Source organism: Hyperolius riggenbachi, chromosome 1, assembly GCF_040937935.1.
Source record: "Hyperolius riggenbachi isolate aHypRig1 chromosome 1, aHypRig1.pri, whole genome shotgun sequence".
NCBI lineage: Eukaryota > Metazoa > Chordata > Amphibia > Anura > Hyperoliidae > Hyperolius > Hyperolius riggenbachi.
In genome coordinates, this window is record NC_090646.1 from 93,789,880 (window position 1) to 93,893,374 (window position 103,495).

At 45.5% G+C, this 103,495-nt stretch overlaps 2 protein-coding genes across 2 annotated transcripts; both read left to right on the plus strand.

Moving 5' to 3' along the window:
- Window positions 1–17,376: 17,376 nt before the first annotated feature.
- Window positions 17,377–79,266, plus strand: LOC137563895 (nuclear body protein SP140-like protein). The gene is made up of 15 exons (XM_068276960.1): window positions 17,377–17,448; window positions 19,651–19,714; window positions 34,014–34,165; window positions 42,698–42,851; window positions 45,082–45,251; window positions 50,587–50,740; window positions 53,267–53,427; window positions 56,952–57,102; window positions 59,125–59,169; window positions 60,023–60,133; window positions 63,909–64,040; window positions 64,653–64,766; window positions 68,844–68,986; window positions 72,002–72,032; window positions 74,191–79,266. Exons 2-15 carry the CDS (start codon window positions 19,699–19,701, stop codon window positions 74,211–74,213), a joined length of 1,557 nt encoding a protein of 518 aa, XP_068133061.1. The 5' UTR covers window positions 17,377–17,448; window positions 19,651–19,698; the 3' UTR covers window positions 74,214–79,266.
- An 8,792-nt stretch (window positions 79,267–88,058) lies between these two features.
- Window positions 88,059–99,550, plus strand: GRPEL1 (GrpE like 1, mitochondrial). Its single transcript, XM_068276972.1, has 4 exons — window positions 88,059–88,206; window positions 92,896–93,061; window positions 96,393–96,474; window positions 98,867–99,550. The coding sequence occupies exons 1-4, from the start codon at window positions 88,133–88,135 to the stop codon at window positions 99,211–99,213; spliced, it is 669 nt and encodes a 222-aa protein (XP_068133073.1). The 5' UTR covers window positions 88,059–88,132; the 3' UTR covers window positions 99,214–99,550.
- Window positions 99,551–103,495: the final 3,945 nt, after the last annotated feature.

Genomic DNA, 103,495 nt, shown 5'->3' on the forward strand with positions numbered 1-103,495 from the left:
CGACAATCATGCAGACTCTGATTGTATTCTATTATAGTTACATCGTTATTTGGGTTGAAAAAGATATATGTCCATCGAGTTCAACCAGAGAAAGAAGTACAACACCAGCCTGCTCCCTCACATATCCCTATTTCTATGTAATTCTTTTCAGTAACTGAAAGGATGGTAAAAATGGTGGGTTCTTCTTTAGGGCCTGTTCAGACTATATGCGTTCCTAGCCGTTTTCAGGGAACATGTCCGGGTACCAAAAACGCATAGAAACGGCTCCTAATGCTTTTGAATGGGCTAGTTCACATGTATGCGTATGAGACGCATACGTTTCTCATCCGCATTGCTGCACGCAGTTCTGTGCGATACGCATAGAAACGGACGCAATGAAAGTCTATGGACGCGTATCAAAAACGCGTACTATTGCGTTTTTAGCGTCCGTTTTCCTCTGCGGTTCCCATAATTCTTTTTTTTCCCCTGGGTCACGTGTTTGTGCAAAACGCAATAGAAAACGCATTCAAACGCAAGAAAAACGCATGCGTTTTTCAACTTGCGTTTCTTTGAATTTATACGCGTTCTACAAACGCAGCAAGTATGAACAGGCCCTTAGTGCTGGGTCAAAATTAAAAACGGGGGGGGGGGGGGTGCAAGCATGTGTAGCGTGCTGTCCTCATGCCCAACGATTCTCCTATTCACCTCTATCCCTCTCCATTCTGTTTTAATAGTTCCCTGAACCTACTTTCTGGGTTGAGAGGTTTGGTGATCAGTGCGCAGGCGCTGCCCGGCGACACGCGTCCTTGATTGAAGTTGTGATGTAATGCGCAGAGCGCTCCTGGCCGTGGGCGCACGATCAAGGACTTGCGCCGCACGGGCAGCACCTGCACACTGATCACTAACCCTCCTGACCTGGAAGCTTCAGGGGGCTATTAAAACATAACAGGACAGAGGTGAACAAGGGGGGGGGGGGGGGGGGGTAGCGGTGGAACCGCATGTGCGCTACACATGCCTGCACCCTGTTTTACATTTTTACCCAGCGCTATGGTATCCTTTAAGACTCAACTCACACAATACACGCATACACCACAGTTGGCCTCAGTAATCAGTCAATCGGTGGTACTGGGAATGAGAAATAATCAGACTAGACGAGCAGCATGATCAGAACTCACTCCAAGTTTATGTCTGCGTTACTGACTATAAAGGCATTTTATGTCATCAAGCATCATATCGAAAGCAACCAACCATGACATCACATTATTAAACAAGGAATGGGTTTATAAGCTTCAATTCTTCTCACAGAATCTCAGAGAAGCTAATCGGCTACAATCTAATCTCATTATTAAAGCCTGCAATATTTTGGTGAATAAGCTGCTATATTATAGGTATTTCCTGCCAGGAAAAATAGACCATGAAAGACCACATGCCAGGGGCGTAGCAATAGGGGTTGCAGAGGTTGCGACCGCATCGGGGCCCTTGGGCCAGAGGGGCCCCGAGGGGCCCTCCCTCAACTCCAAAAATAGCTCTCTATTGGTCCTGTGCTCATAATAATCTCTTCTATAGATACTTTGAATAGTGGTAATCAATAACAAACTGTTCCCCATTCCCTTCTTGCACCTCTGACACTGTGGTTGTCCTTGGCAGGTTTTGGTGCGCCGTGTCAATTGTTATGTATAGAGTGCATGGGGGCCCCAATGTAAAGCTTGCATCGGGGCCCAGAGCTCCTTAGCTACGCCACTGCCACATGCTGTTTTTCAGTCAGGACCTTGGATCGCTTTGGTGACTCCTATTAAAGTTGCTGGAGGTTCAGGAGAAGCGGGGGCGTGTCCTCCACTATGTCAGTGCTGTCACATCACTACTGGTTTCAGCATTACCACGCCTTCTTCAGGTGACGCTATGGTGGTGGTGCACTGATTAAAGTCTCCGTGTGAGACTACTTTGTATGAGGGGCGGGGAAATACCCATGCAGATGGGGGCACATGGGCGATTTCAATAAAGAAGATTGATGCGCTGTTAGAGCGCTTCTCCCCTCTTTCACTTCCTTACAGCCCATCTGGAACCACCAAGTTGGAAATTATAACAAGTAATATAAGCTTATACCATTACAGCGCCAGTAGCAGCACAGGATATTTTTGTCTTTTACCCAGTTCCATCAATTCTGCAGCCTGTATGTACAGTGACATAACAGTACTAACATTATCTATAGTGACCCTTAGTCCTCAGGTCTGCATCTGTATAAATATACATGTATGTATGACCAAATCTGATATATTAAACTTGTGGTATAGCAAACTACTTTTCCTGGTCCCTTGGCGTTTACTATAAACGGATTCTACTGTACTACCAAACAGGGATGTGGAAGATTGTCTTCTAAATGTAAAAGAGAATCTAAAAAACACATATAGAGCCTTATGGTAGACTCAGAAAAGAGGAAATGAGAATTATTTCATAACTTCTCTATTGCTAAGCTATTCTAAGCTATTATATGCTGAATGTCACAAGACATGCAATACAGGATGTGTGGTATGGAAAATAACAACGTGACCCAGAGTTGTATGCATTGCTTTATCGGCCTGTAACCCATGCTGTCAGTGCATCTAGGCAAGCTGCATAGCCTGTATAGATAAGGGCATTGTTTAGGAAAAATACTGGTGACAACAATGGTTCTCCATCATTTTTCTTTAGGTGAATGCCATAGTTCAGGGGCATTTTTAAGCATAGGCCATACAGGCCACTGCCTGGAGTGCCATTGGTCCTGGGGGGTGCCATGCACCTGATTAAGCCCCGTACCCAAATTAAGCCATGCCTCCCAGGTGAAGCCAGGCCCCCACATTTGTTTGTAACTCCTCCTGCTCCCTTGTGCCTCCTTTAATCCCCCTGTGCCACCTCTTCTCCCTTGTGCGTCCAGAGATGGATTAAAATGGTGCCCTAGGCAAGCAACAACTTTGGGCCCACACTTGATGGCCACCTAGACTTTTTGGCAAGATTTGGTGGGAGGTAAACATATTCCGGGCCCCTAGATTCTCTCCAGGCCCTAGGCACCTGCCTAAGTTGCCTTGTGAACGATCCGGCTCTGTGTGCATCCCTCTGTTTCTCCCTCTGTCCCTCCTTCTATCCCCCCCCTTGTTCTTACCTTTGTCCCCTTGATCCACCATCTGTTCCTATACCCCTTTTGTGCTCCCCAAGTCCAGTGTGTAAAGGTAGAATATAGCGCAGCAGCAGCAGTGCTCTAACCTATAAGCAACCAAGGAAATCACGCTACACCAGATGGTAAGGTGAAATAGGAAGTCTTTTATTTTTAATCCATTATCAGTGTACAGATAAAAAGCTCACGCGTATCGGAGCAAAGGATGGCTCCTTAAAGGGAAGGTTCAGGGACTAGCTAAAAAAAATAAAAATCCATTTCCACTTACCTGGGGCTTCCTCCAGCCCGTGGCAGGCAGGAGGTGCCCTCGGCGCCGCTCCGCAGGCTCCCGGTGGTCTCCGGTGGCCGACCCGACCTGGCCAGGCCGGCGGCCAGGTCGGGCCTCTTCTGCGCTCCATGGTGCGTTCCACGCCGGCGCGCTGACGTCATCGGACGTCCTCCGGGCTGTACTGCGCAGGCTCAGAACTACTGAGCCTGCGCAGTACAGCCCGGAGGACGTCCGATGACGTCAGCGCGCCGGCGTGAAACGCACCATGGAGCGCAGAAGAGGCCCGACCTGGCCGCCGGCCTGGCCAGGTCGGGTCGGCCACCGGAGACCACCGGGAGCCTGTGGAGCGGCGCCGAGGGCACCTCCTGCCTGCCACGGGCTGGAGGAAGCCCCAGGTAAGTGGAAATGGATTTTTATTTTTTTTAGCTAGTCCCTGAACCTTCCCTTTAATCATAGCTTACTTGCCGTGGCAGAGAGTCTGAAAATGTGCCTGACTAATGGAGTGAATCAGGCCTGCAGCAATGTGAGTACCAATCCTCTTTCTGTCACAAATGTTAAAGCCAATCTGGAGGACTGGATAAGGAAGGGGGCTATTCCCAAATCCTCCCATGTTCGGGAACTGATTAGAGGGTTTACAGCTGCCAATGAGGACTGGAGCACAGTAAAAGCATGAACAGTACCATTAACTCCTCTTTTCAAGATAATCCCCAAGTCTCTGACTTTTCTAATATTTCTGGTTCAGTGGCCCAAAAAGATAATCTTGAACTGTCCAGAATAAATGTTCCAACTAATGGGCCACCTCCAGAACCTATTTCTGCTATACAGGGCGTTGACCCTACTAGTCAAGAAACAACAGAAACGGAATCTGATTTTGCATTAGACATTTTGGGAGAACTTTTGATGTATCCAGATAAGATAGACAAATATATGTCTTTTTTCTAAGCAGCCAGGGACTTACAATATTGACCCCGTTATGAATGTGCAATCTTCCTTTACAGGTCTGGAGTTTCAATTAGATAAAGAAATACGCTTATGGTGGGATATTACTACTTTGAAACATTATGTAGCTGAGGGAATGATACCCAGAGGCTTACGTATTAAAAAAATTCCCACAACAATTTATTCAAATCAGTTCGTAATCGAATGGAACCAGGTATTGCCCGATTGTTCCATCCATCTTATGAAACTGATTATGACATATGAAGAAAGAAAACTAGCAGACATCAAGGTTCAAATTTTGGATACTAGAAGAGAGCTGAATAAACTCTCTTCATTTGAACAGTTTGATGAGCTGAATAATAAAATGAAAGATAATATTTCTAAACTAGAAAGCTTAATCATGAATACCAAGCGGTTTAAGTTTCTCAGAGACTCAGTGGATTATAAGAATAATGTAGTATACGAGTGGGGCAGATGGGAGACTCACAGATCACGAGATCTATTCTTCGTAAGCCTAAACACAACAAGAGAGTTAGCTTCAGCTCTGCAGATAGTACGGGCTCTGCCTCTGACTCTTCAGATAATAGAGAGGAGAGGGTTCAGTCCGTCTTCTCTGGCACCCCCAAATGGGGGGACCAGCGCAGACGAACGGCACAGGAAACCCCTCCAGGACAGCCAACTTATTACCAACGACCGAAAAAGCTGAATCGGAGGTACAGGAGGTGGGGAGGAGAAGGACCAGAAGGACAGGTCGTAAGACACGTAAAATAGTCTACACTTCCACTACCTCGAATGTTATCAATCTATCAGGTATTGAATTGTCTGGGGCCCAAATCTCCTTACTTTCCAGGGGTTTATCCTATGCACCTTCTTACCATTTTGACATTTTTAATACTATGTTAGATGTCAATAAATTTGTAAGGAATCTGATGGTGAGGAAACACTATTTGGAAATTGAGGACACGGATGTTGGGGATTGTGGGAGTGGGGTGGCCCCGGGGCCCCGTTTGGTTTCCGCCTCGGAGGCTGGGCAAATCCCTCCATTCCAGGAAGTTTCTCTCATCCTCACGCTGGAACATCTGTCCAGCATGAGTGATGGCCCAGCCTCCGGGGCGGCTCTGGGCCCCGTGGCCACCTCCAATCCACACTTTTACCCCATCCAGGCCCGTACTCCAGTTGTGGATACCTTCCAGGACTTGGTGGAAAAAGAACTTATGCACATAAAAAGAGCCAGTAGAGCAGCTTCTGATCTGACAAGGCAGGAGCGGGAGGCACTGTAGTCCCTCCAAAATAATAAAGCGATAGTAATTCGCAATGCAGACAAAGGAGGGGCTGTGGTGGTTCTAGACTCAACTGCCTACAAAAAAGAGGCACTACGCCAGCTGCAGGATACTGTTACCTATGAGGTCTTGTCTGGTGATCCTACATGTCGTTTCAAGACTGTTGCTTAATCTGGGGGTTTCATTAGGAATTTTTAGCGAAAAGGAGAGGGATTATCTCATGGTGGAGGCACCTGTCGTACCCATTTTCCATCACCTACCCAAGGTCCACAAACCTGATGTTCCTCCTAAGGGTCGCCCCATTGTGGCCGGAATTGGTTCATTGGGGGAGCGTCTTGGACAGTGGGTGGACGGGTGCCTCCAGCCTTTGGTGCGCCGCCTCCCTGGGTTTTTACACGATACGACACATTTATTGTCGAGCCTGGAACCTTTACAATGGGAGACTTCTTTTATTTGGGTCACAATGGACGTAGCCTCTTTATATTCCTCTATCCCCCACAAACTAGCTCTTAAAGCTTTGGATTTACATATTAGAAAATATGGGTCATTTACGTCCACTGTCTGTGACTTTCTCCTCCTAGCGGTAGATCATCTTCTTAGCCAAAATTACTTTATGTTTGACGGGGTGTACTATGTCCAAAGATGCGGAGCTTCTATGGGAGCCAAGTTCTCCCCATCCCTGGCAAACCTGTACATGGGATGGTGGGAGGAGCTCCGCATCTTTGGAGAGTGCAACCCCTTTTCTGATTCCTTATTTTGGTATGCTAGATTAGATATATAGATGATCTGCTGCTGGTGTGCAGAGGTCCAGAAGAGGACCTTTCTAGATTTCTGGTATACTGTAATGATAATGATTTGAACTTATCCTTCACGATGTCCCATAGTGCCACAGAAATTAATTATTTGGATCTTGCTCTAAGTGGCCAAGTTGCATCGCGGAAGATACAGACCAGAACATTTAGAAAAGAATGTGCGGGTAACTCTTTTAGACACGAGTTGCCATCCTAAACACACTCTGAAGTCTATCCCATATGGGGGAGATGATCAGAGCAGCAAGGAACTGCTCTGATCCAACCAAGTGAACGTCAGAATTGGATTTGGTACAATCGAGACTTCTCAGTCGTGGGTATCGAGCAGACCAAGCCCTAAAGGCAAAAAATCAAGTCTTACAGAGAACAAGAACATCTTTACTTACCCCTAGATCCGACCGTAGGGACAGGCAACTTAATAGAGGCATACATTTTGTTACCTCTTATAGTTGTGAATACAACCAAATTGTTAATATTGTCAAAAAATACTTGCCTGTCCTTTACTCGGATCCTAAACTTCATGCTGTTTTGTCCAAGGGCTGTGGTTTCTCCTCACGACGGGCCCTTACACTGGGTACTAGTTTATCTCCCAGTTTGTTCCGGAGTGAAGACAGACCTAAACCTACTTGGTTAACATATAGAGGTTCTTATAGATGTGGCTATAACACCTGCCGTTACTGCAGTGTCCACAATCAAACATGGGAGATTGTCTCACTTTCCACACGTGGCAACTATGATATTAAACAGTACATCAACTGCCAGACACATAATGTGGTTTATCTTGTTGCCTGTGTGGAGTGTGGGTTACAATATGTGGGTTGCACCACCCGCCCTCTCCGCCAGAGAATTTCAGAACACTACAATCAGAGGCGGGACAAGGTCCTCCAGCACCCAAGGCTGAGACACCAAAGTGCGCCCCTCCATCCCTGCCACCCCAGCCGTCACACACTGATTGCTATTAGACTAAGAGGTGCCACAGGGCCCACAACCTCCCCAACACTATATATCTAGCTATCTGGCTTGCAGTCACTGCTATGTATCCCCTTTTCTTATTTCTTTCTGCTTCAAACACAATTAAGAAGGACAGCTGAATGAATTGTGCGCCCCCTCCGCCTCTCCAGCCTATGCCTCGGCCCGGCCCTGACTACAATAGTGCCAGAAGGTGTCTTAGGAATGCTGCCTATATCACCCATGCCTCTAGCGTTTCCAAACATTTTTTCTATGCTCATTCAGGCAATATGTCAGAATTTAAGTTTCAAGGCATAGAAAGATTAATACATCCACCAAGGGGAGGAGATTTATATGGTAGGCTATTACGACGAGAAGCCTTCTGGATCTGGAAATTGGGGACACGTATCCCCTTGGGACTTAATTCAAGATTGGATCTTAATACATTTTATGATAAATGAAATAATATAGAGGTTGTATATCCATCTTTTTCTCATCCCCCTTTTACAAATTCCTTTAAACCACCAATGGTCATGTAATTCTAGGTATTTCCAGCTATTCAGATAGATATATATATATATATATATATATATATATATATATCCTCATTTATGTTTATGACCTACGGGTGCTCAAATCAATTGTAGTGTGCATGTGTTTTTTATTGATTCTGTGATCTCATGCATTTGTATTGTAGTGGGTCATACCACTTTTAATTCTATGTAAGTACCTTTAAGGCCAGAGTTTACACCCTTAGGGGTGGGGCCTTGCACACACTATATAATCTGTGCAATATATGTATTTGTAAGCTATGATTAAGGAGCCATCCTTTGCTCCGATACGCGTGAGCTTTTTATCTGTACACTGATGATGGATTAAAATTAAAAGACTTCCTATTTCACCTTACCATCTGGTGTAGCGGGATTTCCTTGGTTGCTTATGGATTTTGGCATTTGACTTCCCTGCTCCCATTTGTGTGGATACGTGAGTGTAGCAGTCTCCTTTTCTCTTTTACAAGTGCTCTAACCTACCCTCTGGAGTCCAGTGCTGTGCCTTTGCGACCATCCTCTCTGTTTCCTGCTCGCTCTAGTGCTGGCACCTCACTCTCCTAATGTAGCGTGTAATCAAGCTACATGTGGTAGGAGATGCTGGGCACTAGGGCGAGTGGTGAGCAGACAGGCAGAAGCACAGCACTGGCCTCCAGCAAAAAGGTGAGAGCACAGCCTCTGCAGCACTATACTCTGCATTTACACACTAAGCTGGGGTAGTGCAGGAAGAGGGTATGCAACAAATTGCGACAGGATTGGTGGGTTGTTTGTATCTCAGGGACTTCCTGTATTATGCATCCACCCTACACGGCACGTGGTTTATATTCTCTAGTTTTTGGTGGGTTTTTTTCCGGGGGGAGGAGGGGGGGTTGGAATTGACACAGGACTTCTTACATGGAGTGACAAAAAGGCTAGAAACTCCCCTGCCATAGTTTTACAATATTCTCTAAAATACAAGTACAATCAATACACGATGTAATATTTCCTCAGCAGTGGCATCTACAGATATCTGTTAGGGCCCATTTCCACTGGCCGCATTGCTGCTGTGCGATCATTGCAACGCATCGCAGCTAGACGTGGGCGGTTGCATTTGCGGTGCAATGCGACGCAGCTCAATAATCCTACTATGGGAATCGGATGCATTCTGCGAAAAACTGCAGCATGCTGCGTCGCATCGCACAAGAATGTAAATTTGCAACAATGGAAACGATTTCATTGACTTTCATTAGGTGCAGTTTGGATGCGATGAGGTACGATAATCTCATCGCACTGTGGCGAGTGGAAACAGGCCCTTACACAATGTCTGTGCTTTAGGCACTGATGAGGCAACGCAATTTAAAATCTTGGGGGGGGGGGGGGCCTTGGGCAACCACTCTTAGGGCTCTTTTCCACTATGAAACGCGATCACGATTGCGATCGCGATCGCAATCGCGTTTCAATTTCCACTATGCGATTGCGATTGAGCTACTATACTCATTATAGTACAGCTCAATCGCATACAAAACGCGGCAGGACGACGATTGCGCTTTGACCAAAATCGCATCGCAATCGGATCGTACTAATGGAAATTGCTGCTGCAGTTTCCATTAGTTTAATGTACCATGCGATTTGCGATCAGAAGCAAATCGCAAATTGCAGGGTAGTGGAAAAAGGCCCCTATACACTGAACAATTAAAACGCTCTATTTTTTTCCCATTTATTCAACCAAAATGATTGAATAGAGTGAAAATAAAAAAATCTTCTCTTTCCATTAAGACAAAATGAACGATGATACCAGTTTTTTCTATAAAAATCTGAACGGACATGTTGGAAAGTACTATTAAAGGGGAACTTCAGCCTAAACAAACATACTGTCATTAAGTTACATTAGTTATGTTAATTAAAATAGGTAATATCTCTTACCCACCCTGTTTTAAAAGAACAGGCAAATGTTTGTGATTTCATGGGGGCAGCCATCTTTTTTATGGGGGCAGCCATCTTTTTGGTTAAAAGGAGGTGACAGGGAGCATGAGACAGTTCCTACTGTCCTGTGTCCTGATCACCCCTCCTAGCTGCGCATGCTAGGCTTCAAATCTCAAATTCAAAATAAAAAAAAATAAAAAAAATTGCACCAAAACAGCAGAAGGAGAACAACATCATCAGAAATCCCATCATGCTTTGCACAGCATCAGGGGAAAAATGCCCGGGCAGTTTTCTTCTGTGCAGCTAAAAATGAGGCTTGTGTAAGAAAAACAAAGTTCTGATGCTGTGAAACTGTTAAAGAAACACCAAGCCTTTCCAGTGCTGCTGAGTAGATTTTTAGTCTGGAGGTTCACTTTAAGGTGCCCATACATGGTACAATTTTTTTTTCCCTCGATTAGATAATTTAGTTCGATTATTCCATTAGATCGAATATAAAGTTTTTTCCAGCATGTCCGATCAGATATTTCTTGAAAAAACGGGATAATCGTTCGAATTTCTTGATCGAAAAAAATATTTTTAACTTTAATTCGATTCAATCATTTAGATTGAATAAACGGGAAAATCAAACGTTTTTATTGTGTCATGTATGGGCACCATTAGATATACCAACTTTTTCTTCATATTGGAACGTTTTTCTCAGTTTTTTTGGAAAAATGAAAGGTATGTATATGGAACCTCAAAGAGAATTTTACAAACTATTCGACCAAATGGAATAATCGATCTAATTTTTCTAATTAAAAAAATGAAAATTTGTTACCATCTATGGGCAGCATTAGTTTGTTTTTTTTATTTGCTTTTTTTTTTTTAAATTTTGTTTTGTGGAGCATGAAATTCAGACACTGTACAATTGCAAGACAAAATAACATTTCACCAGAAAGGTAGCGGTGACTCTGCATGCCTCTCTGCTAGTGTTGGGCGAACAGTGTTCGCCACTGTTCGGGTTCTGCAGAACATCACCCTGTTCGGGTGATGTTCGGGTTCGGCCGAACACCTTATGGTGTTCGGCCAAACTGTTCGGCCATATGGCCGAACTAAGAGCGCATGGCCGAACGTTACCCAAACGTTCGGCTAGCGCTGTGATTGGCCGAACGGGTCACGTGTAGTGTTGGTCGAACATCTAGATGTTCGGGTTCAGGCCGAACATGGCCGAACTCCGAACATAATGGAAGTCAATGGGGACCCGAACTTTCGTGCTTTGTAAAGCCTCCTTATATGCTACATACCCCAAATTTACAGGGTATGTGCACCTTGGGAGTGGGTACAAGAGGAAAAAAAATTAGCAAAAAGAGCTTATAGTTTTTGAGAAAATCGATTTTAAAGTTTCAAAGGGAAAACTGTCTTTTAAATGCGGGAAATGTCTGTTTTCTTTGCACAGGTAACATGCTTTTTGTCGGCATGCAGTCATTAATGTAATACATATAAGAGGTTCCAGGAAAAGGGACCGGTAACGCTAACCCAGCAGCAGCACACGTGATGGAACAGGAGGAGGGTGGCGCAGGAGGAGAAGGCCACGCTTTGAGACACAACAACCCAGGCCTTGCATGAGGACAAGAAGCGTGCGGATAGCAATTTGCATTTTGTCGCCATGCAGTCATAAATGTAATACAGATGAGAGGTTCAATAAACAGGGACCGGAAACGCTAACCCATCACAGATGTTCATTGTTCATGTTACTTGGTTGGGGTCCGGGAGTGTTGCGTAGTCGTTTCCAATCCAGGATTGATTCATTTTAATTTGAGTCAGACGGTCTGCATTTTCTGTGGAGAGGCGGATACGCCGCCGATCTGTGACGATGCCTCCGACAGCACTGAAACAGCGTTCCGACATAACGCTGGCTGCCGGGCAAGCCAGCACCTCTATTGCGTACATTGCCAGTTTGTGCCAGGTGTCTAGCTTCGATACCCAATAGTTGAAGGGTGCAGATGGATTGTTCAACACAGCTACGCCATCTGACATGTAGTCCTTGACCATCTTCTCCAGGCGATCGGTGTTGGAGGTGGATCTGCACGCTTGCTGTTCTGTGTGCTGCTGCATGGGTGTCAGAAAATTTTCCCACTCCAAGGACACTGCCGATACCATTCCCTTTTGGGCACTAGCTGCGGCTTGTGTTGTTTGCTGCCCTCCTGGTCGTCCTGGGTTTGCGGAAGTCAGTCTGTCGGCGTACAACTGGCTAGAGGAGGGGGAGGATGTCAATCTCCTCTCTAAAGTCTCCACAAGGGCCTGCTGGTATTCTTCCATTTTGACCTGTCTGGCTCTTTCTTCAAGCAGTTTTGGAACATTGTGTTTGTACCGTGGATCCAGAAGGGTATAAACCCAGTAATTGGTGTTGTCCAGAATGCGCACAATGCGTGGGTCGCGTTCAATGCAGTCCTAGGCCGAAGAGGTCATAGCCTAGGGTCACAAAACCTGTTTATTTGGGCAATTTCAATGGTGGCGAGTCTGACGTACATAAATCGCAGCAATGGCCGTTAGCAACGTCTAAATCTCACGAAATGTCTCATGCAGGTAGAAGACATATTGTTAGACTTGGGCTCCAAAGATGGGTTCCCTACATCTCTGCAAACCAGAGTTACAGGGCTCCAAATTTGGTAAAATCCCCCATAGGCTTTCATTGGGCCTCCTATTTACAGTTCCAAAATCTCACATCTTTTCAAAGGGCAATTACTCAGCAGTGGCAAATTTTCTAGCATTGTAGGGACCCTTAGGGGGAACATGACTGGTGAGTTTCGGGCCCCTAGGCCAAAGAGGTCATAGCCTAGGGTCACAAAAACCTGTTTATTTGGGCTATTTCAATGGTAGTGATGGTGACGTACATAAATCACAGCAATGGCCGTTAGCAAAGTCTGAATCTCACGAAATGTCTCATGCAGGTAGAAGACATATTGTTAGACTTGGATTCCAAAGATGGGGTCCCTACATCTCTGCAAACCAGAGTTACAGGGGTCCAAATTTGGTAAAATCCCCCATAGGATTTCATTGCCTCCCTATTTCACTTTCCAAAATCTCACATCTTTTCAAAGGGCAATGGCTCAGCAGTACCAAATTTTCTAGCATTGTAGGGACCCTTAGGGGGAACATGACTGGTGAGTTTCGGGCCCCTAGGCCGAAGAGGTCATAGCCTAGGGTCACAAAAACCTGTTTATTTGGGCTATTTCAATGGTAGTGATGGTGGCGTACATAAATCGCAGCAATGGCCGTTAGCAACGTCTGAATCTCACGAAATGTCTCATGCAGGTAGAAGACATATTGTTAGACTTGGATTCCAAAGATGGGGTCCCTACATCTCTGCAAACCAGAGTTACAGGGGTCCAAAATTGGTAAAATCCCCCATAGGATTTCATTGCCTCCCTATTTCACTTTCCAAAATCTCACATCTTTTCAAAGGGCAATGGCTCAGCAGTACCAAATTTTCTAGCATTGTAGGGACCCTTAGGGGGAACATGACTGGTGAGTTTCGGGCCCCTAGGCCGAAGAGGTCATAGCCTAGGGTCACAAAAACCTGTTTATTTGGGCTATTTCAATGGTAGTGATGGTGACGTACATAAATCGCAGCAATGGCCGTTAGCAAAGTCTGAATCTCACGAAATGTCTCATGCAGGTAGAAGACATATTGTTAGACTTGGATTCCAAAGATGGGGTCCCTACATCTCTGCAAACCAGAGTTACAGGGGTCCAAAATTGGTAAAATCCCCCATAGGATTTCATTGCCTCCCTATTTCACTTTCCAAAATCTCACATCTTTTCAAAGGGCAATGGCTCAGCAGTACCAAATTTTCTAGCATTGTAGGGACCCTTAGGCGTATCCGCCTCTCCACAGAAAATGCAGACCGTCTGACTCAAATTAAAATGAATCAATCCTGGATTGGAAACGACTACGCAACACTCCCGGACCCCAACCAAGTAACATGAACAATGAACATCTGTGATGGGTTAGCGTTTCCGGTCCCTGTTTATTGAACCTCTCATCTGTATTACATTTATGACTGCATGGCGACAAAATGCAAATTGCTATCCGCACGCTTCTTGTCCTCATGCAAGGCCTGGGTTGTTGTGTCTCAAAGCGTGGCCTTCTCCTCCTGCGCCACCCTCCTCCTGTTCCATCACGTGTGCTGCTGCTGGGTTAGCGTTACCGGTCCCTTTTCCTGGAACCTCTTATATGTATTACATTTATGACTGCATGCCGACAAAAAGCATGTTACCTGTGCAAAGAAAACAGACATTTCCCGCATTTAAAAGACAGTTTTCCCGGCCATGTTCGGCCTGAACCCGAACATCTAGATGTTCGCCCAACACTACTCTCTGCTAAGAGTTGATAAAATATAACTTATAACCATGGTGCAATATTCACTGCTGGGAAAAAAAAACAATTCACAAAGCACCATTGAGTAAACAGTATATGAATTTACAAACCTCTGGGGCATAACCTGAATCAGGTATATCAAGTCTGTTCAAAAGTGAACACTACTAAAGACTAAGTTTACTTATCAACCAAAAAATTAAGGCAAAACCTAACAGGTGTTAACCACTTATGCCGTTCGCAGCAGTGCTTCTACACCCCGCAGGACTTCAGTTCCTGCCCAGGGTCGTAGATAATATAAGTCTGTTGCCGCAAACGGCCACCGCGTTCTCATCGCCACCCGCATGGAGATCAGTGAATGGAAACACAGACAGTTCCCATTCACCAATCTGAGGCCTCGTTCACATTGCGTTCCGTCCGCGTTGGCCTTTTTTTGAGGCCTTTTTTTTTCCCGCCGCTTTGGTGGGCGATCCGTTTTTTCATTCACTCCCTGATGCAAGTCGTGAAGTGAACTCTTTAACCCAAAAAAGAATAAATGCAATGTATTTATTCTTAAAAATGCAAATCGCCGCACAAAGTGATTTTGTGAGCGTTTTGCGTTTTTCCTATACCTTCCATTGAGTCGGAATTGCCACGAAAATGGTCAGCGCAACGCTTTACTGTGCGTAAAGCGCACGACCCGCGCTGATATGAACCTTTTCATAGACATTCATTGCACAAGTGTTCGGAGGGCGTTTTTACAAAGCACACACGGGTGAAAAAAAGTAAGAAACCGCCTGCAGTGTGAACGAGCCCTAAGGGCCCTTTTCCACCAGCGCTGGCTGAATCGCAAAAACGCAAACCGCTAGCGATTTTACAATCGCTACGGTTTGCTTTTTAACATAGGAATCGCGGTAGGTCATTTCCACTACCGCGATTCGTTTTTATGGGAACGCGAACGCGCGGCGGAGCGATATTTGCCGCGATTTTGCTATGCAGTGCATAGCATAGCAAAATCGCGTCCGCAAACGTCGGGGAATCGCCGGTGATTGCGATTCAGCAATCGCTAGCGTTCAGCGTGAACGCTAGCGACTGCTAGTGGAAAAGGGCCCTTAGTGCCTGTGTCATTGACACCAGCATCAATGAGATGCCGGTGTCATTGACAAAAGAGAAAGTAACGCATACACGCACTAGAGAAAGAAATGGGGGCGGGGCAATTAGTGGCCAAATAGTAAAATTAAAAAAGTAGCTATAAAGTTATTGGCGAATGAACGGGAGGAGCGCTGACAGGTGACAATTGCTCTGGTCCAGAAGGGGAAAAACCCATTAGGGCTCCATATATCTTTCATGCGCACTTATGGAAACGTGATCGTAGGGACAGCAGACACTGCATAGACTGCACTGTCTGTCATTTTTATTCATGCACAGCGATTCAAATTCATGCGCGGAGACAAATCTCTTTCTTATCGAATCTGATCAGAGAGAGATCTGTAAGCTGCTCATACACCGCAGGCCAATTCCCAATCAATTTCAGCATGAAATTTAATCTAATGTATAAATGCACACATAACACACACATTTATACAATTATTTATTTATAGTATTTATAAAGCGCCAACATATTACGTAGCGCTTTATGGGAACAGCCCCTCGGGTTTTGTCGCTTGTCCGGATATTGCTCATCGTTACCGCAGCACACCCGATCGACCAAGTCGCCCTACATCTTCCAGCATGTCCAACCGATATATGTGATTAATTTCGGGCCAAAATTGGTGACATTGTCGATTGGACATACACCTTGATGGCACCGATTTTAATCAGATTCCGATAATAATAATCAAATCGGATGGTCGATGGCTACCTTTACTACAGTAATGCTTGGCGAAGGGTTTTACCAAAAGCTCTCAGATCTTAATCTACATCTGCAGTGGCGGCTCCAGGATTTTTTTAGGGGGGGGGGGGGCTATGCAGGTGCTGGACCAACCTCCGGGGTAGCTGATGACCCGCGCCTCGGCAAAAAATGGGTGTGGCTATAACCTGCAGCACTCAAAGCACCCCCCTGGCGCCGCCACTGTACATCTGCAATCTCCTGACAATTGGATTTATCGGTGAATTGCAGGTTAAAACAGTTTATTGCAAAAACATCCTGCTCCAAAAACTCATAATGGATAATGGTTTTGACAAATCAGTACATTTAGAACAAAAGTATTATTCTATATGGGGATGGTAGCGCTTAAAGGAAGCCTGAAATTATTTTTTAAAAAGGTTTCACTTATCAGGGGCTTCTGCCAGCCCAATGCAGCCACCCTGTGCCCACGCTGTCCTGGAACGATCCTCCGGACCCCCGCTGCAGCTAAGTTTCATTAGCTTCGACTTGCAAGTCGATGGTCTCACGCGTGTCCTCGTTTGCGCTCCCGTCGCTGGGAACATCCTGCGCAGGCGCAATACGAGAAAACCGAACGAGGATGCGCGCGGCCAGGGCTGCCCAGTGGCCGTCGACTTGCAAGTTGGCAGTAATTAAACTTTGCTGGGGCGGGGGACCAGAGGATCGTTCCAGGACAGCGCGGGCGCAGGGTGGCTGCAGGGGACTGGCAGAAGCCCCAGATAAGTGAATTTTTTTAAAAATCATTTCAGGTTTCCTTTAGGGCTCGTTCACACACGCAAACCGCTGCAGGTAACGCGTTTGCGATAATCGCAAAACGCCCATGATCGTAGCAGTGAGAACACTGCCATAGACTAGAATAGGACTAGCGTTTTTCTTAAATGCTAGCGGTTTGCGGGAATCAAGCAATTCCCACTTAGGTGTGAAAGCCAGCAAGTCTCGATGCCACCAGTGTTCAGCGATGCAAAATCGCAAAAAAAGGAAAATGAAGTAAAGCTCCAAATGACAAGTTATGTGTTTTGATTTGGCAAGTAAGATAATAGAACCTTTTATAATTGCAGTAGACTGCATCAATGGCAACTGGTAAAACACAGGAGGAAAAGCCCCCAAGTTTTTTTATGCTCAAGTCAAATATCCAACCATAGCAGAAAAAAATATTTTGAATCCCAAGTGGTCAGGTAGATAGCGCTGCTCTATAGCGCCACCTTGTGCTACACCAGAATGCCTGCACTGCACAGCCTGGCTGCTGCTCGCTATCACAGCCCCGCATTAGCCCAGCTCCCCGTCCTGGAGCGACACTGAGCGGAGTGAAAGCAGCTGAGTCTAGCTTTTTGCATAGAAGAGTTTCCGGAGGTCACAGAGCTGCTGTCAACTTCCTCTTAAAGGCACAGTCAGCGCTGGAGCCCACGGTGAGTAGAGCTGTCACTTTCTTCTTGTTTTACCCAAAAAGTACAGAAAATATGACGTATGGATGCCTTGATAGTTGTCCTCGCCCATAGCCAGGATCAGCCAGAAACCCGTACAGACCTGCCCATCACTAACTACAGATAGTTCAATATTTACATACACTGCTGTGTTTACTGTACACATGGCATATAGAGGAAGAGGAGAGTCGTACTGAGAACAAAAAGTACATGATTTACAATCTGTGATAACTTCATTTTCTTACAAACCTTAAAAGCGGACCAGAACTCAGAACTTCCTCTCTGCTCTAAAAGATAAGCAAAAGTATAATAACCATTAAAGAAAAACATTTCTTTGTTACAGTTGATACAAATCCTGAAATCTGCACAGTTTCTACGTCCTACTTTGATGGAAGCAAACATATTGTTAACATCCTGTGCTTTCAAACGAGCTTATCTGCTGTGGCAGTCAGCTGACACAGGGTAGAGATCAAATTACAACTAGTGATTAGACACAGATGAGGGTGGATCAGACAGGATAAACTCTAAATACATAACGGGTGCATTTCTCTGTTTTCTTTCTGTTCTGTGCATGAGTTCAGGACCAATTTATGTCTGTCTAAACACCTGGCATATTCCAGAAATGATGCTTAGCCAATAGCCATGCGTATTCTTCCGAAGCAGTATACACTGATTGACGGGTCACACCGATTATTACCAACTAGTCCGATTGCCTTCCGATCCATAACAGGATTGATTTTGTGAAGTAATGATCGGAAAATCGATCCTGTTATCAATCGGGAGAAGCTATGTACATACGGTGCCATTACGATTTGATGGGAAATTGTATTGTTTATCTAGCATTAAAGGGTACCTAAAGTGAATTAAATCTGGTGCATTATCTGGGGTAATTACCTTGTGTATTACCTGGTGCTTCCGGCCCCCCTGAAGTCCTCTTGGTCCCTCGCTGTCCTTCCGCGCTGCTCCGTTCAGTCGCTGTCCCCCTTCCAAAAGTTTCAGGTCTCTTCACATGCACAACCTTAGTTGTGCGCTCCCCAATTCCGCTTGCTTTGCCGGGAGCGTTCTGTGCATGTGCAGTAGCAATTTTCACTTATTGCACAAGCGCAGAATGCTCCCAGCCATAGGTGTGGGATGGAGAAGGTGCACATGCAGCTGTCGGATGGGCAGAACGACTGAATGGAGCAACGCAGAATGAAGGCGAGGGACCAGAATGATGATGGGGCTGGAAAAAGCCCCAGGTAAATTAAACTGGCCACATTTAATTCCCTTTAGGTTCCCTTTAAAGGGGTTCTGTGGGCTAGTTTAAAAACAAAAACTAACACTTACCTGGGGCTTCTACCTGCCCCCTGCAGATAACCTGTCCCTCGCCGTCACTGAAGAATGTTCCATTCCCCCGCCGTCGGTCACCATCCAATTATGTGCAAAAAGCTCCAGGTTATCTGCAGGGGGGGGCGGTAGAAGCTCCAGGTAAGTGTCAGTTTTTTGTTTTTAAACGAGCCCACAGAACCCCTTTTAAAGTTTACCTGAAGTAAATTTTAAAACAATGGTCAGATACTTGCCTCAGTGATAGGAAGTCTGGGTGGTCCAGAGGCCTCCTGGATCCTCCTAAAGCCCACCATTCCAACGCAGATATCGAGAAATCGTTTAAAAAAAAAAAAGCTTAGGGCTTATGCATATTTACCTCTTGTTGTGTGGATTACAGCAAAACACATACACCTAGCAATTTTTTTCAGCCTGATCAACCATCTGATTTGATGATTTTATTGATGAAAATCGGTGCCCTGCAACAAGCATGTCCGATCGATGATTGACACATGCATCACAAAGTGCACAGCTCACATGGTACGTGCGGTGTCGGCAGATGCGGGGTGACAGCAGAGGCCAGGAGTCGGGACAGTGGGACAGGCGAAAATTAAACTTCCCGCTCGATCCGCGGGTTCGATTGGATCGATCGATTATGGATACAACCGTCGATTTTGCATACTTAATATGCAAAATCAACGGCTGTATCCATCGAAAGCCGATCGAACATGTTGGAAAATAATCAAATTGATCCCGCGGATCGAGCGGGAAATCGCAACGTGTGTACCCAACATAATGGTGCTGTGCTTTGCTATAAAACATCTGTGCAGTGCATAGCAAGCAGAAACTCTCTCCCATTACTCATTGTCTTTTCTCTCTTTTCAGGCTTCACATTACAATCAGTCCCCAGCATGAGTTAATCCACACAATACAATGGAGGAAGACAATGGTAAATATTTATGTGTGCTGCAGCTGATTGTGCGTCACAATCGTCCATTGTAATTGTTATTGGTACTTATTCCTTGTGTAACCAAAGTCTACAGGTTTCTTCACAGAAAATAGAAGTTAAACATTTATTGATTAACCAAAAAACAGTTTGGCATCAAATTTGTTCCTTTAAGAAGATGTGAGAAGGGAGTCGAGCTCACCTGTTTATACACAGCGGGTACACACATCCTCCCCAGGCAGCAGGTCCTGAGTATTAAGCCTGGTACACATGTACGAGGCATGACGCCTGACGGGGATTGGGACCTTTGCAGGGCCGAGGTTATTCTGTTGCTGTGGTTGGGGGGGGGGGGTCGAGGGAGATGGAGCGAGAGTTACATCACATGGTGGGTGGGTTGAGTGGGAAAGGCCATGCTGTCAGCCTGAGCATCGGGGGCTACTGTGCACCTGCTAGATTATCAACTGAGGTGGTTGTTATACGTACGCTAGAGTTACTTCTAGCTTGTGTAGGAGACTTAACCAGCCTGGCGTTCTATTAAGATCGCCAGGCTGGCGACCGGACGGTTTTTTTTAATTAAAAAAAACGATTGCATGCAGCCAACTGAAACTTGGCTGCATGAAAGCCCATTAGAGGGCGCTCCTAATGCGTACTTCTGATCGCCTCTGGCGATCAGAAGTAACAAGAAAGGCCGCGATGAGCGGCCCTTCTTGTTATGCTTGCTTGTCGCCATGGCGACGAGTGGAGTGACGTCATGGACGTCAGCCGACGTCCTGACTCAGCCACCTCCGTTCCAGCCCTTAGCGCTGGCGGCGATCAGGTAGCACTCGCGGCTGGAAAAGTGCCAGCTACGTGTGCTCTTTTTTATTTGATTAAAATCGGCCCAGCAGGGCCTGAGCGGCAGCCTCTGGTGGTAATGGATGAGCTGAGCTCGTCCATACCGCCCGGCTGGTTAAAGAGGACTATTTCAGAAAAAAAAACTCCCACATATATAAGTAGATAAATACTTGCTCTACTTACATAAGATATGTATTGCACTTTCCATGGTTTTATTTTAGTGATTTTTCCATAGTAAAACAAAAGAAAAAAAAGAAAATCTTTCCATCTTAACTGTGTCTATCTTGAAGCCAATCCTGATGTAATTTCCTCCCTTATGCTGGGAATACACGTTTAGTTTTTGCCTTCGTTTAAACCTTAGTTTCGATTGTGCCTTTTGTCCTTTTCGATCCCGAAATAATCGATCGTACGGTTAATATCACCACCCACGGTTTCGTTTTTTTTTCGATTCTGATGGTTTCGTTTTTCCAATGATCGAAGGCTGCAAAGAAACGAAACGTAGTACAGGGACGGACGGCATAAACGAATATATAATCGATCTGAACAGCCATCAAGCCTACCAATGGCTCGATTAGATGGATAAAGAGAGATAATATCAAACATGTTCGATCACTAGTCGTTCGTTTTTGGGGTCTATTAATCGAAACTATAATGAGATTATGACTATTTTCACATACGTTTTCAACACTCGATTCGTTTACCGAACGAATCGAAGGCTAAAACGAAGGCCTGATTGTGGCCCTACCACCCAGTTCTGTAATGGAAAGTGCATTGTCTCAGCATGAGAAATATTGGCCAATCAGAGAAGAACAGAGGTGTGGGAGGGGAAAACAGGAGCTTCAGCCAGTCAGGCTGCATTAGTTTTGTCAGAGGGGAAAAGGGGAGGAAGAAAAAAAAGAAAACCCAGCATGCCCTGCAACTTCCTTTGTGTGGCAGATGTACCAAATAAGAGCCAGGGAAACTGGGGAATGTTGTTTAATAGATAGGAAAAGTAAGAGTGGTTTTTAACTTTAACTTTTGGATTTCCTGGTTAGCACCCTTTTTAGTTGTTTACCAGATAAAAATAAATAATTGATTTTTTATTTTATGCCTGACAGATATTCCTTAAAGAATACCTGTGGCGGGAAAAAATAGTTGAGATTTACTTACCTGGGGCTTCGTCCAGCCACCCGCAGTCTATTAGGTCCGTCGCTGTGCTTCCATTCCATTCCAGTGTGCCGCTAGTGGCGGACAGTCACGCAAGAGCAGCTAGCAGCGACAAGCGGTTCTTATGGAGGGGGTAGCGTCACACTGGAGTGGATCGGAAGCACGGTGAGGGATCTGATAGACTGCGGGGGACTGGAAGAGGCCCCAGGTAAGTAAATCTCAACTTTTTTCTCTCACCTCTGATTTTCTTTCAGCGCGTGTGTGGATGACGGATTCTGAGAGTGGAATTAGGCACATATTGGCCCCTCAAGATATGTGCCTAATGGGAAATGTATACCTGTGTATACCTATGTATACACCTGTCCTTTTTGCAACACAAGTTGTGCATTTACTTCTGCCTAAGTAAAAGCAGAGGTGTAACTGCTGTGGGAGAAGCCCTGCAGCTACAATGGGGCCCATTGTAGCCTCCCTTTGATACAGGACCCTCTGTAGCCACTTAAAGAGAACCCGAGGTGGGTTCTAAGAATCCAATTAGCATACAGAGGCTGGGTCTGCATACAATACCCAGCCTTTGTTGCTATACCGTCTCCCCCAGGACCCCCCTGCGCTCTGCTGTACCCCCATAAATCAATCGCGGTGCTGGCGACGGCTGTTTACATGTGAAGTGTCAGTCTGCCGCTCCCCAGCCTCCTCCATAGCGCCGGTCCCCGCCCGCGTCCCTTCCCTCCCCGCTGATTGGAGGGAAGGGACGCGGGCGGGGACTGGCACTATGGAGGAGGCGGAGGAGCGGCAAAATGACACTTCACATGTAAACAGCCGGCTGGCGACACGCTGCATCGCCAGCACGGCGATTGATTTATGGGGGACAGCAGAGCACAGAGGGGGGCTGGGGGAAACCGTATAGCAACAGAGGCTGGTCATTGTATGCAGAACCAGCCTCTGTATGCTAATTGGATTCTTAGAACCCACTGCGGGTTCGCTTTAAAGGGAATAAGAATAAGAATCCCCGACTGAGCATTCAGTCTAGCTTTTCCCGGAATGATTATAGCTGAGTCAGTCTTCTGTGATGTCTTTTCAAGCCCAAGCCTGCCCCCTTGCGGCTCTGCTTTGCTGCTTCGAGGATAAATAGCACCAAAGCAGAGCCACAAGGGGGCAGACTTATGCTTGAAAAGACATCACAGAAGACTGATTCAGCTATATTCATTTCTGTGAAAGCTTGACTGAATGCTCCGTAGGGGATTCTTATTAGGGCTGATAATGGGCAGATTTAGCAGAGAAGAACGAAACAGAGAGCAGGGTAGGTGTTTACTGCCATGTTCCCATTAATATATATGGTAAAATACATGAGGGTGCTTCGTCTCTGGTTCTCTTTAAGCCTGACTGGACAAATATAATTGTCCAGTGTAGTTGTGGAGAGTACACCACCAGTTTGTTACTAAATGAGGCATATGTGGTATTATTTTAACCATTAAGAGTTGTAGAATACATTTTGGTGTGTCATATAGCTTGGGCGCACGTCACATAAAAAATGGGTAGGGACAAACTCAATTTAACATAAAAAAAGTAATTTTCAAAACTATGATCAAGCTTGGGAAAGTCTTAGCAAAACTACAAGAGACATACAGTACATGGTAACATTTTAACCCTAATAAGTTGTAGAATGGAGTTTAGAGAGTTTTAGGGTTGAGGCCCATGTCTTGTGTCTTCTTTTTAGTCACAAACTGAATCAAAGGCAATTACATTTTCGCATATTCTGTACCAAAATAAAATACTTGTAAAATGAAAACAAAGTGACAGAATATAAGAGAAAAAACATGCATTGTTACCTTAGGAACTTGGCTTTTTAAATATGTATGCCATGAGGGTATATTACTATTATTTTTGCAAATAATGTCTCAATCATCAAGAGTGTACAATGAGAAAGCAAAAAACACAAAACAGGAAAAAGCCAAATACAATATTGTCACCATACATTGTGCTAGGAACATAATCTGAATGTTTGTAATAACCAGGATGGATGAGCAAATAAAATCTGTGGGTTTAACTTATACTTAGCACTATTTATTGTAAAGCTATATTAGATGTAAATGGAGAAAAGTGTGTTTTTTCTATTTTTTACCTTCATTTCCCTTTAAAACCTTTATTTCCCTTTAAATGCATAGAAAATAAGGCAATTACTAAACGAAATGTTCACACACTAAAAGCCTAATTTGTCTTGAAAAAAACAATAGATAGACAATTTAGGTGCGATTAGTAGTAATAAAGATGTTGACAAATGAATGAAAGCAGTGCTGATATATGAAAATTGCTCTCGTCCTGAAGTGGCTTGAGGAGGTGTTGTTGGGGCCGGATTTACTGTAAGGCACTGTAGGCACGTGCCTACAGGCGCCTGTTGATGGAAAGGCGGCTCACTTGAGTCCTGAGCAGAGTGTAAATGAGAGGTTACTCACCCAGCTCTTGGCATTCCACTGATGAGATCTCCCTTCAGTCAGGGGCACCTCTAGCTACTTCATACTGAGGGTACCTCTGGCTTGCTAATACTAAGGGGCACCTGTTGCTGTCTACACTGGGCATTGGAAATAGGGGAGAGGTGACAGCTGGGACAGCCAGCACACTTGCGGTGCAGTTCGGCAGGTGTTTTAGGCCAATGGAGGGCAAAGTCTAAGGTGCCAGGACATCTGTGCCTATAGGCTCCTGTGAGGTAAATCCGGGCCTGTTGTTGCCACACTAGTTGTGGGTGGGGGGGAGGTGTCACAGTGACCACGCTTTTGTTATGACCAAGTCCCCTGGCAGTGGGGGCCACCACAGGTATGAACGGGGGGGGGGGCATCAAAGTGTTGACATTACTCATGTATGGTTAGCTAACAACATTTTGTGTGCCAAATGGCATTGCGTAGTGATGTCACCTGTCATTGTCAGGTGGCAGAGAGCAGCGATGATGGGCTGGGCATTTTGCATGGATGGAGTGGTCCGAGCATCACATGATTAGCAGGAAAATCTTAAAAGACTCGGTGGAAACTCTCCTGCTATCATCAGTGACATATAGTTAGCAAATAGGCAGTGATGATGCACACCTTAGCAGCAGGTTTGTGTGGTGATATATTGGGGTGCTGATAATGTTAAGGATAATAACAGAACATATTTCTGTCTTTTTTCTGTCTACTGGGTAAAACCTCAGATGTATATTGTGCTTGGTAGTAATTGGCCACCTGGCCAGAGTAATCTGAAGGATAATGTAAGTCTGCATGTAAATGTACATTACCTCTGCCCTCATTGTCCAGCCGGGGAAACTGTGTGTACTGCTAATTAGCGGCCAATTGAGGAAGAATAGGCTGGTCGGCATGGCTTTTGAACTGGAATCAGCCATTGTCCCATCATACAAAGGAAGCCTGCCAGAGTGTTGGGGATGGGAAGCGGACACCTGAAGGGGTTGGAAATTTCTACAGACTTTCAAAACGGAAGTGGAATTGCTTTGAAATCTGTAAGTGTAAACAGGATTACAGGCAAACTGCTACCTGTAACCAAAATTCGATCTTTTCATGGATGTGCTAAAATACACTTTAACCAAGGAAATAATGTGGAGGAAGCTTTTTGATGTCTGCAGAGTTCAATGGGTGACATTGTGTCCTGCCAAACTTCAAGAAGCTAAAACAGGAACCCCCTTTGAAGTGCATATCACAAGAAGGATTATGACAAGCGTGATGTCACAAACGGGGAAACTGCATTAGTTCCTGGGGGATGGACATTAAATGCCCCAGGGGACACTTCGGACTATTTAAGGTGGCCCAGGACAGCCACCGGTATCTTCTCTCGGAGGTAGCGAATAGCTAGGGAGGATCGCGACTCCTGGTCGAAACGGCGTCCTCCCGTCAAACAACGTTCTAACCTAAGCTGGTAACGTTCTTTTTTCCCCCGTTTATTTTTACGCAAATATCCGTGTGTGTTATCTTTGTAACCTCTTATTTTTGTAACTTTTATCTTGTAACATTTTTACTTTGTTTTTTGTAATCTTTTTGTATATATTAAGTTCTGCATTGTTCTATGTTTTTCTAGAATATTAAATTATTATTTAATAAGTTTGACTTCTGCCGTACTAAACTAACACTCATAGCCTAGAAGAGACTGAAGTGTAACCGTGTATAAGTTCATGCCTAATTGTACGCTTGAGCAACACTACCGTATGAAATTGTAATTGCATTGTGTGTGGGGGCGTTTGTCATACGTTGGCCTAAGCGCGCAGCTGACCCAACGTACGAACAACGCCAGTGCGAGTAGCGACAGCAGAGTGGCTAACAGTATCGTTCGGAACGACTGTTAGTGGGTCTTTGCTTCACGACAGTGTAAGATTGCAACTGTGTGTGTGTGTGGGTGCGTGGCGTTCCCGTATTTGGCCTAAGCCCAAAGCTGACCCAAATACGAAAACGCAGATTGCGTATTGAGCACTCGATAGCTGAGTGAACGTGTCTAGCAACGCTAGTGGTGGCAGTGGGAAGTGTTTGAGGGGTTCCAGCCTTGTTTGTAACTTAAATAAGGCTGTTCCCCGCTTAATCTGGTCAAACCCGCAGTCGGGAACCGTATACGCAGGCTTGCCGCGGGCCGGTTCCTGACATAATTGGTGGCAGTGGTGGGATCGTTTAGTACATTAGTACGCAGCTTAGCTTGCTATTCTGAGTACTAAAGGCTGGAAGCTTGCTAGAAGCAACTAGCCTACAGAAGTCTACTCAGTGCAGAATCTATATACGTTTTTTTTTTTTTTTTTGTTCAAAGATACACACTTGGTGTTTGCTTTCCCCTCCCCCCTTTTTATTTTTTGCAACACGATGGCTCAGAAAGCATCCAGCTATGCAAGGCAAAACAAAGAGATACTACTCGACCTGTGTGAGCACAAAGGCATCGAGACGGTGAGCGGCCAGACTAAGGAGCAGTTAGTTCGTGCGCTCGAGGAGTATAATGAGGCAGAGCGAGCCCGTGCTTCGTCAGCGGATGCAGCTCACGACACGCCAGAGGAGGGATCGCTCCCGCCACAGAATGCGAGTGGAGACGATGTCCTGGATGATCCACCAAGCAGGGAGATGCCATCTCTGGAAGCTGATCTACAGCTACTGAACTCGGCTGATCCTGAACTGCGCCTAAAGCTGATCCTACTGCACCGACAGGCAGAGGAGGGAAGAGCTGAACGGCGACGCCAGGCCGAGAGTGAAAGACACCAGGCCGAGAGGGACAGACTCCAGGCCGAGAGGGAACAAGCTGCACAGCGACACCAGGCCGAGAGGGAAAGTGCTGAACGGCAACACCAGCTGGAGCTGGCTAAACTTCAGCAGCAGAACCGGTCTGCTGGACCCGCAGAACGCGAAGGTGAGCGAGTCCACAGAATCCCCCTGGATAAGTTCCCCGCTATGGACAAGGACTCTGACATAGACACTTTCCTACAGGGGTTTGAAAGGACTTGTCGGCAGTATGGGGTGCCCCGTGAGCAGTGGGCAAGATACCTTACACCAGGGCTGAGAGGCAAGGCCCTGGAGGCGTTTGTGAGTCTCCCCCAGGAGGAAGAAACAGACTTTGAGGCAATTAAGAAAGCCATCATTGCACGATACCACCTCACGCCAGAGGTGTATCGAAAACGTTTCAGGACAGTGCAGCGAGGTCCTAATGACAGCTACCTGGATCATGCTTGCAACCTGCGCACTGCCTTCCAGCAGTGGATAAAAGGACTGTCAGTTAAAACCTTGGATGCCCTGCAGGAGCTGATGATAAAAGACCAGTTCCTACACACCTGTCCTGTTGAGGTCCGGCTGTTTGTGCTGGATCGAGAACCAAAGACAGTGGATGAGGCTGCGGAAATGGCCGATTCCTACACCGCCCATAGAGCACCTGAGTCCCGGAGGACTACTACGCCCAGCTGGAGAGGAGAACAGATGGCTAAACCTGTTTCACCCAGCATCCAGAGGAGGCAAGCACCGCTGTCTCCTGGATTCAAGCAACCTGACACTCGGAAATGCTTTGTATGTGACAGGGTGGGTCATATCAGCACGACGTGCCCAGAGAGGAAGAGGGAGGCCCCAAAATCCAGTGAGGCCTCAAACCCCCGTGAAGTCCCAACTGCTCTGTGTGCTACCAGGAATGCCACTGGCTATGCAGAGAATCTGCAGCTTGTCACGGTTGGGGGTACAGTTGCCACTGGGCTGAGAGACACTGGAGCAGAAGTGACTCTCATACATCCCCAGCTTGTGAACCCGGAGCAGTACATACCTGGGAAAATGATTGCTGTCAGAGGAATTGGGGGTGTCACCCCAGCAATACCCACCGCCTTGGTCCACCTGGATTGGGGGGCCGGCAGCGGACTGAAAGAAGTTGGGGTAACTGACAAAATCCCCACCAACGTTTTGCTGGGTACTGACCTGGGACGGTTAGTGGCCCGGTATGAGCCTACCCCAAACCCTGTGGGGCCTGCATCCCCAGCAGAAGTTCAGGACTCTTGCAAGGTACTGTTGGATAATGCTGTGCAAGTGGGGAATGCTGGCGAGGCCCCAGGGGCTATGGACTGTGTACTAGGAGCCAACCCTAGTGATTCTCCAGTGCCTAGGCCTGGAGTGGGACATGTTGATACGGAGAATGCAGAAACTGAAGATGTCATTTATGACGCACGGACTATCGAGGCGATCGATGCAGGAACTGGTGATGATACTTGTGAGGTGCTGAGTAGCAATGTGTGTAATGATACCGATAATGTGGATGTTTTCTGTGATGTTCTAAATGTCAATATATGTAGGGCTGATAATGCTGATGTCATATGTGTTGTGCTACAAAATGCGGGGTGTCATGTGGACACTCCGTCAGCTGCAGGAGTAACCAGCGGCGCTCGCTGGGCTGCAGCAGGTGGACTGTCCACTGAAGGGGCAGATGGCACTAGGCCAGATCCTTCCCCTTCAGATGGTTTCAAGACCAAAGGCGATGTGATTTACGATGTGTGTAATGTGGGCGCTACCTCAGCTGCCGTGGTAACCCGCAGCGCTAGCGAGTCTACAGCACAGGGACTGTCCACCGAAGTGGCAAATGCTGCTGGGTCAGCCACATCTAATTCGGAACCTGGCCCTGAGGGCCCAGGAGCCTCTCCGTCTGCAGCCTTCCTGGAATGTGTGACAGGCAGCACTGAGCTCTCTGGGGCTGTTCAATTTGACAGCAGCCTGGAAGAGCTCAGGGGGCTAGCCAGCAGGTCACCAGCTGGGGGGGGCGGGCTGAGAGGGTTCTGGGAAGTTATTCCCTCTGAGCTGTCCGAAGTGGAGGAGGCAGACCGGCAGATAATCGTTCCCCAAAGGGACCGAGAGATAGCTCCTGCCACTATAGAGGAAGTGCGTGTAGCGACGGTTGGAACCCTTCCCCAGCTGCAGCACTGTCTCTATGGTCGCCAATTCACGGTTGTCACTGACTCACATTCCCTTGGTTGGTTACGTCAGGTTGCCAAGGGCAACGACATATTGCAGCAACCTGACCTAGCTTTCCACTCGTGTAGCTTGGAGCTAACTGACAGGTGGGGAACCCTCCTGAGAATGCTAAAGGGTTACCCCACCCGGCCAGGCCGTCAATGTAGGCTTTGACAGGATGATTCGTTAGAATCACCTGCCAGCGCTATCCGGAAGGGGAGCAATCATGGGAATGCTGATGGGTTGTCCCGTCAAGCAGAACCAACAATGTAGGCGCAGGCAGGATAATCTGGGAAGATCATCTGCCTTGCCCCATTCTAAAGAGGGGAGGTGTGGTGATATATTGGGGTGCTGATAATGTTAAGGATAATAACAGAACATATTTCTGTCTTTTTTCTGTCTACTGGGTAAAACCTCAGATGTGTATTGTGCTTGGTAGTAATTGGCCACCTGGCCAGAGTAATCTGAAGGATAATGTAAGTCTGCATGTAAATGTACATTACCTCTGCCCTCATTGTCCAGCCGGGGAAACTATGTGTACTGCTAATTAGCGGCCAATTGAGGAAGAATAGGCTGGTCGGCATGGCTTTTGAACTGGAATCAGCCATTGTCCCATCATACAAAGGAAGCCTGCCAGAGTGTTGGGGATGGGAAGCGGACACCTGAAGGGGTTGGAAATTTCTACAGACTTTAAAAACGGAAGTGGAATTGCTTTGAAATCTGTAAGTGTAAACAGGATTACAGGCAAACTGCTACCTGTAACCAAAATTCGATCTTTTCATGGATGTGCTAAAATACACTTTAACCAAGGAAATAATGTGGAGGAAGCTTTTTGATGTCTGCAGAGTTCAATGGGTGACATTGTGTCCTGCCAAACTTCAAGAAGCTAAAACAGGAACCCCCTTTGAAGTGCATATCACAAGAAGGATTATGACAAGCGTGATGTCACAAACGGGGAAACTGCATTAGTTCCTGGGGGATGGACATTAAATGCCCCAGGGGACACTTCGGACTATTTAAGGTGGCCCAGGACAGCCACCGGTATCTTCTCTCGGAGGTAGCGAATAGCTAGGGAGGATCGCGACTCCTGGTCGAAACGGCGTCCTCCCGTCAAACAACGTTCTAACCTAAGCTGGTAACGTTCTTTTTTCCCCCGTTTATTTTTACGCAAATATCCGTGTGTGTTATCTTTGTAACCTCTTATTTTTGTAACTTTTATCTTGTAACATTTTTACTTTGTTTTTTGTAATCTTTTTGTATATATTAAGTTCTGCATTGTTCTATGTTTTTCTAGAATATTAAATTATTATTTAATAAGTTTGACTTCTGCCGTACTAAACTAACACTCATAGCCTAGAAGAGACTGAAGTGTAACCGTGTATAAGTTCATGCCTAATTGTACGCTTGAGCAACACTACCGTATGAAATTGTAATTGCATTGTGTGTGGGGGCGTTTGTCATACGTTGGCCTAAGCGCGCAGCTGACCCAACGTACGAACAACGCCAGTGCGAGTAGCGACAGCAGAGTGGCTAACAGTATCGTTCGGAACGACTGTTAGTGGGTCTTTGCTTTACGACAGTGTAAGATTGCAACTGTGTGTGTGTGTGGGTGCGTGGCGTTCCCGTATTTGGCCTAAGCCCAAAGCTGACCCAAATACGAAAACGCAGATTGCGTATTGAGCACTCGATAGCTGAGTGAACGTGTCTAGCAACGCTAGTGGTGGCAGTGGGAAGTGTTTGAGGGGTTCCAGCCTTGTTTGTAGCTTAAATAAGGCTGTTCCCCGCTTAATCTGGTCAAACCCGCAGTCGGGAACCGGATACGCAGGCTTGCCGCGGGCCGGTTCCTGACAGTGTGGGTGAGGTTAAGGAGCTAAAATAGTCCTTGGGGCATCCTATGGGGACAACCATGGGCTGAGTGAAGGGAATTATGTTTTTGGTTACTAAAGGTGCACCATAGTGACATACAGTGGGTTGCAAAAGTATTCGGCCCCCTTGAAGTTTTCCACATTTTGTCATATTACTGCCACAAACATGAATCAATTTTATTGGAATTCCACATGAAAGACCAATACAAAGTGGTGTACATGTGAGAAGTGGAATGAAAATCATACATGATTTCAAACATTTTTTACAAATAAATAACTGCAAAGTGGTGTGTGCATATTTATACGGCCCCCTTTGATCTGAGTGCAGTCAGTTGCCTATAGACATTGCCTGATGAGTGCTAATGACTAAATAGAGTGCACCTGTGTGTAATCTAATGTCAGTACAAATACAGCTGCTCTGTGAGGGCCTCAGAGGTTGTCTAAGGCCTAGTGCACACCAAAACCGCTAGCAGATCCACAAAACGCTAGCGGTTTTGGGTGCGGATGACAGAAATTAGTCCCAGTGCACACCGGGCGGATCTTGATGCGATCCGCCGGGTGTTCACTGGCCGCATCCACATCTGCATCCACATGGCTAATGTATCTCTATGGGCTGGTGCACACCGGCGGTTTGAGGTTTTTAGCAAACCGCAAACGTGCAGCAAAAGGCACGTATGCGGCTTGCTAAACCTCAAACCGCCGGTATGCACCAGCCCATAGAGATACATTAGCCATGCGGATTTTCAGGCGGATTCGGCCGGCAGATCCGCCCGGTGTGCACTGGGCCTTAGAGAATATTGGGAGCAACAACACCGTGAAGTCCAAAGAACACACAAGACAGGTCAGGGATCAAGTTATTGAGAAATTTAAAGCAGGCTTAGGCTACAAAAAGATTTCCAAAGCCTTGAACATCCCACGGAGCATTGTTCAAGCGATCATTCAGAAATGGAAGGAGTATGGCACAACTGTAAACCTTCCAAGATAAGGCCATCCACCTAAACTCACAGGCCGAACAAGGAAAGCGCTGATCAGAAATGCAGTCAAGAGGCCCATGGTGACTCTGGACAAGCTGCAGAGATCTACAGCTCAGGTGGGAGACTCTGTCCATAGGACAACTATTAGTCATGCACTGTACAAAGTTGGCCTTTATGGAAGAGTGGCAAGAAGAAAGGCATTGTTAACAGAAAGCATATAAAGTCCCGTTTGCAGTTTGCCACAAGCCATGTGGGGGACACAGCAACCATGTGGAAGAAGGTGCTCTGGTCAGATGAGACCAAAATGGAACTTTTTGGCCAAAATGCAAAACGCTATGTGTGGCGGAAGACTAACACTGCACATCACTCTGAACACACCATCCCCACTGTCAAATATGGTGGTGGCAGCATCACGCTCTGGGGGTGCATCTCTTCAGCAGGGACAGGGAAGCTGGTCAGAGTTGATGGGAAGATGGATGGAGCCAAATACAAGGCAATCTTGGAAGAAAACCTCTTGGAGACTGCAGAAGACTTTAGACTGGGGCGGAGGTTCACCTTCCAGCAGGACAACGACCCTAAACATAAAGCCAGGGCAACAATGGAATGGTTTAAAACAAAACATATCTATGTGTTAGAATGGCCCAGTCAAAGTCCAGATCTAAATCCAATCGAGAATCTGTGGCAAGATCTGAAAACTGCTGTTCACAAACGCTGTCCATCTAATCTGACTGAGCTGGAGCTGTTTTGCAAAGAAGAATGGGCAAGGGTTTCAGTCTCTAGATGTGCAAAGCTGGTAGAGACATACCCTAAAAGACTGGCATCTGTAATTGCAGCAAAAGGTGGTTCTACAAAGTATTGACTCAGGGGGCCGAATAATTACGCACACCCCACTTTGCAGTTATTTATTTGTAAAACATGTTTGGAATCATGTATGATTTTCGTTCCACTCCTCACATGTACACCACTTTGTATTGGTCTTTCACGTGGAATTCCAATAAAATTGATTCATGTTAGTGGCAGTAATATGACAAAATGTGGAAAACGTCAAGGGGGGCCGAATACTTTTGCAACCCACTGTATATAATAGATTGCAGTAAATTATTCAGTATACCCACTTTTATGATAATTTTTCCTGGCTTCAGCATCAGAACCACTTCCTTTATCTATATATTAGTGTACATTGGTATGTAGCCCCACCCTCCCAGTGATGCTTAGCCTTGGCTATTTGGCTATGTATAATTCTCCTCACAGAGCATTCTGGGAGACCAGGTATATTTTGTATTGGTTTCGGAACTCTCAGTAAGGGCTCATTCACACTAAGGGCGTTTTTGCTCTTTTTTTCAAGCGCAGGCGATTTTCAAAATCGCCCTCAAAACGTGTGTGCAGTGATTCCCTATGAGGGAGTTCACATCTCAGCGTTTTGTTTCCGATCCGCTCAGCAAAGCGGTGCACATACCATGTTTGATGTGATTTTTGCCTCAATGGAAGATATAGGAAAAACGCAAAACGCTCACAAAATCGCTTTGTGCAGCGGTTGCGTTCGCGTTTTTAAGAATAAATACACTGTATGTATTCTTTTCCGGGTTAAAGCGTTCACTTTCTGACTTGCATCAGGGAGTGAAAAAACGCAATCGCTCTGAAAAAGCGCTTATTAAAAGCGCTTTACAAAAACCGCAGCGCCCACCCGAACGATGGGAGAAGAAAAAAATCGCCCACAGAATCGAAAATCGCTGGCGTCAGCAATTTCGATTTTAGATGTGAATGAGGCCTCAACAAACATTCCACAGAGCTGTGCCTGACAGGACTAAAGTTGTCACCATCTGTGATAAATTTCAGAATGTGTAGGGAGAGGAAAGATTTAACAATGAGCAAACGCTGACTAATTTATTGATTAATGAATACTGTAAAGAATAAGCAGTTCTGATTTGTATCTTATTTTCACTTCAGTTTCTTTTTAATCTGTTCATGTTTCGTCTGCATGCTTCAACTTTCCATAATATAAATAATGTTTATACACACACACAAAAGAAAAAAGCTAATGGAAGCTAATATTTATTTGTAGGCTACCTGGATAAAGACGATGCGATACAATTGGTGGATCTGCAGTACTTTTATTCAAAGTCCAAAGTCCCCATTTGCCTGGCAGTCACTGAACTCTCCCTCTTTCTGGACGCTTTTACGGAAGCAGGCTGCTTATCTGAGGAGGAGTCACTGGTCAGTAATAATAATGGCAGTGTTATAATAACATGTCCTTGCTTCCCCAGACATCTGCGTACCACTCGATGTTTGCAGCCATCTTGGAGACAAAACTTGTAGGTTATTTGACTACTGTTATTTCTCATAAGTAAAATACACAGAGGCCTCAATTCTGGGAGCGGTGTGCTGTAATTTATTTATTTCTTTTTGTCGGGAAAATACCGCAATCAGTATTTTCTGTTTTCTGTCAATTCGGGGACATTTTTCCACAATCGACCATTTTTCAGTAAATTTCAGAAAATGTGATAAAAAGTGCCCCAGGTGGCCATATATCAGGTGACTTGGCCGATCGACCATCCAATTTGATTATTATAATCAGAATCGGATGAAAAGCGGTGCCGCCAAGTGCATGCCCAATTGACGATGCAACCAATTTCAGGTCTGCAATTGGTTGGGCCGACTTGCTCGATCTGGTGAGCAGCTATAACAGTGAGCGATATCAGGCGACGAAACCTAGGCACAGTTCCCGTAATGGGTGTGTCCACGGCTGTGGCATATCTAGGTAAGACAGCGCCCATGGCAAATACTAAAATTGCGCCCCCCCATGCACACACACACACATTTATAATCAACAGCATCCTGTCTAACCTTTTTGGACAGGGTAACCCCTTCATGCAAAAAGAACACATGCGCACACACAAATACCAGAATGTAACAGTCACTATGAAATAAATGAGGTTATCCTTCTGATCCTCTGCCTCTAATACATTAAGGCAGGGAACATACTTGACTGTTTTCATGCGTGTTTTCTGCACAGAAGAACTCATGTTAACCAAAGGGCTAGTTCACACTTAATGTGTTTTTCTTGCACAGAAAAAAACTGACATTCTGCATAATAATTCTGCTCATTTTGTCAGTTTTCTGTATCAATTACATTAGCTGTTGTGAAAAAAGCAAGTGTTTTTCTGCATAGAAATACACTTAGTGTGCAGAAAACGTACGCAGAAATACATGAGCTGAAAACTGAAATGCAAGTGTGTTCCCTGCCTTAGCCATACACCCTGAACAAGTATGCAGATCAAAGGTCTATAACACATCTGACAAGATTAGCTGCATGCTTGTTTCAGGTGTGTGATTTCGACCATAGTGACCAGAAAGATCAGCACGATTCCCATGCAACTGGTATTGTTTAAAAGGAAATAAATATGGCAGCCACCACTCTCATATTATTATTATTATTATTATTTATTGTATTTATAAAGCGCCATCATATTACGCAGCGCTCAACGAATGAATGAAAGCAATGAAACATTTGCAGTGACGATTATAACCTAATAAAAGAATGACAACCTATTAAATATCAGTAGATACTGAGCTAGAAATATAATGCATTTGAATTATTGAGGTACACTGTACAATAGAGAAGTTAAAACTGGCCACAGAGATGCCAGCAGGATAAAGGTGGTTAAAGTGCAGAGAGTGTCATAAATACAAGTAAAGGGGCCCATACACCTAACGATTTTCCTGCCGATATACAGCAGATTCGATCACTATGATCGAATCTGCTGTGAAATCGTTGCGCAAACGTTGACCGAACGATCGATTTCCGACCGAAATCGATCATTCCCGTCGTTCCTGTCTGTGCTCGATCGCCGGCGTGTCGGGAGTGCGTCGATAGCGGCATTCGAATGTCCGACGACCGACGCAATACAGTGGCAATACATTAGCTGTTCTGCCGGCGCGTGTCACCGCTGCTCCTTCTCCGCTGGGCTGCGAGTCCGGCAGGCTTCACTTCTTCCTGTCCGAGCAGGAAGTTTAAACAGTAGAACTCAACTGTTTAAACTTCCCCGGACAGGAAGTGAAGCTGGAGTCCTGGAGCCGAGCGCGAGAAGAAGACCGCTGGGACACGCGCCGGCCGGATCAGGTAAGGTATGCGGAGGGGGGGGGGCGCTTCAGCAGCGGCAGCTCCACAGACTGTAATCGGTTTTGTGCTGAAATTGATTCACAATCTGTTTGCAGTAAAGGCAGCCATACGATCCCTCTCTGATTTAATCTGATCTATCTGTTGGTCGATCTGATGGCAAATCGACCAGTGTATGGCCACCTTAAGTAAACAGCACACTGAGATAAGGCTGAGGAATGTGTGAATGCCAGAATAATCGGAATATAACCCTGCATTTCAACTTTGCTCTAAAACATTATTTACAGCATATTATATGCAACCAGCATTTTTTTTTTACTAGACCAGCAATGGAAGGGTTACACACAGAGTTTTAAAGTTCCATGGATAGAAATGCTGCCGCAGCCGAAGTTTAGATAGATACATTTAAAGTGGATCCGAGATGAACTTTTACTCAATGCATAATTGTGTTCCTTTCCTATTGTTTATAGGGCATTCCTCAAGCCAAATACTTTTTTGTTTTTGTTTTAATACTCTAATTCCCTATAAACTAAAGAAGCCACACCCACAGGTTTTCAGAGAGCCAAGGCACTTTCAGACAGTAGCAAGGGCTCATGGGAGCTCAGTCTGGGCAGGAGGAGGGGAAAGTATTACTAGCCAGAGATTTCAGAGGCAGAGGGGAGGAGGGAGGAGGAGGGGGGATTAGGTTTTTTTGCTCAAGATGCAGATAAGCCTGCTTCTGTGTAATATTTACAAACAACATGGCCGCTGTCATTGTATCACAGGAATAATCAATCATATTCTATTAAAGCTGTTTGCAGCTAGATTTGCTGTGTAAACTATCTAAACTTTAGATGAGATATATAGACAAGTTACTTGTTATAGTTAGTTTTTCATCTCGGATCCGCTTTAAGTAAACACAATGTAACAAGTGTGGAATGTGACACACACTCTCTGACTGTGCAGGAGCTGGAGGACAGCCAGAGAGTGTGTAACATTCACCACTTGTTACATTGTGTTTACTTAAATGTATCTATCTAAACTTCAGATGCATCTGCATTTCTTCTGCATTTCTATCCACAGAACTTTAAAGCTCTGTGTGTAACCCTTCCAATGCTGGTCTAGTAAAAAAAATGCTGGTTGCATATAAAATGCTGTAAATAATGTTTTAGAGCAAAGTTGAAATGCAGGGTTATATTCGGCTTTAACAGTGTACAAATGGCAGCAATTTAAATATTCCCCTTGAAAATCAATAGGTGAAGTTTGATTGGCTATTATAGGCTCCACCCACTTTTCTGAATACTAATCTCAGTCACCCTGTGACCATCTGGGCAAAGTTTGGGAACCCTGCCATTAACAGTGTAAGAAGGCCTGCAGTTTAAATTTTCCCAGTGAAATTTGTTTTTGGCTCTGCCCACTTTTTGTAACCTGGACACACAGTCACTCGATGACCAAGCTTGTGAGCTTTGCAGTTCTTGGCATCAATAATTTGTATTTTTGCAGTAAAAAAAACAAAACAAATCCAATTGGTTGTTTGTAGCTCTACCCCATTTTCTGAATTTGAACCCCAGTGACCCAATAACCAACGGTACCAAATTTGAGGCTTGTGCCATTAACAGTGCAAGAATGGCAGCAAAGTAAATATTCCCCTTGAAAATCAACAGGCAAATTTTGATTGGCTTTTTTAGGCTCCACCCACGTTTCTGAATATTAATCCCAGTTACCCAGTGACCAACTGTGCAAAGTCTGAGAACCCTGCCATTAACAGTGAAGAAGGGCTGCTGTTTACATTTTTCCGGGGAAATCTGTTTTTTATTTCACTCAGTTTTTGTGACCTTAACACACAGTAACTCAATTACCAAATTTGTAAGCTTCCGGGTTCCTGGCATCAAAATTGTGTGAATGGAAGTAGTTTATCCAGCAAAGAAATCTGATTGGCTGTTTGTGGCTCCGCCCCTTTAGTGAATTTGAACCCACTAAATGACTGACTGTAGCAGGTTTGAGGCCTCTGGCATTTATAGTGTTAGAATGGCAGCAGTTTCAATATTCGCCTTGAAAATCAATAGGTGAATTTTGATTGGCTGTGTATGATCCACCTGCTTTTATGAATATCAATCCCAGTCACCCAGTGACCAGCTGTGTCAAGTTTGAAAATCCTGCCATCAACAGCACTGGCGTAACAATAGGGCCTGCAGCCCCTGCTCCCGCAGGGGGGCACACACGGGGCCGTTTTGTGGGGGCTGAAGGGTTGAAGGGTTGGCAGCATGAGGGGAAAGCCGTGGCCACAGTCGGCGGGGAGAGGGGAAGTTCCCCCCCCTCTCCCTTACCTCCGGGCTCTCCCCTCTGCGCTCCCCTCCAGCTTAAATGCGTGTCCGTGGGCAGCGGCGGGCAGCAAACAGATATATACCTTCCGTGCGCTCCAGCCTGCGTTCCTCTCGCTAGCCTCTGACGCGACTTCCGGTATAACAGGAAGTCACGTCAGAGGCTAGCGAGAGGAACGCACTGGCTGGAGCGCACGGAAGGTGTGTATCTGTTTGCTGCCCGCCGCTGTTCGCGCTGCCCACGGACACTTCTTTAAGCTGGAGAGGAGTGCAGCGGGAAAAGCCCCGAGGTGAGGGAGGGGGGGGGGGGAACTTCCCCTCTCCCCACCGACTGTGGCCACGGCTTTCCCCTCATGCTGCCACCCCTCCAGCCTCCACAAAACGGCCCTGGGGCCCGCTCTGAAAATCTGCAGGGGGGCCTGGTGGGGCCTAGTTACGCCCCTGATTGACAGTGTAAGAATGGCTGTAGTTTATATTTTCCCATGTAAAAAGTTAGTTGTTTTTGGCTCTGCCCACTGTTTGTAACCTTGAAATACAGTCAATCAATGACCAAGTTTATGAGCTTTGGGGTTCTTGGCATCAATAAGTTGCATTTTTCCAATGAAATTAAACATATCCGATTGGCTGTTTGTAGCCCGCCCCCTTTACAGAATGTAAACCCCAGTTTCCCATGTGACTGACTGTACCAGATTTGAGGCATCTGCCATTAAGAGTGTAAGAATGGCAGCAATGTAAATATTCCCATTGAAAATCAATAGGTGAATTTTGATTGGCTTTTGTTGGCTCTACCCAGTTTCCTGAATATTAATTCCAATCATCCACTGGCCAACTGTGTCAAGTTTGAGAACCCTGCCAATGACAGAATGGCTGAAATCAATCTAACAAATCTGATTGGCTGTTTGTGGCTCCACCCCTTTAGTGAACTTGAACCCCAGTCACCCAATGACTGACTGTATCAGGTTTGAGGCCTCTGGCATTAACAGTGTAAAAATGGTAGCAATGTAAATATTCGCTTTGAAAAATCAATAGGTGAATTTTGATTGGCTGTTGTAGGCACCTCCCACTTTCTAAATATTAATCTCCGTCATCCAGTGGCCAACTGTGTCAAGTTTGGGAACCCTGCCATTAACAGTGTTAAGATGGCCACTAACGGTCCAATTTCTAGTGAAAAATGAATGGTTGCAGTTTATATTTTCCCATGTAAAAAATGTAGTTGGCGCCGCCCACTTTTTCTAACTTTGACATACAGTCACTCAATTATCAAGTTTAAGAGCTTTGGGGTCCTTGGTGTCGATAATTTGTATAATCCCAAAGAAAATTTAAAATGGCTGTTTGTGACTCCACCCCCTTTCTGAATTTGAACCCCAGTCACCCAGTGACCAACTGTAGCAGGTTTAAAGCATCTGCAATTAACAGTGTAAGAATGGCAGCAATTTAAATATTACCCATGAATATCAACAGGTGAATTTTGATTGGCTGTTGTAGGCTCCACCTATTTTCCTGAATATTAATGACCCAGTGACCAGCTGTGCAAAGTTTGAGAACCCTGCCATTAACAGTGTTAAGCTGGCCACTAACGGTCCAATTTCTAGCAAAAAATCGTTAGAGCGATCAGAAATTCTGATCGGAAGTGAAATATTGTAATACATCGTTCATTACACCATCAACGAACCAATTTTTGCTTCCTATCTATCACAACCAACAAGAAAATCCAAATTTTGGTTCGACGAAAATTAATTCGGACGACATTTTTTTCACTTGTTCATAATCGATTGTGTCCACCAATGGAGATTATTTACAACCAATCCGATCAGAATTTCCGATCGCTCGAACGATTTTCCGCTAGAAATTGTGCTCTCTATCCTGTGCTGGCTCCCCCCCGTTTCAATCCACCACCGAAAGAGTATTTGGAAGTCTTCGGGAGCCGTAGCCTCCCAAAGACATGTGGCTCCATACTGCACACACGTGAGCGTGCAAGAGAGCGTGCTTGCGCAGGTGCAGTACAGGACCGCCCTTCTTCAGGAGCACTCGGGCTCCCTGAAGACTTCTGAAGCCTCCTTCGGCCGGGTAAAGCAGTATTTGACTGAATTAGTCAAATACTGCTACCGGGCGAGCCAGCACTGGAACGAGGGGACCAGGAGAGGAGCGAGATGGCTCTATAGGACCCAGAACCTTCCCTCTCCTTGGGTAAGTATCTGTCTCATTTTTTTAAATGCGGTTCCCATTCACTTTAAAGAGGAACTCCAGTGAAAATAATGTAATAAAAATACTTATTATTTTTACAATAATTATGTATACAATATTTAGTCTGCTCATTGTAAAATCTTTTAAATCCCTGATTTACATTCTGACATTTATTACATGGTGACATTTTTACTGCTGGCAGGTGGTGTAGCTGCTGCATGTTTTTTTGGCAGTTGGAAACAGCTGTAAACAGCTACTTCCCACAATGCAACAAGGTTCACAGACAGGAAACTGCCAGGAGTACTACTCAGTTTGTTGTGGGAGGGGTTTCACCACAATATCAGCCATACAGAGCCCCCTGATGGTTTGTTTGTGAAAAGGAATAGATTTCTCATGTAAAAGGGGGTATCAGCTACTGATTGGGATAAAGTTCAATTCTTGGTCGGAGTTTCTCTTTAAAGTGGTCTGAAACTCAGCATTTCTTTGTCTAAATGATTAACTACAGCTTTACACCTACTACCTCAAAAAAATTGTAGCAGAACGCATTCAAACAGTTAAACACAGCACTTTGTTCTGCAGTGGAAAGCTCCTTCGCCTTATGATCTGCATCCCGAGAGGTGATATCATATTTTGTTTACATTCCACTGTTGTTACATTCCTAGCTGTGCTATAAAGGAGCCCTCTCTGCTTCAAGCATGCACACAGCTCAGAAGAGCTCGCTAGAAGATTGTAAAATGTAATAAAAGCAGTGATGAATAAAATGCAATGGCAGCTTTCAGAGCAGATACATTGTACTTTGGGAACTTGTAATTTGTAAATGGACAATATTACTTGAGCACAAAAGCAAATAAGATAACTGAATGGAAAAAGTAGGAAAACACATTTCTGTTAATGTCAGAGTTTTATCCCTATTTAAATGGTTGGACAAGAAAGACTTCAGCCAAGCAACTGGAGCATTAAAATGACCCCAAGTATTCTTTATGCCAAGCTGAGGGAAGGGGAATGGGTGGTGATAGGGAGCTGGCACAGATTGTCAAGCATGCCTAATCAGCTGTTCTAACCTCTGACAGCAGACATATGGCAGTTTCCACTGCTCCTCCTTTGGATTAAGTCATTGCCACATCTGGCCAACAATGTTCCTTACAAGTAATGGTTATCTTAAAAGGGGCCTGTAGGATGTAGCTTTGCGTATGCTTGTTTATTTACACACTAGGGCCCATACTCGGTTCTCTCTTTCTCCTAAGGAGATCATTTTTCATCTTCTGTTTCAAATACCTTTTCAGCTCTCTGCAATTAAAAAAATATCAAAAGTAGGTGAAGAAGTACTGTATTTTTTGGACTATAAGACTCACTTTTTCTTCCCCAAAAGTGGGGGGAAAAAAAGTCAATGCATCTTATAGTCCAAATGCAGGGAGTTCCTGACTTGTGAACGCCTGGCAATACGAACCTCCAACCCACAGCAATGTCGGGGGCTCCCTGTACTGTGCCCATACAGAGGAGGACACAGGGGGACACAAAGGGGCAAAGAGGAGGACGCAAGGAAGACAGAGGAGGACACAGTGAGACACAAGAGGTACAAAGGAGGCATAATCCAGAAGATGCCCCTTCACCATGGATGCACCAGGTTTAGTATATATTTTTCCCCTGGTTTTTGTCCTCTAAACCTAAGTGCATCTTATGGTCAGAAGTGTCTTGTAGTTCAAAAAATACGGTACAATCAAAATTATTCTGAATATTTTCCTGCTTAAAAAGGCATTTTATTGACAAGGAGTAAAAATATCACCTAGGAGAAAACAGAGGAGAAAAAGTGACTTGCATATGGGACTAGGGCCCATATGCAATTCACTTTTCCTCCTTAGTTTTCTCCAAGTTGACATTTTTAAACTTGTCAATAAAATGCCTTTTAAGCCACCATAAAGCAAGAAAATGCTAAAAATAATTTTGATAGTACTTTTTCAACTTCTTTTGGGTAAATTTTTAGTTGAAAAGTGCTGGAAAGTTATTTTAAATTGAAAATGAAAAATTATCTCCTAGGAGAAAACTAAGGTGAAAAAGTGAATTGCATATGGCCCATGGTGTTATTGTATTTACATCTATCTTACAGGATATTCTATTTAGGTTATTCTATATGTGTCTATCCTACAGGAGTTTCAGGCAGACCCCAGGCCTGCCCAGCGAGTGGTCTATGAATGTCTGTGCTGCATAGAAGAGAAGAACTGCCCTTTGCAGCTGTTCTTCAAGGTCTTGTTCCAGAAGCCCTTCTTGAAAAGATATCCCGATCTAAAGGCTGTTTTTAAAGGTATGTTAGCCCAAATAACTTTGCTTGTGTAGTGCCTGGATACTCTGCCTTTCTACTGCCCCAGGCTAGGCAGGTAAACTGGCTGCACAACCCATTTGGTATATTGTTCACGATTTATACAGCGCCAATGCAAAACCAGTGGCATAGAAATATGTTTGCAAAGGCTGCAACCACACCAGGGATCATGGACTCAAGAGCTTGGGGCTCTCCTTCAGTCACTACATTAGCTCTTTACTGAAAGTGTAGTGACAATGAGCGCCTCAATATGGGCCTTGAATAGAGATAATCATTAACCAGTTTATTCCTGTTCCTCTGCTTATACCGCTCTCACACAGTTGCTGTCCTTCGAAAGCCAGTTTTGATGGTCTGTGGGGATAGATAATGGGATGAAAATAATTTTGAGTTAATGCAGGGCTATGCAAATGTATGCAAATTGAACATTGACTACCTCAGCAGAATTTATTCAAGCTGCAGGATGCTACATCAACTCAAAATTATTTGTATCTCATTGATCATCCCTAGTGGTCTGTATCATGCGATTAGTATACTGTACTTACAGTACGGGGGGAGGGGAGGGGGGAGCGAAGTGTAAAGCCTCATACGCACGCTCAGCTAAAGTCATTTGAAAAATGTCCAACAAACACCAGATTTCACTGTATTGACGACAATTGTGTAGCAAAATGAGACGACTGTTGGGCAGATATCGTGCAGCCGACTACGTAGGTACAACAACTTTGTCCTACAGAATGTGCACAGTGTTTAGGTAGTGTGTAGAAAACGTTGTCAGAAAGACTTTTAATTTGTTTTGGTCGCCATAAAGTCGTTTCCGCAATGTTGGTTGTTGGGGAGACCTTTGTAGAGCAAGTGTACAATCCTTAAAGGGAACCAGAGACGAAGCACATTGAAAAATAGGAAAAGCGTTTATACATACCTGGGGCTTCCTCCAGCCCCATAAGCCTGGATCGCTCACACGCCGCCATCCTCCGCTTCCTCTATTGCCGCTACCGGGTCCCGTCACTTCCGGCGGACGCGGCCAATTTTCCGCATGCACGGGGCTCCCTCCATATCCTTACGCATGCGCCTGTGTAAGGATATGGTGGGAGCCCCTGTACATGTGGAAAATTGGCCGCGTCTGCATGCAGTGACGCACTACGCGTGCGTCGACTGGCCGAACGTACGGGACCCGGTACCGGCAGATAGAGGCAGCGGAGGACGGCGCCGTGGGAGCGATCCAGGCTTATGGGGCTGGAGGAAGCCCCGGGTATGTATAAAAAATGTTTCCCAACATCTCTGGTTCGCTTTAAAGAACATCTATCAAAGAAACTGCTCTTCTGTAAACCCCACATACCTGTAGAGCTTTTAGCCAGCAACACTAGAAAGCTTTTCAGGGGTCTCTCAGCACAGCCTCTGTGAAAAAAATGCTTTGTTTATAAACTTGTGGTTGGCATACGAACGCTCGCTGATCCGCCGCAATGACGTCACGAAGCCGGGGACTACCTCTTGTGCCTCATTTCCTAAAGCAGAGTATGCGCAGCGTAATCCGCAACAAGTCTCACCTTTTCCATGGCGGCCCGGGCCAATTAGCCCTCATTGTTCCTCCCAGCGGCTTCACTAGCATTGGGTAAAGAAGCAATCAAAAGGAACCCCCACTGCGTCTTCTGATTGCGTCATTACTTGACGCTAGTGAAGCCCTGGGAGGAACATTGACAGCTGATTGGCCCGGGCCGCCATGGAAGAGGTGAGACTTGTTGCGCCTTCTGCTGCACATACTCTGCTTTAGGAAAGGAGGCACGAGAGCCAGAAGGGGAACAAAGGAGGCATAAAGGTGGCACAAGGAGGCATAATCAAGGCACAATGGAGACACAAGGAGGCACAATGGAGACACAAGGAGACACAGAGGGGGGCAGAGATGACACATAGGGGGACACTGGAAGCACAGGGGACAGAGATGGCACTGCGTTCTGACTTAAGAACGGATTCAGGTTAAGAACGAACCTACAGTTCTTATCTCATTCGTTAACCGGGGGCTACCTGTATATGTGGCATTTAGAATTTTGGTTAACTTTGTCCTTTTAGATTTGTCCCGGGGCTGATCATTTGCGCTATGTTGTTTATCATGCCGCTTCCGATATTCTTGAAAGATAGATTGTGTAAATATCGTTCGTCTGCGGATCTAATCTTTCCATGGGTACTTAGCTTTAGTATTAACTGCCGTCTGTTCTGTTCACAGATTACTTAAAGAAAAATTACAGGAATGGGACGCAGATCACCGTAGATCAGGATAAAGACCAGATTATTTTTGCTCAGGAAAAAGTAAAGATTTGTTTAGCTGTCAAAGATATTTTCCCATTCATACACGGGCTGCAGGATCTGACCTATCTCACTGAGACAGAATCATTGGTGAGTCAATGTAGACTTCTATTTACCATGTAATGCTATGGGCCTGAACTGCTACACTTCACTCAGGAAGGGTTCACACCTGTCTGCACAGAAAAGTCACATGTTTTTTCGCACATTATTTCTTAGACACTATGCAAGCTCCTGTGCATTACAATCCACATGGTTTGCTTCGGTATCTAATGCTTGTTAATGTGGAAATAGCGTACTTGAAATTTGCATTCAAGTATGAACATCCCATTGACGTAAGTTGGTTTTCAAGAGAAACTCCGACCAAGAATTGAACTTTATCCCAATCAGTAGCTAATACCCCCTTTTACATGAGAAATCTATTCCTTTTCACAAACAGCCCATCAGGGGGAGCTGTATGATTGATATTGTGGTGAAACCCCTCCCACAAGTAACCCCTCCCACAAGAAAAGTTCGAACTTTTGTGGGAAATTACATCACCTGCCAACAGTAAAATGTTCACTGGAGTTCCTCATTAAGTTCTGATGCAACAAGTATAAACCCTGCTTTAAGCAGGCCATACACTGGCCCGATTTGCGCCCGTTTCGACAGCAGATTCGATCACTGGGATCGAATCTGCTGCCAATCGTTCACACTACACGCCGAATTTCGATCCATTTCGTCCGATCCCGTCGATCGTGCTGTGCGGAAAATAACCGTCGATCGCCCGCGGGTAAAGAGCGCATCGCTAGCGGCGTTCGAGTGCCCGACGACCGACGCAATAGAGCCCGCATACATTACCTGCTCCGCCGGCGCGACTGCAGTCTCCCGGTCACCGCTGCTCCGTCTGCGCTCTGGTCTCCAGGTCCGGCATGCCTCACTTCTTCTAGCCCGGCAGGAAGTTTAAACAGTAGAGCGCCCTCTACTGTTTAAACTTCCTGCCGGGCTAGAAGAAGTGAGGCATGCCGGACCTGGAGACCAGAGCGCAGACGGAGCAGCGGTGACCGGGAGACTGCAGTCGCGCCGGCGGAGCAGGTAATGTATGCGGGCGGGCGGGGGCAGCAGCAGCAGTACCACCACAACAGATTGTGAACGGTTTCAGGCTGAAATCGGTTCACAATCTGTTTGCTGTAAAGGTAGCCATACGATCCCTCTCTGATCAGATTCGATCAGAGAGGGATCTATCTGTTGGTCGAATCTGATGGCAAATCGACCAGTGTATGGCCACCTTTAGGCTGGAGAATGGTGGAAGACTTAAAGGATACCTGTAGCCACCAGAAAAAAACGTTATATACTCACTTGAGGGAAGTCATGGGCCAATTTTTTTTAAAATCAGGATTTAACATTTATTGAACAGTTTCAAACTAAGTGGCGTAACTGCAGCAACCATGGGTCCTGCTCCACCCCCCCTGTAGAGCAGCGCAGTGGAACAGTTTAATATTTACCTGCTACAGTGGTGTTTCAGGACTCCTCTGGTCTTCCTGACAGCCACATGCGGTGTGCTGCATACCTCAGTATGAAAAGAAACATGTGTATATCCAGGCAAATCACCTCTAGTTATGACATTTAAATAAGTTAAGGAAAGGGAGGTGCTAAAAGGGGATTTGGCCAGAAAAATAGCGACAACAAAAAAAATACCACAATAAATTAACCCTTCGCACACTCGCATGCAAATGTTCAAACAAATGCATTCACAGATTCACTAATCCAGGCACCACTGTTATCCTTACAGCTAAGTTAAAAGCCGGAGTCTTAGTTCACAAAGGAATGCATTCTCTTGCTTAGTCACCTACACTATGTAGAAGTACCCAGGTGATCGTAGGTGTCCTAACTCTGGCCCTGTAACATGCATAGTGCAGACATTCATTGCATCAATCCTATCTGGGGATTACAAGCACACATCCTAATGTCCTCTCCTAGGACAGATAGCGCATCATACCTACAATTACCTGGGTACTTCTACGCAGTGTAGATGATTTTTTTTTTTTTTGAGAAATTCAGGCCATGTTTTCAGGACTGCTTCACAGTGCATTCAGTTGTGTGAACAGACCCTTAGTGAATCAGGACCTAAATTTATGTAAAGCCCCTTTTCCACGTCCGGTGATTACTAGCACTTGGCATAGGCATTGTTTAGTTGGCCCACCATGGGGTCACATCTGAGTTTGATCAGCTGATAAATTTGTAAGGCTCTGATTTGCTCGTCATGATCATGTGTTAAAGCAGAAACTCATCACAGCAAATCAAAACCCTACAAATCTATCAGCTGATCAAACTGATCACATGCTTCTCCATAAGTTCTCCTGGGCAGGGCCATCCCTAATTGGTTCACATTGTACAGTAATTATTTCAACTGATACGGTATGCATTTTAACCCATATGATGCACAATCTGTTGCAGTATATTAAATGGGCAGAAAAGGTGTACCATAGCATTGTCTGGAGGACTTTTGACCAACTTAATAAAACTGGCATAAATAAAATAGAGATATGTAAAATGGCCCATAGAAAAGTGACTGCATTTTCTGCTGTTTCCATGCATGCGTTTCGATTTACCACAGAAGAGCAATATGTGGTTTCCTGCTTTTTACGCATTTGCGGTGTGATTCCATTTTGTAACCGCATTGGGGAGAATAGCGTAACAATGCAGCCCTGTGCAGTGCGATCATAGAAACAAGGTCTAAGGCTGTCTTCTGAAACTGGTCTACCCTGAATGTTTGTAGTCTCATGTTACTGGCACACACTAGATTAACTCAGCCATGGCAGCCAATAGAGACCACCTCGGCTGAGAATCTACAGTGAATCCAGCTTGTGTACACTGACTGCCCGAAATCTCCTAAAGATCCGGCATGTCGGGTCTTTAGCGATCTCCAACAACCAAGCAACCCCTGAGAGCATTGTTCTCTCCACTCGCCCCCTTTATAAGGGGAGCTTGTCCATCGCGTCAGCCCTCCGCCCGTTTCATAGCAACAGACATGCCACTAGCCAGTAGGATTGTGCCACATCTGTACAGCGTCAGGCCCCAAACTGTCACTCAAGGGATTGAGTCCCAATCCATAATGGACAAAAGTGTATGGCATGTGTACTGTATATAGCTTCAGACCTGTTCTGCACTATAGACTTTTCTACTAGAGGCGATCAGTGAATTGCAGAATTATATGGAACCTATCAAAATCAGTTGCCACTGCATGTGTGTGTGACGATTCTTGGCAATTAAATATTTAACCTCCAAGATTCTGCAATGAGAGAGACCAGGAGCCCAATGGTGCAGTATTGTTTGGTTCGATGAGGTTCGAGTAAAGTAATACAGTATGTTATACTCACAAGGCTGAGTTGTACTCTTGCAACCACTGTCAGCGCCTATGGGAAATGAAACCTTTTCTGTTTGGTAACCCAGGCCTACTGTGCAGGTGCTGGTTGGTCACTCTCTTTGGATTATTGAAACACAAAGTTTGTAATACGATACCCAAAGGGTTAGGCTAATACTGAGAAAACACTGTAGGAGGTGCCCTAAAATAATTATACCGTATTTTTCAGACTATAAAACGCTCCTGACCATAAAACGCACCTAGGTTTAGAGGACAAAAACCAGGGGAAAAATATATACTAAACCTGGTGCATCCATGGTGAAGGGGCATCTTGTGGATTATGCCCCCTTTGTACATCTTGAATCTCCCTGTGTCCTCCTCTGTCTCTCTTCTGTCCTCCTGTGTACCCCATGTGTCTGCCTCTGTCCTCCTTGTGTCCTCCTATATGCCCTTTTGTGTCCTCCTGTGTCCTCCTCTGCTTGGGCACAGTACAAGGAGTCCCCGACATTGCGGGAGGTTGGAGGTTGGTATTGCCAGGCGTTCACAAGTCAGGAACTCCCTGCATTTGGACTATAAGACGCAGTGGCTTTTCTCCCCCACTTTTGGGGGAGAAAAAGTGAGTCTTATAGTCCAAAAATTACAGTAATTTAAAATACGAATATAATATAGGAGTAGTTTGAGCTCACCTCCTTCATTGAAGAAGGTAATATCAAACTACTCCTATTTTATATTCGTATTTTAGACTATAAGTATTTTAGGGCTCCTCCCACAGTGTTTTCTCAGTATTTGCCACTGCATGTGATTGTGTCAGTTTAAAAAAAAATGAATTAAATAAAAATTGCAACTAATTTTGCATCCATGATCATCTCATATTTCTGCTAATGGTAAATTCATAGGTCCATACACACATATACTCTAATTGTGATTGTTCAGTGGAACTTTTGATAAAAGGGTCCAGTCTTTATTGAATTCCTTTATTCAAACACAATCAGTTGGTTGAGATAATTTGAATATGATATGTGGTTTCATTGACCAACAGAGCTGCTCGTAAAACCTCAGATCACTTTTACTCTACTTTGAATTAAACTGCCTTCCAGGGGCTCAAAGAAAATCTGTAACGAGAAAAAGTTCCACTAGGGGGTACTCACCTGAGGTGAGGGAAGCCTCCGGATTCTATCGGGGCTTCCCCTGTCCTCCTGTGTCCCATGGCGGCGGTGAAAAAGCTCCCGGAATGGCGGAGATGTAAATATTTACCTTCCTGGCTCCAGCGCAGGCGCAGTATCCGCTCTTCGCTCGGAAATAGGCGGAAATAGCCGATCGCTGTCGGGCCGCTCTACTGCGCAGGCGCAAGTCTCCTGCACCTGCGCAGTAGAGCAGACCCGACGGAGATTGGCTATTTCCGCCTATCTCTGTGCGGAGAGCTGCAACAGCGCCCCCGCTGGAGCCAGGAAGGTAAATATTATAAGCCTTGTCAGGCTTGTCGAGCCAGGATTGCAGGTCGCTTCTGGGGGGGCCAGCGCTGGACTGCCTGCAGCTACAGCAGAGGGGGAAGCCTCATTGGGACTCTGAGGCTTCCCCCTCCCGAGGCGAGTACCCCCCGGGGGAACTTTTTTTTTTTGTTACAGAGTCTCTTTAACTAGAGGGGAGAAGCCCCTGTGACTGCAAGGGGGCCCTGGGCTGTAAGGGGGCCCCAATTATTACTTCACTCCCTCTGATAAAGGGGTCCATCCTTCAGATCTGGTGTTTTGGGGCTACACATGTTATGGGTGTGAAGATTCTGATATTCAAACTTGTTTTATGGCTTTTGCAAGGTGGACCCCCAGGCCGGGAGGTCACCAGGGGTAGGCGAGGGAAAGGGGGGGAACATTGGGGGGCCCTATCAAAGTTTTGCTGGGAGGCCCCATAATTTGTAGTTACGCCCCTGCTGCCTTCATCTCTGGATCTAGCGATATTTTTCCTGAGCCTCCAGTGGTGCGTTTATTTCTTGTAAGCTCAATTTCTATTGGCTGTTGTGTGGTGGGTTTATAATAACGGATGCTTAGTAGCTGCCTGACAGAAAATAATACAATCTGGTTCAACCTGCAGAGATTCCAGGCAGATGACAGGCCGGTCAGTCGGGTCATATATGATTGTCTGTCTCTGATTGAGAAGAAGGACATGAAGATAAGTATTATCTTTCAGTACATATTCCAGCACTGCTACCAGAATCTGTATCCTGGCCTAAAGATCATATTACAAGGTAAGTTCTGGTTTACATACACGAGTACTCATCTGGGCGGCTTTCCATTAGGTGACACATCAGCATCACTGTAACTCAGTGGTCCTCAAACTAAGGCCCCCTGAGGCTTTTTTACCAGCCCCCTACACACAAAATGTATTACTTATAGATGCGGTCAGCTACATCTTTAAATAAATATTGGTGGTCCACATATAGAATAGCAGTGCTGGCACCACCCATCCACATGGAAGCCAGAAAGCAGTAATTCGCTGGTTTCCAATCAAATTCCACATCAGGTGACACTGCTGTCCAATTGGACTTCAGGTTGTCACCTGGGTATGCTTCACTGTCTGGCCCACAAAGACATCATTTTATGTATACTCCGGCCCTCCAGCAGTCTGAAATATGTTGACCTGGCCCTCTATCCAAAAAGTTTGGGGACCCCTGCTGTAACTGAAGCACACACCTGGACACCACAGAAGTGCATGCCCACAGCTACACAAGCATACACAGGAGCTCACAGACAGTTAAAGCTCAGTACATACGCCAGATGAAACTTGGCTGATAAGGACCGCCTCCCCTGAGAATCACGTTATTCACATTTAATAATCTTCTAAAAAGTAACAAATACTAAATTTACATTGTTTACATGTTCTGTTCATTCTGCACACTTTTCACTTACTTGTCCTGTGGTGCAGGCAAAAATTCATGTACAGTGAATTGATTGATGGGAATCCCTATGCATTGATGGGAAAGCGCTAACAAGGTGCAAACACAGTGTAAATGAGGCCTGAAGCTGCCTTAATGGCGCCTGTTCACCACAAAATGCAAATATAATGGGTTTGCTTTTGACTTTTTGCCATGCGATTGCATTTTGGGTGATTGCAATGCGATTTCTCAGCAATTGCATTTAGTTTGAGCAACAAAGTGCAACATGCTTGACAATTCTGATCGTGAAAAATTGCAGCGCAACCGCAACGTTTTAGTTTAAAATGCTGTCCGTGATTTCTATATTGATTTCTGTGTCCTTGCATTTTGGGAATGCAAAACGCAAGCACAACGGGGCAGTGTAAAAGATCCCTTAGCACTAGATTAAGCCTGGCAGAGGTGGCCCTTTGGAGCCCTTTCAGCTGAGAATCTAGCGTTTATACTGCTGCCCCGCTACAATGTTTAATGATCCATCATGCTGTCTTCTCTTTTCCTCCTCTTCATAGCAACAGTACGCGTTGCTCAGCTATAGCTTAGTGATATGTATGTGCAGAGCTCGGGCCCCAAGCTGTAGCCTGAAGGATTGAGTCCCAATTGCTACAGTAACAGTTATTGTATGTATAAATGCACATTTATCAGAGGTGCCCTGGAAGACCATGCTTGAGCTGTTCTTGTCCCTACTGGGAATATTTTTCTTCCTTTGCTGTACTGTTGCTGTATCTGTCGGAAATATTAATACATTTTCTGCCAGAACAGGAAGTTGCCAGTTGCGTGTGGTCTGGTATTAGTCATGGAGAGAACCCGAAGACATAACCACAAAAGTTGTTTAGGTGATACCTTTATTGACTAACTGTACAAGATTCCTTTGCAAGCTTTCAAAACTTAGGGAAATACCCAAAAATGGGACGCTGAAAATAAAACTAAAGAGGTTCAAATGTTTTTCCACACAAACTAAAATGGATGTGAATATTTTCCTGGAGTTGCTTGCTGCACTCGCTTTGTTTGCTCACTCCCGCAATGTCTCACATTCAGTGGCGTAGCTAAGGAGCTGCAGGCCCCGATGCAAGTTTTACATTGGGGCCCCCCAAGCACTCTATACATAACAATTGATACGGCGCACCAAAACCTGCCAATGGCAACTACAGTGTCTGAGGTGCAAGAAGGGGATGGGGAGAAGGTGATTTATGATTACCACTATTCAACGTATCTATAGAAGTAATTATTATGATCACAGGACCAAAAGAGAGCTAATACTGTAATTGAGGGAGGGCCCTTCGGGGCCCCTTTGGCCCAAGGGCCCCGATGCGGTCGCTACCTCTGCACCCCCTATTGCTACGCCCCTGCTCACATTGTTCATAGTGCCAAATCACACACCTACCCCCTAGATGGGTGGGTGCTGGACTGGGTGGGTGCCAGACTGGCAAAATGAGACAAGTTTCCCTCCCTAAAAACACTGGGTCTCCATCAACAGTATAAGTATGTGGCTTTTTTGGGGAACCCACAAGAATTGGCCAAGAAAACAAATCTCCTCATCCAATTTCAAGCACTAGTGAGGAGTTTGAATATAATTTATTTTGGGCTCACAAGAAGTAAAAAAAAAAAACCCAAACCCTTAACTATTTTGTCAAGGCAAGACTCCCTAACACTGCAGGGCGGCCCAGTGGCTGCAACTCTTGAGTGCTTTGAGTCTGACAGGAGAAAACCAATATACAAATGTTCAGATTATTATTATAGATGATTAAATTACTTTCACTCCCCAAAATATTGACATTGATGTGCCTGAAGACCAGTAGGTTCCCTGTGGAGAGAGTCACACCCTTGTCTGCTATCTTTGCACAGGGTCTTCTCAGGAGCTGCTTGACCAGCTGGAAAATCATGCGGATTATCTGGAAGACTTCTATGAAGAAAATAAACATGAAATCTGTAGTGCTATCGATCAGCGATTTCCATTTCTGCACGGACTGTATGATATTCAGCTGCTGTCCAAACTTCAGTTACTGGTAAGTGTTTCCATTTTTGTATTTTTATTACCTCCTAAATCACAGTTAACCTCCTTAGCGGTAACCCCGTGCTGGACACGGGGTAAGCCGCTGTGGAGGATGTCTCAGGCCCTGCTGGGCAGATTTGCATTTTTTTTTTTTTCAAACACGCAGCTAGCACTTTGCTAGCTGCGTGTTTGGTCCGATTGCCGCCGCTCACCGCCGCTACCCGCCGCGATACAGGCCCCCCGCATACCCCTTGCGCAGCCTGGCCATCGCCGCCAGGCTACGCTATGGGGTGGATCGGGACTCCCTGTGATGTCACGACATTGATGACGTCACTCCGTTCGTTGCCATGGCGACGGGGGAAGCCCTCAAGGAAATCCTGTTCAGAACGGGATTTCCTTATAGGCAAGCGCGCCGGCGGCGATCAGACAGTACGAGGGGACGCCGCAGGGAGGGGGGGAAGCATGTAGCTAGCGCTAGGCTAGTTACATGCCCTTAAAAAGAAAAAAAAGAAGGTTAAAAAAACCTTCGCAAGGCCGTGGGAATCATACCGCCAGGAAGGTTAAAGGACCACTTTCACAAAATGTAGAAAGAGAAAAACAAAAAATGACTGATACATAAGAGAAAGAAAGTAGTAGGAAGAGTAAGGGTAAATAGTTAAAAAAAAATAACTCCTGCTGTTTAGATCGACTTGATATTCTGCATGCTGTTACCTACGGACTTCTGGGACGCTTTATGGCCAGAATGACACAAATGCGTGGGGCAGCTCCGCTCACACAGCACTCGGATAGCCCCCAATAGATCCGTCCACACTATACATATGCCTACTCTATGTATGTAATGTTTATTCTACTGTATATTCTACTGTATCATCACCGACCCTAAATGTGCAAAAAATAATTCTGGGTACAATGTCTGTTGCACTTGGGGAAATAAAAGATTCTGATTCTGATTCTGGACCAGGCAATCCAAAAGTTATAATCACTATTACTTTTCTTGTTGATAAATTATCATTCCCCAGTTTACCTGATTCTTATTTGGTACACACAAAATTTCATACACAAAAAGGAAGTTGCAAGGCATGCTGGGTTGTCCTTTTTTGCTTCTCTACTTCCCCTCAGACTTAACTAATGCAGTCTGATTGGCTGAAGCCTCTTTCCCTCCTGTTTTCCCCTCCCACACCTCTGTTCCTCTCTGATTGGGCAATATTTCTCATGCTGAGACAATGCACTTTCTATAGTGAAGGGCGGGCAAAGCAGGCAGAGGAGAGTAATGGAGAAAATGAAATCAGGATTGGCTTCAAAATAGCCACAATTAAAATGGGAAACGCTAAGAAGGATTTTCTCTTTTTTTTTTACTGTAGAAAAATCACTAAAATCAAAATGTGGACAGTGCAATACATATGTTATATAAGTAGATCAAGTATTTATCTACTTATATATGTGCTTCACGGCGGCCGGCGCGACAGTCCTGCGCATGCGTGTTTTTCTAATTCTAAACCGCGCATGTGCAGGACTGTCACAAAGACACCATGGGCTTGATTCACAAAGCGGTGCTAACCTACTTAGCACGTCTAAAGTCTTTAGACGCGCTAACCAGAGTGCTAAGTAGTTTTATGCGCGCAAAGTTTTACGCGCGCTAAGTCCCGTAGGCTTTAATGGGCACTTCGTGCGGAGTGCCCTGCGCTCTGTGCAGTACGCGCGTAAAGTTTTACGCGCATAAAGTTTTATGCGCGAAAAGCTTGTTTAGACGTGCTAAGGGGGTTTTCATAGGCGTGCTAACAGTTAGCACCGCTTTGTGAATCAAGCCCCATGTGTCAAGATCCCGGAAGAGCAGGCCCGACACCTGGCCCAGGTATCGCCAGTAATGGGAGCCACCGGAGGGACACGGAAAAGAACCAGGAGGACGCCGGGGGGATCTCGTGGCCTATGGTGGGCTGGAGGAAGCCCCAGGTAAGTGATTTTTTTTATTCTGTGTACTGCTCAGGGTCCCTTTAAGCACCATACAGCGCTGGTTTTCCAAGACATATGAAGAGATTGCACAACTGGGGTTGTTGCTCATGGCAACCAATTGCACTTTTCATGGTTGCTACGAGCAACCCTGAACATACATAGACTAAAAGGGACTGGGGCTGTCATAAAATGCAAATAATCTCTTTATACCCCTGAAAGAAAGGCTGCACATTCTAAACTACTGGTGTATATTGAGCCTGTCCAAAACAAGCTGTCTGCATGTTGGGTTGATGTGGCTATGTAACATTTATTGGCTACAGGTACATTATACCCCAGCTGATCTGGATGTGCAGCCAGGCTTTCAGGGATATAAAGAGTTGGTTTGCATATTCAGGAGTAAAGCATCATGGGAAAGCACAGTTGCTCATTTAAAGCTGGATTATCACTAATACCTTCTGTTTTAAGTAGGCAAAATTCGATTTAGCTTTGCTTTTTGATAGAGAGCTTCCAGGTGGTTAACACGGCCTATGCAGGAGCGCAGGAGATTTGGGCGCAGCCGGCACCAACATAGACCGTAATAGGAATTACGGCTATAGCGGTGCACAGTGAGTAACTTTGGCAATGTCAGAAGACGGAGCTGAAGTCACTTTTAAAACACTGTAATTTGCCCGCCAGCAATAGCTGGCAGCCGAATTACATCACTCCCCACTACCTATGTGGACCTGGAGGGGGAATAGTAATTACCGCCGCCGGGACTTGTGCAGGTGCAGGGTAAGCCGTATATCGGCTGTATCCTGCGCCCAAGGGCAGAGGCGTATCTAGAGGAGTGCAGGCATGGCTTGTGCCATGGGCACCACAGCACCAGGGGCGCTATGGCTGTCACCTCCTCCCTCATGACCCACTAAAATACCGAGAGATGTCTCTCGGGCATTTGTACCTGCTCTTATACTGAATATTGGGGTACGCGTCTCACTACCTGTACTGCTGAAGGGATACTGGGGGGGGGCGGGTAATTATACTGAGGGACACCTCTCATTACCTATACTGGGGGACTACTTATACTGGGGAGACACCTCTCACCACATATGCTAAAGAAGGCTACTTGTACTGTAGTGATACCTCCAACTACATATACTGAGTTAACTACCTCTGCCTACCTATACTAGGGTGCTAGCTCTGGTTACTTATACTGTGGGTGCGACTTATACTGGGGGGACTCGTATCATGCGGGGGGGGGGGCAATTTCAGTGTTTGCCATAGGCGCTATATTACCCTGATACGCCCCTGCCCAAGGGGGCGAGTTCACACGTACGCTCCAGGTGGCTCTGGGTCATCATGAGCTGTCTGGGTACTTCTCACTTCCTGTTGTATCTTACACGATTTCTACTTAGATTGGAAATCAACCATCCTCTAAACAAACAGCTCGAGAGCAGCCCAATCGAGTTTCCGCTGTGTAATGAAGCACAAGTCCAGTTTTTTGGGGGAGGAGCTTTGCACCTGTCTCACTAAATTAGACCAATAAATCCTGATCTTCTTTTGAGCTGAATGTTTTCATTTGATTTCTCTGATGTGATTTTTATTTGACAGAAGTTCCAAGCTGACAAGAGGGCAACCAGTGAAGTATTAGGTGACATTCTGAGCCTGATTCAGGAGGAGGATGAGATAGACTTATTCCTTCATTATGCGTTTCAGCAGTTCTTCCTTAGTCTATTCCCTGGCCTCAAGATCATCCTGAAAAGTAGGTAGTTACTGTAACCACTGTGGGTGAACCGGGTAACTGTGTAAAGCCTGGAATACACGTTCAGTTATGACTGGCCAATCACTGACTAATTCTACCACCTCCATGTAGTATGAGGGTTTCCCTGCACAACCTGCTCATAATATTCAGAATCTGGTGATCCTCATGCTACATAGCGGTGGTATAATTGGTCAGTGATTGGCCAATAGTAATTGAAAGTGTGTACCAGGCTTTGGGGTGTGTACACACATACAATTTTGATTAGCCGATCATTGGTCAATTTTACCACTTTCATGTAGTATTATGGCCAACAGATTTGGAATATCGTAAACAGATTGTGTAGGTAAGCGCTCATAATACTTGAAGGTGGTAAAATTGGTTAGTCATTGGCCAATCAACATTGGATGTGTGTATACGGCTTAAGGCTTTATTTCGGGATGTAACCAGAGAGATAATCAGCGGCAGCAAAATTGTGTGTAGTGGATAACCTTTTTTTTGCCTTGCAGCGCTGAATCTGGGCCACTAAACTACCTGTACAGAGTTTGTATGTTCTCCCTGTGCTTGTGTGGGTACTCTGGTTTCCTCCCACATTCCAAAAACATATTGCTTCCCCCCATAGACTATGACTGTGATAAGGAATATATTATGAGCTAAGGGACAGCTGATGATATAACTCTGCACTGTATAAAACTCTGTGAAAGATCTCAGTTCTACATAATAAACTGGCTTGAAACATATTTTGGATATGTGCAGAGCTGCATTCTTAACATTTTTTCGGACCGCAAGGCTCTGGACCAGGGCCTTGGTTTAATGTGGCCGTTCTGTGATGACTGTGATTGGCTCACAGTGATCACTTGGTAATGTGATCATTGATAGGTGGAAACATGGCTGTCACTTGACAACAGAGCCTGCGGCATCAGGAATTGGCTCGAGATTGCGGTATCCGCGCTGCAGCAGAGCAAGAAAGGTATAGATGTGGCATAGATTTTACCTACCGCAGTCCCGAAAGCCAGGACACTGAGCACCTATCACACTTTTCTTATACAATGAACCTCCTCCCTTCCCTATGGGATTCGCCATCGCTACCTAAAGTTCAAAGATTTTGTCTTTGAAGATTTCTCCCAGCTGCAATGCATGCCAGGGAGATGTATGGACTACATATACAACAAGTATCTCCCAGCATGCATTGCGGCCAGGAGCGCACTCCACAGGCAGAATCTTTGAACTGTGGCCGTGGTTTGAAAACTGCTTGGGTAATGTCAATGGGCTGGTGCACACGAGAGAGGTTCGTTTTTTCCACAAATGCAAACTCGGGGGCTGCAGCATTTTTTAGATTTCTGAGGCATTTGTCAATGTTCAGTATAGGAAAGTGGAAAACCGCTCTGAAAACCGCTAGATCAGAGCGGTTTTCCAAGCGTTTTTGTTACAGTAGCTGTTCAGTAACAGCTTTTACTGTAACAATATATGAAATCTGATACACAAAAACACTCCAAAAACACTAAGCATATTTAGAAAATCTCTCTATACATGCCTTGAATTGCTCTGAAAATCTGCTTCAAAAACCTCTAGCGTTTTGCAGATCTGCTAGAGGTTTTTGGTGTGCACTGGCCCATAGAGACTGCCATATTTGTTTACTTTTAAACAATGCCAGTTTCCTGGCAGCCCTGCTGGTCCATTTGGCTGAAGTAGTATCTGAATCACACCAGAGACAAGCATGCAGCTAATATTGTCATATCTGACAATAATGTCAGAAACACCTGATGTGCTGCATGCTTGTTCAGGGCCTATGGCTAAAAGCAATAGAGACAGAGGATCAGCAGGACAGCCAGGTAACTGGTATTGTTTAAAAGGAAATAAATATTTCAGCTTCCCTATTCCTCTTACTTCAGATGTGCTTTAAAGATTGGGGACCAATTATGTGAAGCTTCTAACATATTATTATAGATATCTTAGTAGAAATTTGCTTAAATATTTTCATGTTTAACTTCAACTTCATTTAATAGAATTTGATTTATTTTTCAGGATTCAAAAAAACCCTGAAGTTGAATATGTGCACCACCCCTTCAGGTAATTTGCATGCCATTTGCAATTTGGAACGCTTGACTAATGCTGGGAATACACGGTCGATTCTGGCGCTCGATTCTGCATCCGATCGTTTTGCCGCTTGATTCCCACTCGATTCTCTTCAAGAGAACCCGAGGTGGGTTTGAAGAATATTATCTGCATACAGAGGCTGGATCTGCCTATACAGCCCAGCTTCTGTTGCTATCCCAAACCCCCCTAAGGTCCCCCTGCACTCTGCAATCCCTCATAAATCACAGCCACGCTGCTGACAAACAGCTTGTCAGAGCTGGCTGTGTTTGTCTCTATAGTGTCAGTCTGCTGCTCTCCCCGCCTCCTGCAGAACTCCAGTCCCCGCCTGCATCCCATCCCTCCCTGCTGATTGGAGGGAAGGGACGGGGGCAGGGACCGGAGCTATGCAGGAGGCGGGGGAGCAGCTGAGACTGACACTACAGATGTAAACACAGCCTCACAGCATGGCTGTGATTTATGAAGGATTGCAGAGTGCAGGGGGACCTTAGGGGGGTTTGGGATAGCAACAGAGGCTGGGCTGTATAGGCAGATCCAGCCTCTGTATTTAAATCAAATTCTTTAAACACACCTCGGGTTCTCTTTAACTTCCGCTCGTTTTTCTTATTTTTTTCCAATTCACATGTCGGAAATTATCTATCTAACCATCTAATCAGCTCAGAATCGAGCCGTGTATTCCCAGCATTAAACGGTAAAGGACAGCCATATTGGTGGACGTAGAGAAAGTTATTTTTCTCCCTTTTGGAAGATGCAGCATTTATTGATGATCACTGCTGAGTGTAGTTCCTGAGGTTTTCCTAACCTGTCACGTTATTTCACCACATTACAGAAATGGAAGATATAATGACCCTTCAAATCAGAAAATGTAGGATGAAGCCCGTCAGCTACATGGAGCTGTCGGAGGACTGGGATTTTGTCAGTGAAGAAATCGAATCTGGAGGTTTGTATGATTGTCTGAATTCATTATAGAGGATATTATATTGGAGGCTTGTGCTATAAAGTTTTATTTCACAGCAAGTGACAGGGCCTGCCAGGAAAAAAAAAAAAAAAGTTATATAATGCCCATTGCCGCAGTCCTTAAAGAGAAACCGTAACCAAGAATTGAACTTCACCCCAATCAGTAGCTGATACCCCCTTTCCCACGAGTAATCTTTACCTTTTCTCAAACGGATCATCAGGGGGCTCTGTATGGCTGATATTGTAGTCAAACCCCTTCCACGGTGTGATGTCAGCACCTCACAGCACTGAGGTACTGACATCACACTGTGGGAGCCTTGTTGCATTGTGGGAAATAACAGCTGTTTACAGCTGTTTCCAACTGCCAAAAAAAAAAAAAAAGCAAGCAGCATCTCCTTCCACTGACATCACCTGCCAGCTGTAAAAATATGTCACCATTTAATAAATGTCAGATTGTAAATCAGGGAGAGGAAAGAGTTTAGAAGGAGCAAACACTGACTAAATAATTTCTACATAATTATTGTAAAAATGAAGCACTTTTTGAAGACATTATTTTCAACTCCTTCTGTGCGTTTTTTCCTGTGTTGTGGCTTGAACTCTGTACACACACATATATAGTAAAGTGCGCAGAGGATTTGTAAGATGTTTCTGCTTCCCTGTGCACTTTATTGCATCTACAGGCAGGCTGGCAGAGATCAGTCAATTCTAGTGGCAGGTGAAAGTGTCATTCTGTAAACCCCACATACCTATAGAGCTTTTAGCCAGTAACAATAGAAAGCTTTGCAGAAGTTTCTTATCACAGCCTGTGTGAAGGAAATGCCTTGTGTACCAAGTCTCTGCTACAAAAGTCAGCATGGAATACCAAGAATGTATCATGTAGATAGGTAGGTGCCACTTTCCTGTCCCTATTCACAGAGGAATGGCTTACTGTTTGTTTCTGCCCTGCCCACACACACTGCTTTCTGACAGATCATATGAGAACAGGTGAGAGATTTTTCAGCTACCGAGAAAGGATCTGAAGAGAAGGAGTCTTAATTTATTCCTGTATTTGGATGCTTACACCCACCATTCGGAATGATCTCTTCCTGGCTGTAATCTCTGTTTACTTTAGAACTGCGTGGAGCAGAGATAGACACATGAACTGCTGCTGATGAGTTATTTACACACTATATTGATGCTAAATCTCTGCTTTCTGCCATTATGAAGACATTTCAGTCACGTCACAGGATTACAGCCAGTAAGGACTGTTTCTGTATACTGGTTGTGCTGGACACAGTTCTCTATAGTAATGCCCACAGTGAAAACTGTTCTATGCAAATGTATCATTTTCTTCACATAAAAAAATTAAAAGATGAAAAAAAGCCTTTGTATTGCCATTTGCTAGTAATTACTGGAAATATATGTGGCATTTAGAATTTTAGTTAACTTTTTAGTTGTCCTTTAAAGGGAACCAGAGACGAAGCACCCTTGTGTATTTTACCATATATATCAGTAAGAACATTAGAGAAAACACTTACCATGCTCTCTGTTTCATCCTCACTGCTAAAAGTGTCTGTTACCAGCTGTGATAAGAATCCCGGACTGAGCATTCAGGGCTTTGCAGGGAATAATTATAGCTGAGTCATTATAGCAGAGCCACAAGGGGACAGGCTTGGGCTTGAAAAGACACCAGAGAAGACAGACTCAGCTATAATCTTTCTGTAGCAAAGCTAGACTGAGTGCTTAGTCAGGGATTCTTATCAGAGGTGATAACAGTCAGATTAAACAGAGAACAATGAAACAAAGAGCAGATTGGGTGTTTACTGTCATGTTCCCACTGATTTATAAGGTAGAATACAAGAAGGTGCTTCATCTCTGGTTCTCTTTAAGTGTTAAGTGCTAGTGCTGTGTTGCTAATGGTCACTACCATAGATTCTTTGTAACGCTGTAATTATCAACACACTGTTCCCACACCTTACTTAAGGTGCCCATACACATCAATTTCCCATTTGATTCCTATATAGACTCTGGCAATCTGATAGGTTCGGATGAGAATAGATTCCTTTAAATGTTCTGTCCAATCGAAACGCATTGAACAGTGCAACAATGCGATTCAATCAATTTCCAATAGATTCCCTGCTGGAATGTATTAAAAATTGATCTGGTGGGAATAGATTCCTTTCAAAATGGAATAAATCGTTTTGGAACATTTGGTGGAAATCTATATGGAAAGCTTTTAGACCTCTGTCACACTGAGCTATCTTCAGTGGCGTAGCTAAGATGCTTTGGGCCCCAGTGCAAGTTTTACGCTGGGCTCCCCCAAGCATTCTATACATAGCAATTCATATGGCGCAACAAAACCTGCCAAGGACAACCACAGTATGTGAGATGTAAGCAGAGGAGGGGACAGCATTTACAGAAGTAATAATTAAAGGACAACCGAGGCAAATTAACCACTTAACAACCAGCTAACGCCGATAGGCGGCGCCTGGTCGTTTGTGGTTTTGCATGGAAACGAGTGGCCTTTCCATGTCAGTTCACGGAGGGTGTCTCCGTGAACAGTGTGCGAGCCGCCGATCGCGGCTCGCACACGTAATGTAAACATGCGGGGAAGAAATCCCCACTGTTTACATCAATACGACGCCGGGGATCGCCGTCATTTGATAGGCTGAAGCCTATGCTATCCGGCTATCTGTCCTGCGCCTGACATACGGGAAGGGAGAGCGAGGTAAGGGGAGGGAGCACACAATATCGCTGCGGAGGAGCCCCCCCCCCGCAAATCACAGGCAGCCGGCGGCGATCAGACCCCCCTGCAGGACATCCCCCTAGTGGGGAAAAAGGGGGGGGGGAAGTCTGATCGCCTTGCCTTTTACCTGATCGGTGCTGCGGGCTGGAGAGCCCGCGCAGCACCGATCATTAAAAAACCACGTGGTCCTTAAGTGGTTAAACGAATGAAGTAAACGATTGTATCTATCTGCCTTCTCCTAAGAATTACTTTTTAAGATATTTCAAACTTTTATTTTATGTTTAAATCTGCTTTTCAAGTTTTAACTGTTTTATTGTTTTTGCTCAATGAGACATTAATTGAAGTATGCCAGAGCTTAAATCTATGAGCTATTGACCCTTATTATCTTTTTTCTGCTCAGAAGCCATTTTCTGCTAGGAAAGTGTTTTGTAGTTGGAATTTCTGATCAGTGAGGGTCACACTGTAGTCACTTGCTGTCTGAGTCAGGACTGAGTCAGCCACTTACATACCTGATCTTTAACTCTAGAAAAAGAAAAAAAAGCCTAGTTATTTGTGTGCTAGGCACTGTACATACCCATGTCTATCTCATCATGTCACCTCAGGTATCCTGACCTTTAACAGTATGAAACCAATGGAGAGCTTATACTGCAGTTGAGGAAAGGCTCCTGTGGTACAAGGGACCCGGTGTGGCCGCAACCTCTGCGTCCCCTATTGCTACACCACTGGCTATCCTCTCTGTCACACTGAGGGAGAGAATAGGGGACTGTGTAAAATGTAAATTGGGGTCCCATGGCTTTTTAGCTGTGCCACTGCTTGCAGGTGTGTTGTTGCAGATTCTGACTTTATTTCCCTTCTGCTAAAATGGTCCTAATGGATGAGAAGCATGATAGAATATCATTCCCTGCTCCCAATATCTCTCTATATTTATTAATACTTCTATGTAGTTTTGATATCACTGTATATATTTTTTTGAATTAGTTAATGCTGTACTCCTGTTTCCATTTACATCATCGCTCATATCCTGCTTCTACAGAATACCACAAAGAGAAAGCAGGCGAGGTTTCACCGCGGAACAAGCTAGGAAAAAGGCGGCATACAGACATTAAAGTAAACATTCCTAAAATTGAATGCTGGGACCCTGCCTGGGGACGGGGATGGATTAAAGGTTTGTTCATTTTACAGTCTAATGACCCCAACGTTGTTTCAGTTAACCTATCACTTTTCCAAGGTGAAAAATGTTTTGTTTATATTTCTGCAGTTTTTTTTATTATCAAATTCCAGATGCAGGGGTTTACGTTTTTGTTTCTGAGTCTGGTCGCGTCTGCTTTCTATCATGTCATTCTTGTGTAGATGCAAACAAAGGAGGAACAACGCCCACTGACACCGGACAGGTTACTGCTACTCAACGAGTGCAGTGATTGGCCACAATGACGGAGCCGTGGTCCCGCCCATGAGACAATAGTCACCAGTAAAAGGACAGTAGTTCAAGTTAGTTCTTTCCCATAATGTGCTGAAGCTGCGTATCTGGGAGACATAGGAGGACGCGAGGGGGCAGGGGAGCACACGGAAGGATCAATGCTGTACGGTACTTGAGGGGAGACGCCAGCTACCAGTCCGAATTATATTATTAGGACCGTTAAATGCACTGACCCCCCCCCCCCCATTTTTAGGTTAGAAAAAGTGCGTCTTATGGTCAACAAATACGGTACCCGTAACAGAGGGTTGTACAATGAATATGACTTGCAATGACCAATGTTATTCCATTCTTCTCATGCAGCTGCTTTGAATGTTCACGTTAGATTGGAATTCCCCAAAGAAGTTATCGGTGATGAATTCCGCGTGGATTGTGGTCACAAGAGGGGAATCTTCATGAAAAAATTCTGGACCGGAGGTAAGCGGTTTTCATTAGTGGTTCCTTGGTCCAGGCACCACTGCTGATCTAGGCATCCGCCATGTGGTTCATCACCATGATCAAGGTCTATGATCATTAGTGATTGTTTTGGGTGAAAATGTGAGTGTGTATAAGTGTCCCCTAATGTCGGTAACCTTTCCTACAGCAATTGGTGGATTAACCCTTGGCCAATTCTACTGCACTGAATTTGGCAAGATAATGTCCCTCTGAGCCTGAGCGTCCCCTAAGTTATGTACACCAGGTATTAAAGGAGTCATCAGGCAATCTATCACACCCCCCGCTCTACTTACCTGGGGCTTCCTCCAGCTCCTTGCAGCTGACATGTCCCACACTGCAGCTCCACTCTCAGACGCCGCCCCAGGATTTCCAATGGTGTCTTGCCATGCCGTCCTCTACTGCGCCTGCGCGAGCGCCGCTGTCAATCAAGTCCATGTTGTCCACGGTGTATTGTACAGGTGCAGTAGTTCTGTGCCTGCGCAGTACAGTCCGGACAAAGTGGACTTGATTAATAGCAGCACTCGCGCAGGCACAGTAGAGGACGACATCGAGGTTGGCCTCTACTGTCAGGGCAGGTACATTAATTACACAGCCCATTGGGTCAACCTTAGATCTGAAGATGCTGCACCTGAAGGAGGAAGAGAAGGAGGGTGGCTTTTCTTTTGTGTGCTGCTTTTCCTCTGGTGCTTTTCCCATTGCAGTTTGTGCCTTTTCTCTTCGTAAGGCAGTTGTCCTTAGGCGGCTGTTGACCTTACCATGGCTCAGTTTTTGGAGGCAGAGAGAACAGATGGCATTGCTCTGATCTAAGGCAGACACACTAAAAAATGTCCAAACTGCTTAGCCCCCCTGGGGTGATGGCACTATGGTGGCATCAGCAGCTGACGTTGAAGGGCATTTTGGCTGGCTGTCCATAGGTGGCGATACATGGTGCCGGACACTGCCACCAGCTGTTTCTGACGACGAGCTCCCCCTGCTTCTTTCAGCAACTTGTCTCCTCCTCCTCTCTGGCTCCCCCTCTGAACTGTCCCCTTGGTCACCTTGTCTCTTAGGATCCCATGTGGCATCCGTATCATCATAATCATCCTCCCCAGCTTTGCTTGCCTCAGACACCTCATAAACTGCACCAACAGCAGGTACTTCATCATCCTCCTCCTCACACGTTACGTCCATAGTGTCGCTTAACTCAGACATATGAGGTGGTGTAACTTGCTTAGCGCCTTCGTCTTGTTGTAATAATAATGGCTGTGAATCAGTGATTTCCCCACCAAATAACTCCTGCGAAGTGTCAAATGCAGCGGATGTGGTGCTTGTAGTAGCGCTTGTGGCTGCGGAAGATGAGGTGTTCTGTGTTAAATAGTCAACCACGTCCTGACAATCTTGGGAGATGATGGGACATGCCTTCTTCTGAGCACTGTACTTTGGTCCAGGGCCGCACAAAATCACATCAGCACGACCTTGAACAGACTTGCCGGGTGGCCTTCCTCTGGGTCTGGGGGGGGGGGGGGGGGAGATGAAGTGAAAGGTATGCACTAAGTTGACTAGTAGAATGTGCAGTCACACAGGTGCAGTTAACAGGTATGCACAGGGTGGTATATCACACTGCGTGCGCTTACGTAGGTAGGTGGGTGGGTGCACTGAACAACAGGTAGGTATATGCAGTGATGCTGGGTATTACAAATGTGCAGCTGTCTCACACACACACACACACACACACACACGTACCGTGAACAGGAGGTACAGTGACTGGTGGTATTAAATATTACACTGCGTGCGCTCATGTAGGTAGGTAGGCGCACTGAACAACAGGTAGGTATATGCAGTGCTGCTGGATATTACAAATGTGCACCTGTCACACACACACACGCACGTACAGTGAACAGGTGCAATGACTGGTGGTATAACAATGCGTGCGCTCACGTAGGTAGGTAGGTGCACTGAACAGTGAACAGGTGCAGTGATTGGGATTACAAATGTGCAGCTGTCACACACACAGGTAGTCACTGAATGTGCTGGGCCTGGCAGTGGCACAGTAGGAATTACCACCAAGGGGCCAAAGGCCAGCTGCGACTGACTGACAGGGCTGTATATAATGCAAGTGGGCCACACACACCAAAAAAAAATAGATCAAAGAACAAGATTAGCTCTCAAAAGAGCTGTTGAGGGGTGCTTTTTCTAGCAATAAGAAACAGCAAGGAGCAAGCTAACAAGCCTACAAGAGCCTAACTAAGCTTTCGTTATTAGAGTCTGCAGCAGCTCTCCCTTCTCTAATTACTGCAGGCACACGAGTGACTGAAATGCCTGACGCTGCCTGCCTTTTATAAGGGGGGGAGGAGCTCCAGGAGGGAGTGTAGCCTGATTGGCTACAATGTGCCTGTTGACTGTGATGTAGAGGGTCAAAGTTGACCTAATGATGTAATATAGGGGGAGGGTCGAACTCGCATATAGTTCAAGGTTCACCGCAAACGCGAACCACCGAAGTTCGCGCGAATAAGATCGCAGTCGAACCGTTCGGGCCATCTCTACTCATATTCAGCCAAATGCCTTAGAACTCATTGGACGGCATTTCACAGTGCAGATGGACAATGACCCAAAGCATACTGTAAAAGCAACCAAAGAGTTTTTGAAGGGAAAAAAGTGGAATGTTATGCAATGGCCACGTCAATCACCTGACCTGAATCCGACTGAGCATGCATTTCACTTGCTGAAGACAAAACTGAAGGGAAATTGCCCCAAGAACATGCAGGAACTGAAGACAGTTGCAGTAGAGACCTAGCAGAGCATCACCAGGGATGAAACCAGCGTCTGGTGATGTCTATGTGTTCCAGGCTTCAGGATGTAATTAACTGCCAAGGATTTGCAACCAAGTATTAAAAAGTGAACGTTTGACTTATGATTATTATTCTGTCCCATAACTTTTGGTCCCTTAACAAGTGGGAGGCAAACTGTTGTAATGCTTACACCGTTCACCTGATTTAGGTGTAAATACCCTCAAATTAAAGCTGACAGTCACGTGGTCGTTTCATTTCAAATCCATTATGGTTGTGTCGACGTCCCAATATTTATGGACCTGACTGTGTGTGTGTATGTATATATGTATATATATATATATATATATATATATATATATATATATGTGTATGTATATATGTGTGTGTGTGTGTGTGTGTGTGTGTGTGTGTGTGTGTGTGTGTGTGTGTGTGTGTGTGTGTGTGTGTGTGTGTGTGTGTGTGTGTGTGTGTGTGTGTGTGTGTGTGTGTGTGTGTGTGTGTGTGTGTGTGTGTGTGTGTGTGTGTGTGTGTGTGTGTGTGTGTGTGTGTGTGTGTGTGCGTGCGCGTGTGTGTGTGTGTGTATGTATGTCCAGGGAATTGCAGCACACAAGCTCCAATTTATTGAGCAAACAAAGCTTACAGCAAATGTTTTGGTTGACCACAACCTTTTTCAATGCTGATTAATACAAGTCATATATATATATATATATATGTATATGTATGTATGTATATATATATATATATATATATATATATATATATATATAATTTTTTTTTTTTTAGGTGTCATAAGTAGGAATATTGTTATTAGTTATATATATAGGTTCATTTAAAGTGAACCCAAACTAAGAATACAATATTTCAGAAATACAATCTATTTTCTTAATTATAATAATAAATAGCAGCCTTTTTTCAGCTGCATGATGACAAATATAAAATATTTTACATTTATTGGAGAAACCCCTCCCTTCCTTTCATATTGCCGGGACAGAATCCGGCAAGCTGGGGGAGTAGGTGGTGTCCGGCAATGGAGGAATTGCTAATGGCTGCCCCCAGTATAATCCTAGTTATGAAAAGAGAAGGGTGAAAAGCATGCACTGAAATGCTCATAGGCTTGAAGGAGTGTTTATTTATCTTTGTATGTGTCAGAGTGGTGCAACTAAGTATTTTGAATTAAAAAATGTTTTGGGTCCGCTTTAAAACGTTTTCAAAATGTACTGCTCAGATCACTATAAAGCCCAGTTGGTGCACTTCAAATCTGACCTGTGTGTGCTGTGATTTTATTATTCAGACTCGCGCAATGATCGATGCATCCGATGTGACAACAGCATGTTTAAAGTTATCGAGTTTGAAAAATATGGCGGAAGAGAGACGTTCAAGAACTGGAAGAAAAGCATTCGCTGTGCTGGGATGCCACTGGAAAAGCTCTTCCAGGTATTACTATCCCTCCAAACTAAGAGGACCTCCTCAGGCTTGCTGGTCAGGAGGAAGCCTTGCCACGTAATGATTTGTTTCATATAACTGTGTCCCTTTCCAGAATGTATATATACATAAAGAAGCTTTACTGTGTACTTGATATCTTTCTTTTTAAAATTGTTGGCATATTTTACTGAAAACACATTAAAGGGACTCTGAGCTCGGGCTAAAACCAACATTTGGACTTGCGTGGACCTTTATCCAGCCCACCGTAGCCTGCTAAGTCCCCGGTGTCCTCCTGGTTACTTTCCCGGTCCCTCTGGCAGCTCTGTTAATCGGCAGACTTTGGCCTGATGACACCATTGCGTGCCCCCGCCGCGCACACTTTGCATCATCACGCTGGCCGGCTTGAGAGTCCTGCACATGTGCGGTTCTCTAAGACTGAAATGCGCAGGATTCTCATGCCTGCCGGCGTGATGACACGTAGCGTGCGCGGCGGTGGCACAAGGCCAACTTCAGGTTGAAGTCGCTGAATACAGAGCCACCTGCGGGACCGGGAGAGGAGCCAGGAGGACACCGGGGGACCTCGTAGGTTACAGGGGACTGGAGGAAGCCCCTGGTAAGTCCAGATTGCGTTTTTAACCTGGCTTTAAAGGGAACCAGAGAGGATGAAGTATACATACCTGGGGCTTCCTCCAGCGCCATACGCACGGATCGCTCCCACGCCGCCGTCCTCCGCTGCCTGGATCCGCCGATACCGGGTCCCGTCATTACCGCCAGTCGGCCGGCGGACGCGGCCAATTCTCCGCATCACAGGGTGCTCTCTCCATACAGTTACGCATGTGGCTGCCTACTGCGCAGCCGCATGCGTACGGGTATGGAGGGAGCCCCTGGGATGTGGACAATTGGCCACGTCCCCCGGAAGTGACGGGCCCGGTACCGGCGGATCCAGGAAGCGGAGGATGGCGGCGTGGGAGCGATCCGGGCTTATGGGGCTGGAAGAAGCCCCAGGTATGTATAAAATCTTTTTCTATTTTAGCTGGCCATTCGTCTCTGGTTCCCTTTAAGCCATTAGCAGCTTCAAAGGAATTATTTCATTTAATAGATAAGCGCACTGCTTTTGACCTCAGTCGGCAGAACTCGTGCTGTAAATTCTTGGAATGCTTTGAGGTCTCTCTGCTAGCAGAAAATGTAGAAACTAAATGCAGAAGTCCTCTGTTATTGTCTCACACTGCCCCCTAGTGACAAGTGGCCATTATTACACATTAATGCAGCTCTAATTATTAGCAAAGAAATGTAACAAATAAGAAATAAGATAATGTGCTAAAATAAATTGGCCTGGAACACTTGCAAGCCTTTAAATAAATTGGCTGCTAAAAGGTTAAAGCCATTTGTTAGCTTGACTGACTATAATTCGATGTGAGAATGGTCTACTGCAGGATGGATAGATGCGTTCGTCTCACATAATTTACATCGTTTACTCAAGCACGTGGTCAGTCAAGGTTTCTAAAATGCAACTCTTAGAGTCCTCTGCATTCGTAGTTACAGTCTATCCCTCTAGGCTTAAATGGGAAAACACATTTTGCTTTTCTGCACGGTAACAGAAAAGTGTTTGGCTCTGGCATAATGAGCCACAGGTAGCCAGCCGTGTGACCTGGCCCTAATCCTTAGCCTTGGTATCATTTGGTGTAGACCAGCAATTTTGTCCAGCTAATAGTATTTTTTTTCCTTCTTTTTAAAACAGCAGGACTGACAAGCAACTGGTATTGTTTAAAAGGAAACATCCATATCCCTCTCAGTTAAGGTTCCCTTTAAATGATGTGCTAATGGGGACTAATGAGGACTAGTGATATTTGTTTCACTAGATCTAAACGCTGCCATTATTATCTTTGGTCTACAACTCATTTTTAAACCCAACTGATATGCAGAGTTTGTACCCACAACTATGCACTTGTTTTCTCTGTGCTATGCAACTAAGCACTTGTTTTCACTGCATGCGATTCAGTGTCCTTTCCAGATCATGTGTGATCATTGAATCATTGTGACATGGGCTTTCTCATACCAACATTTAGGAGGCATCCTCATACAATAATAATAACAGTAATATTTCTATAGCGCTAGTACTCAAAGCACTTATACAAGTCGAATACAATGGCTGAGCGGAGATTCTATCCATAAGATATTTCATACAGCATTTTTCAATCACTCTGTTTACCACAACACAAAATATCTTGTGCACCTGTCCACATTTTTGGACTGCTTTGTCCTTGAACTGACTCTATAGAGCTCAACATCTACTGTATACAGGTTTTTTTTTGGTTTTTTTTAACTTATTCCCTCCCACCCCCTAATGCTAAGTAGGACCCTTCAAACCATAAAACCCCCACCTTATGCTTTTCAAAATTTGTGAATGTCTCAGCGGTGGCTATCCATTTTCTTCTAGAGGGTGGCCACACTGTCAATGCAGCAGACCAGCACACTGCAGACTCTGGTGGGGAGAGCATAACAGTTGCAAGACTCACCCCATCCCTTCACCACTCAGGGAGGAGTGGCTTTTACTTCTCCAGTATATCACGTGATGGTGGTGGGCGTATTTTCTGCAAGTGATTTGGCAGAACGGGAAGATGGGGAAATAAGTATGGGGGGGGGGGGGAGTTAGGTCTCTTTTAGATGGACAGCTGAACAGTTTGCTTGCCCTGCAGTTAAGCATCCCGTCAGCTGCCCATGATGGCTATTTGGGCGCAATTTAAATGCAGCCGAATAGCAGCAGTTGTAACACCCCGTGTTTTAGTGCTTGACGCACGGTGGTCTTACTCAATGACAGAAAAATGCAAAATGATGAGTCTGAGTATGGACACAGCCATGCTCACATGCAACTTCATTGGGGGGGGGGGGTCTTGCCAACCACCAGCACTGAGTGCTAACTAGCGCACACTGGTGCACAAGAGCAGCTGACAGCCCTTATATAATTGTGTTGGTGTGTTTGTGCATTTCAATATTTTAGTGAGTTTCTGTTTTGTTTTGCTTCGGCAGGCTGGTGTTCTGAAGCCCCCCAGGTATAAAAGTAAGTGTCAAACAAGCAAGTTTTTTTTGGAGGTGAAGCAAAAGAGTGACTGAGGAGAAATGTATTTGGTATTACAATATTCCATTCAGCTGTGAGATACCTAAAAAAATTAATTCAGATGTAAAAATGCTATGAAACCATAAATCTCTTTATCTGGTGGAATTTGACTGACACATTTTATCATTTCCTATGCAAAACTTTACAGAAGCAAAATTTAAGCAATCCCAACATGACATTGGCATAGCATACTGGAGTGCTGTAAAAACAGCGGTGGAGATTTGGGCGCAACCTGCGCCGTAATAGGCCGTAATTACTGGTAGGGCTCAGTTAGTAATTTGGGCGCTGTGAAAAGATGAAACAAATTGCTATAAATTCACTGTAATTCGTCCACCAGCAATAGATAACAATAAGATTTCTATAGTGCTTCCATAGTACTCAAAGCGCTCTCTCAGATTCAGTAATTGGTAGTAGGATGAAGTATTAACACAACAAAAATAGATGGAAGCCAAATTACATCTTTCCCCACTATCCACTGTGACCTGGAGGGTGAATAGAAATTAACGTCGCCGGGACTTGGAGCAGGGTGAGCTGTTTTTCAGCTTTACCCTGCGCCCAAATCTCCCAGCAGCTTAAAGGACTTACGAGCCCAGTAAAAAAAAATGTCTTTACCTGTATGAAGTTGTAAGGCACGGAGGACGGCATCCGCGCCCTCCGTGCAGCTCCGTCGGGTCCCGCTGCCTTTGCTCCCCCCGGCTGGACCCCGACCCCACAGCCCGGGTCGGGCTCTCCTTCCTCCTCAAATATGGCCACCGGAGGAGGCCGCGGCTGCGCAGTCCGCACCGGTGCGAGTGCGGCTGCGCAGCTCTAGGGCCTCCCTCCCCGATCCACGCCAGAGCTGCAGCCACTAGGACACGCTCTATAGGCAGTAGTACTGTTAGGGAGTCTTGCCCAAGGTCTCCTACTGAATAGGTGCTGGCTTACTGAACAGGAAGAGCCGAGATTCGAACTCTGGTCTCCTGTTTCTGAGGCAGAGCCCTTAACCAGCACACTATCCAGCCACTCAGTAGAGCCTGGCAATTACATTTACTGGTAACTCCTGAGCAGTGGTGTATGGAGGGCCTGGCGGGATGACACCAGAGACGTGGCATGCCATTAACTCACCTGAGTCCAGAGATGTCCGACCTCCTCTCAGTGCTCAGCTCTCCCCCTAGTGCTGGCATCTCTTCCTACATGTGTGTAATCACGTAATGCAGGAAGACACATTGGGCGCTAGGGGGAGAGCTGAACGTGACAGGAGGACGCATCGTGGACTCCCTGGCGGATGTAGTAGGTGAGTTAATGGCACGCCGTGGCTTCTGCTTGCAATACTCTGCAGTAGTTAGTGTTAGGTGAAGGGGGGCTGCGGGCAGAGAAGGCATACATGGGGTGGGGGTACTTCATCAATGCAGAATCTGCTTACCCTCACTTTACTGGGAACCCGGTATATACTAGGCTACCTATTAGGGATGGTCGGAAATGCCAATTTCCGCTTCCGTGGAAAATCCGCTTTCCGCCATTGCCTATTTCCGCTACCAATTTCCGCACTGATGTCCAAGGTCTTTTTGAAAGATTTTTGTTCCCACTCTTCTGCTGAAAATATCCAAAAATTTTGGTATTTCTAGCACCTATGGGGACTTTGCTATTAACCTCTAAAGTCGGTGGCATACAGCATATCGGTAATTTGGATTTTCTGCATTTTACATTGCAGTCAATGGCCTCCGACTTTAGCAGTTAATAACAAAGCCTCCATAGGTGCTAGAAACAAAAACAACAAGAGAACAAGAGGAAAAAAAAAACTTTGAAAAACACCTTGTAGTTTTTGAGAAAATCATTGTTAAAGTTGGCGGAGATTTCCGCAAAAATTTGCCTACAGTACTACAGGGGTTGTCATTTAAAACCTAGCTCTGGATGTCAAATGCCCTAGGTATGCCACTGCTCCTGAGTAATTTGTGATAAGGAGCTGCCTGTATTGCATAGGGCTCATATGTATGTTACCAGAGAGAGTGATAGAGTGTGTGTGAGAGTGCCTGGTGAGCTGTTCAGGTAAAAGTCTGCTGTATTCATCTGACATGTTGTTTTATTGCACTAAAACCTCCTTTCTTTTTTACCTTTCATTCAGGGAAAAGAATAACTGTATGCTAGTGAGGATGGCAACATGTACTGGGCCCACATCAGTTCATCCTCAGCCAAAGTATAGATCCTGTTTCCTCAGGCAGGAAGTGACCATTCATTCAGAGATCCTGCAGTATGTGGACACAAATCCTATTTTATCTAAATATTGCCAAAGGCCTGCATGACCTCACTGGATGTAAGACCACAGCCAGAAGACTGGGCATCACAGCAAACAAACTCTTGCAGCAAGGGCTCGTATATGTGCCACTTTAAGGCGTATTTTTAAATTTTTTTTACAAATGCTTTTGGGGAACATGATGGTGTTTCGGGTTTTCTATGCACTTATCTTGATTTATTACCTGATTGCACTGACCATGGCTGCACTTGTGTAAATCATGTGAGCTGCGCTGCAGCGACCTGTCCGTCCATTATGACAGGCATTTAGGCGCGCTACAGCGACCTGTCCGTCCATTATGACAGGTGTTTAAGCACGCCTCAGCGACCTGTCCGTCCATTATGACAGGCGTTTAGACACGCTGCAGCGACCTTTCTGCCCATTATGACAGGCGTTTAGACACGCTGCAGCGACCTGTCCATTCATTATGACAGGCATTTAGGCACGCTACAGCGACCTGTCCGTCCATTATGACAGGTGTTTAGGCACGCTGCAGCGACCTGTCCGTCCATTATGACAGGCGTTTAGGCACGCTATAGCGACCTGTCCGTCCATTATGACAGGCGTTTAGACACGCTGCAGCGACCTGTCCGTCCATTATGACAGGCGTTTAGGCACGCTGCAGCAACTTGTCCATCCATTATGACAGGCGTTTAAGCGCGCTGCAGTGACCTTTCTGCCCATTATGACAGGCGTTTAGGCATGCTGCAGCGACCTGTCCATTCATTATGACAGGCGTTTAAGCGCGCGGGTCACTGATTTTCATTTTTGAAAGCCATCCAGTATAAAGCCATCCAGTATAATGCTTCCTATCCATTTCAAAGATTGCTTCCCAAAGTATAGCTCTGCATAAGATATGTAGAGGTACATTATGTACAATTTGACCACATTGGGGTGGTTGATTTTCTTTAAACCAAATTTATTACGGTCGTTTCCCTGTTACAGCTCTGCTCATTAGATTAGTGGCTGTTGGAGCAAATTTCCAGTCGGTAACTGCTAGGTACACAGCTCGTGATTTGAAAACAGTGGGGAGATGGAAGCAAAGAATGTACACATCACAGCACATTATGTCACAGACATAGGCTAGGTGCAAACCTGGGACAGATGCACAACGGTGTGTTACACTGCAGGGTGGCCTCTTGAGCGCGTCCCAGTGGCTGCAGCTCTTGAGTGCTTTGAGTCCAACAGGAGAAAAACGATATACAAATGCACATTGTTCCCCTCATTACCCCTCCCACTGGTTGCTGTGCGGTCCCCCCTTCATAGCAACAGAATGTGTTGCTAGGCTACGGCACTTGGGCCCTGAACGAGTTCCAATCCCTGGGGGGACAATATCTGTGTGTGTATCTACCTTTAGCCACATTAAGACAGCACTAGTGTATCTCAGAGTAGTGTTGGTGTTCAAATTCAGCATAGCTGATTCAAAATAACAAAATACTCCTGACAGCCGCTGTTCAGCACAGAGCAAGTGGACAGGGTCAGGAAGAGTTCACTGCCTTGCGGGTCACAATGCATTTCACCTGACTCCGATGCTTCTTCCTTCTGGTTTGGAAACACAATATGACTCACAAGCCAGTGAACTCCTTCTGTCTGCTTGTTCGGTGCTGAACAGCGGCAGTCGGGAGTATTAAGTGTTTCAAATTGACTATGCCTCAGAGGAAACAAAATATATTTTTTTAATCCTGCATTGTTACAATTAGCTGTTGTCTGTGGGTGACACAGACATAACATTGCTTTCCGCTGGATTGCGCCACTAGCGCTCCCTAGCAGTGGGAACCTTGCTGCTGTCAGCAGACATCAGAACACATCTCCGGCCATCAGTTCTCTGCATTATGAAACTTTTTGTTTTAGTTAGCCAATGAAAGCTATGGTTGTCATTTTTTGTGGGTTGCTTTCATTGTACCCTGTCATGCTTTCTACAAGTACAAATGCCTCTGTTGTTCATAGTTTATATTTTTAGGTAAATGTACTTTTTTTAATTTTTATATGTTCGCTTTGAAAGCAGCCGTTGTTCAATAATGCAAATAGCTTTGTAGGCTTAAGCAAGCAATACACTTAACAATTTTTCCCGTCAACATCCAGACGATTCAATTACTGTAATCAAATCTGCTGGTAATCGATGCCTGATCGATTTTCAGTCAAATCAGTCAATGCAACCAATGAAATATATTGACCAGTGGTGTATTGGGAGCAGTTAGACGGCAGATAGTATTGCACTGCATTGAACAGTGTAATGCTGTGGTTCAATGCATTGTAATACATTTCATGCTGAAATCTGAATCTATGATTAGTGTGTGGAAGGATTCGATTCTGCTCAGATTTGGTCTGAGAGGGAAATATCTGATGGTTGAATCTGTTGGCCATCTATAAGTGTATGGCACACATTACATTACGCCGGGACTTCAGCCAAAATGCCTTGCGCTTGCTTTGGATAATATGGGTAGAGCTTAAAATACTCATTGCGTTTTTATTGCTTTCTGTTAACTCATCTGGAAAATTGCCTTTTTACTTAAAGGATACCCGAGGTGACATGTGACATGATGAGACAGATGTGTATGTACAGTGCCAAGCACTCTAATAACTATGCTGTATTCCTTTTTATCTTTCTGTGCCTAAAAGAGTTAAACATCAGGTATGTAATTGGCAGTTCCTGTCTGAGTCAGGATTGGGTTAGACTACAGTGGGACCCTCACTGATAAGAAATTACAACTATAAAACACTTTCCTAGCAGAAAATGGCTTCTGAGAGCAGGAAAGAGATAAAAAGGGTCAATAGTTCATAGATTTTTAGCTCTGGCATACTTACCGTAAATGAACGTGTCATTGAGCAAAAACAATAAAACAGTAAAAACTTAAAAAGTAGATTTAAATATAGAATAAAACTGTGGCATATCTTAGAAGGATAATAGATACAATTGTTTGTTTCGTTAGTTTATTTTCACCTCGGGTGTCCTTTAATCTCAGACACATGACAGAATATTTAGGTGCGATCAACACTGCGAAACAAACGAAGCAAAAACGGTGCGGTAAGTGCACCCGCTGAGGAGGTGCTGCCGTCCGTGCTGTGTTGTTTACATTACCTGGCATTTCCATCCGCTGTGTTTGCGTTGCCACTCGGTAACTTCCATCCCCAATTTGTCCTGAAACCGATAAGAGACCAGAAGTAGCGTGGAGCTCCCTGTTGGATTGTAAGCAATTTAATGTGAATCCTACCTAGCAACAGGGAGGATTCTCATTGGTCCACCATGAACCAATGAGAATTTTCCCTGTTGCAGCAGGATTCCCATTGGTCTTTTACATGACAACTAATGAGGTGCCCCATGTTTCTTCTGGTCTCCGATACCCTGCTAGCTAATAATTACTGTCTTCCTCCTCCTAAACCTACAATAATACACTGTGGTGCTATTTACTATCTATTGTGTCTGGAGCTGAGGGCCCACCTCTTAATCGGTGCTGTGCTGGTAATGATTACCTCTATATGTGCTCTGAATCATTTTCAAACTGTTCTTATCCTCCTGTTTACATATCGGTGACACGGCAGCTGTCCTTGTAAACCATGGCTTGGGACTTGTGTAATTATTATATAATCAGTATTGAAGAAGCACTCGGGTGAGTAGCTCTGTAACTCTGCCACTGGTCATCATGAGGTCTGTAGGTAGTACAGGCACAGCTTGCTTATCTATAAAACACAGTCCTTTTATTTCATGGTATTTCTAAAGGTCCCTCCTTTGTCCTTCAGCCTCCATCTCCCCGATGCCTCTTCTCTGTGACCTAACAAGATGTACATGATCACGTACCGCCGGATCACGGAGGAGAAGCATCGAGGGGACGAAGACTGAAGAGCACAGACTGGAGCGGGCCAGCTGGACTGGTGAGTAGCGACTGCACTCTGCTGCTAGTACACTGCAGGGGCTCCGGGAAGTATAGCTGGGGGGAGACCTAGGGGGCCTTCACCGTAACTAGGACTCTGGGCAAATACACACTAGTGCCCGCCCCCTTTCGAGCAAGATCTTTGCGTCTGGTCCGATTGATCATTTTGATCGATTTTGGACAGACACAAAGGCCAAATAAAAATGTCTAGATAGGGCATGGAGGTAACTGCTCTTCATTGTTAATCCAGCACAAGGCATAAAATATGTTTTAAAAAAGTATTGAAACTGAAATTATTTAACTCAGAATTAGAGCAAAAGGCGTTGTTAATGCAAATCTGAAATGAAAATAAACCTAATCACTGACTATATAAGTGTTGTAGCAGTGGTGTATACAATGTTGAAGGTAACTCGTTCTTATTTTCCCCTTCAGATGTTACATTTTAACTCTGAAGTGTGCCGAGCAGCCATGTCACTGTGATGTAAAATCTGGATCAATCAGCTCCCAACAAAAATAAAAAATAAGCTTTTGCGCACTCTCATGTTATCAGGATTGTTTGTTCAGCCAGGTAAAATAGTTTGGGCTTTTATTTACTTTTCATGAGAGCTGCCATTGCGTTCTGCTGCAGTTACACTGCATCATTGGCATACAGAAAGCACTCAGTTCACTTACTCTTCCAATGAAAATAAATAAATGGTTAACATGGGGAGGTAGGATATGTATCCATGCTTTAAAGCAGATGAAGAAATATATTAAAACAAATTGAAAAAGTTACATAAGGACAGGGATGGTTTTAGTTATACGCTGCTGTTTTTATGCAGAGGCTGCCTGAACTTGAACCTAATGATGCTTGTTTTCTATTTTAATGAACTTAATTTTTATACAATCTTCACTGCCTGCCAAAAGTCATGGAGTACAAAGCTTACGCCCTGCTGTGCAAGTAATGGTGCTCAGAGTCTGGTAAACCAGGGTATGATACATAATGTACATATAAAGTATGTAGAAATACATGTGTCAATCAATAAAAATATATATTTTATGTTTGTGTTTAGTTTTTTTTATTAAATAGGTACAGCATTTGTAACTTTTTTTTGTCCTTTAAAAGTTATCAACTACAGAAATGTTTAAACATTCTCTAGCCAGCTGGCCAACCTATTCACCTACATCAGGGGTGTCAAACTCAAATACAAAGTGGGCTAAAATTAAACACTGGGACCTAGTCACGGGCCAACCTCAATACCTACTGGTCACCTTATAAAGTTCTCTCTCTTCTGGTGTCTAATGATCCCCCTTCAACCCCTATACAGTTCCTTGGTGTCTAGTGGTCCTCCCCTCATACAGTTACCCCCCATACAGGTGTCTAGTGGCCCCCACCCCTTCCCCTATACAGTTTTCTAGTGTTTAGTGCTTTCGCCTACCTCCCGCATATGGCTTCCCTGGTGTTCTCATAATGCAAAGTAAAGAAACCTCTTGAGGGCGAAATTGAATGGCTTTGAGGGCCAGATTTGGCCGCGGGCCGGGGTTTGACATGTATGACCTACATGAATGAGTTTTAAATGAACAGAAAGCAAATTATATGAATTACAGCTGCATGTATAAAGGCAGACATACATCAGATGATGATGGGCAGAGTCGACCAAGAGACAAATCTCTCTCTAATCGAATCTGATTAGAGAGAGATAAGTCAGCTGCCCATACACTGCAGGGCCGATTCCCGCTAAATTTCATGCTGAAATCGATCAGGAATTGGCTGCGCCTGCCACATTTGCCGCTGTTGCCCTAATGTATAAATGAGTATGAAATGTGTGAATTTATACATTACCTGTTCCGTGTCGCGGTGCCCGTCCTTCTGAATCCTCCGCTCTTTCACAGCCGTATACACACTGCCGGCGTGGGATGTGACGTCACACACACCGGTGAGCTATGCGCCAGCAGCGTGTATGGGGCCGCTCTTTCACAGCCGTATACACACTGCCGGCGTGGGATGTGACGTCACACACACCGGTGAGCTATGCGCCAGCAGCGTGTATGGGGCCGCTCTTTCACAGCCGTATACACACTGCCGGCGTGGGATGTGACGTCACGCGCCGGTGAGCTATGCTCCAGCAGTGTGTATGGGGCTAACAGAAGAGCTGGTATTCGGAAGATAGCCGAACACTGCGACACAGGACAGTAATGTATAAATGCACACGTTCTTTATACATTGCGGGAACAGAGCCAGGGGTCTCGTCGTGTTCGTAGCTCCTCCCATTATTGGGTGCTGGGCACCCGATCGAGAAAGTCGGCCCGACATCTTGCAGCATGTATGACCCGTATATGTGACCAATATATGCCCAAAATTGGTCGCAGTGTTGGTCAGGCATGCACTTGGCAGCACCGATTTTCATCCGATTCTGATTATAATAATCGGATTGTAGAAGCGCATGCAAAGTGCGAAACGGCCGTAAGGCTCCTCTGTGCCCAGCACCCACCACCACCGCACAGCCTTCTTTAATGGTATGTCTACCTTCATTACACTATTGATGATGTGATATGTTACCACCCTTTGGAATAAACGACAGTTCACAGCAAGTGCCGACTGATCCACTTTGTTCCTTTATCTGGATCCTCTGTACATACTTAAGTCTGAGCACGCTGTCTGCACCAAAGAGTAAGAAGGCCTGCTTCCTGCCATTTCCCTTATGTACGCAGAGAGTACTGTAGTGCCGACTCGTTTCCCTGCCTAGCCCTTCCCGGGGTTAAACTTACCCAGCAGCCTTCTCCCTTAACCTGTCCCATGCTGCGTTCCAAGCCGCGTCACGTGACTACAAACACTTCCTCCTTCCGAGTTGAAGGAGGAAGCGTAGTAGTCACGTGACACGGCTTGGAACGAGGCGTGGGACGGGTTAAGGAAGAAGGCTGCTGGGTAAGTTTAACCCCCCTGCACACACCTGCTCAGCTGCACTAAATAGGAGGATGAAATCTGAATGAAACTTATTCGGATTTCATCCAGAGCTCATTACTAGTAAACACATCCAATTTTGATTGGCCAATTTTACCACTTCCATGTGGTTTGAGGGCCAACAGATTTTGAATGCTATGTACAGATTGTGTAGGTAAAACTCTCATACTCGGTGGAAGAGTGTATTCACATTATGGGACATGTCACCCAGCAGGGATCAGGACTTAATGCCTTGGGAGATATTTCAGGGCCAGGGCTGTACAGACATGTCACTATGTCACAGTTGGTATGTGGAGAGGGGATGGGGGGGTAGAAGACCAACAGAGCAGCGCACGAAGAGCGTCATATGGTGGGCGGAGTGTGTGGGGAAAACTATGCTCCTCCATGCGGAACACTGGCCGAGGCAAAGAGGGGCATCGGGATGCTGTACACGCACTAGATTCTAACCAGCCGAGTTTAACCAAATGAGGACCGACGCAGTACAAATCTACATCCAGCAGGTGGTGCTGCCGCTCTGACTGGACGTAGATTTAACGTTCTCGAAAACAAAGCGTCCCGCCACGATCGTGCGCACCCGAGAGTGGAGATTAACCTCCTTGGCGGTTAATTTTTTCTGCAAAAATTGCAGAAATCCAATTTTAAAAAAAAAAATTTTTTTATGTTTCATGTAAAGCTACCAGAGTGGTAGCTACATGAAACTCCACTAGAGGGCGCATGTGTCCCTCTAGTTCGATCGTCGCCGGCAACAATAGCAAACAGGGGAACGTGTATATAACGCGCTCCCCTGTTTGGCTTCTCCTGTCGCCATGGCGACGATCGGAATGACGTCCTGACGTCTCCGATCCAGCCCATAGCGCTGCCCGGAACTCATTGGTCCGGGCAGCGCAGGGCTCTGGCGGGGGGGGCCTCTTGCGCCGCTGCGTGCGGGCGATTGCCGCAGAGCGGCGGCGATCAAGCTGTACGCGCGGCTAGCAAAGTGCTAGCCGCGCGTACAGCACTTTACAGTATGAAAATCGCCCCACCAGGGGCTGAGATCTCCCCCTGCGCGGCATAGCCCGAGCTCAGCTCGGGCTAACCGCCAGGGAGGTTAAGCTGTCACATGACAGCTGACACGTGATCACTACGATCGCCGGCTGATCGTAGTGATCACTGTTAGTGATGCAGCGGTAGGAGGGGAAGAAGAGGATCCACTCACCTTCCTGATGTTCCCCCGATTATCGTCACTCCCCTCCGCTCTGGCCAGCAACCCTGCTCGCTCTGACTCTGTCGGGTCCTGGCTTGATGACGTCATCAAGCTGCAACCCGGAACTTAGAGTCAGTGCAAACAGGGATACCGGCCAGTGAGGAGGGGGATATAACTGCTCATCACTGGAGTCTGGGAGGTGAGTAAAGGCTGCAGGCCACACTGGGGACACCATACCTACGATTTGGCTGCCTGACCCCCCCAAACACCCCCCCCCCAAAGGTATAATGTACTGGTGTCTAAGGGTGGGGGGGGGGGGGGTTAGGCTGCTGGTCCCCAAGAGGTTAATCTAGTGTATGTACACAAGCTTAAAGCTAGGTACACGTAAACAACCACTGTTGCCCAGCAGGGATTGGAACTTGATCCTTCGGGCGACAGTTCATGGCTGATACAGTACAGATGTGTCTCTAGCTTGCGGCCTACCAACACATTATGTGCTGCATACACAGAAGATTCTCAGCAGAGGAGGTCTTTAACAGCTGTCTCAGCAGGCTTTAACCATGACGGTATACATCCGCAATCACGTGGGTACTCGCCGCCGTCTGTTAGTGGGGAGATACATTAAAGGGATACTGTAGGGGGGTCAGGGGAAAATGAGTTGAACTTACCCCGGGGCTTCTAACGGTCCCCCGCAGACATCCTGTGTTGGCGCAGCCACTCACCGATGCTCCGGGCCCCGCCTCAGGTTCACTTCTGGAATTTCAGACTTTAAAGTCTGAAAACCACTGCGCCTGCGTTGCCGTGTCCTCGATCCCGCTGATTTTATCAAGAGCGCACAGCGCAGGCCCAGTATGGTCTGTGTCTGCGCAGTACACTCCTGGTGACATTAGCGGGAGCGAAGACACGGGGGTGCAGGCGCAGTGGTTTTCTGACTTTAAAGTCAGAAATTCCAGAAGTGAACTGGAGGCGGGGCCGGAGCATCGGTGAGTGGCTGCGCCAACACAGGATGTCTGCGGGGGACCATTAGAAGCCCCGGGTAAGTTCAGCTCATTTTCCCCCGACCCCCCTACAGTATCCCTTTAATGGGAAAGCAGTTCCCATTCATTAATCTAAGTCCCCGTCAGAGCCGGGACAAGAACCTCCAGCACCCAAGGCTGAGACACCAAAGTGCGCCCCTCCATCCCTCCCACTCCAGCCGTCACACACTGATTGCTTTTTGTATAGAGAGCAACCAGCACTCCTGTAGATTGAAGTTGCGATGTGCCAGGCTGAAGGGACTCACAGCACTCAGGTCCCAATCACGTCTTTGAACAGAAATTGAAGCCGGCACCATCAAAGTATTATGCTCTTGATTGTCTTTAAATAAACCTAAAGAGCATAATACTTTGATGGTGCCGGCTTCAAACACTGATTGCTATTAGACTAAGAGGTGCCCCAGGGCCCCCCCCCCAACACTTTAATCTCTAGTTATCTGGCTTGAAGTTCTAAATATATAGACAGTAATAGGTATCACGTGTAATAGTCTGACTACTATTACATTTACTATATCAAAAATGTATATAATATAAAAAGAGGACAAACATTTAAAAACAAAAGTGTGTTGCAGAGCCTGGATTAATCACATTCCTGGCCGGCCAGTACATCATACACACTAGTCCAATCAGCCCATCCAAACAGCCTAGCCTAACTGTGATTGTAGCAGCGCTGCTTTAAATAGTATAGGGGCGCTGGGTGGTAGTTCATATAGCTTAATCATAAGCAGTCCCGGTCCGCTTCGCAAATCTCATAAACCTACGTAGAATAGAAGGCTGGTAAAGCTATAATAAATGTTCTCTGCACCAATTTTAAGCTTCATCGCGGCTATGCTTAGCTAGCTGGTTGCACATATAAAATGATTAGATCTCGCCAGCGTCTTCACTCGTATGGCAGCACTGCTTGTTCCACAAGTAGGTCTCTGGCAATGTTGGGGCCCTTCGATTCTCTGTTGCAGTCACTGCCATGTATCCACTTTTCTTATTTCCCTCTGCTTCAAACACAATAGGGGAATGATAGCTGAGTGAGTTGTGCGCCCCCTCCTACTCTGCGCTCTCTCGCCTCTGCCTCGGCCCGACTCTTGTCCCTGTGTCAATGATCACCGGCATCAATGAGATGCGTGCGTCATTGTATCTTCTGGAGTAATACGGCCATGCATTACTACCTGTTTAGCGTACTTTTAGTATGCTAATAGGAAATAATGCGTGAGGATATATTGTGGCCAAATAGTAAAATTACACCTACATTCATTTTTTTTTTTAAATAAAAAGACCTACCATTACATTTGAAATTAACCTATTACCTCCCACCCTCTCCCATAGTTACATAAATAAATGATACTAGCCAACCCGCGTCGTAGCATACGCCGCATCTATCTATCTAATAGAGTACGTGCCTCAACCTTGAAGCAAGAAGAAGTAGGCTTTCCATGAGAAAATGTATGCGTGCTCAAACACCAAGTTTAACCCTAGCAAGTCTGGCTTTGCAAATCCGGCCTAATTGGCTATTCATGAGGCAATGCTCATGCAAATATGCATTTGCTTTCGCATGCCAAACTATGCAGGGTCAAAAAACCAATACTGCAAAGTGCTCTCTCGCTGCCTGGGAACCACAGCGGCACCCCGGAGTGGGAGGCTGGGTGGCGCAGCCGCCCCCCCCCCCCCCCCCCAAGCGTGGCCAGCGCTGGGGAGAGCCGTCCGCACCCACCTCCTAGTATTAAAAACAGCCACTTACCTTAACGTCCATTGGGTTCTGCTACATGCGCATTAATTTTCTCATGGAAAGCATTTTGTACAGTTTGTATCCTTTGGAGGCAGGTGGTGGATGGCTTGCTACGGTGGTGTGAACCCTGGAGTGAGTGCGCCTCTCCTCCGACACCCCCCCCCCCCCCCTCTGGAGTGCTGTATGTGAGCCAGCCCTGAGCTCTAAAGCTCGGGGTGACCCATGCTTCTCTCCTTTCTCATGTGGTGCCCCCAAATTAATGCGCATGTAGCAGAACGCAATGGACGTTAAGGTAAGTGCCTGTTTTTAATATTGGGAGGTGGGTGCAGACGGCTCTCCCCGGCGCTGGCCACACTTGGGGGGGGGCGTCCACGCCACCCAGCCTCCCCCTCCGGGGTGCCGCTGTGGTTTCCAGGCAGTGAGAGAGCCTGGGACCCTGCGGTCCCCCCAGTTGTATAAAAAAGGGGCATTGGGAATCCTCCCCGTGGCGCTCCTGGAGGCCTGGAGCACACCAAAAACTGCTAGCAGATCCGCAAAATGCTAGCAGATTTTAAAACGCTTTTTCTTATTTTTCTGTAGCATTTCACCTAGCATTTTGTGGTTTTGTAAAGCGTTTTTGGTGTAGTAGATTTCATATATTGTTACAGTAAAGCTGTTACTGAACAGCTTCTGTAACAAAAACGCCTGCAAAACCGCTCTGAACTGCCGTTTTTCAGAGCGGTTTGCGTTTTTCCTATACTTTACATTGGAGGCGGAAACGCCTCCGCAATCCAAAAAATGCCTCACCTCGGGAGTATACGTTTCAGCAAAACGCCTCCCGCTCTGGTGTGCACCAGCCCATTGAAATACATTACCCAAGCGTATCCGCAGCCGCAAGTGGATCGCAAAACGCTGCCGAACCGCTCTGGTGTGCACTAAGCCGGATAGTGCTAATGTAGCATGTAGCAGGGTGACTGCTTTGTGGTATTGGTTTGTGCATTCATTTGCATGAGCATTGCCTCATGAATAGCCAATTAGGCCAGATTTGCAATGTCAGACTTGCTAGGGTAAGGCCTATTTTCCATGGACTGTGAATAGGCAGTGAAATGGCTCTCAAACTCTCACAACTGCTCACTGCTGCCTGGTAACTGCTCACTGCTGCCTGGTAACTGCTTGCTGCTGCCTGGTTACTGCTTGCTGCTGCCTGGTAACTGCTTGCTGCTGCCTGGTAACTGCTTGCTGCTGCCTGGTATCTGCTCACTGATGCCTGGTAACTGCTCACTGATGCCTGGTAACTGCTTGTTGCTGCCTGGTATCTGCTCACTGCTGCCTGGTAACTGCTTGCTGCTGCCTGGTAACTGCTTGTTGTTGCCTGGTATCTGCTCACTGCTGCCTGGTAACTGCTTGCTGCTGCCTGGTATCTGCTCACTGCTGCCTGGTAACTGCTTGCTGAGCACACAGCTCAACAGTCCGTGGAAAAGAGGCCTTAAACTTGGTGTTTGAGCACGCATAAATTTTCTCATGCAAAGTACTTCTTCTTCTTGTTTGAAGGTTGAGGCATTTAGTCTATTATATATATAGATAGAAGATAGATAGATGCATATAAAAAAAAAGTCAAATTAAAAAAAAAAAACATAAGTAGTTACCTTAGGGACTTTTTAATATGTATGTCAAAAATGTATACAGGTAGTCCCTGACTTACGAACGCCCGACTTAAGAATGACTCGCCGATACGAACGACATGGATTCTGTGTTCCCATGGGAACAAGTCAAAAAATGTTTTTTCAAATTGGACTTGTAGTTTTTGAGAAAATCGATTTTAAACAATTCAAAGAAAAAATGGCTTTTAAACTTGTATAAGCAGGTACAGGGGGCAGAGGTGGACATTGGAGGCACAGGGGGGCAGAGAGGAGGTACAGGGGACAGAGGTGGCACAATGTTCTGACTTAAGAACAGATTCAGGTTAAGAATGAACCTACAGTCCGATCTGGTTCGTTAACCAGGGACTACCTGTATTAATATTATGTATGTAAATATGGGCTTATAATTAGTGATGGATGCAGAACTGAAAAAAATGCACCTTTATTTCCAAATAAAATTTGGGTGCCATACATTGTACTAGGGAAATATTTTAAACGACCAGGACAAATGGGTAAATAATATGTGTGGGATTTAATTACGGTAGCACGTACTATGTTAAAACTATAATGGCTGAAAACTGAGAAATAGTTAATTCTTTACATTTTTTCTTCTTTGTCCCGTTAAAATGCCTTCAGAATAAAATAATTTTTAGCAAAATGTACCACCCAAAGAAAGCTTAATTAAGTGGTGAAAAAAACAAGATACAGATCATTTTGTTGTAATAAGTAGTGAAAAGGTTATTGGCGAGCTGAAGGGTGAAAAATGCTTTGGTACAGAAGGGGAAAACCCCCTCAGTAGTGAAGGGGTTAATCTAATGTGTGTACCTACGAAGTTATGGCTCTGTTCACATTGGCTATCCTAATGGGACATTAGCATACCCCCCATAAACCCACCCCAAATGCATTGACGTAAGATGCTTGGTAAAGGTCAGACTGCTTTACCAAGGTCAAGACTGCTTTACTGCTATACCTCAAGGTCAAGAACCATGTGGCCACTGGCCAGGTTTCGTGACAAAGTAAAGCAGAGGAGTCTAGAGAAGCATACAACAACATAACTCACAACACAGACAGCAGCACTGCCGATTGCCGAAGAAAATTGCTGCAAGTTCAGTTGAATGAACTAAGCTACACTGTTACACGCCTCCTTCTACAAACCCCCGCCCATCACTGACACACATCACTGCTTCGCATATTGCAGCGTCTTTCCTAATCCAATACTCGTGTTTTGACATTTCAACTCCTCTGCAACCTACCACGACTAGGCTGGCAAATCCCATCACTTCGCACTGCGCATGCGCATCACCTGCTTTAGAGCAGCTGATTGGCTGCACCTAGAGGCTTCCGGTTAGGTTGTGTCAGCCGGCTGTCCTCTGCGTAGTGTGCGTGTGAGTGCGAAAAGGTGACGGGCATGGCGGCCAGAAGTGTCAGCTTGTTGGGACAGAGCCTGGGTGCGCTGTGCAGGGTGCAGAGGTCGCCACTGGGGTGAGTGATGACACGATGACGAGGACGTTTAGGGAGTGGTAGCCTGGGCCTCTCCAGTCATGCTCTGGCTATACCTGTGTCAGGCTGGCACTGCTGAGACTTGTGGTGCCTAGGCCTCTCCAGCAATGCTCTGGCTATACCTGTATCAGGCTGGCACTGCTGAGACTTGTGGTGCCTGGGCCTCTCCAGCTATGCTCTGGCTATACCTGTATCAGGCTGGCACTGCTGAGACTTGTGGTGCCTGGGCCTCTCCAGTCATGCTCTGGCTATACCTGTGTCAGGCTGGCTCTGCTGAGACTTGTGGTGCCTGGGCCTCTCCAGCTATGCTCTGGCTATACCTGTATCAGGCTGGCACTGCTGAGACTTGTGGTGCCTGGGCCTCTCCAGTCATGCTCTGGCTATACCTGTGTCAGGCTGGCACTGCTGAGACTTGTGGTGCCTAGGCCTCTCCAGCAATGCTCTGGCTATACCTGTGTCAGGCTGGCACTGCTGAGACTTGTGGTGCCTGGACCTCTCCAGCTATGCTCTGGCTATACCTGTATCAGGCTGGTACTGCTGAGACTTGTGGTGCCTGGGCCTCTCCAGCAATGCTCTGGCTATACCTGTATCAGGCTGGCACTGCTGAGACTTGTGGTGCCTGGGCCTCTCCAGCAATGCTCTGGCTATACCTGTGTCAGGCTGGCACTGCTGAGACTTGTGGTGCCTGGACCTCTCCAGCCATGCTCTGGCTATACCTGTGTCAGACTGGCACTGCTGAGACTTGTGGTGCCTGGGCCTCTCCAGCCATGCTCTGGCTATACCTGTATCAGGCTGGCACTGCTGAGACTTGTGGTGCCTGGGCCCCTCCAGCCATGCTCTGGCTATACCTGTGTCAGGCTGGTACTGCTTAGACTTGTGGTGCCTGGGCCTCTCCAGTCTTGCTCTGGCTATACCTGTGTCAGACTGGCACTGCTGAGACTTGTGGTGCCTGGGCCTCTCCAGCCATGCTCTGGCTATACCTGTATCAGGCTGGCACTGCTGAGACTTGTGGTGCCTGGGCCTCTCCAGCCATGCTCTGGCTATACCTGTGTCAGGCTGGCACTGCTGAGACTTGTGGTGCCTGGACCTCTCCAGCTATGCTCTGGCTATACCTGTATCAGGCTGGTACTGCTGAGACTTGTGTCTGGGCCTCTCCAGCCATGCCCTGGCTCTGCCTGTGTCAGGCTGGCTCTGCTGAGACTTGTGGTGCCTGGGCCTCTCCAGCTATGCTCTGGCTATACCTGTATCAGGCTGGTACTGCTGAGACTTGTGGTACCTGGGCCTCTCCAGCCATGCTCTGGCTATACCTGTGTCAGGCTGGCACTGCTGAGACTTGTGGTGCCTGGGCCTCTCCAGCCATGCTCTGGCTATACCTGTGTCAGGCTGGCACTGCTGAGACTTGTGGTGCCTGGACCTCTCCAGCTATGCTCTGGCTATACCTGTATCAGGCTGGTACTGCTGAGACTTGTGTCTGGGCCTCTCCAGCCATGCCCTGGCTCTGCCTGTGTCAGGCTGGCTCTGCTGAGACTTGTGGTGCCTGGGCCTTTCCAGTCATGCTCTGGCAATGCCTGTATCTGGCTGGAATAGCTGAGAACCCCTATTGAGTCACAGGCGCTTGTAGCCGGGAGGCTGAACTACCCTCAGCTGTCTGTTGATTGGTTGCCTTAGGGCTGGGTCCCACTAGAGCAATTTTGACAGCGTTTTTGGATAACCTACAATTGCAGGAGATTCCAAAAAACACTCTGCCAATGTATTTAAATGGGGAACCCACTAGTGCGATTGCAATTAGGGTGAATGGCAATCGCGGGACAAGCAACATTTTGAGTACAACGCTACAGTATGTATAAAAGCGCTGCAAATTTGCTTTCAAAAGTGATTTTGCAGCAATTTGTGGGCCAAGCATTTTTCATTTTCAATACAAGTTAATTATATTGACTGGGTGACATCAGGTCACATGGTAAGTATAATAAAGTTCATGTAAAAACAAAGCACTAATTGGAAGTACTGTACAGCACTTCAAATTGGAGGGAAACGCGATAGCAATCAGCCTAGGGATCGCTGCACACAGCACTTGCGTGATTTAAAAGCGATTGAGCGATTCCTAGTGGGTTCCAGCCCCTACGGTGAGATGACTTTTTCAGTGCTGAACAATTTGTGGCTGCATTCTTGGTATTTGGACTGTGGCTCAAACACTACCAGTGTCTAGGAAACACAAATGATACAGGCGCTGATGTAAGACCACTGTACAGAAAACTGAAGTGAAAGTGGAGCTGTTTTCCAGAACAACCTATCAGATTTCAGCTCGTAAATAAAAAGGGGATTCTGATTGCTGTCTCACGTTTGTTACAGTGTTTACATTCTCATGGTAGCATTTTGCAGATATGTCCTTGGTGGGAGCAGATAATAATGGTGCTGCTGTAAAGGAGTAATAGACAATTTACTATAAGCTTATAGACTTAAAGTAGTCTCTGACCTTCCTCTCTGCTCTAAAAGATAAGGAACAGCATCATAACATTTAAAGAATCATTCCTTATCAAAGCCAATAAAAATCCTGCAATAAATCTGCAGTGTCTACTTCCTGCTTTCATGGAAGAAGACATGGGGTTAACATTTTGTGTTTACAAATCTATTGTTCTGCTGAGGCAGCCAGCTGACACAACTGAAGAGATCAAATTACAGTGGTACTTTATCATAGAATAGGGGGAATTACACAGGGTAAACTCTCTAAATACATAACAGGGTGCATTTCTTTGTTTTCCTTCTGCCATGTGCAAGAGTTCAGGTTCCCATTTTAATGAAGTTGTTTGGGGTTGCAGCACATAGCATGTCCCCTCAGTCATGTGATTCCCTTGTCCTTGATGCCAGCAGCTAGTGAATGATTGTACAGCACTTGCATCATTGCAGACAGAGCATCCAGCAAGAGAGTATGTTGCATAATAGTCATGCTGCCTAATACTGACACACTCTGCATAGTTATTTTATAATCGCAGCAGCTGCCTTCTACTTTATATTCATATACAGTAGAAGGCCCTAACTTTCCAGCATACCTAAAAACTCTACTAATAGTTTCTTTTAGTTTCTTCACTGTAGGTTGTTGTGATAAGGTGGCCATACACTTATCAAATTTTTCCCAATGATATCTGTCTGATTTGACCACTCTGATCAAATGTGCTAAATATCCATGCAATTATTATTATTATTATTTAGTATTTATATAGCACCAACATATTACACAGTGCTGTACAGTGTGTATATATATCTTGTCACTAACTGTCCCTCAAAGGAGCTCACAATCTAATCCCTACCATTGCCATATGTCTATATTATGTAGTGTAAGTACTATAGTCAGGGGCCAATTTTAGGGGGAGCCAATTAACTTATCCGTATGTTTTTGGAATGTGGGAGGAAACCGGAGTGCCCTGAGGAAACCCACGCAGACACGGAGAGAACATACAAACTCTTTGCAGGTAGTGCCCTGGCTGGGATTCGAACCAGGGACCCAGCGCTGCAAGGCGAGAGAGCTAACCACTACGCCACCGTGCTGCCCATGGGATGGGAGGGAGGGAGGGACCCAATAGATTTTGGGCGAAATTGGTGGAACGCTCCAGATGGAAGATATCGATCGGCCCATAGCGCTGCGGTGGAATGTTCAGTGCAATGCTTCGGTTCGATAGATTTCACACCGAAATCTATTAAAAATTTGATCCTAGTGTGTGGCACAGATCAGATAGACTTAATCTGATGGTTGAATCTGGTGGCCATCTATAAAAGTGGCCATACATCAGGTGACTTGGAAGCTGATCGACCATCCAATTAGATTATTATAATCAGATGAAAATTGGTGCCGCATGACTGATCGACGATGTGAACCAATTTTGAGCTGAAATTGGTCGCATTAATCAGTCGGACATGCTGCAAGATGTAGAGCCGACATGCTTGATCGTGTGTGTGTGTGTGTGTGTGTGTGTGTGTGTGTGTGTGTGTGTGTGTGTGTGTGTGTGTGTGTGTGTGTGTGTGTGTGTGTGTGTGTGTGTGTGTGTGGTGGTAATGGCGTGTGATATCGGGACAAGCGATGGAACTCCTGGCACTGGTCCCCCTAATATAAAATGTGCTCTACGCAGTATAAGTTACCTGTCGGTGTCCAACGCTGACTCAATCTACTGCCACCCATACACCAGACCCACATGGTTGTTGGTGTATAGGTGGGCATGCGTGTGACGTCACACATGCCCAATGTTGCCCAGCAACCAAATGGGGGGGCGGGTGTATGAGCGGCAGTGCTGAGATGGAGTTAGTGGTGGACACCGACAGGTAACTTATACTGCGCGGAGCACATTTTACATTGGGGGGACAGCGGCGGATGCGGTATAACTAGGCAGATTCCCAAGAGATTTCATGCTGTAATCAATCGCGAATTGGCCTGTGGTGTGTGGGCAGCCGACAGATCTCAGTTCATATTTGATCAGCGAGAGATCTGTCTCTTGGTTGATCTGCCCATACATCGTCTTACGTATGGGCACTTAACTATATTGCCTATAGTCCGGGACCATAGCTAGATAAAGTGTGGGCATCTAATGAGCATTCTATGGTTTTACATTGAGTGAGTTTTATCATAGTGTGACATTGAGTCCACAGATTGAGCTGCGTGACATTTGTTATATTTTTCTTCAGGAAGTGTCCTCGACTGATGTGTACGGCAGCTCAGAAGCCCAACAATCCCCCAGGAGAGACTGAGGAGGAGAAGAAGAGTGCTGAGGAGAAGAGCGCTGCAGAGGACAGCCCAGAGCAGCTGGCTGCAGAGAAGGCAAAACTAGAAGATCAGATCAAAGAAATGACAGTAGGTGCTCTATGGGCATACATGCAAAAACGATTCCGGGAAATTTGAGTCTAAAGTAATTTGGGCCCCCTTAAGGACCAGAGACCGCTGGTACAAGAAACGGTGGAATATCAACGAATCGCTGCACATACAAGCCGCAATTGCCATCCATTCCGCCTCATCCACACACTCTGCTGTCTCTATGATGGCAGAGTTCCTGTGAGCCGGTCAGGAGCTGCTTTCATTGGCTCCTGACCCTGTCTATCAATGTAAGCCAATGGGAGCTGCTTACATTGATAGACAGGGTCAAGAGCCAATCAAATCGACCACTGACCGGCTCACGGGGATCGGCCGTTATAGAGACAGCAGAGCGAGTGAGCTGCGGCGGGGAGACAGTGGTGAGATCATCGGGAGCGACGAAAGCGGCGAGAACTCTCGTCGTCGGTGGATTGAAATCTACTCCCTGCCAGCCAGATAGCCACCATAACAGGGCGTAGATTTCAATGAGCTTGGTCCTTATCTAGTTAGTGTCTGAGCCGTGCTGTAGCTGTAATTCACGTTATAGCCTATGACTGCCCATGGTGCGTCCAAATTTCTATGTACCGTTTTGCGCTGTCTCTGCTCTGTGCGCTTTGAGTCCTATGGTAGAGAAGAGCGCTGTGTATATGTTATGTATATTTCATTCTCTTCACACAGGACAGTGCTTCTGCTCAAGGACCTTTCCAAGCAACATCAGTAGATTTCAGTTTTAGTGCAAATATGAGTCTTCTGAGAAAAATATAATATTATGTATATAGTTATGTGACAGCAGTGTGCCACATCCCATCATGACATTTTCAGATGACAGTCCTTAAAGGACAACTGATGTGAGAGGTATATGGAGGTGGCCATATTTTATTTCCTTTTAAACAATACTAGTTGCATGGCTATCCTGCATTGGTAGTGTCTGAATCACCCACCTGAAACAAGCATGTGGCAAATCCAGTCAAACATCTGATCTGCTGTATGCTTGTTCAGGGTCTATGGCTAAAAGTATTAGAGGCAGAGGATCAGCAGGATAGCCAGGCAACTGGTATTGCTTAAAGGAGTTGTCAGCCAAATACTGCTGCCCTATGATATACTTACCCGGGGCTTTCTCCAGCCCCTTGCAGCCGACATGTCCCACGCAGCATCTCTGCTCGCAGCCGCCGGCCCAAGAGGTCGTCCTCTGCGCTGCTGTCAACCAGGTCCACATTATCCGCAGTACACTGCAGGCGCAGTAGAGGAGGTCGGCCTCTGAACGCGGGGGACCCCGGGCTGGTGGCTGCCAGCAGAGATGCTGCGTGGGACATGTCTGCTGCAAGGGGCTGGAGGAAGCCCCGGGTAAGTATATCATGGGGCAGCAGTATTTCATAGAGCCAAATTCATCCATGCCATGCACTGATGAGGATCAACCAATCCGAAACAGTCTGTATGCATGTTGGGTCATTATGGCTCTGTACATATTAACAAGCTGACACATCATTGCATTCCAGCGGATCTGAAGGTATGTTTAGCTTCTAAGGACAACAATGGTTAATTTGCATATATTCAGCAGTGATGCCTTGGGAGACATCTCAAGCTCACTCCAACCTGAATTATCACAAATTCTTTCTGTTTTAAGAAAGCAGACTTTTTGTTTTGCTTAAAAAAACTTTTATACTTACTCAGGGCTTCCTCCAGCCCCATAAGCAGCGCTGAGTCCCTCGCTGTCCTCCATTCAGCCGCAATCAGCCCTGGTAACTGGCTAAGTCGCAATAGTCGGTCTTCTGCCGCATGCACAGACGCCCGCACATACGCAGAAGACCCGGACTTAGCCAGTTACTGGGGCAGATTGCGGCTGAATGGAGGACTGCGGGAGGACGGTGAGGGACTCAGTGCTGCTTATGGGGCTGGAGGAAGCCCTGGGTAAGTATAAAAGCTTTTACTTTTGACATCTTGGGTACACTTTAAAGAGGAGCTGTTAGGTATAAGGTCTCAGAGAAAATAAACACATATATCAGTAGCTAAATATTGGCTGTACTTACATTACATATGCATTTCACTGTCCACGTTTGGATTTCACAGAATTTGTATATAGTATATGCAGAGAATGATGCTCCTGACAGCTCATGGCAGGTTCCATGTTTGTATGTCTCCTATGAAGCCAATTGTGTCGTCATGTCCTGCCTGCTTCCTGATGATTCCACTCACAGAAAAGCTTGTACTGAATAACAGTACTGTGCAGTGAATATTAATTAGCCATGTGGCTAGGAACAATAGCGGACTCCTGCAGTGTACTCTGCCTGGAGATTTATCAGTGCTGTGCGCTGGACTGAGTTACATGCTATTGTAACTTGACCCTGTAACTTTTCATTAGCAGCCGAGGGGAGGGCCCCAGAATGCTTTGCAGTATGGTATGCGGCTTTCGGCTTCTTAAGAGCTTGGGTCTAACAGCTTTGCTGATGAGCACACATCAAATGAAAGAGAGATTTTTATCTTCAGTGTTGCCTTTTTGGCTTCCTTCTAAACTGTTTAACACAGGAGAATAGAGGTTTAAATTAGCTTTTGCAGCCTGACAGTTACTCTTTAAAGAGAATCTGTACTCTAAAATTCTTACAATAAAAAGCATAATATTCTATTCATTATGTTCTCCTGGGCCCCTCTTTGCTGTTTCTGCCACTTCCTGCTGCAATCCTGGCGTGTAATTGCCATGTTTAGGCAGTGTACAAACACAAGACATGGCTTCTAACTAGAGTGTGATAGGCTTGAGAGTAGCTCAGTCTCTGACTCATACAGAGCTTGGAGAGGGTGTGTATAGCTTCTGCCAATGACAAGCAATGCAGCACATTCCAGCCTCAGCCGACAGTCGAGAGAAGATTAGATCATATAACACAGCCACTGCAACTAGAAAAGGCAGTAACATTAGAACAGGTATAGGAACTTATAGGATAGAAGAAATAAGGCTGAAAATTTTGTTACAGAGTCTCTTTAAAAGGAAATACATATGGCAGCCTTCATATCCCTCTCACTTCAGGGTGTCCTTTAAAGCACACCTGAAATGCATCAAAATACAAATTGTGGGGTGCAAGAACACTTACCCTTGACAACCCTCATGCTGCTTATTGTCTTCTGGCTCCTCCCATTCTCCATGACGTTTCCCCCACAGTGCAGTAAACTAATGATTCTGAGCTGGACATGTGCAAGATCTGGACTGTATGTGCTCAATGACTGAAACCACTCATGTATTCATTTCATTTGTGCTTCATTTTACTGACCATGTGCAGTTCAGAAATCTTCCATGCCCAATGAGTTCTAAAGATCAGGCTAACCCATGGTTACTCTTGCCTTTCAGGATAAGTACAAGCGGGCCCTGGCAGACACAGAGAACCTGAGGCAGAGGAGTAAGAAGCTGGTGGAAGAGGCAAAGTTATATGGTGAGTTTACATAGATGGATGATTTGGGAAGTTAATGGTTGGAAGTATTTTCTACAGGTATAAGATCTGGAGTGCTATACAGTTTCTACAGGTATACGATCTGGAGTGCTATACAGTTTCTACAGGTATAAGATCTGGAGTGCTATACAGTTCCTACAGGCATTAGCTGACAGCTGGTTTTTTTCCCTCCATTGTTTAATCTTAAATGTGCTCTTCAGCAATTTAAGCCTGAATAGAGACGGCAGCACTTCTTTCCCAGAATTGGGTGTGGACAATATATTAGCATTGATATTTCAGTGGACTGGAAATTTTCAGCCAGAAGCTGGTATGTGTGGCACACAGTCATGGCAAGGAACATCAACATATATTTCTGGGTGTATTAAAGTGTCATTCTAATTTCATGTGTAATAATAATTAAAAAACAAAACAACAAAGCAGCTTACATTCCCCACCTCCCTTGTAGGAAAACTATCCGTGTTTTGCAAAACTTAAAGGACCCCTGTCGCGAAAATCTTAAAATTGTAAATACATGTAAACATATACAAATAAAGTCATAAATTACTTTTCTCCTATGTTACTGTCACTTAGGCCTGGTTCACATTAGCGTTCGCTGTCCGGATTCGCCTGATCGGATCCGGACCGTATACTGTACAAACGGAACGTACGCTCCGCATAGCAATGCAAAGTCTATGCGGACGTTCACACGTGTATGTTCCGTACAGAACGGAGCCAGATCGGATCCGGACTCCGGACACTTTTCCAACATGCGCTATTTTTCGGGTCCGGATCATCCGGACCACGCACCCGGACCAGAGCCTGACTGCACCATCCGGAAATGACCTGACGTTCTACCCCACTTCCTATGCGTATTCTAGCGGCCATTTCGGATGGGGACACACGGGCAGCAGTGACTAACGTGCTGGAGCTGTTTGGCAGTATGTCGGAGGTGGAGGTGAGGCCTAAACAGCGGAGGACCTGATTCTACAGGTGCACCAGGTGCACCTTCTGCTGACCCCAACAATTTTATTAGTAATTTCGCTGTTTTTACCACACGGATCCGGATGGCAGCCTGATACATTCCTGACGCAAACGGTCCGGATCAGAACCGTACGGTTCCGATCCGGATCAGGTCCTGATCCGATCCAGATCCGGTCCGTTTGCATGCCAAAACGCAAGTGTGAACAGGGCCTAACAGTAAGTAGTAGAAATCTGACATTACCGACAGATTTTGGACTGGCCCATCTTCTCATGGGGGGTTCTCAGGGTTTTTGTTTTTAAAAGCACTTAGTGAATGGCAGTTGCTCCGTCCAACTGCCAAAAAAGTGTGCAGGAAGGCGGGTCAGCATCTTTTGTATAAAACTTTTTCAGGGAATGTCTTTATAAAGAATAAAAGGCCATGCTGAGAATCCCCTATGGAGAGATGGACTTGCCCAAAACCGGTCAGTAATGTCAGATTTCTACTACCTACTGTATATAATAATTTATGGCTCATTTTACTCTGGAAGAAATTAACTTCTTATTTGTATCTATCTTAAATGTTACGATTTTCGCGACAGTTCCTCTTTAACAGACTTGAAGCACACCTAAAGTGAGAGGAATTTGTTTGCTGACTTATTTCTTTTTAAACAATGGCAGTTGCCTGCTGTCATCTAATATTTGTAGTCATAGACCCTAAACAAGCGTGCAGATCAGATGCTGTGGCTGAAGTCTGACTAGAGTAGCCATATGCCTGTTTCATGTGTGATTCGGATATTACTGCAGCCAAAGAGATCAGCTAGGCAACTGGTGATCGCAGCGCTGCTCCAGTGGCATCAGTACATTAAAGGCGGCAGCAAAGGAGGGGAGGAGTCAGGAATAAAATCTTCCCCACAATCCAGCAGGAAATGGGAATGCAATGGTATGTGTTTCTATATGCGTTTTTCCCCCAAAAAAATTGTTTTGTGATGTATTTCCGCTTCCTGTTGTTTTCCTAGTGATTTGCATAAATAGAAATAAACGCATACAAAATGCATATGTATTTTTTGTATGCAAACCGCAAAAAAAAAAAGATGCAAAACGCTTGAAAAAACACATCTGAGGTAAAAAAAAAAAAAAAAAAAATGTGAACGCACCAAAACTGCAGTAAAAACACACACGACATAAAAAGCAGCCTATTATGTTACGTGCACCCAGCATAAACATGAAAGGAACAATTACCACTTCCTCTCAGTAAGTGATCGTGTATCCTGTATCTCATTATCTCAGAGAGGCTGATGGGCTGCTGAATGGAAATGAACTAAAATCTTGCCAATTTTTATATAGTTGTTTGTGAGGGAGTTTTTGTTCCTACATGAAGTGAGCCCCATTGTTGGGCATTTCATAGGCTGATTATTGGTTTGTCTATTTTCTCCAGGTATTCAGGGGTTCTGCAAGGACCTGCTTGAGGTAGCAGATGTTTTGGAAAAGGCAACAGAGAGTGTTCCAAAGGAAGAAATCAAAGCGGACAACCCCCACCTGAAGAACCTGTACGAGGGCCTGGTCATGACTGAGGTCCAGATGCAGAAGGTCTTAAAGAAGCATGGAGTGCTCAAACTGAATCCCTTGGGAGCCAAGTTTAATCCCTACGAACACGAAGCTGTGTTTCATACTCCCATGGAAGGCAAGGAGCCCGGCACAGTAGCCTTGGTCACTAAAGTGGGGTACAAGCTCCATGATCGCACATTGAGGCCTGCGCTAGTTGGAGTTGTTAAAGGGACATAAATCATTTTAATAGAAATCTTTATCAGTTATAAACACTGATTGGTTCATTCCAGGATCCCCCCCATTTTAATACTAAGTTTGGCTTATATTATCCGACACATATGGCCAAACATGGCAGAGATTAGAACTGGACTCCTGATTATCGCTGAGACTCTCATCCTGGCCTTCTCTTCTGGAAGATGGAAGAGAACTGACAAGCTGTCCAGTTGTCCCCTACTGAACCTATGCCACAGGTGCTACCATGTTGTCTGTGTATGCTGTGGAGATACTGGCTCAGAAGCCACTCACAGCATGAGTTACTGGGATATATTACCCTGAATAAAATATTTTTCACAAATCGCAGGCATATTTTATTTCCATCTGTGTTGTGCTGAAGAGAAGTGGAACTACCACTGAAGTATAGTGCTTTTCCCTTTTGGACTCAAAGCGCTTGAGAGCTGCAGCCACTAAAGAGGCACTCAATAGGCCACTGTGGAGCATTAGGGAGTATTGCCCAAGGACTGTATGCTATATCGGTAACTTTCAACCTTGTGTCAAATGTGGTGTCTTTAAAGTAGATCAGAGGAAAAATATTTTACATACCTGGTGCTTTTTTCCAGCCCCTGTAGCAATACAGGTCCCTCTGTTTTTTTCCAGTCTATGTTGTGCCCCTCCAAAAGCTCAGTGACTGAACCAGTTGTGGGCTGCTGTGCATGTGTGGCCCCCTCTGGCCCAGGCCATGCATGCACAGTAAGTCAATTGTTCAGAGGGAGACAGCAGCACAACGAAGCAGACTGACCAGAGGAAACTGGAGGTACCTGGAAGTCTACAGGGGGCTGGAAGAAGCCCCAGGTAAGTATTCGGTATTCACACTGAGTCGGTTGCTGTCTGTTATAACTGAACGGACAACTGATGTGCAGCTCACATCAGATGCTTTTTCACAATGTACTGCTATGGAACAGCTAATCAGTTAAAGCACATCCGTTTTGCAGCGTTTAGTGTGAAGGAACTGAAGAGTCACAAAATTAGTTTCACTTACCTAGGGCTTCTATTCCTCTTTAATGTTTACTTTAACCAGTATGCTATCTAGGTCTGTCTCCCTTTGCAAATATACTTTTGTGCAGAAAGGGTTGTCCAGCAATAGTGAACCAAAAAATTCTTACAGGTTAGGTCATAACTATAAATCCTGTCCAAAAAGACACAATTCCAGAACAGAAAGATGGGGGTTGGAGGCAAACGTATAGTTTTGTCACTGATGGCTTCAAAGCGCAGACCATGTCAGTACATTCCCATTACCTACCAGGGCAGTACCAGGCTGTAGTAGCGGGTTTAACTGGATTCCCATAGCCTGGTTCAAATTACTTTCTCTCCAGGTTTTTTTTTTTTTTTCTCCCGCACATTCAAAATTTGTCGGGCACTAAGCTAAAGGGGAGGTGTTTAGAGCATAAGAAATAAGCATCAACTAAGGGAAGGGATAAGGCACAAATTATGGTCTTGTTACAGATCCAAGAGCTGCAGCAGTGAATCTAGTTACCCCGGTGAAGACCTTTTACAGCAACCATCACAAGTCACTACGTTCAATGGCTCAGAAAACCCCACCACAGTCACACAAATCAAAGGAGGCTCAAAGTTGACATGTGCAGCCTGGTTCAAGGGTTTACCAATCTTCTGTGCTCCTCACTTCCAGTTCTTACTGCAATTTCCCTGTGCCTTCAAGGTCAATCCCCCTCCCCAGGTTTAGAGTAGCCCCATATTGAAGGCCATTCTCCTCCGCTCATATAAGCAGTTATGTTGCTCAAAGAGTGCACCTTAGAAATACAGAAGATCAAAAGGGATGTAGATAACGGAGTTGATAGAGGATTTTGCAAATGTATACAACTTTCTGCAGCTTTTAAAAAATAGATCAATTGAATGAAGCTGAGGTGAGATTTGATACATTTTCAAGCTGCATAAACATCTTAATTTGCATCTCATTTACTAAAATGTTAAATTCTGGTATATGTGTGTTTTTTTTATTTTTTATAAGAACTGAAGTTCCAGAAAAATATTGCTTGAACACCACTTACAGTATAAGGCCCAATTCACACCACACGGATCCGTGGAATGGATCAGTTTTTAAAAGGCCTTAGTTTTTCATCCACGCCCCTCCATTCTGTTAGCGTGTGGTCAATGCAACACATCAATCAATCTGAATGTACAAAAAACATCACCCCCACCCCAAACTTGTAGTCAGTCTGGTGGAACAGGCCAAATGGATCTGTTCTAATGGAGCAATGTAAACAGATCCTAGTGCTAAACATGATACGTTCACCTTCAATAGGATTCTGGTCTGTTCAGGTCCGCTAAACAGTTTTCTATGCCAGTGTAAACCAGGACTAAACGATCTTGTATGTAGTACTTTTTACACAGCTGGCACTGGAAAACAGAAATATCCAGCCAATTTTCATTTCACAGAAAAATGGGTTTATTACAAAATTGAAATCTCAGATGCACAACAATAAAAGAAAACGATTGCAGGCTGGTGAAAGGGTGCAGGAACATTTCTCAAAGCTTATGGACAGTCATGACGGTCTGGAATACCCAATCCATATGTGTACAGATGCCACACGTTTCAATCTGATCATAGAAAACAAACAAAGCTGGTAAAATTAATACTGTATTCTAACACTGACTACATAACATATGAGTGTAAAATGAGATTTAAGGTGTACACCTACTACTGTAGGGGGGTAGTCTATCAGTCCCCCACAGCCGGTTCACTTCTGGAATTGCCGACTTTAAAGTCTGCAAACCACTTTCTTTCTCCTCAGGCTCATGAATTAAAATTTGCAACCCTACAGCACATTCCCTTCTGCTGGCTTTAAAGGGAACCTGAAACGAGGAAAATTATTTAAAATAAACACATGACGTAGCTGCAAATGAATATTACATACTAACCTCACCGTCAGTTCCTCTCAGAAGCTCACCATTTTCTTCTTACAGTGATCCCTTCCAGTTCTGACAATATTTTGTCAGAACTGAAATATACCAGTTGCTGTCAGTTACAACTGCATGTGCAAGGTAATGTCCATGCTTCCCTATGGCTCAAGTGGGTGATATTACAGTTTAACAGTGTGCTGACCAGGAAGCTGTTAAGGGGTAGTGGCCATTTTTAAAATGGAGGACAGAGAAATCCATTGATCAGTGGATAAACAGGATGCAGAAGAGGTGAGAGAGATTAAAGGGATACTGTAGGGGGGTCGGGGGAAAATGAGCTGAACTTACCCGGGGCTTCTAATGGTCCCCCGCAGACATCCTGTGTTGGCGCAGCCACCAGGAGTGTACTGCGCAGACACAGACCATACTGGGCCTGCGCTGTGCGCTCTTGATGACATCAGCGGGATCGAGGACACGGCAACGCAGGCGCAGTGGTTTTCTGACTTTAAAGTCAGAAATTCCAGAAGTGAACCGGAGGCGGGGCCGGAGCATCGGTGAGCGGCTGCGCCAACACAGGATGTCTGCGGGGGACCATTAGAAGCCCCGGGTAAGTTCAGCTCATTTTCCCCCGACCCCCCCCCCCCCTACAGTATCCCTTTAACCACTTGAGGACCTAGGGCTTTCTACCCCTTAAGGACCGGCCACTTTTTTTCCATTCAGACCACTGCAGCTTTCACGGTTTATTGCTCGCTCATACAACCTACCACGTAAATGAATTTTGGCTCCTTTTCTTGTCACTAATAAAGCTTTCTTTTGGTGCTATTTGATTGCTCCTGCGATTTTTACTTTTTATTATATTCATCAAAAAAAGACATGAATTTTGGCAAAAAATGATTTTTTTAACTTTCTGTGCTGACATTTTTCAAATAAAGTAAAATTTCTGTATACATGCAGCGCGAAAAATGTGGACAAACATGTTTTTGATTAAAAAAAACCCATTCAGTGTATATTTATTGGTTTGGGTAAAAGTTATAGCGTTTACAAACTATGGTGCAAAAAGTGAATTTTCCCATTTTCAAGCATCTCTGACTTTTCTGACCCCCTGTCATGTTTCATGAGGGGCTAGAATTCCAGGATAGTATAAATACCCCCCAAATGACCCCATTTTGGAAAGAAGACATCCCAAAGTATTCACTGAGAGGCATAGTGAGTTCATAGAAGATATTATTTTTTGTCACAAGTAAGCGGAAAATGACACTTTGTGAGGAAAAAAAAAAGAAAAAAAGTTTCCATTTCTTCTAACTTGCGACAAAAAAAAAATGAAATCTGCCACGGACTCACCATGCCCCTCTCTGAATACCTTGAAGGGTCTACTTTCCAAAATGGG

Bases quoted from the DNA above. Each gene is read 5' to 3' on its own strand.
- GRPEL1 (XM_068276972.1), top strand. From the start codon at position 88,133: ATGGCGGCCAGAAGTGTCAGCTTGTTGGGACAGAGCCTGGGTGCGCTG. The intron at 88,207-92,895 runs GTGAGTGATGAC...ATTTTTCTTCAG, and splicing joins GTGCAGAGGTCGCCACTGGG to GAAGTGTCCTCGACTGATGT. The intron at 93,062-96,392 runs GTAGGTGCTCTA...CTTGCCTTTCAG, and splicing joins ATCAGATCAAAGAAATGACA to GATAAGTACAAGCGGGCCCT.
- LOC137563895 (XM_068276960.1), top strand. The intron at 53,428-56,951 runs GTAAGTGTTTCC...TTTATTTGACAG, and splicing joins TGTCCAAACTTCAGTTACTG to AAGTTCCAAGCTGACAAGAG. The intron at 72,033-74,190 runs GTAAGTGTCAAA...CCTTTCATTCAG, and splicing joins GAAGCCCCCCAGGTATAAAA to GGAAAAGAATAACTGTATGC.